Source organism: Pogona vitticeps, chromosome 2, assembly GCF_051106095.1.
Source record: "Pogona vitticeps strain Pit_001003342236 chromosome 2, PviZW2.1, whole genome shotgun sequence".
NCBI classification, from domain to species: Eukaryota; Metazoa; Chordata; class Lepidosauria; order Squamata; family Agamidae; genus Pogona; species Pogona vitticeps.
Window position 1 is genome coordinate 234,457,374 of NC_135784.1, and position 144,179 is coordinate 234,601,552.

Consider the following 144,179-nt stretch of genomic DNA (forward strand, 5'->3'; position numbering starts at 1 on the left):
GCATTGCTCCTTCCATTCATTTTGCCTTTTTCCTGGATGATCAGTGGTAACAATCTGTCACAGATTGCTACAAACACCATCTCCATCTGCAGCTCTTGGAAACTTCTGTTTAAAATTTATAAGGGTCCAACCTTTGGATCTCTATCCTTCAGGAGCAAGAGAAAGAGGAGAGCTTTTTTTTTTCTTATCTCCAAATGGGAATGCCACTAGTTTGATGTTTTCTTGATAAATCAGCAGTGCTGATCATGTGAGCCCTGTCTCGGTAATTCACCTCTTGTGTGATAAGAGGCAGAATCAGTAGGAAATCAGTGTAGTGTTAGACCTGTGATTATTCTTGTGGATATCCTACATTTGGAAGGGTGGGAGATGGAACTTTGCTAGCGGCAGTCAAGGCTGCTTTTGGGATGAACTGTGGAGCTGTTGAAAAAGAATGCAAAAGAGAAAATGTACAGACGACATGTAAACTGTCTGGAAAGCATTTGAGAATTTTTGTAGTTAAAATATTCCGCTGTGGTCCCTTGTTGACTATTGACACTTTGGAATATACAGTAATATTATGAATTTCCAAAACAATGTATTCACATGATATTTTAAAGTTCATGAAATTAATATTCAATGTTTTCCTCCACGGTTGTGGGGCAGAAGGATCTTATAATTGCACCAACATCCAGCCCCAGCACAGCCTTGTGGGAAGCGCCAATTGGTACTTATACCTGCCTATGTCAGATCAGGAGACCTGGGAAAAATAGTTCCAAACCAGCGTATGAATCCACGCCGGCAGAGGTATACATTGCCCACCAGCTCCAGAAATACAGAGATGGACTCAAGTGTTGGAGTAGGAACTCACTTAACTGATTTTAACCCCTCTATTGAGAAGTGGGTTGTGGGGGGCATGTTATAAATGGTGTGAGGGATTGGTTAGGGCTGTTGGGCATGTGGAGCATGGAAGGGATGAGGGGAGTGCATAGTGGGATGCTTTTGTCCATGTGGGGTAGAGGAGTCATCATGTGGCATGATGTGGAACTGGGAGGGGAGGATCTGTAGGGGAGCCATACAGCTGGGAAGAACATTGAGTGTTTATCTATGAAAGGGGAGTTGGGTGGGTCTAGAGGTGGTGATCCATTAGAAAGGGGGCACCCAGAAAAGGATCCCCACAAATGCTACTCTTTCCCATCTGTGTGGGAATTCTGTTATTGAAATCCAGCTTACATCTGGCTGCCCCCTAACAAACCTATTTATCTCCATTTTAAAAAAAACAAGAGCAACCTCTCAAAAGTACCCCATCAACTGCCCTGCCAGACCTCACTTCCTTAAACCTACACTACCCAGGCAACACCTTAATGTAGTTTCCAGAGCTATAGACAAAACAGGAAGCAATCCTGTCCATTGATACAGAGTACATCTCTAAAAACTATGAACCCGAGTGGCTGAGAAACTCCACGGTTAAGCCCATATGAAAGGTAAATGTAAGTAATTTTGAAAAGCCAAGGTGTCTCTAACTCACTCTGCTCCCAATGGCTGTTGAGGCAGGAAAGCAGCAAGTGGGCAAAGACCAACTTTCAAGAACTTAGAGCATGTTGCTCTAGCAATCATGTGACCTCAGAGGTCATGTGACACCTTCTCTCATTATGACCTCATCGGTATGTCAAGAGTTATTTAACTGTCCCTCACACTCTTAAGCCCAAGCAGGTTGCTTGCAAGAGTGAAATAAAAGTCTTGTCCTGTGGATCATAAATATTTCTGCATGGGCTGCTGCCAGGCTGTTTTGTTTTTGTTTTTCTTATAAGCTCAAAAATGAGAAGTAGTATCTCCAAATGAGCATTCATTAACTATCTTTGTTAATGACATGGAGCTATTTACCTACTCCTTTTTAGGTCAAGAGTCAAGAATGGAATATTAGATGTTGGAGAACTAATTGCCATTCAAAGCACTATTTATGTCACAGAACCCTGGTCCAAATTCAGAAAATGTTAACACTAAAATAAATCTCTTTCTTTTTCTCGTCCTGACTTAGGGCACAATCCTAACTAGCCAGTCTGGCCTTAGGCTGGCTGAATCAGACTCTCACAATTAAGAGGGAGATGCCTGTTAAAGGTACAGTGTGCTATTTCTCCCAAATCCAAGTCCTTTCTGCAGCTGCCATGGAACCCATTGCAACACCAGTTTGCGCCGTAGAAGACTAAGCCCCTCCTAGTGCATCTGGTGCAGTCAGAGGGCCCCCATGACATCTCCCTTTATCTCGTTTAAATGTCCACCCACCCCACTGTCTGAGAACCACAGGAGGCAGCCAAAGAAAACTTCTGTTTATTGAACTATAGGATGGCCTCACATTACTCCCTCTTCCCCCTGCTCCAGCTCATGATTAGTGGCAAGGTTAGCGATTAGAGCTGTATAAAGTTATACTTCAGGCAAGAATTCTCAGCCTGTGCTTTCCAGGGATCCTATAATCTATTGTCCATCTGACACAACTCTATAGAATTCTACATAGTTCAAGTCCTGGCCCTTTCACTGTCCATCTTCCTGCTCTCCTTCCTGGTTGGGTGATGTTGAGTTTGCACTTGGACTCTCCCTTCTGTTTTCACTCATGATTGGGCAGCTTGGGTCCCTGTTACAATACTAAATTTGTGGCTTATGATTGGAGGGCCAGCTTGAATCCCTACCACTGTCAATCCACCTGTCCCTTACCTCCTGGTTCATGGTTGGGGGGCATTTCAAATCCCTCCCACCCTCTCCTCTTGGCTCATGATTGGTGGGGCCAGCTTGTATCCATCCCAGTGATATTTTGCCATCTTTAGGAGCAAACTAGTTCATCCCCGCAAGAGACCAAATGCTTGTGTCATCAGCCTCTTATTTAGTAAATGGAAGTAGATTTCCAAACACTACTGGTTTCAGCAAAAGGGAATGGTGAGGTGTGCAGGGACTCTTGAGGCTGCAAAACTTCCTCCCTTAAGTGGGCCACTCCTAATGCACAGGATTGGTAGCTTGAGCTCTTTGGGGGAAAGGTGCGAAGCAAATAAATGGGGTTCTTGCAGTAATCCTGCCTAGAAAACTGGAGAACTGCAGAACAAAACAGACATGCTAAGGACTGGACTGCACATTTGCAGTCGGGAATGCCTATTTGTTAGTTACTATATTATGTCATCTTCCATTTGTAACCCTCCTACATTTTCTATCATTTTTCTATCCTTTTATTACTAGAAAGAATAGATAAGGATGAGGAGTAGAGTTGCTGCACTAGGAATGGGAATTGTACAGCCTCTTGTAGAGAAACTAAGAAAAAAAGTCCCTTCTTTTCTCTTCATAGCCAGCTCCCTCTGCGTAAGATCTCTCTCTCTTTTTGTCTCTGAGAAATCATGCAGGATATTTAAAAGGTTTAGCAGTTATATTATTTTCTGGACAATGCCATGTTATCCAGGATTATTAAAAGGCTTGCACAGAGTGGTGTTTTTCCTGTGCCCAAATATAACTTTACTTGCTATACTAGTAAATCCAGTACACAATAGAAAACAAAGCAAAGTTGCGGTAATTGTTTTAATGAAGTTTACATCCAGAACATTCTGTACAGAAATTTATATGAACAGATTCAAAGCTGTAGCATGTATCAGAAGATAATGAAAGTATCTCTTTGATAGCGCTATATAAGTGCTTTTGCCAAGTTAGGAACAAAGAAGGGAAAGACAGCTGGTAACTCTATAACAATACATTAAATCAAATTGTATAAATAGTATCAGTCAATACTTTGTGTTCCACAGAGCTACTTAAAAATTCAAATTAGGAAAAAGTACTTTTTTTCCTTAAATAGATTCAAATTACGCTTATTTAAGTCTAGCATGAAGGTTTCCTCTTCTCAATTAAACAGATTCAACATTAAAAATTAGTGAATTGCTGTCAAAATCATTTGTTCATACAAACAGAAAGAAATTTTTTTTTAATGCAAGCTTCAGTTACAAAATGTTTTGTAATGAAGTTAGCCTTTGATGTTGTCAAGTCCCGACTCCAGAAATGACATTATGAATTCTTCTGTGGAATTTTGATTGTGACTGTCTTGACTTCTGTATACTCATGAAGGCCATATTCTCCCCTTAAAAGAGAATGAGGAAAGGAGGGAGGGAGAGAGGTGAGCCAGAATGTTCATGGTTTTATGACATGGACTCATCTGACAGTATATTTTCATATCTTCAGATGTCACAGAGAGGCTGAAAGCCAGAGATATTGTAGCCTGTATGGCTGCCGCTCATTTAGCTATCACAACAATGTACAGGCTGGCCAGCTTTGGTGTGGGAAGTAAGTGCCAAAGAGGACTGGATAGCCCTTCAAATGTGAATGTTAAGGTCAGTGGGCTACTTTTGAAAATTAAACCATGAAACTGCTGCTTACATGTGAGGGATTTCTGGTGAGAACTTGGTAGAATGATAGGTTGAACAAAGCTAGGATGGTTAATGAATGTAAATAAATGATGCTTCTTGCTTCCAGGGAGATAGGAGTTCAAATCTCTGTTCAGCCCTAACACTCACTGGTAACCTGGGGCCTGCTATTATTCCTGGGGTGTGTGGAGAACCATGCACACTGCCTTCAACTCCTTGGAGATCAAATGTAGAAAAGCAAACTACTGTAATAGCATAATTCCTAATCTAGTCCATAGGGCTTTTAATGTCACATGTCTCTACTGGCCAGCCATGTTATCTCCGCCTAGAGTGGTCATTTTGAACAGATAGGCGGGGTATATATAAAATAAAATAAATAAATAAATAAATATCTCAGTCACCTCTAGCCACATGCATTAACAGCTGTTTTCGTCCTCCCTTCCAGGTGGACCATATAGCTTGTATTAGGTGCTATTTCATTTATAAACCAATTTATTCTCTCAGAAAGATTCTTCAGCCACCGAGAAGACACAGAAACTTCAGTTCTGTCTGGATCCATGTTATCAAAAAGGAGTTATTGATATCCATAAATGGGAATTCTTGATTGGTTCAGGAAATCACCACAATTTATATTTCTATATTTCCTTTTCATTTGGATTCAGTAAGACAGTCCCTCTAACAAAATAAACTAAATCTTGCTATCACTTTAGTTAATTTTATACCCACTTGTAATGAAAAACAACAGCACACATTTGAAAGGCCGTATAATCAATAGTGTTGTGACTACAATTGATCATGTTCTGAATTACTTAGATTGCACTTGAGGTGTTTTGTGCCATGTGGATACAAGACCTTCCTTGTAACGTTTTAGTGATTCAATAAAAGTATTACCTAACCCAGAACTTTAAATTACTCTGCATGTCCCTACAACTAATCACACTGTGCCATGCAACTATTATGGCTGCAGAATACCTCTGGAAAAGATGATATTCAGATTTCTATTACACAGAGATACAAACAATTCCTACAGGACAATTGTTGTGATCCAGGATCTAAAGAATTGATATAAACATCCTCAGTGGGGTTCCTTATTTCTTTCCTGTGGGCCAGTGGACCACTATCCCACACTGTAAACTACTTAGAAAAGTTACCTTAGTCTTAGATTTTATATGTACTACTGGGAGCAAGGACTGCTTTTTGAGGAACATGTCACCAGATTACTCACTTCCTATACTAGGCATGTGAAATTAGTTCTTTGGTTCTTTGGAAGGTAGCTATAGTGCCAGAGAACTGTATTTGCCACATCTGGAGTACACATTTGATATCATTTCGCTTGTCATGGTGCCCTCCTATGGAATCCTAGATTACTAATTCAGTGGGGTACTTAGTGTTGCAGTGGTTCCAAAACCTTAGTTAACCCAGGTGTTCTTGGACTGAAACTCCCAGAAGCCTTTGCTGCTAGTTTTGCTGGCTGGGGTTTCTATGAATTGCAGACCAAGAACACCTGGGTTATGCATGGCAAGGAACCACTGTAATACTGTCTTCTAAACTGCTGTAGACTAGAGTACCCCTCTGAATTACAGCATGATTCTAAGAAGCTCACTAACTACCAGTCCCAGGATTTTGTAGGATGGAGCCATGGGAATTAAAGTGGCACAAGACTGATATAACTGTGTAGGGCAGCAGTCCCCACCTTTTTAACCCCATGGACCAGTTGGGGAAGGCGGGCACCCCCATGTGCGTGCATATGTGCGAAGGAGCGGGTGCTCTCTCTAGCAGGGTGGACGCACACTCGTGCCCATGCTTGAAGGGTGGTGCAGTGCTCGGGGGCACTTGTGCGTATGTATGAAGGGGTGGGGGAGCACACACACGTGCGCATGCGCAAAGGGGCTTGGCGGGGAAATGCGTCCAGGGGTGGGGGCAGGTCTGTCTCTACAGCCTGGTTCGGCTAAGGCCACAGACCGACACTGGGCCACGGACTGGGGTTTGGGGACCTCTGGTGTAGAGCACCCACACTTTACCTGTTTTCCAAGAAATGCCTCTGCATCATATTCTTTCTAATTTTTAAATTTTTGCTGTTTTACCTCAAAAGATGAAAAAAAATGACATTGGAGTATCTGCAACAGTGCCAAAGTGTGGGTAGAGAGAAGTGTAATTAATTCTGCTGATAATAGTCATATCAAAGCCCTAGGTTTTTATGATCAATTTGTACATAAAGCAACATTTCCTTGTATTTCTTCCATATGCTTACTCTTTTATCTTATACGCCATGTCAGACAACTGAAATTCAGAGAGCATGAAGACAAAACATTCTGGAACTAAGGATCTGTAGTGACATTTTCCTGCTAAAATTCATCATGTAAGATGATTGATATTAATTTTTTTGTGGGTTTCACACAGACAAAATGCAACATCAATATCTGAATACATTCCTGTTGGCTTTACTTACAGTTCGCGGCCATTTCCTGACATTTTGAACCCTCCAAAAGGACACTGAGCAGACACTGCACTAAAGCAGTTAACCCTGAAGAGAAAAGAGGGGGAGAGAGATGAAGATACTTATTCATATAAAGGATTTCTACGTAAGCAACAGTCAGATGAGAGTAGAGTATTTAGGATGGGTTTCCACATTTGAGAAGAAACTATCTCTTTTACTCTTATATTTATAACTTAAGAACTCTTAAATCATTTAAAAATAGGCTCTACTATCCTAAGATGTGCTACACTGGCTACAGGGGATTAGCATTAAACATAAGACTCTTCTGCCAGAAGAATCTTTACTGGGTGATCTCTGAGATCTGACCACAGAGCCACTTGCTTGTTAAGACCTGCTGACAGAACAATCAACTGTATCACAGCTGTGGAATTTCCTCCCTGGATAAACTTGTCTTCCCTTTTCCAGCAAGGTCAGTTTTCTGAGCAAAATTCTGCTCAGGCAATTGCTGATAGATCCTAGATCCAATACTCTCTTTCCTAGATCGCAGACTGCAAGACTTTGCCTTTGAACTTAGTGATCTGCAGGCACACAGATGATCTCTAACCCAATACATAGTAAGAGTATTATAAGAGATATTACAATATAAAAGGAATACCAGCAACACAGTTTACTCTATGGCTGAAATCCTGTTGTTTAGCATAGTATGTTGCATTAAAGCATGTCCATCAAATATGTGGGGATTTGGTGAGTCAACTCCTTTTTAAGTACAGTGGTGCCTCGCTTAACGAGCACACCATAGAACGACGAATCCGCATAGTGAGGAGGTTTCAGCGATCGCAAATGCGATTGCATACCGATGGCCCCTATGGCCGAAAATCGCTTTGCGATGATCGGTAAGCGTTTCGCTTACCGATCTTCGCAAAGCGATGCCGCGGATCAGCTGTTCGGCAGCTCCAAAATGGCTTCTGGAAGCCCTGAAATGGCCGCGCACAGCATTTTCGCGCCCTCCCCTCGCTTACTGAGGGCGCGAAAATGGCTGCCGGCTATGGACAAACTTCGCTGAACGGTGAGTTTTGGAGCCTATTGGAACGCAATGGCTTTCCCCGTTTCGTACAGCGATGTTTTCACATAGTGAGGGTTAATCCGGAACGGATTAACCTCGCTATGCGAGGCACCACTGTACAATTCATTTAGATTTATGCTAAAGTTGAAAGTAGAGTAGGCCCATTTGAATCAATGGAAAATATGGAGGAACTGACTCACCAGTCTTAACTGATTCAGTGTGTCTACTTTAGTGCACCTTACTGTGCCAAGCATTTCAGCCTGTGTAACTACAGATCTCCAAGACAAAAAATATATAGTAGGAATTCTTCCAAGTAAGGTTGGCCAACCTTTAAAGAGCAGCATCAAGGATACATACCACACAGTTCCAGCCTGAAGTGCAGATGCAAATATTAGAGCTTTATCTATGTCTTTGGTAAACACTGCAGCTGCTAAACCATAGTGAGTATCATTTGCTCTCTTGATAACTTCATCTATTGTCTTGAATTTCATGAGCTGTTGGACTGGCCCAAATATCTGTTCCAGACAAAAACAGACAATACTTTGTGAGGCAAAAATGTAGGGAAAAACAACAGCATAGAAACTTGTTTACAACACTGGTTTTCCCTAAATTAAGGAAAGGCATTGCTGTAACTCACCTAGAGCAGGGGTGGGAATAATGTCCATTCCCACCAGCTCTGACCAGCAGAGCCAGAAAAGCAGAAGCGTGCAGATGAGCGAGTCCTGAGAGAGGTCACCCACAATTACAAATCTGCACACCTCGAGCTAATAATGAAGGGTGAAGGGAGCTGCAATCCAACAACATCTGGAGGACTCCCATTCCCTAGTCTTCCTCCCAGATTATACTTTAACTTGTCACAGTGAAATAATAGTGTTAGCATGGCAATTTCCATCAATGGCTAGAATGAATACAAGTAAGATTTTTTTTAAAAAGCCAGTAGTCCAAGTCGAAATATTTCTTCTCCAGAAATGTGGAGTGAGCACCAAAACAGGGAGGACTGTCTTTATAACTGCCGGTTTTGTGATAGTTCTTTTTCCTGCGGCTTCTAGTCTTGATTGAAATGCAGCCATAACCTGGACAGGAATACTGATACAGTACTTCTTTGCATCCCTTCAGTGGTCTCAGTAGGGCTCCAATGAACAGCCTTTGGAGAAGTTAATGTTTTGGAGTAACTACTCCCAGAATAACTAGCCAGTCTGGCTAGAGGCAATTCCAGGAGTTGTAGCCCCAAAAAAGTTCTTGCAATGAAAAGTCATGTGCAGAAGTGCATTATCCATGTATGCTGCAGCAGACTTACATATAAATACATACAAATCTCTTTTATTGGGCTGTGGTGATTGCCTCTATCAAAGCTATCTAGGGGGCTGTAAACATATCAAAGAATGCAAATCAGCCCAACCCAAGACATATTACTGCTTGAGGAAGAGTTTCAAGTGGCCTCCCTTGTCCACCCAAGTAAAAGGACCTGACATTGCTGGCTTTGCTTAGTATTTTTATTGTATTTTAACTGTTGTAAGCCACCCAGAGACCTTTGGGTAGAGTGGGCGGCATATAAGTTTAAATAAATAAATAAATAAATAAATAAATAAATAAATAAATAAATAAATAAATAAATAAATAAATAAATAAATAAATAAATAAATAAATAAATAAATAAATAAATAAATAAATAAATAAATAAAAATTTGGCAGGTGAAGCAGAAAATCCCAGGAGTGCTTCTGCCCTTCCGTCAAGACACTGTGGAGATACTAACAGTAAAAACTTATGACATAAATGAATAATAACTTGCCACCCTTTCATGATTATCTATCTATCTATCTATCTATCTATCTATCTATCTATCTATCTATCTATCTATCTATCTATCTATCTATCTATCTATCTATCTATCTATCTATCTATCTATCTATCTATCTATCTATCTATCTATCCTGTCTGTCTGTCTGTCTGTCTGTCTGTCTGTCTGTCTAAAGAGGCATCTTACATCATTAAAAGAGAATATTAAAGAGAAGAACAATAAGTATACAATTAAAAAAACACCATTGCCACTCTAAGAAATGGAAAATACAGAAATGGAAAGCATAGTACAGTACTAAAAATCCAGTCAAAGCACTAATGCACAACAATCTATCTAAAAAAATCACACACAAGTAGCTAGTTACTGAGGGAAGGCTTGCCTGAAGAGAAAGGCCTTTGCCTGCTTGCAGAAGGATAACAATGATGGGGCTAGTCTGGCTTCTTGTGGGAGGGAGTTCCAAAGTCTGGGAACAGCAATAGAGAAGGCTTGCTCCTGTGTCCCCATCAGATGCAACTGTGAAGGTGGTGGAACCAAGAAAAGGCCTCTCCTGATTATCTTAACACCCGAGCCAGCTCAGAATGGGAGCCAGGCCATTTAGGCTCTTTTATTGGTTAAAATCAGCACTTTGAATTGTGCCTGGAAACTAATAGGAGTCAGAGGAGTTCATGTAATGGGGGTTATGTCATGCCTATAACCAGCCCCAGTCAGCAATCTGATTGCTGCATTTTGAACCTGTTGAAGTTTCCTGACACTTTCCATCGGGATCCCCACATAGAATGTGTTCAATAATCCAGTTGGGAAGTATGTCAAGGAAAATAGAAGGCCTGAGCAGAAGTAGAATGGTTTAATGATCATCCATGTCTATCAGGTGTGCTATAATGACTCAGCAAGGATGATGCAACCAGAGTGATGTAACCTAAATGAGGTAATGCTATGATGTAATCTAAACTGTGATTGGTTATGGAAATGTATATATGTAAAGCTGTATAGTTAGTATCATCTTCCTGCTTGAAGATCACTGCTACCCGTCATGTTGCCAGTTTGCTGTAAATACACTCTGCTGAAAAATGCTGCCGGACTCTGTGTGAGTTATTTTTGGACTGCCTGAACTTCAATTTACTCTGAAAAACCATCATTTCCGCCACATACGCGGACAAAGTAATTAGGGCATGTATGACACTAGGCAAATCAGATCTCTCAATAAATAGAGGACGTAGCAGGCATACTAGTTTTAATCGTGCAAATGAACTTGCTACCACTGAGACCTGGGCATCCAGGCTCAGAGATGAATCCAGGAGCACCCCAAACTGCGCACCTGTTTTTTCAATGGGAATGTAATCCTTTCCAGTACAAGCTGAATCCCTATTTCTTGATCTGCCTTTCGACTGACCAGGAGGCACCTCTGTCTTGTCTGGATTAGGTTTCAATGTATTCAACCTCAACCAATCCATTACTGATGCCAAACACTGATCTAGAGCCAAAACAGGTTCCTTGGATTTAGGTGGTAAGGAGAAGTAGAGTTGGGTGTCATCTGCATACTGATGACACTGAACTCCCAAACTCCTAGTGGTTTCATGTAGATATTAAATAATATAGGAGGCAAAAAAGAATCCTGGGGGACACCACAGGTCAGTGGCCAGGATCTTGAACATGACTCCCCCAGCACCACCTTCTGAGTTCTCTGCTCCAGGAAGGTCTGGAGCCACCGTAAAACAGTGCCTCCAAGTCCCATTCCAGAGAGACGGGTCAGGAGGATACTGTGGTCAATAATATCAGATGTTGCTGAGAGGTCCAGCAAAAACAACAGGGACACAGATCCCTCATTCAGTTCTCAGTGTAGGTTATCTACCAATGCTGAAAGGCGAACAATATCCTGTCATTAGAAAAAGAAATCTTTAAGGGCTGAATTGTGAGTGGTTTTCACAGCAGGATCTTTTCACACCTTCTACAGTTTGCAGATTAGCTTCCTCTGGTGTGTGATTGGTCTTGGAAACTCTTGATTTCTCAGACATAAAACACAAGCTTGGGTTGCAACTGTACAACAGGAGTCACATCTCTTTAACACCAGCATTATTTCACTACTCCTGAGGTGCCTGGCTCACTCTGCCTGGTGGTCCGGTTGGCTCTATATACAGGACGGATGACTTTATATATTTCCCTTTGAAAGCATAGTTTTAGGAAGACATTTTATGATTTCAGAAGACCTTTGAAACTGCACAGTACTGGCAACATATTAGCTAAGCTAATCTAACACATGTATCTTAAAAATACAATGAGAGTTAAGGGAAAGCCATATGAAATAAAATTCATACGTTCTAATTTTTTTAAAGAATGCACATCTTGGGGAACGATGGAAACATAACAAAAAGGCAGAATGTTCTCCTCTTGCTCACCTCCTCTTTGGCAATGCGCATCTCGTCTCTCACGTCAGAGAAAACCGTGGGCTGGATGAAGAAGCCTTTGTCTCCCCAAGGGCCTCCTCCGCATTCCAGTTTGGCACCTTCTTTTTTCCCACTCTCAATTAGGCCCAGTATTTTATCGTATTGCTCCTTATCAATCTGAAAAGAAAAACAAATATATTGCATGTGTAACTCATTCCCTCAAAGACACTTTTTTGGCTTTAAGATTAACAAAGCAGAAACAAACTCATTACCAGTGAGAGACGAATTAACAATGTGCCTTTGAGATGCTGGATCTTTTCCAGCATTTCCTATGAAATTCAGTAATTATTATTTTCAGCACAGAAGAATTTAGAAAGAGAAAAGGCAAGCACTGCCTTGCAAAGTTGTCTGTGCTATTGTGGGCCAAGAACTTTAATGCCCTTCACTCAGAATTATATTCATTCTCCTGAAAGTGTTTTAACTTGGTAGGTTATGCTTTGAAGCACAACTTCTCCATTTGCATGGATGCCACTCTCAAACCAATTAATCAGGAGAAGTCATACTGTTCAGAACTTCAGGAGTAATAAAACACATTTAAGAAGAGCCAAACAGTGAAACATTTTACTAAGTTGTCTAGAGAGCAAAAGTTATGTTTAATTTGTGCCTTAACCCTCACTTTGGGCATTTTCTGCACCTAATTCTGTACTGGAAAAGGCAGGCTCCTTAATTGCTCTACTTTAACTTAATTGCAGAATACATGGCTTTTAACTGCAGAATTCTGAACCAGCGGTTGTTGATCCTGAGATTCTCAATGCATAGTCTTACATCTTCAAAAATGTCAGAGAATGCATAAAGGTTTCTTGTAGATGAGTTGGTTTGGGCTGCTCTCATAGTATTGTTTAAGAGCAGCTTTCCAGTACTCGTATTGATTCAGATTGTGTCTGTCAGATAGAGGAGGCTGGAAAAAAACATGGAACTGGTTCCACAAAGCTAGTGCATAATGTTTCATACCACAAGGATAACCAAGATAATAGAAGAGGTCTTTAAGGCAACAGCACACATCCTTGCAGCCTGGTATTGTGAAGACTCTTCTCTTGATTAGGGCTATTCAGCCACCTAGTGAGCTATGCGCAAATGGCTGTCTGTCAGTGGTTGCTCAACTATTCAAGCAAAAGGGGTGCTGTCCTACCTCAAGTTCAGGCTATTGCAAGTCACCCCATGCCTGCCTCTTTCTACATTAGAGGCAGAAGGTCACTCTATGTACTCTTATGTATGTATGAGTACTTACCTGTCTATATTTTGGAGTGGACAATGCATATAAGTATGGATCAATGAGGAGTCTGTAGTTATTAATTTTATTATAGATGAGTGGAGAACAGCGTTTATTAGCTGCAGTTCTTAAGTGCTGTAGGTCCAAGTCTATTAATCTCTAAACAACAAGGGATTTAACCTTCTGATAATCACAGCTACCCACATCTTCTACTCAAAGACCTAACTTAAGTACAGTGGTGCCTCGCTTAACAAGCGCTCTGTTTAGCGATGAAATTGCTTAGTGATGACTTTTTCAGAGCGTTTTGTGCTTCGTTTAGCGATGGTCCCTATGGGTGATTTTTGCTTAGCGATGGTTGGGACCATGCTTCGCATAGCGATTAAATTTTGGGTCCCCTGTTTCGCTTAACGATGGTTTAAACAGCCTCATGTTTGCTGTTTTTTAAATGTTTTTCTGTTATTTATAAAGTTAAAGTTTACTGTTTAAAATGTTTGAAATCATAAAGTGCACTTAATAAACCCTTTGTTAACCAAATTTGACTTTGTTCTGACTCTTTTTAAATTTGTTGTTGTATTTTCCCCCCATTGAGATGCATTGAATAGGTTTCAATGCATTTCAATTGGGGAACCGCGTTTTGCTTAGTGATGTTTCCTATGGCAATTTTCGCTTAAGGACAGCAATTCCTTCCTATTGGAATGGATTATCCGGTTTTCCATGCATTTCAATGGGAAACCGCGTTTTGCTTAGCGATGAAATCGCTTAGCAGCGATTTTTTCGGAACAAATTAACATCGCTAAGGGAGGCACCACTGTAGCTTTTTCTCCACCTCTCTCAACCATTGGGTAATATAGGTATCCTTAAGTAGTAGAGAGAGATAACTACCAGGGACTGCTAGAAAGTGTAGATGTAGCCATCATTTAAAGGTCGCGACTCATGCCTTCCATTCTAGTGATCGAATGCCCAGTTCCAGATAGATAGCAGCAAAACCCACACAAGATGGAAGGCCCAAGAGTTTCCTTAATAAGGCAGATTGAAGTTTTTTGACTTGGGCATTGAATCCCAGTATCCAAACAGGGATGCCATAAATAAGTTGGGCCAGACTCTTGGCCTTATAAATTTGAATAGCAGAAGGGATATACTGACCCCCTTGCATGTAGAAAAACCTTAGGATCTGCTGCTGACTACTGTATTTACAATAGTTTTGTATGTTAGAGACTCAGAATGTGTGGCCTTCCACATGGTGTTAGGCTGAAACTTGCAAGACATCTTGGCACTAGCTAGGGTACCCTTGACTGGCACGAGCTGCAGTCCAACAACATCTGGAGGAGCCACATTCTCCACTTCTTATACTGCAGTGGTTCTCAACCTTGGGTTTCCAAATGTTCTTGGACTACAACTCCCAGAAATCCTGGCCAGCACAGCTAGTGGTAAAAGCTTCTGGGAGTTTTAATTCACCAACAGCTGAGGACTCAATCTTAAACTACAAGAGTGTTTGAAGCTCATGGTGTCATCTTATAGTCCAGTGCAGGCATACTGCTAAAATGTTGATTTAATATGATATGGAGGTTTTTCCATCAATGAGCAAAAAGTGAGTGAGTAAAACTTGTCATGTTATAATCCAGACACCTAAAAATGAGGCAAGCCTGATTCTCTTCAAAATATTTGTGCCTGTTTGTCAAAGTGTCACATGTTAGGGTGGGGTTCAGAATTAGGGTTCGGCTGAGGGTCAAACTGATAGATGTGACAGAATCATTGGGTAGAAAAGCAGACTGAGGGCAGCTCCCTCAAAGTAACCTAGGCAGATGCAGCAATCTGGGAAATAAAACAGACAGGAGAGGTCAGCAGAAGCAGGAAATCAGGAGAGGTCTAAAGACACCAGGAAGTGCTATGCAAGAGCAGAATGGGAATGTTATTTACATGCAGCAGTGCTGTGGCCCTGAGCACAAAGTCAGTTGACAGGAAGGATAAAATACGTAGGGTGAAGAAAGTGTGAGGGGCAGTCTCACTGAAGAGAGAACAAACCACCTATAAGGTTGCTTTCCAAACATCTGTAGTGGCTGAAGGGGTGATACTTCAACCTAATTCATGGAAGTCTATGTCTTGAGTCCTCCTATGTCTGTCAAAACCCTGACACAAAATATTACTGTTGAAGCTTACCTGAGGACCTTGATTTACTCCAGGAGTGAGGGGATTTCCAAGGACATTTTTCTTGGCTCTTTCTACACTCCTCTGTACAAATTCATCATATATTGGCTCTTCCACAAAAATCCTAGATCCAGCCACACAGCATTGCCCTTGATGGTAGAACAAACCAGAGTGTGCATATTCCACAGCAGTGTCCACTGCAAAAGAATATGCCCGTAGTTAGGCAAACACGTTGCCTCTTTCTCCATATTTACTGTCATAGCATTCTTTTCTAAACAATAATTGAGGTTGTACTCCAGTCACACTGTTCTATTGATTCACTTGTTTAATCACCAGTGTTTGGAAAAAAATTAAATAGTTTTTAACTGTAAACAGTTAAATTGCTTTTTCAGTTGCCAGCTACAGCTATAGCTCCAAGGCTCCGATTACCTCCAAGTAATTAGCAGATCTTAGGAAGGTTGCTTTTTAAAACTACAACTCCCACAATTCCCCAGCCAATACAACCACCTATGAATTCAGTTCTGTAAAAGTAACTTTTTCAAGGAGTGGTATGTTGTTGCTGTTATAGTCAAAGTTCTTCTGCTAACTCTTCTGTTTCCTAAAAATACGTAGAATCGTCACTTTAAATCTGAATTTCTCATATTACTGGCTTATGGTACAAAACACCTTCTCCTTCCAATCTAATTTGCTGTTTCCTCAAAACGCACAGTTAAAGTACAAAAGGAGTGAACTCTTTTTAATTTACTATTGAAATACAATAGTTATGAAATAATACAATAGTTATAAAAATGAATTACAAGTAACTAGTTATTTGCAAGCTGTTACTCCCAAGCTTTACATGAAAGGATATCTAAGAGAAATACACAACTCACGATCAGCATCTGCAAAGATGATATTGGGGCTTTTCCCTCCAAGTTCCAGAGTAACTCGCTTTAGATTAGTTTTTCCAGCAGCTTCTGTGATTAATTTGCCAACCTAAGAAAAAACACAAAGGAAACGTTTGCATATGAAACAAAACAAAATTTAATTGACTATATTAGTACTAAGAAAGTTCATTAGGGCAACAACATGCACAGATTTTTCCAAAGGTAAAATACTTTGGGTGACATTGCATGGGTGAGTGTTTGTACATGCATGAGACAGAGACAGAGTAGTATATACACAAAACTTTTAAAGTCCCTTTAAAATTATAGCATCCAGAACCTTCTAGGGTTCTGGGAGTAATAGTTCAAAATATTAACTTTTTAAAGGTATGGTCTGACATGGAATAAGACAGCTTTGAATGAATAACAACTGTTTAATGGGTGTCCCACCCCCACCCCCCAATATAGGTAATTAGAAAGTAGGCATCCCTCTCCCAGTATTTCAAGGATTTTTCACAAAACATCATAATATAAATGCTGCCAAAATTAAAAGGGGAACAGGTGGAGGATGGGCAACTCTGAAGACTAAAAAAAACTGTTTTAATGAGAGTTTTCATGGATCAAAATGTCTCTGTCAGGCATTTCTCCCAGGATGATGTAGAAGAACCACTGCAAATTTTGCATTTTTTTTCTTGTCCCTCTCCTTTCCACCCCTGCCTTTATGTCCATCTTGTGAACTTCAGGGACAACACTAGGAGATTTTCTTTTGAGAACACTTTCCTGTATTTTTCAATGGTGCGGAGATAATGATAATTGTAATATGTTCATAATGACCAATGTAACAATTTACTTTTCTTTGGTCTAGTGTGAAAAAACAATAATGATGTCATATCCAAGCCAAATAATGAGTAATGCAACAAGTTGTTTCTTAAAAGTAACATTCCAAGGTCTGCTCAAGCCTTTTTCACTCATGAAGGAACAGAGACCAAGTATTTGTGTCAAGTATCCCTCACAATGAGTAGAGATGGAAAATGATTTCTGTGAACTGGAGATTCTTGATGGACATGTCCATTCTGTGGCTTCTGAGATGCTGTCAGAGATAAAAGGCACTTTGCAACTTCACATATCAGCAGAGCTTATGGTACATTTCAGAAAAATAAAATATGCACAAAAGCATATATACCTTCTTAAAATGGAGACAGCTAAACACACAAAATAGTTTTACCTTCCAAAATTATTTTGTTTGAAGAGATATTCAAACACCGTACAAGTTATCTGAGGTGCGAACAACAACCAGCAAATCATTAAAGTGAGATTATTTAAGAAGAACACACTCTCAAAAACTTAACATAGCGTGTGATCAGATGGCTGGAAAGGCATGTGTCTGATCACACTAGAAAGGGTCACTTTAACAGGAATAATCTCCCTTAAAGTGACCCTTCCATCCATCCAGGTCCCAAGAGGTAGTAGCCTTATAGCAAGTCCAAAGACGAGAAAAGTGTGAATCAGGGTTGGGCTAGAGTACATTTTCCCATGCACTGTGTGATCGCTGAAAAATAGATCTTCCTGTACAAGCACTCATAGTTACGTTAAGAAAGTTAGGTGCTCAATCATTTTCAAAATCAGGGTTTTGGAATTTTCTGCCCACAATTACTGACAGTGTTACCAAAATACCTCAGTAGAGCCTGTGAACGCCACTTTATCAACATCCATGTGACTGGAAATGGCTGCGCCAGCAGTAGGTCCATACCCAGGTACGATATTCACAACTCCAGGTGGAAATCCTGCCTACATGATTCGGAGGAAAAGGAGACGATTTTATCTTTCATCCCTCCAGTGACATCCATTTTATTTCTTATATTTTTATGCCATTGTACAACGACAGAACCTGGTGGCTGATCCTTCCACTCTAGAAGCACTACTGGGTTCCTTCTGACATGAAGGAAGAAGGAGGAGAAGCCATCACATGTCAGGGTTCCCAATGGTTCCCCCGCCCCACTTCATCTTCCCAACCACTCTGTTAAACAGATTAGGCTAGGAGCAAGTTCTATGCTAGTTGAGCGGGTAAGGCTACTTATCCAGGACTGACTTTACACCACAACGTAGAACAGGTTATCTTTCTAACTTGACAGTCTGGTAAGAACACAGGAGGGGGGAGAAGAGGTGAGGGTTAGACATTCACACTTTCTGGCCCTGCTGCCCCCCACCCCACCCCACTGCAACCACCCATTTTCCAGCCTTAATTGTTGGCCTAGGCATTCTGTGGGCAGCCAAACTAACTTCTGCTGCCTGACAGGAAAGTTCTCTGTCTCCTCTCGCCTTTCCATCCTATCTTGCCTGTCAGCCGGGTGGGCCTGCCCTCAGCAGGAGAATCCCAGGAATCCTGTGTTCTTTATGTCCATGTTTTATGCCTTGTTTATCTGAAGACTGAAGCTGTCAAAAACAGACTCGGATCCCTAAGATTCCCACCCTCTGCTTATGAGAATGTTGGACTTACTTACAGACAAAACTGACATTTAAACAGATCATCTTCGCTTTACTATAAATGGTGAAAGAATATACTAGCTGACAGCATAGCCGACAGCAAAAATAAAGTTTTATGAAAGGAATGCGAGATTCCAGTAATGATTTTATGACTGAGTCCCTGATAGCCTTCTTACATTTTGACCCTTAACTGTTTAGTTGCAGAATCCTATTTCACTTTTGCTGAGTCATGTCACGTTACGGCCAGAGCAGTTATGCTGGAGTTTGTTAGTACTTTTCTCTGGTTAATGATGAACATACTTTTCTTGAGCTACTGTACTTTTCTGTTTCCCTTCCTTTTAGTTACTAGAGAGCACGGCCCCAATTCAATTTTCCACTGTTCTCCTACATAGAGTTTAGAAGTGACATAGTAAAAGCAATAGAATTGATTGCAAAATATCACTTTTGAAGGAGATAATAAGAACGTAGGATATCCAGTGTGGTGCAATGGATAGAGTGATGGACTAGGACTTAGGAGTTCTGAGTTCATATCCCTGGTCAGCCATGGAAACTCAATAGGAGTGTGGAACTGATAAAACCAAGTCTTAAATATTTCAGCCCTACTGGGGTGGCTATAAGTTGGTTCTGATCTGACAGCACATAACAATAAGAACACAACTTACCATTAGGAAATAAGATGAGATTGGTGAATGGTGTCATTATTTTGGGGTATGTAATATCTACTTGTTACTCCAAAATGCTTGGAGGACATCATTGATTGCGTGTGGATTTTTTCACCATTTGGAGCCACTCAGTTTTTTAAGGAAAAATAATTATTTCATTAAGGAGTAATGCACTAGCAATGCTTTATTGGCAAAGTAATGCATAAAGGCCAAACTCCTGTTGAGTACATTATACCTGTGTAAGGGTGATGATGTCACTGGCAGAAGAGATTGCCAGTAATTAAAAAGTTTATCCTTTGATCATGGAGCCTGTAACTTGCCCACAGTCAGTTTCACTGCGAACAAGTCAGGCATACCAAACTTGATACTTGGCAGTTTCATGCTGTTTCTTTTTGATTCATGGGGAGTGCATGTGTTTCAGTAAGAGGGTTAAATAAAAATCCCAAAGTGTATGATAGAAATTAATGACGGAGAAGCTGTGTATGCAGAACCCATCTGCTCACTCCTCCTCCGCTCCTTTATTGCCCAACACTTTGCTCTTCTGAGCTCTTATTTGCTTGTGCTTCTAGAAGGTCCTGGTGAGGTAGTAAGCACTCAGTTTACTAAGCTGCTAATGATTTGTTTTCTAAGCAATTTAGGATGGAAAGTCATGCCAGTTTCTTGCCCTTGATCTGCTGCAGTGGTTTGCATCCCAGTTCTTCAAGACAAGGCTAGACATGTTAGGATCCAGATCAACACAAGGCAAACTAGCCTGTACTGTTTATAAACACTGTTGCTCCTGTTACTGCTGCAGCGTCTTTCAGGGCAACTGCTCCCCTATTTTTTTTTAAAGGAACTTTGCTATGGCAACTCACCTCTTGAATTAAAGAGCCCATGTGAAGAGCAGTTAATGGAGTCTGCTCTGCCGGTTTGATGACCACGGTGTTTCCGCAACAAAGAGCCTGGGCAATCTTCCAAGTGAACATCAGAAGTGGGAAGTTCCACTAGAAATGAGAGTACAAGAACAGTGGTGGATCAACAAAGCTGTATGGCATATTCACACAGTATACTCATGCATCGTACTGTTCTGTGAGGTGGAATGTATGTTAAAGTATTTTAACACACATTCTGCCTTTAGATTGCTTTGTTGGCTGTAGCTCAAAAGGTTTTTTTTTTTGGGTCTCCTCCATCACTGGAGATTAGAAGGCTGTTGGTTCTGGCTCCTTCTCAGACCTCTTGGAAAGGCTGGGGTCTGCTGAGCTGCAGTCAGTGTGAAATAGCTTCAAGTCTGCAAGTGGTCTCTCTGTCACCCAAAGCAGGCAACATCAAGGATGTGAAAATGTCCAATCTGCTTATAAACGTACGAAAGCCTTAACCTCTTATACGTTTGATGTGAATTTAAGACAGAACTGTACACATAGTGGCTATTTGACCTTCAATATTTCTGTAATTACACTGAAGAAATGTCTGGACAAATTCCCAGAATGTGTTAAAGTCCGTAGAAGTTATTTTTTGGTCTACAATGTGCACAATCCCCCAGCCAGCATGGTTATGAGCTATGCTAGCTGGGGGATTCAGGAAACTATAGTCTAAAAATGTAATGACTGCAATTTCTGTTATTAGAGATTTGGGCATTAAAGTGATGTGTGCCTGTGCTTGTGCATGATGTGTGTGTGTGTACACACACACACACACACACACACACACACAGACACCCCATGCATAAGCACAGAGACACACACATAGATACAGTCATGTGAAAAAGAAAGTACACCCTCTTTGAATTCTATGGTTTTACATCTCAAGACACAATAAAATCATCTGGTTCTTAGTAAATCTGAAAATTAGGTAAATACAACCTCAGATGAACAACAACACATGGCATATTACACCGTGTCATGATTTATTTAACAAAAATAAAGCCAAATTGGAGAAGCCACATGTGAAAAACTAGGTACACTCTTACGGCTTCCATAGGAATTGCTACATAGTAGCCAGTTGCTGCTAACCAAATGCCCTTGAGGAACTGATCATCAGCAAGTGTGAACACCTCTATAAAAGCCCAAGTTTTAGCACTTTGCTGTTCTGGAGCATTCAGGTGTGTATTAGCATAATGTCAAGGAGGAAACACATCAGCAATGATTGTAGAGAAGCAATTGTTACTGCCCGTCAATCTGGTCTGTTTCCAAACAATTTCCAAACAATTTAAAGTCCATCATTCTACACTGAGGTAGCTTATTTACAAGTAGAAAACATTCAAAACAGTTGCCAATCTTCCCAGGAGTGGACATCCAAGCAAATTCACTCCAAGGTCAGATCACGCAATGCTCTGAGAAACTGCAAAAACCCAAGAGTTTTTGCATCTCAGACTCTACAGGCTTCAATTAGCATGTGAAATGTTACAGTTCATGACAGTACAATTGGAAAAAGGCTGAACAAGTATGGTTTGCTTGAAAGGGTTGCCAGGAGAAAGCCTCTTATCTCTAAAAAGGACATGGCAGTGCCAGTTAGGGTTGTAAAGTTGCATCTGAACAAACCACAAGACTTCTGGAGCAGTGTCCTTTGGACAGATGATACTACAGTGGAGATGTCTGGCCTTAATGCACAGCACCACGTCTGATGAAAACCAAACACAGTACATCAGCACAAACACTTCATACCAACTGTCAAACACAGTGGCGGAAGGGTGATGATTTGGGCTTGTTTTGCAGGCACAGAGCCTCGGCACTCTGCAGTCACTGAGTCGACCATTAACTCCTCTGTATACCAAAGTATTCCACAGTCAAATCTGAGGCCATCTGTTCGACAGAAAAAGCTTGGCCAAAATTGGATCATGCAACAGGACAATTCCAAACACACCAGCAAATCTACAACAGGGTGGCTGGAATAGAAAAGAATCAAGGTGCTGCAATGGCCCAGTCGAAGTCCAGACCTCAACCCAATTGAAATGCTGTGGTGGGATCTTAAGAGAACTGTGCATAAACAAATGCCCACAAACTTCAATGAACTGAAGCAACGTTGTAAAGAAGAGTGAGCCAAAATACCTCCACAACAATGTGAGACACAGAGAAAGTCATACAGAAAAAAAATACTTCAAATTATTGCGGCTAAAGGTGGTTCTACAAGCTATTGAATCATAAGGTGTATTAAGTTGTTCACACAAGGCTTCTGCATTTTGGCTTTATTTTTGTTAAATAAGTCATGATACAATGTAATATGCCATGTGTTGTTATACATCTGAGGTTGTATTTACCTGATTTTCAGACCTGCTAAGGACCAGATTATTTTTATTATGTCCTGATACATAAAACTATAGAATTCAAACAGAATGTACTTCCCTTTTCACTTGACTGTATGTGCACATGTACATTTGTACATATTATTTAGCTAAAGCTGTTTTCTCACTTACTCTGTGAATTGGGTCTAATGATGGCTCCTAAAAAGAGGCAGCAAAGGCATCAGCCTCTATAAAAGACTGATATTGGATCTAAGTACTAGGTACATCCAAATGTCCTAACTAGAACATGTGGCTCTGGACATGCTGTCTTTGAAGAGATCATATAATAAGCATTTATATTTCATAATTCTGTTGCCCTTCCCCATTGACGGACATGGAGCTTTCCTGGACAGCTGATTTGGCAGCTGTTTTCACCCACTTCAGCTACAATATGTCAGACAAAGGACTTCCTGACACATCCAAATTCTTAAGGATGCTGATGAGGAACATGAGAAAGGAGAAGAGGGGCAGCATATATGTTACTTTGAAAGTATTTTATACACATAGAGTGCATATGAAATGTATGTGTTTGGTTATAAATCCAGAAGAGGGAAGCCTTCCACTCCAGCTACAATCTCAACCCTTATAAGAGCTGAGATCAGCAGCTGAATGCAGGTACTGTAGTTCTTTTCTGCCATCTTCATCCATTTTTAATTTACAGATCTCCAAGGAGATATATTACAGTAGAGGTTGTTGGGAGAAAATGAATTACAGTAAGAGTTTGCTAATCTCTTGTTTTTTGAAGTAACTAGCTATTGAAAGGAATTCAAGCCAATTTTTTATTTTTATTTTTGGCAATGCTGACTTCAAAACATTTTGAACATGCATAGCAATATCGCTATATAAGTGTGTCCTTTTCAGCAGGTCAAAGATTCGAGCTAAACTTTATTCACTTAATTAGATACAAAATACTCCAACCTGCATTCCCAAACAAATGAACATGTGAAACTAGACTGATCTGTCCAGCCTTGACACCAAATGCCCATAAATAATGCTGAATGCAATATTAGCTCAGTAAAACATATAGAGTTTCATCTGAACAATTTTTTTTCAATTCCCTCACCTTTGCCCTAATTGAGTTCTTTGGTAATATAAAAGAGAAGTAATGTTTGGAGGAAGGCATCCAAGAGGAGGAAACTGGTGAGAATCTGTTAGCAGAAGCCTCCACTAAATCAACACCTGTCTAGGAACAAAAGGTCTCCTTCCATTTGCAGGAGGGCAATATTGGTTGCAATGCATTTTCAAAGTTTGGGAAATTTACTCTTTGGATTACAATCCCCAGGAATCTCCCAGCCAACTTTTTAAGACTCTATTCATATTGAACATTATGGAAAGAATGCTAACTTACAGGAATAATTTGACCACAAACCCCAATAGGCTCATGCCTTGTGTATGTGAAATAGTTTCCATCTAGATGAGATAAAAAGAAGACATTGGTAAGAAACAGTAAGGAAAGAAGAAAAAAGTGCCTTGTTATTCACATTGGTGCATCCTGTTATAATAATAATAATACAGTCAAAGGAGAAAGCAAATATGCCTAGATTCAATATTGACAAAGCAAACAACTCAGAAGATGTATATGACTAACTAGGGTTTCCTGTATTTTAAACATAAATGCAGAAGATGAACAAGCTTGCCACTGGAACTTACCACAGTATCTGGCCACAGAGTCTGTCTCTTTTTCATCGAACTTACACCAAGTTTTTGTTTTATTTTGCTTTGTTTAAGAAGCCACAGGCAGCATGGGTAATTCAGATACAAGGGAAAAGGGACTGATGAGAAGGAGAAAGACCACAGGACCAGAAAGGCAACTAAGCAAATAAATCTAAGTGGCTGCAAGCTATTTTTAATGGTGAGCTGCTCCTCAAAATGAAGGCTGAAAAGCTCTGGAAAACTCACTTTGTTGAAATCTCCTTCAGTTCCCATCAAATACTCTTCTTATGGAATGGACCTCTCTCTCCCAATTTGTCCCTTGCTCTATAAAACACCCTTTGGATTATTGATGGCACCATGTGGCAGCTCATGGACTGATGTGAGGGGAAAGCGTCATCTCCACATTTGGGAGAATAGCTTACTGCCTATAGAAAGTGCTATATAAATAACAAGAGGTGGTATAAAATATTCAAGCATGGATTCCCAATACTAGGTTTGGCTGAACAGGATTTTTAAGACTAGCCATTACCGTCTTTGGAAATGTCCATGCTAACAGAGTTTGTCCTTTATTCCTACTGGGGCTGTGTTCAAGGATTCTAAACAATATAGAAAATGTTTCTTTATATAGTTCATGAAAGAAGATACGTTACTTTTGTTGCAATGTGACAAGTCTCTTCCGACTTACGGCATCCCTATGAATTAGTGACCTCCAAAAGGTCCTAACGTTAATAGCCCTGCTCAGCTTTTGCAAACTCAAGGCTGTGGCTTCATGTGGCTAAATGTGTAGAATGTAGGTGGGCCTCCCTTTCCTTGTAGAACAGGCAGGTGAAAGCATTACTTTAAGTGGAACATAGACGCACTGAAGTAACAACACTTGGCACATCTTAATGTTAGAACTGGATCCCTCCAGAATACTCCTAAGCAAGGAATGGGGAAGAAGGGTGAGGTATAAGGCCTGCTGACACTTAGCTATAATAACCTGATTTAAAAACCTATTTACATTGGGACTCCGCCAATTCATCAAGCTTTAGGAACTTCACTTAGTATTACAGAGCTAAAAAAAATGAGAGAGACAAAATGTGCCAAAGGTATTTTTTCTTTTAAACTGGCTGATAAATGTTTACCACCTCTTATATTTAAGTAGGTAGTAGAATTCTAAGGGTTACATTCTTCCCCATACCACAAGAACATGACTTGAATTCCATCTTAAAATTCCATTATTGCCAAAACTAGCACTGATTTGTAAACATTTTATCAGAATGACTCACCAATGGGAATGGTACATCCTTGAATTTTGTCAGCCCAGCCTGCACAGTACCGCAAAGTGTTGATACAACCACCTAAATCCATCAGGTAGGCATTGGAAAAAAGTTTTCCTCCATTGATGCTCTCCATTGTCTTGAACAGAAATGGTGAAGAAAATAGCCATTGTAAATGAAAGAATATACTCGTCTACCACCACAAGTGCATCACACTAAGTATGCACTTCCATTTCATGATGTATCATACTCCACGATATATGACATAGAAAATCCCATAAATTCTTCTTCCATCCTGGACAATTAAATAACAAACTAAATAGCCAATAGTTTGATGTCATTTCATGATAGCCTAGGTGGTTGCCTCAGTTTATTGAAGGCCTGCTGCTGGAACAGAATACTCCTACTTTCAAGTATAGAAATCCATAAGAAAGCAACTGGTTATCATTTTGGTATGATAATGTGGGCTGTCATTGGTGGTCTAAGAGGCTGTTCTATTAATGGCTACTTTATGGATTGTAATCAGATGTCCGTGTACGTAAACTGTAGCAAACATGACATTTGTTATCTCCCAGGAATAATCTTGAATAGTATGGACTTTCTCTGTGGAAACATAAATATTCTAGACCAATTGTAGATTTGTTTCTGTTGGCTAAGCAAGGACTGGAAAAGAACAATTAAACCTTCCAGGTCATTTTCCATATGCATTGCTATTCTTTCATCCAAAGCAAATACGCCCACATTATCTGATATCAACGAATGAGTTCATTCTATTTCTGCAATGTTCCACTTGTTTTAGAGATTATAATCTGTTATCTTTCATAGCCCATTATTTTTCAATTCATATTTAGGCCAAAAAACATTCCAGAAATTATTGCTAGTGATTGAAAATAAGATTAAAGACTTGGAATTAAATATTATAGATAGGACCCAGTAGTGTCAATCCACTGATGAAACGGCTTCCATCGGCAGAATAGAGAGGTAAAGGTCCCTCACACTTTCCACATTTGCTCAGAGAAACTAAGCAGAGCAGATTTCCAGGTGGGCATTGGAAAAAAGTTTTCCTCCATTTTTTCTTCCCATTTGAGGTCACCATCACTTCCTGCTCCTGAACAGTAAGTTATCTGTTTTATCTTACCATTAGTCTCCAGAGTAATTGTTATTGTTATTCACAATATTCTACTATTTTTTTATATTTTATTTTATGACACATATAGACATACAAAACCAGCAAAAAACACACAAAACAAGCAAAAACATATAGGCAGGGGGGAATCATTTCCATACAATACTATCCATTTTATAAATATGACTGCATCAACCTTATTGGTCTTAAAAATTTAGTTCAATATAAAACACCCTAAAGTTATAATAATTATAGTTAGTGATTTTTTAAATAGATTCTTTCTCTTGCATCCTTAACTAAACAATTATATCTCAAAATATCAATGCTTTACCATCATGAGAAATCAGCATTCCAAAAAGCCAAAAGATATATTTATCTAATCTTAACTACATAGTCATATTATAATTCATATATGCTTAATATCTCTGTGTAAGTGCCTTATAATTGAATAATCTCCAATATTGTGTTCACTCTAATATACATCTATGCATACATGTATTTCATATAAATATTTCAAATATTTATCAGCATTTCAAAAGACAGATGTATATATATATATCTCACCTTATTTACTTAGTCGTGCTACAATTCATATATATTTTGTTTCTCTAAGTAAGTGCCTTACAATCAACAATTTCTAATGTTATATTATATTCATTATAAACATTTCAGGTTACATAGTTAGAAATTCATAATTACCATTTGAATCCAAACATAGTCAAAATTTCTTACAGTATACAAACCACATCAATTTTATGTATAAATGTTTGCCTCTCGACAATATTCTATTACATTACTAATAACCCTAACAGGATTTAACCACCCCCCTTTTTTATTACCAGATATTAATCAAGGGAAAGGTCAGCTTTTATATATCCTGCAGGCATCCCTTGTTGACAAGGCTTAAACCTGGCAGGCCTCTAAAAAAAGGAAACAAAATCCATATGTTTTTATGACTCTTGACTCTCCTGAGCGCTGTCATCCAACCGAGAATGGACACTATATTCTCTTATATTTGGCTATTTAAAAAAATAAATAAATTCTGGAGCTTTAAATTTCAGTTATATCAAAGAGGTGTCAGTTTGGAAGCAGTTGGCATGATGGGTCTAGAAACAAGGTCAGCCAGGTTTGCTCAGCCCAGCTTAGTCCTGATGGGAGATTCTGGGTCTTTTAACTGGTGGCCTCCTCCTGGGTCAGAGCAGCTACCTGACAGGCACTAAGAAGAGCTGGGCTGTGTGTGAGTCCCTGACCCAGCCCAGTCTGGTGCAGGCAGTGTAGTAGTGACACACAGGGTTGTTGTTTTCTTTTTAGACAGGCAGTGGGCCAGGATCCGGAGTGGGGTCTCAAGGCACCTCGGTGCCCAGGATTCTCCCTTCCGCCATCACTTCCGGTTCCACCACCACAGCTTGACGTCTGCTGGGTTTGTTGTTGTTGTTGTTGTTGTTGTTGTTTGTTTTTCCAGTTTGGGCACTTGGGCCCAAAAAGGTTTGCCGTCACTGGTATAAGAGTATTCCAGAGAGTTATTAAGCACTATACTTAATAATATACAGATATATTTTATATCTGTCCTTCATTTCCCCTAACACAGGGACCCAAGACGATCGATCATCTGGTCACAGTCTTCTACATTACAGTCAGCTGCTTGGTATTTTTACTTAAATTACACTATATCATTTATATTAAATATTAAGTATCTAGTTATGGTGATATATGCATATAATAGCTTCAAGTAGGGCATTCCGTGTCTAAATCACACTGGCCATGTGACCACGGAAAGACTGTCTTCGGACAAACGCTGGCTCTATGGCTTGAAGAGCGGGATGAGCGCCGCCCCCTAAAGTCGGACACGACTGGACAAAAATTGTCAAGGGGAACCTTTACCTTTACTAGGGCATTCAATGCAAGCATGTCTTTCTTTTTGGTGATCCTTGTCTTCCATGTCTTATTTATTTATTTATTTATTTATTTATTTATTTATTTATTTATTTATTTATTTATTTATTTATTTATACCCCACCTATCTGGGACAGTAGCTATCCTAGCCTCCTCCAGTTGTTATCTTTCTTAAACCTCAACAGTAGAAAGATACATGACCTTAATACGACACCAATGACATTTTAATATTGACAAGAGAAACATTAATATATTCTAAGACAATGTCAAGGTGATGAAAAAGAGTACAGTGGTGCCCCGCAAGACAGGCGCTCCATTTCACGACGAAATCGCATCACGACGAAGTTTTTGTGATCGCAAAAGCGATCGCAAAATGATGTTCACTATGGGGGAATTTTGCTTTGTGATGATCGGTTCCCTGCTTCGGTAACCGATCATCGCAAAGCGATGATTTTTGCACAGCTGACTGGCGGTTTCAAAATGGCCGCCAGGTAAAAAACATGGCTGCCCGCTGTTTTCTGGGATGGATTCCTGGGACAGGCAGCGAAACTGGCCGCGCTATGGAGGATCTTCGCTGGATGGTGAGTTTTAAGCCCATAGGAACGCATTAATTGGGTTTTAATGTGTTTCGATGGGTTTTTTAATATCGCAGTACGTTTTTGTTTGACAGCGATTTTGCTGGAACGAATTAATGTCGTCATGCGAAGCACCACTGTAAGTTCATCTGAGAATGGAACTGTGCATGACAGTAAACTTAACTGGGAGTTATGATTGGCTGAGCTCTTTTGCTGTAAGAGAACTAAAGCTTACAGAATCCCCTCTCCTAAGCAACACGGACACTAGCTGGGAGACTCTGAAAACTGTGGCCCAGAAAACAAAGTTTTCAAAGTTCTGCAAATGAATATTTGCTTCTCTGTACCCCTCTTAAGCACTCAGTCTGTTTTATGTGACAACCATTCAAATATCCCAATGTCTTCAGTTTCTAAAGATGATGATTTCCCAACAGCCATTCTCAATTGAGGGGGGGGGGGTTACTGGCACATTTGAATGGAGCCACAGATTTATGTTTGTGTTTTATCTCTGTTGGCACATAGCCAAAGGCTTTCCTTGTTTGACAGGGGGTCCTGGAACTTGAGAATTGCTCCTGAAAAGGCTTTGACTGAAAAAAATGTTGAGAATGGCTGGCTGTGTTTAGTGTACCAATAATGAACATATAGCTCATAATCATAATTATAAGAGGGAATTCTTTAACTGCTGAAAGTATCTGATTGTTAGAATACAAACATTTCTCATCTCACAAAGCTTGCAAATTAGCTTGCTTTATTATGCAGTTGATATTCAGAAGCTTAACACAGGTTTGTTTTGCAAGTCAGATTTCTCAGATATAAAGGTCTGTCTATATCTCATCTCCGAAATACTAAGATGATTTCTGCACGTATTATGTGTTATCTGTAACATACACTTTGGGCCTTAGACTTACAGCTAAGGGGAGACGGTCCCTTTCAACTAAATCAGCCAGTTTGTACAACAGTCTTCCTCTTTGTGAAGCATCCATTGTTCGCCAAGGGGAGCCAAGCTCAAAAGCTTTCCTTGCTGCTTTAACTGCTTTGTCGATGTCGTCCTATAAAGAAAAGCCATTTAAATATAGTAAGTGTATGATAACTGACACCATTTTGACTCAACCAAAAAAGTGGTTCTCTGAAATTTTTAGATCATGCATGCTAATGAAATGTGAAAAGGGGATCCTCGGCTCCATACATGACACAACCAGCACAACCCCAGATATGTCAGTTTTCTTACTCACATGTGGGTCTGCAAGTGTTTCTGGCTATAACTTCCACAACCCTCAGAGCTGAGAATGTACCTTTTGAAAACCAATTGGCTACTCTTATAGTTCCAAGGTCCCCAATGCTAATTGCTTTTTACGAGTTACAGTAGTTGCTATCTCAGTTTCAAAAAGTGACACTTCCTTGTTTCTCAAAAGTAACTAAAGTAAGTACAGTACTGTACTTCTCATTCAATTCAGGCACATGAATTGAACTAACCATGTGATATACCACTGCCTCCTCCAATTAATAAGGCTTCAACAGAATTGGAAAAGCTGCTTTTTAGGGACCAGAGTTTGCAGAATCCATAAGCTAGCATGAACCATGCTGGCTGGCAGATTCTTTGACCTGTAGTAAAAAAAAGTAAGATTTCTAAGCTGTTGTGTGATTACACCTCCATAGCAATACAAGCAACTGAATGTTACAGTTATACTACAGAAAGGGTTAAATGATCCCTGATTAGGTTGCAATGCAGGTACACCTTATTTTGCCAAGGGGTGAGAATTTATTACAACTAATTGGTTATTTATAACTAGTTGCTTCTGAGCCCTGACAATCCCTTACTATGGGATTGCCTAAGATTTTTGAGAGGCGAGGTACAAAACATCTACAAGGCCAAGATTCCTTCACCCCTTTCTAGCTGACGAAGTCAGGACGTCCTCTCTTCTTCCTCCAGAAAGCATGGACAGAACATAATTGCTACCAATTGTTACTCAATGCTCATACACAAATCTAATTTACTTCTATGAGAAAGACACATTCCCACTGAAAATTGATAGGGACATAGTCTTTGGCCTCATTGGAGAATAAATACGATTTGTCTACACATTTGATTGCCTCTATTACTAAAGGCTGTAATACTTGAAAACTAAAATTAACTCTAGTCAGCAAAAGAAGAGAATGCTCCTTAGGCACCACAATGCACCATAACGTACAATTAAATAAGATATCAGTACAAAGAGACAGAAGCAAATTATAGTTCTCCAGATCAGGCTAACTTAAATTTTAAAGAAACTTGTATTAACAAAACAGCGCTATGAAAGTCTATTCAGCAATACATCCAAATGTGTTTAGTGGGAGTTACTCCCAGATAAGTGTGTATAGGATTAAAGCCTAAGGCTCAAATTCATTTTTAATTGAAATACTGTATATAGGATACTGCTGTAAATTTATTTATTTATTTATTTATTTATTTATTTATTTATTTAATTAATTAATTAATTAATTAATTAATTAATTTTATTTATATCCCGCCTATCTGGTCGTATCAGGACCACTCTAGGCGGCTAACAACATTAAAAAATCATACAATGAATATGCATATAAAAACAATTTTTCATAACGGAAATACTGAACAAAATAACTAAAGGAGAGGTAAAAGAAAAGGGAAAAGGGGGTGTCAGGAATTATCTGATGGGAAGGCCTGCCTAAACATCCATGTTTTAAATTGGTTCTTGAAAATACCCAGCGAGGGAGCTGCGCGAATCTCAGGAGGTAGGTTGTTCCAGAGGTGAGGAGCCACCGCTGAGAAGGCCCGATTTCTTGTCTTCTCCTTCCGGGCCTCCCTCGCCGTTAGGCTCCTCAGCCTCACCTCCTGGCTCACACGAGTGACACGGGTAGTTCTTGGCAGGAGAAGACGTTCCGCCAAGTATCGAGGGCCTAAACCGTTTAGGGCTTTATATGTAAGCATCAACACTTTGAAGTCGATGCGGAATTTAAAATAAATGTGCTTTATTTTACTTGTACCTTTACTATTTCAAAATTTAATCATGCTTTAGGTTTTCTAGGCTTAGTGAATGTTCCCCTGAACAAGTGATCTAACTTTATTTCTCACATCCATGGATGTCTGTGATTTGTAATCTCCTCTTGATTTTCTGAAAAAAATATATAATGGTTGCATAGAGAGAAAGCAATGTACTTTGCTTGTTAGGTCCATTACAGAGAGAGACTAAAGTCATAAAATCTCATGGCTCATTAGCTAAATACTAGGTTCTGAAATTCACAATTAGTTGTATAGTTTACTGGATTGGGGCATTTTGCCACGCTGTTCAGTTAGCAGCAATTGTCAATCCACATAGGTTTGAGGTGGGGGGGGGCTATACAGAAAGCAAACCTAAGTATGGATACCATTATCTCTCATATTCAGACAAACAATGAGAGTACTTAAAAACTAGAGGGGCAAAACTCATTAGTTTATTCCAAACAGAGTAGACCCACTGAATCAGTAAGATTACATAGGTGTTGGCTTGTCAAAATCCCAGTGATTTAATGGAGATATGATTTATTTAAGACATTAAATAATTGCATACAGTGAAGTTAATTCTGACTTATATCAACCATTTCCAGCCTTTTCTAGGTATACTCAGAAGTAGTTTACCATTCCCTTTTTCTGTGGGTGCCCAAGGGCTGTGCAGCTTGCCCAAGGCTACACAGGCTGGCTATTTTCCTTAGATGTACAATGTGGAATTAAACACCCAATTCACTGAGCCATCCACCCAGTCTTTAGATATTAATATTCTGTCCCATATCCTAAGATCTCAGGGTGGAGTACAACAATAAAAACAATATTAAACTGGTCAGTGTTTTAAAACCAATTAAAATGTTAAAAAGTACATAATACGTCAAGACCATCAACAATAGAGAAGCCTCCACAGCCTATTAAAGCCGTTATCCTAATCCTCAAAGACCTTGGTGAATAACCATGTAAAAACTTGAGGCCAAAATGAATTAGTGTCAGTGCCAGTTGAGTCTCTATGGGAAGGCATTCCACAAACGAGGTGCTAGAGCCAAAAAAAAAAAAAAAAAAAAAAAAAAAAAGCCCTCCCTGGAACTCCACATAGTAGATTGTTCTCCATGGTGGGACATGGAGGGAACTCCCATCAACAGATCAGAGGAACTGAGCAAGTGTATATAGGGATAAATGTTTCCCCAATTATCCAGGTTCCAAGCCAGTTAGGTCTTTATAGGTTATAATCAACACCCGGAAATTCGACTAAAAGCATATTGGTAGTCAGTGCAATTCTTTCAGATTTCTTGATATGGGCTCTGAAAGGTATTTCTGTCAGCAGTTTAGCTGCTGCAATATTGCATTCCCTGCAGCATCTGTGTCATCTTCAAGGACAGCTTTATGTAAAGTGCATCACTGCAAGATTACCAGTGTGTGAGCTACTATAGCTGCTATAACCAGATTGTCTAAGAATGGTTGTAGCTGGTGACCAGTTAAACATAGCTTCCGAGCCATACGCTCACCTAAGCCTGAGCTCACCAGTGTGAAAGATGGCTCAAGAAGTACCCCTGGGATGTTTACCTACTCTTCAGAGGGAGTGCAACCCCATTCAGAACAGGTTGCCTACCTAACTCACAGATGTGGGAACTGAACATGGGAACCACCAAGCCACAGAGCTTTCATCTTGTTGGGTTTCAGCTTCAGTTTAGTCTACGTTGGGCTACAGAATCCTAAATTATTACTTATATTATTCAAAACTTATCAATGGAACACCAGAGCAGTGTTCTTTTATTTAAAAACAAGAGGTTGTTAAAAGGAAAAGAATGCTTATGTATTGCTTGTCTTCTTTTTAAAAAGTGGTCTGGTGATGGGGTAGTTTGAAGGGAAATTAGGGAGACTATGATCCTATTCTTGCATAACCTATCCATTCCAAATCACCACAGATAAAGAGGAGTGTGCTGGACTTGGCGAGTAACCTAGGATGCTATGCATGAACTAATTAGCAACACAGTTGGTCACATGATCCCCTGTAGAAGAGTACATACAGTGTTTCCCCGAAAATAAGACAGGGTCTTAAATTAATCATTGCTCCAAAAAAATGCATCAGGGCTAATTTTAAGGGGATGTTTATTTTTTTCACGTACAACCATCTACATTTATTCAAATACTGTATAGTCATGTCATCTTCTTCTGGTTGCTGCACAGTGGTGGAGGGCGGGGTTTCACCTAACTGGGGCTTATTTTTGGGGTAGGGCTTACATTATGAGCATCCTGAAAAATCATACTAGGGTTTATTTTCAGGTTAGGTCTTATTTTTGGGGAAACAGGGTATCTCTAGGAAGAGTAGCTTGTTTGTTCACTGATTTTTGAGCAACCAAATGACTGCTTTCTTTCCTTTCTGCAATTAGCTGCTTAACCTTCTTCACTCTGAGGTAGATTTTTTTCCCAGTTAGTACTTGTTGCTTACCCTCCATCTTGTGAGGCAAATGTTACCTTGAGCTCTTTTTTTCAGCCATGAGTCTGAGAGGAGATAAACTATTTTCCACCATTTTAACTGACTTAATGATTCTTCTTTTTACCACTAATGATCCCATGTCTTCATGTAAAATTTTAACCATATAATTTTGTAAGTAAATAATGTTCCTTTTTCTTTTTACTATTGTCTTACTGACTGTTCTTGCCAGTCTACTTAAATAATTAGAGAAATTCTTGGGGAACTAAGCTGCCCCACCTTTTGCTGTGCAACTACACAGAACTCAACAGTTTGGATGGAGATCAGAAAGATTAGGACCCTATTCTTGCATTACCTACCCATTTCAAGGCACCACAGATAGAGGGTTCTGGCCTTGGCCCCCTTTGGTATTGGGTATTATCACTCTTCTACATGTGAAGAGCAATGCATTCAAAGAGAAGAGCCTCTGTTATGTATTGAGGGGGCTCTCCTGATTTTCTGGTCCTCAATAACGTGGAGAGCCTCCACAGATAACAGAGTTTTCCTTCTACAGATGACAGAGTTTCTGCTTATTCCTCTCTACATGTAGGAGAGTGACAGTACCTGAAACAGAGGAAGGGAAGCTGGAGTGCTCCTTTCTATTCATGCTGTCTTGATATGGCTGATAATACCTGAATAGGGCTTAGCTAATCAAGACAGTGTATTATCCCTTCTGTAAATTTTCAGCAGCAGTTTTGAAAGGTATTTTTCAAGTAATAATAATCGTGTGTCACCAAATTAATTCTGATTTATGGCAAATTGAGAAAAAATGCACTAAAAGGTTCCATTGTTTTAAAAATATTTCATCAGTCTCTTTCACTCTCAGAACTTTCTCTCATTTCCCTCATGTTGATTGGAACCAAAACCAGTCTTTCCAGTTAGCTGGGAGCCCATCCTACGGACAGATCAGGCCTGGTGCCAGATATATGGGTACACTTTGCAAACTATAGTATAAAGCCTCAAAGTTTGAGGAGCCTACCTACCAAACCAAACCCTGCCACTACCTCCTCCAAAGTACAGTGAATTTGAAGTATTACAGAACTGGTTATAACATTTTTATTTTCATTGTCGTCTCTGTTATTGCAGCATACCTAGGAATGATGCTGTGGGGCCTCTTAAATTTAACATTGCTTGGAATCTGTGGATTTATTCTTTCAAGATAATTTCCTGTTGATCAAATATGAAAGTAAAACTAGTTTCTGTCTTGAGGCTTCATAGCTGTGATTTTAAGGTATTTGCTAGATTTTACCAATACAGATCATATTCATAAATGTTGGTCTTTATGGAACCCTTGGATATATAAGCAACAAACGTTATAAGGCCCCATCATGTCTTAACATGGTCCTGGTTGATCATGTTCCTGGGACTGTGGCAAATGAGGATGTCTTCCTCAGGAGCTGCTCGAAGATGCTTTCCCATGAATAATTCTATGTTTTGATTTGGAGTCCTGCAATGAGTAGGGGATTGGACTTGATGCCCTTACAGGTCCTTTCCAAATCAATTATTTTATGATTCTATTCTATGATTCTATGAAACTTAGACCATTGCCCTGTTTTGTCCCAAATATTGAGTGCTTCTACATGTTGATTACTTTTTTCTGTAACATTCACAGAATTTGATGGAGCTCTCATTGTCTCGCCCTATTTCCCTACTACCGATTCCACTTTCTTTCTCAACACATACACCCACTTACCCATCAATTAATGAAGGAAAGATGGGACAGCAACACAGGAGCTTTTGATTTATAAAGTAAAATTTAATTTGGTATAGAAAGAACATAATTCTTTTGTTATAATAACTTTGATAGCTATTAGTATGCTTGCGAGCACAGTTTAAAGTGTGAGATATGACCAATAAAGCCCTATATAATTTGGTCTAGGCTGCATCCACACACAAGACTGCCTGGTGTTTGTAAGCCATTCGGTGTCCTCCTAATGGTATAATCCTGAGAATAAAATAAAATAAAATGGCAGCTCTAGAAGCACTCCTCTTTTCCATTAGATAGTGGCCTCAGATGAAGGGGAGATTTGGAACCCAAAAGGAAGTCCATAGTATAACAACAGTTTAATGACAAACCTTGTCTCCTTCTTCCACATCACAGATTTTCTCTCCAGTTGCCGGGTTAATGACAGGGAATTTTTTGCCGCTTGCTGAATTGTGCCATTCATTGTTTATAAAAATCTGTAAGGGAATAGAAGACAGAAGCAGCAATTTAACTTTTTATCCCATGCTCTTATAGCTTCCCCATTTCTGTAGAACATATCATTATGATATGAGGGACGAAACTCAACAATCATGTTATTTTTATGAAGTGTTGCAATAGGAAGAGAATTCAGAAGTACTCCTGTGTCTCCATGACTTTCAAACAGACACCAGAGTGTAATTTCATGTTTCTTTTTCAGATGTTGCTGCTTCACTGAGCATTTTCACTGGAAATAATGGCCAGAATCCTACTGATGTTTGTGTATGATTTGTCTAACTTGCTGCAGCAAACTCACAAGGTTTCAGGGTGTATCTGAGTCCACATGACTAAGTATGCAGCTAAGATGTGTCCTGGAACCTGGTCAATTAGCTGCAATTAGCCAGGGTAATTTATGCATACTTTCCACAAACACCAGTCAAATTCTGGCTAGTGCCATAGGGAGAGATCATCCGGAGTTTTGCGGTTTGGTGTCACCAGTATGCGGATGACACCCAACTATACCTCTCCTTGCCACCTAAATCTGAGGAAGCTACTTTGGCTCTAGATCAGTGTTTGACATCAGTCATGGACTGGATGAGGGTGAATAAATTGAAACTTAATCCAGACAAGACAGAGATGCTCCTGGTCAGTCGAAAGGCAGTTCAAGGAATAGGGATACAGCTGGTATTGGATGGGATTACAATCCCATTGAAAGAACAGGTACGCAGTTTGTGGTGCTCCTGGATTCATCTTCTTGAGCCTATAAGCCGGCTCTGGTGTTAAGATCATCAGGAGAGGCCTTTCTCTCGGTCCTGCCACCTTCACAGGTGCATCTGATGAGGACACAGGAGCGAGCTTTCTTTGTTGCTGCTCCCAGACTTGGGAACTTTCTCCCACAGGAGGCCAGACTACCCTCATCATTGCTATCCTTCTGCAAGCAGGCAAAGACCTTTCCCTTCAGGCAAGCCTTCCTTCAGTAACCAGCTACCTGTGTGTGATTTTTAGATGGATTGTTGTCAAGGTTCTAGCTGGGCATGCGCACACGCGACTCCACTTCCCTCCACACAGCTGTCTTCCTCCTCTGTGCAGTGATCATGTTAGGTTCTGGTCATGACGGAAACCAGTGCAGGGGGAGGGCAGAGTCACGCATGCACAGGGGTGAAGCTGCGCAGGAGAGAGGTGGCGCCCCCCCCAACGGGGCTTAAAATTAGAGGGTGCATTGATCATTGTACATTACTGCTTTGACTGGATTTTTAGTACTACTTGTGTTTTCCATTTTTGTGTTTTCCATTTCTCAGAATGACTTAATTTTTTTTGTATACTTATTGATCTTTGCCTTAATATTGCCTATTAGTGAGGTAAGATGTCTCCTCACTCATTGTTCGTGGTTTTTAAACATTGTATTTTAATGATGTTAACCATATATGTATACTCATTGTTTTCATCTTAAATACTGTCTTTCGTTGTTGTAACCCGCCTTGAGTCCTTTTCAAGGAGAAAGCAGGATAAACAAACAAATAAATAAAAAAGTGTATGAAAGGCACTTGTGCACATTGGCAGGGAAATGCTCCTATACTAAAATATAATTACTGTATTGTGTAAACTGGCCCCAGGACTGATTGGTGGAAGGCAAATCTCTTGAGATGCAGGAATGCTTTGTTTAGAGCCCAGAGGTAGAATTTTTTTTTACTTCTTCTTTCCTTAAATTCTCTGACCACGCGAGAATTTGGTGACTAATATGCAGAGCTGTAATTAGAGTGCAGCTACTCAGCTTTGACATAAGGCACCAAGTTTCGGAGGGCATAAAAATTTGCTGGTGGAAGGATGTGAACCCACCCATTGGCGATTAATCTGGAAATATACAGACCTCAGACTCTTGAGCACATATACCACCTATAGCTGTTCTTCTTCAGGCAGAAAGACACATTAAACAGGTGACTGGAGCAGAACTGTCACCAACTCAGCTCAGGTGTTCTTCCCAGTTCTTTTGTCATTTTCTTGCACATGCCAATCTTACATGACCTAAGGTTAACCAATAGGGCAATGAAGCCCTGGGTGTCTAAACAGCTAGTTATGGCTCTGCTGGTATGTCTTCTCCACCATTTCTATTTAACAACATCATAGCCTGTTCCTCAGAGTACCCACTGGGTAAGCACGCCTTAAGGCAGGACTTTACAATTTCTGATCTGCCAGAACACACACAACACATGTCCTGCACAGAGCAACCCACTAGAAGCTCAATAAACCTGTTTTCATTGAGCCTGTGACTACAAATATAATCAGAAAGATAGCCAAACATTTGATAAGCCACAGGTACTGTTGGCCTACAGTACAGCGAACTAGGTAGATCACAGGTTGCACTGGCTTTCTTTAACCTATTGTTATTCACCTTGAGCATCCTACTGTCACTGTCCTGACATGCTTCTTCTCCATGATGTTTCTAGTAATAAATTAATTTGAAAAAACATGAATATTGTAATGGGCTTTGTTCATTCATCAGAGCAGGACTTTTACAGGAGAAGAAAATGGTGGATCATGCCCCAAACAACTACACATAATTTGTAGAATTCCACAAAATGTCAGCTAATTCTAATTTCTGTGTTCTTGTTGAGGTGGTGTAATATGACTTAGGTAAAGGTAAAGGTTCCCATTGACAATTTTTTGTCCAGTCGTGTTCGACTCTAGGGGGCAGTGCTCATCCCCGTTTCCAAGCCATAGAGCCAGCGTTTTGTCCAAAGACAATCTTCCGTGGTCACATGGCCAGTGCGACTTAGACACGGAACGCTGTTACCTTCCCACTGAGGTGGTCCCTATTTATCTACTTGCATTTTGCATGCTTTCGAACCGCTAGGTTGGTGGGAACTGGGACAAAGCGACGGGCGCTCACTCCGTCACGTGGATTCGATCTTATGACTGCTTGGTCTTCTGACCTTGCAGCACAGGCTTCTGCGGTTTAGCCCACAGCGCCACCACGTCCCCCACAGCGCCACCACGTCCCCCACAGCGCCACCACGTCCCCCACAGCGCCACCACGTCCCATGACTTATTACAATCTATTCTCACCTTAGTCCAAATATTGCATGTTGGCTAACTGCACATCTTCCCTGTGTAAAGATCCAATACATCTCCCTGTTTGCAATCCCTCAATAGGTTTATGTAGGGGCTAGACTTTGTATACAGCCAATTTGATACAAAATCTGAAGTTTTTATTCAGAACTCAAATGCTATGCCTTTGCATGACCAAACAGAGATGTTGAGATAATCCAGGCTTATATATGGGCACATTCTGGGCCAGAGGTCACAAAAGTTATTATTTGAACTACAACTCCCAGTTCCCCTCAACCAACATGGACACTTGGTTTCAAAGTTTTTAAAAAGTTACATTTACAACACCTGTTCTCCCTCCCTCTGTTTTTGCTTCTGCAACATGCATGGAGGGAGATATCCTCTGACCCAACCCTGGTTTTCCTCTCCACTCTGCTTTGTTTGCCCATTTTAGCTTTGCCTTTTAGGTGAGAATCCTGTTTGCTTAGGTGATTGCCAAAAGACAATTTTCTCTCTTTCAGAAGGCTCTCCCTTCGTGCCTGGTTGAGAGAGATCAGGTTGAGAAATCACTATCACGTGAAGGACAGCTGGGGAGAGCAGGAAAATTGCTGAGACGTTTTCCCTGTACACAAGGTTTTACCAGCTAGATTTTGGCCTTACACTGCACATACAAAACAAAGCAAAGACAAAACTGCATTTTTCCATCCCACAAAAATATCACTACTTAAGGATGATGATAGCAATAGCGTAATCTGAAATATAGCATGATTTAAACAACCCAAAAAGCATGCTACTTTACCCAGGAACGGTGGGAAGACAGCTTAAAAATATTCATTTTTAAATTGCTAGGAAACAATCTGCATATGAGAATTTAACCTTTAAAGAAGCAGGAAGCAGAAGGTGCTCCAAATCCTTATTTACAGAGAGAATACGTGGCTCCCACACAGACTGAAAAACTTTATAGGCAAGCTGACACTCAGGCCCAGATGTACATTAAAAAAACATAAGAACAGGGCCACAATCTGTTACTATGATCACAAGTGCCTTAGTAAACAGTGTTAAATGGAGGAAGCCTCTATTTGGCAGCAAGCCTGGTTCCTAAAAAAGAGTGACACCGAGGAAAAGGCAGAGGTAAGAGTAAGAGGTAAATATTAATGTAACAGCTCTATGTGATACATTAGCCTGTCAAATCCTTATCTGTTTGTGAAGGAGAAAATTGTGAAACTGACCTTTTTTGGAAGTCCTGTTAATGTTTAGTTATTACTATGCTTAGACTCCTAACTCAGCAGGTACCTTCTATTAATACCTTATGTCATTATCTCTGAATCATAATTTGGCCATAGAAAAGCAAATACTAATTGCATTACCCAAACTTCTTTGGGTTGGACGGAGCAAAGTGAAATAAAAAAAAAAGTGAGATTTATTTATTTAAAGAATTTATATTCTGCCTTTCCACTTAAAAATGTCTGTGGTGACCAATAAAATCAGTTCCGAAAAGTATTATCACGAAACAGCATAAAAATAAAGTCCTAAAATCCAAATTATGATCCATTAAAAATACAGAAATACAAAGCAGCAAGTAATTTCTTCAGTGTCATGCATCTACCCTTTCTCCAAAGGCAATCTGAACCAATTTTTTAATTTAATTTAATTTGTTCTCTGCAAGAAAAGCAACAGAGAGGGCTGGGAAGATTTTCTGGTTATGGTGTTTCTATCCTATACTCAGGTGGGGATGCAGAGACTGTCAAGGCCCTTCGATGCTTATTGTGCCAAGGAACATCTCCAGGTAAATGGCACCGAAATTTTGTTTTTTGGGAAATGGAGGAAGAAATACAAATGGCCGCTGAACAGAAAATTGATCAAACAGACCAACGTGTATAAAGTAAATACCTTGGAGTTATTTTTAAAGTTCAGAAACATGGTCAGGTCACTTAAAACCTGTAGCTCTATCCACCAATATTATTTACTGTTATTCTTCCGGACCAGGTGGAAAGATAGTGGCATCTTTAATAAAACTACAAAGATAACACTGGAAGCCAGTGGTGACACATCAAAATGAAGAAGGATGAGGAAGGTGACTGATCTAGTGTATCAGAAGGCCACTTGGCAGGGAAACAGCCAAGAAGAGAGAGAACCATACCTGCATGGTCAATATGGTGGAGGAGGAGACACGCCACTTCCTGCATTCCTTTTAATCATGCTTCCTTTCATGGAGCCTTGCAATATCTGTCCAAATAGCATGATCACTTCTCGCAATATGGGTTACACATGACTGCACAGTTGGAAGTGTGCACCCATGTTCTGCAGTCCCCAACAGGTGTTCCCTTCCCCAGACCTCCTAGCTTCAGAGAAGAGAGCACACTTCATTCATTTCACTGGGTGAGTGAAATGGCATGGACATGGCTGCATCAGCATATGGTGGGAGGTGAGGCACCAATGCAGCCTGGAAGCAGGAATCAAAAATCTCAAGTTGAAAGCAGTTGGTAGGAGAGAAAGGAAAATATCCAGTGCCCAGTGTCATGGATGATGGAGTCCATCACCATCCAAACTGTCTATCTAAACAAAGGAGGATGCAAGAACATATTGTGATGGGGAATCAAAACTACGGATTTTGCAATGGTATGATCCACAAACCAGTTCTTGCCTCTTCATTTCCTGATGGGAAATGGCAGCTGAACCAGATGTGAGCACATTTCCCATGCTGAATATGCATACATGCATCATATGGATGGTGAACAGAGATACAAAACATTGTGCTATTGTATGGCACTAGGAAGTGCGGTAAACTTCCCATATGGATTTTCCCCATGCCTTCACAGAGAGACTATACAGGAACAGTCTTTTTCTCTGTCACCCCATCCCAGCCACTAACTACTTCTTGCCATGGACAGAAGGTAGTATATTCTTCAGGCAGAGATGCTTCTCTGGAATGCTCATTCAAAAACTGGGTTGAAAGACAGATCGAATTATAGTCAGAATAATCCATGCAAATTTTGAACTGGGACACTATCATATTCTACACTTTACCCAAGAAAGGAGGATTAGGGATTAGTATTCTGATATATGATCTGGGTCCAAGAGTATCTCACTGCCACCTGCTTCATGCTAGTGATGACTACCTTCTCTGGTAACAAGATCTTCACTTTCCCAGAGCCGAGTGAATGTATGACAATCCAGGACTGAATATTCTAGTTGAAGCCACATTCAGACAAGCACCAGATCCACATGCTTGAGCTGTGGAGACTCATAAGAAGCCACTTTACACCTAATCAGAGTATTAATTCCTTTTGTTGAGTATTGTCTATCTTGCCTGGCTTCTGTTTTCCTGAGCAACCAATGGAGGTTTTTCTAAACATTATCTGAAGATAAAGTGCAGTTGAGGGCACTGAATAGATACAATGGTAGAGAATTACTGTGCTTCTTGCCATCACAGCGTAGGCTTTATAGTGAATTCTAGGCCGTATACAGTTGGATATACCCAGAATTTTATCTATCACTCACTTGAGCTCTGTTTTTCCTGCTACTTTGTTACCTGATATTCTGTACTATATAAGAGAGCAGAATGGGCAAATTGATTTCATGGGGCAATGATTACAAGTGTAATTTTCCTGTTCAAGAAACCAGCTGGGAATCTTAAAGATGCAGCAGCCATGTGAATGGGAAAGCTTCTGAGGGCACTTAAGAAACCATCTGTCTCCATATGTGTGATATGTATAAAGACATGAACTTCTAGAAGTGCTAACCACAGCCAGCCATCCCTTTAGAGTTTCCACCCTGAAGCTCATTAGGTGGTTTGCCCAAAGAGCTCTATCTTTTAGGCTTAACCTAACCTATAATTCCCTGTGCGAGGACAAATGAAATAGCATCTTTTTTTTCCTGAACTGTAATTTTCACTCCTGATTCGATGTAGAGAGGGCTGTGCTAAATTACATGCTCAGCCTTCTCCCTGTTCATCTATATCCTTACTCATCCCTTCTGGAAACAGTAGGAAAGAATACAGACTAGAGAACTGATCTATGTTTCCCTTACCCTCAATCAACTTTTTTTTTGGCTGATTAGGATTATGAGCCATCAAGAGTTACAGAGATCAAAGGAGTAAGATGTTAAGGACTGATCACAGATTTGCACAGAGATCCAGGTTGAGTCCCTAGCATTCCACTTTTAATGCTAAAGTTTTCTGCTCTAGATTTTGGAGAGCTTTCATCAGAACATATGGTTTTGAGCTAAATAATCCAGCTTTCTGTGTTTCTAAAAGCAGTGTTTTCACTTCATGAATGTACAGGGGAGTAACTTACAATAGAAGGAAATTTCTGGGCTATGAGAATGTAGGCAGTGGTTCCAAATAACACACCCATCCCCTTTGCTTCTCATTACTCTTCTCTTAAAAGCTGGCCGTGTTAACTTAGGACAGTATGAAATGCTTGCCATTGTGGGAGAAACGTGATCTATTGGGAGCTAGAAGAAGTCAACAGATAAACTGACAAGTACATCAACAGCTGTTCTGGGCCAGCCTGAACGAGTCATGAGGAGCAAGAACAGGTACTGGAAAAGACAACCTGACGCAGTGTCCTCTGTGGTATTTATTTTGCTAATTGTGGTTTTGGTTCCCTGTGTAGCATAATACAACATAGGTGCTCTCTTGCATAGTCTGTGACTCACTGAGTTTGAGATTTGCAAGAATGAAAACATGCTCAGGAACACCTAGTGAGCCTAAAAATATTTCTGTATATAAAATCTTTGATCAATTGCTTTATATGAAGATTTTTCCCTTTTCAGCCCCTCTCCTTCCTTTCTTAATGAGATTGATGCCATCTAAACATGTCACAGATCATCTGTCTATCACTGGCTCACCTAATGTCACAGAAAGGAGACCTGGTGAACTATCTTAGGAGTAAAAAAGACTTGGGATTCAAAGCTTAAGATCCATCATGAGTAGCCTCTGTTGTTGTTGTTGTTTATTCATTGTCATGTCCGACTCTTCGTGACCCCATGGACCAGAGCATGCCAGCCCCTCCTCTCTTCCACTGCCTCACGGAGTTTGGTCAAATTAATGTTGGTAGCTTTGATGACACTGTCCATCTATCTTATCCTCTGTCGTCCCCTTCTCTTCCTGCCTTCACACTTTCCCAACATCAGGGGCTTTTCCAGGGAGTCTTCTCTTCTCATGAGATGGCCAAAGTATTGGAGCCTCAACTTCAGGAACTCTCCTTCCAGTGAGCACTCAGGGTTAATTTCGTGCAGAATGAATAGGTTTGTTCTCTTTGCAGAATGTTGTTTGTTTTGATCTATGAAGAACTTTGAGTAAATGGAACATTTTATTCTTTTATCTTACCAATGTCTCTGAGTTGTTGAGAAAGTAAGTGCCAATTGAGGAGACCTAAACAAGAGGTTAGAAGACGTGAAGCTAATTCTGCTCTTTAGGTCTTTGAACTTCTGTCTGCCATGTAATTAGAAGTTTTTAAGCCAATAAATTTCCACAATTTGCCAATACAAGAAGCCAGGCCCAGGGAGCCAGCTGCTACTCAACAGAGACGCTGGTGGAGACAATAGCAAAGAGCATCTCAGACTCAGGAGTGAGCAAGATAACAGGGGGGAAATAATGAGAAACAATTCATCACTGTCCTCAGAGCAGGCATATTATCCATTCTTGTTGCAGCCCCTCCCAACTCAGTTCAATGGGAACATTCCCATTACAGAGGACTGCATTAGTACCCCTCTCAGTTATCTGGGAAGGAGGAGGGCTTGGACTCTTTGCAGCTTACCATGAGTACCTGGGCAGTGCCGAGAACTAGTCCGGGATCAGTTAAGGACTGTTCAGTTGTAAACCATCACCTTGTTGCAATAACCCCCGTTTTGGTTCTACCTGCCATTGTCTATGGATTAAGAGATGGAGCAGGAACCCCTGTTGACTGAGCTAGGACTGATGAAGCTCACAATATTCAACGTAATTTTTTTCAGCAGTGCCTATACAATATATGCCTTGGTCATTCCAAGGTGTTATTCATGAGTATCATAATTGGGATGACTTTATTGCTGGGTGGCTCTGCTTGATCATCCAGATGTAAGTCATGATATGAAGCCAAATGCACCCGTGGCCATCCTGAGCCAACATCGCAAGAAGAGAGTAGCCTCTGAGAATAGAGATTGTGGCCAGTCCCGACCTTAATATCCTTTTACTGATACTTGGCTGACTAGTTGTGCTCATATCTTTGCATAAAACTGAAAAAACACTAACTACATTGCTAATGTATATGATGCTCTTATATATGCTTCATTTCCACCTTGTTGTTGCTACTAACCTTTAACAACCTTAATAGGGCTTTCAAGGTAAGTGAGATGTTTAAGGAGTGCTTTTATCAGGTCCACTCCCCAGTGAGTTTCCACTGCTGAGTGGGGATTGAGACTCTGATCTCTAGAGTCCTCCCACTACACCACACACTTGGTATCCTTAGCAGAAAAAAACGTTTTCCATTGTCTTTTGGATTCTTTGCACAGAGAAGTAAAGATCAAGCCTTCCCCTTCTTGACCTAACTTTAGAATGTGCAGTGTTCAGCCCAATGCTATAGAAGTTACCTGTAAGTTCCAATCAATTCAATGGGAGTTACTGCGACATAAATGTGTATCACCTTGCAGCCTACATATTTTGCTTGGTTTTTTTAATGCCAAACTGAAAGCGTAAAAAGAAAAACCTAAGACAATATGATTATTTAAATAATCAATTAACTCCAGACTGTGACCAAGTAGAAGATTTACTAGGGCATGTGTATCAAGAGTTCATTCCAGAGCACAGACAGAGTTCTGACTCCTGTTCCTCTGAAGATGCCGGCCACAGAGACTGGTGAAACGTTAGGAAGAACAACCTTCAGAACACGGGCAAAGAACCCAAAAAACCCACAACAGTCATCAGTCCATTCCTTATCCCTTTCATCTACAATGCTTACACTGTCCCTATTAAGGAGCATAGTGTGAGTCTGGGACATGGAAAGAATGCAGGATTTAATCTCGACTATGGTATCTGGTGATATCCAGACTAAATTAGTTGCATTTACTTCCACTGAAATCACAAGGACAAATTAGTCAGGATTTAATTTAAATCCACTGGTTTTAATGGAATTAATACAATAATTACAGCCTCTTCTCCAGTTCCATATACATCTAAACTACAAGAAACAGATGGTGTTGAGCTGATATTTGAAAGGGTTTTCACATCCAAAATGATGCAATTAATGTAAAAGACTGATATATCCATACTGGCTTCAGGTCTGCACTGAAGGAGCTATGCAAATGTTATTTGTCATCCACCAAACCCAACATAATCTACTATGGATTTTTATTAAGGCTTTTCCCTATTAGCATCTAGAGATGCAGTGGCCCTGAGACTACCTCATGGCCAGGGGTGGGGATAGCCCAAAAGGTTTTGGGGTGAGGGAGGCAGCTCTCATTCACAAGCCATTCTGAGTGGAGCCAAATCTCACAAGCAGGACAATGATATCCTCTGTCATCACCCTAAGTGGGATGGTCAGATACCAAAACCGGCAGGGTTCCTTTACCTTTTAACAGTTGTGTAGAAATAGAAATGTCAGTAAGTGTCGCTTGTTTTGTAAGCAGTGGCTGCTGAAATACCCTACTTCACACAGCTAATAAAGGTGCAGGAGCCCTGTTGTCTTTGGCACCTGGCCCACCCCACTTGTAGGCTCCTTTGTCTTCTTTGAGCTTAATTGCAACTTCACAGTAGCTGGGGAGGAAATAAATTTTCCCAGCCTCAATCTAATGCCAATGGGGATGCAAATATTCACTTATTTCATTGTTGCCTTGTTGCAGGCGAGAATGCAAAGTTTCAAAAGCATTCTTTTCACAGGGCAAGACTACAAGACGTTTTCTTCATTTCTTATATTCTGGACAGCTGTTCTTGTGCAAAAACAATTGTTGAAATGTTTTCGAAAGCAAAAACCACATATTTCACCTTAAAAATCTTGTATTTCATCCAAAATCCTTCACCACACACAACTTTATCTTTCAGGCAAATACAAAGGGACTGATAGGCTGAATTGCATGCCCATTATAGTTGCATTTACTTCCACTGAAATAAATAAATAAATAAATTCCACTGAAATAAATAAATAAATAAATTATGTGAGACAAAAAGTGAGATGTGCACCACCAGGCGCATGCTTCAGCACAGAACTCTGTAAGCTTGTAGGTAAGAAAATCCTCCTTCAAAAGTACAGATCCTGTTGTCCATATTCTTGTCATGGTGTTTTAGCTTGCACTATTCTCATCCTTTTGCTCTTTCCTACATCAGCTTTGGGGACATGGTGGCGCTGCGGGTTAAACTGCTGAAGCCTCTGTGCTGCAAGGTCAGAAGACCTGCAGTCATAAGATCAAATCCCACCTCCTGCCATCAACTTTGACTTAAAGTTTTCTAGCAAAAGGTTACCTGATCACCGCCACCCCTCAAGAGGAAGAGGTGGAGGCAAAACCATAATAGTGCAGATCTCATTCCATTATTAGAACAATAACCTATGTATTCTGGAACAATCCTACATATGGTTGTTGTAGGTTTTTCGGGCTGTTTGGCCGTGTTATGGAGGTTTTCCTTCCTAATGTTTCACCAGTCTCTCTGGCCAGCATCTTCAGAGGACAGGAATTACAACTCTGTCTGTGTTCTGGTGTAGTGTCCTTTGAAGATGCTGGACACAGAGACCAGAAACGTTAGGAAGAAAAACCTCGAGAACATGGCCAAACAGCCTGAAAAACCTACGACAACCATTGGATCCCAGCCATGAAAGCTTTTGAAAATCCTACATATGTTTAATCAGAAATACATTTTATTGAATTCAGTAGGGCTTCTTCCTAGGTAGCTGGGTATAGGAATGTAGCCTTATCTATCCTTTGAATTTTATATGCCAGTTGCTGTGCTTTTCTTTACTCACAACACAAATATTGGCAGGGAATGCATGTTTCTCAATTCATTGAATATGCCAAGATATACATGGATTGTTAACTTGGAAGAAGTAGAATATTGTGAGTATAGGTAAGCACGGTAGTGTAGGATATCACATTCAGAAATCATACTGGAGAACCACTTTGGCATAGCAGCTAGGGCACTTAAGTAGGGCTGCGGAAGAATCCCCTCTCAGCCATAAAGCTCACTGGGTGACACTGAGTTAATCATTATCTTTCAGTCTTAACTTACACTCGAGGGTAATTGAGAAGATAAAGCAGTAGCAGCTTGTATGCCATCCTCGGCAACATAGGGTTAGGGTGGGATACAAATGAAGCAAACGAGTGGGAAGGACCCACTTTACACTTTTGGATTATGGTTTTATAACCATGTTGTCTTGTTTTTATTTTGTGCTGTAAGCCACAGTGGGGGAAAAGGTGACAAATGGGACATAAATAGTGGTAGTGATAATGATGATGCAGCAGCATTTGTACAGAGCTCCACATTGAATTATACCCATCAGAGCTGACCCAAGCTTTCCTGCAGCTTGAGGCAGGAAGCAAGGGGCCAGCTCCCAAACGTCACACTTACTGGAGTGGTGGCACCTTCCCACCGCATGAGAGGAGGAGAAATCTTGGCCACCTCCCCATTCCTTGAAACTGCTAAGGAAACAAAGAGGCAGAAGTAGGCCAGAATCTCCGTCTGCCTGCCCGTGCAGCCTGACTGAAAAGAAGTACTTGCAGCCCTTTCCAAAAAGGGCATGGGAGGCATTGGCAGCACTCCATTTGCTTTCAGAAAGGGAAAAGGAAAATGAAGAGATGTCCACCCATCCAAGACCTGTGCAAATCTTACTAGCCACTCCTCTTATAGGTCCTTATTCAGAAGATCCTCAAAGTTAAGCAGCCAGGGAGACTCCAGGTTTATCCACTAGTCCCAAATTATCCCATGGCTCATCCCAATCCACCCTAGAGGATGTAGGTGATGAAGCCATGCCTTGCCATCTCATGCCACCACCAAATTTTCCTTTCCTCTCAAGTTCAAGGTGCTAGGGCTCACTGGGGCATTTCTCTCTGGGACTTGCAGTCTGCATCTTTCTGGGCAGGGAAAAAGGCAGCTAGACCTTCAGCCACAGCCCTCTTCCTGCACTTTATTTGAGCGATGGCTGCTTCTAAGGGGCTGCAGGGAGGCAGCAATTCCAAAGGCCTCACCCTTCAGATGCCTAAAGCAACTGCCTCATTCTTGCTTAATGACCAGACTGGCCCTGCTACCAATCTATATCTGAGGGGCCACATGAGTGCAAGTATTGGTTTTTGGGCTCCTTGAAGTACACTATTGTTAAGTAGTTAGTTGATTCTAAAAATAGCAGATGTACTGGTTATTTGATAGCTGCGGGTCGTGCTTTCTGTACTGGCCAAATAATCTGTACAAAGGTCTGCGGGGAAGGCTTTGAAAGATCCATGTTTTAAAGAAAACAGAATTATCACTTTTCTTGCTAAATAAACAATAACACACCCCACCCCCAATTATTACAACTTCCACAAAATTATTTTTGCAACTTTATGTGGAAGTGTATCTACATTCTGGAGTATTATGTTTTCTAGTCCACTCAACCTGATGTTTGCTATAGTAACAAAAAGCTGCTAAACATTTCCAAATCCACATTTTTCCAGGTGTGCTGAAGTCCACAGTGGGTGTCCACCTTTGCTTTTAAGATGCTAGGAGAGGATTCCCAATTCCTCCTTTGACTTTGAGTATATCATTATGCATTTGATTTCAGTGGCGATGAAGAGAAGCATATGCTTTATCCTCTCCCACTGAAGTCCATGGAATTTAACAGTTTAGGATTGCTTCTTGCTGGGATGGGTGTGGGGACACTGAGGACCTTCCCTGCCCTGCCATTGAATAGCAATTTAATGACCAGCATTTGGAAGGTACATCTTTTTTTTACAAACTGAAGATAAACCTTATCAGCTGCCCATGTCATGCACAGTAGGTTGCTGGTGTCAAAGGGACAGGCTGCTAATCCTGATATTGCTAGATTGCATTATTTGTTTCTTGTCCAGATGCTCAGATATTTACAGAGCTAGTGATATGATAAGCAAAGTTTCCTACCAGTAAGTCTTCTAATTCCACAACTATGGGCTCATTCAGATGAGGATTTGTCCTGCTGTTTGGTTGCAGGGGAGGATTGGTCCACTCTTTTTTAGTGACCATGTGACATAATCACTAGAATGAACCAATCTGCCCCTAGAACACTCGAACCCGCTCCTTTTTGAGCCCTGTCAAGGGGTTCTACTTTTTTGGTGCAGGTTGGTGTGCTCTAGTTTAGTCCATTCCCAGCATGTGAATAGAATAAAAATCAAGCCTTCCAGATATCAGTGCTGCCAAAACTCCTTCCAGTGTCAATTTCTGGTATCATGAAATGGCTTAATAAATGAGTCGCTTCAGTATATCAACAAATCGAACACTTTCCCTGCTTCTCTGTGGGGAAGCAGAGGGATTGAAATTATTATGATTTGACTCTGCTAGACTATCACTGTTGCAATGTCACTTAGATCACATTGAAAAAAATTACTATAGTTTGCTTTTGTGTGAATGACACACTACACACAAGGCAAATATTTTTTTAAAAACATTAATCTGTGTGAATCAGTGCATTAGTAATGTTCTAGCAAAGACAAAAATAATAATTTAACTTTTGATTAGATAGTTTAGTAAGGTATCTTCTCAGCACCTTCCTCTGATGGCTGTCGGAGCTGTTCTCCTTCTTTCCATTTTGCATATTGCCTTGTTCAGTGCACACATATGTAGGCACACATACGTAGAGAGAGGCACAGATAGTAATCAAGAGGAAGGGGAAGCCAGCTGACTTCTTTGCCTGGGTGTTCCCCCCTCCTCTCTGTCCTGTTTGTCTTGCTTCCCTTCCTTTTTCTGCTCCCTTTCCCCTTTCCCAATGCAAAAGGAGGAGGGGTTCCCCCACTCACTGGCTTCATCTCACCAATTTCTTTCTGGCTTCTTTGTGAAGCAGAAGATGAACTCCTCTGCAGCTTCGTGATGCTGATCCACTTTTTTTGTTAAACGCATCTTGCTCTATTTCCCTCCTCCCCTTTAAAATGAGAGTGCTCAGTTGAAAGGGAAAGTGTTCAATTGACACATGGCAGTGGAAAGAGCTGGAGGGCTGCTTGACATAGGTATGCCATTTGGATGTGAGAATTGTGCCAAACAGCACATTGCTCCTTCCCCTGACCTCAAATGGCCCTATTTAGACCACATCAGCCAGCACCAAAAGGGCCAATGTAGACATGTCCTATGTTTTATTTATTTATTATTATTCATTTAAATTTTTTTTATGCTGCCTTTCTCCTTAAAAAAGACCCAAGCAGGCTTCCATCACTGAAAGGTAATATTTAAATCTGAAAGCAATGAGTATACAGTGGCGGCTTACATAATTAAAAGACAATATTTAAAGCTAAGAACAATGAGTATAAAGAGCAGCTTACATCATTAGGAGACAATATTAAAGCTAAAAGCCCTGAGTATACAAATATTAAAAAGAAAGAAACCAATACTACTCTTGAAAAATGAAAACACAAATAGTACTAAAACCCCAGTCAAAGCAGTATTGCATAACAATCCATCTAGAAATCACCTAAAGGGACGCCTTCTTCCATACGAGCCTGCCCATCCTCTAAGATCAGGAGGCCCTTCTGAAGGTGCCATCCATGAAAGAGGTGAGGAGGGTGGCATGTCGAAGTAGGGCCTTCTTGGCTGTTGCCCTCTAACTTTGGAATGCCCTCCCTATAGAGATCCGTCCGGGTCCAACATTTTTGGCTTTTCGGCGCCAGGCAAAGACCTTTAGCCATCATTTTAATTAAATAGTATTCTTAAGCTGGCCATATGACCAGCAGGATTTATTAATATTAATGTTTTAATGATTGTTTTTAATATAGGATATTATTATAATATTGCCTTTTAAAAAATGGTTTTAATGTTATTAACGTTTTTATATTGTTGTACGCCATTCAGAGACCACTGGTAATGGCGTGGCTTAAAAAATCTTTGTAAATAAATAAATAAATAAATAAATAAATAAATAAATAAATAAATAAATAAATAAATAAATAAATAAATAAATAAATAAAGTGAAAGGTCTTTGCCTGCTTGCGGAAGGACAGCAAAGATGGGTCCAGTCTCGCTTCTTGTGGGAGAGGTTTCCAAAGTCTGGGAGCAACAGCTGAGAAGGCCTTCTCCTGTGCCCCCATCAGATCTATGTACCTGTGAAGGCCTCTCCTAACGATCTTAACATCCGAGACGGCTCATAATGGGAGATACGGTCTTTGAGATAGGTTGGACCCAAGCAATTTTTCAGCTTTCCTGAGGGCTTTCTGAAATTCTCCCAAAGTTCATGTGAATTATCAGATCACAAATGTACTTTTCCGCCCTTAGAAAAATGGAAGTAAGGGGGCAGGAAGAGGGACTAATTTTAGAGTTAATGTGAGAGACTGCCATTTCCCTCCTTATCTGTTGATTTCTGTGTGACTGTGGAAAGAATTTGCTGAAATACCTTTTGGAGACTCATTGGCAGCAATAGCTGACTCATTAGCAACAACAGTTTTCCTTTGCTCTGTTTGAGACAAAGTACTTAGCTGGATATACTTGCTCTATTATATCATTAAAGACAGTAACATAAGGTTAATTGTGTAAGGATCCCCTGGTCCTTCTGGGAGAGTGCCAGACAAAACAACCTGCACCATGTACATTTAATGTGGTTACAGAGAGTCAGAGTAGAACTCAAAAGATCGGGGTTCAAACCCCTGCCCAGCCATGGAAGCTACCTGGAGGTGGCAGTAACAAAGCACTCCCTCTCATGTACTGTACCTCTAAAAACTTTTTAGGAAGCAACTTGACGGCACATAACAACGACAAAAAGAGATAATGTGATGGCTCGAGGAATTTAGGGGTTTGTTTGCCAACTGGCATGGTGAAGGCTTTCCAGCCTGATTGCAATGGCGTTCAGCCAAGCTGTACAGTTCCAATCCTGTTAAACTCCACTGAACTTGGCAACATCTTGAGTTTGAGTATATTCAATTGAAAATAGATTCATCTCCTTCACTGTAGTATCAGAGTGTAAATCAGCCTACATCTGAATTGTTCAGCTTAATTAGATAAGGAATAACAGCCCAACCTCCTGTTTTCCGCAGCCCTTTTTAGAAAGTATTCTTCAGATTGTGACTCTGGGGGCAGAGGAAGACTGTTCATTTCTTTTTTCACTAAAGTGCAGTAACCCCCCCCCCCATGTACATTTATACACTGGGCATTAATACCCATGGAGGTTGTTTATTTCCAAAGCAGAGCTAGGAAAAATTATTTCCAGATTACAGTGCCCAAACTCTCTTGGTCACTGTAGCCCAATGGCCATTTTGGCTGTGGGCTTCTGGCCATTGCAGCCCCAAAAGCAGTTTTTTCAAGCATTGTTTTTATAAAACCCTGGTTTTAAGCTGTAACTGCACAACACATTTACATTAATGATTAATATATTTGACTTCTGCCTTACTGTCTTAGAAGCTACTCTTAGTATTTTCTCATAATCCTGTCCTAGATACTGCCCTGGGATCCAGTCCAACAATTTCTACAGCTCTTATTTCCAGGTAAGAACCAGATCCTATGCACATTTACCTTTTTTTTGAAAGGTCCCATTTTCAACATAATTCTGTGCATTTCTCCTTCATTATTGCACTTCAAAAATATGAAGAAAATGCAGCTGTTACTTCAAGGGGGACTTTGCTGGAATACAATGGTAGAGATCTGTAGTTGTACTATACCCAGGATGGAAAGCCTAAACTGCATTTGGTTCATAGAATTATGGGTTTAGGCATGCTTGTTAATAACCTCTCAGCTACACTTACTTGAACTGTAATTCCTCCCACCCCACCCCCCGAAAAAAGATTAGGGAACACTGTCAGCAGGCAGAGTGCAAAAATGGAATTGAGGAGAACAGTCGTGAATAAGACTACAGCCCAGTTCAGTGTCTATGCAGAACCACGGCCCTATATTACAGAGCTCCTGGTTTAGGGAAGTTAACAAACGTAAATACAACTCACCTTGGTATACGTAATCTTCAGGTCAGCAAACGGGGCAGGCACCGTTGGGGGAGCTGGCGCGGAACTGGAGCTTTTTTTCTCTGTTGACATGTTTGGATTAATTCCTGAAACACGGGTGAAAAGTGCTTTTAGACAAGTTCAGTGATTTTTGCCCTGACTGAGCACTTAGACTTAATTGTGCCCTTTTTATCTGAACTGAGCTATGCTATATTTGCATGCAAGAGTATGATTGGATCATCAGCTGCATAGCAAAGGAAGAAAGGAAAAAAAAAACACCACACACACCAAAGGGTGTAATGACACCTTGAAAGGCAGTCTATGTGCACTGGGCAAAAGTCTGTCTGAGGTGATGGCATTGTAGGTGTTTGTCAGTAAAGACCCACTTATTTTTATCTATAGCTTATTCTCTGAAACATTAGCATAAGTAACCTAGCAGAAACCCTGGCATTCTTCCACTGCTTTGGAGATTAAGAGAAGTGTGTTTGGATTTGGTCAACCTCCGGAGTATGCACAAATGAAGTAATGTTACTAAGGGCCAGAGAGTCCATGTTGTGTAGCAGCAACATGGCTGGCAACAATTCAACAGGTTCACCTTTTCTTGGCAGGGAGATGAGAATGAAATATTATTACAAACACCAAATCATTGTATCTTCAATACAATGATTAATATATTTTTACCCCACATTTCTCCTTCAAAAAGGGCCCAAGGCAACTCACAGTATTCAAAGACCATATTTAAGAACAAAGGTAGGATATATCATTAAAAGGCAATATTTAAAGCTAAAAACACCAGGTATAGAAATAATAAAAAGGAACAAACAAAATACCCCTCTTAGAAATGGGAAACACAAGCAATACTAAAAACACAGTCAAAGGAGTGATGTATAACAATCCATCTATGAAAAACGTTCTAGGGATGATAACCATGTTAGTCTGTAGCAACAAAACCAGTCCAGTCTCCTTGTACTTTAAACCAACCAACCAACCAGACCAGGTTTTTGTGAAATAAACTTTTGTAGGGTAGAGCTCACTTTTTCAGATGTGCGAAGGATTTGTCTGGTACAATCAGGAAACAGAAAAGATTTAGTTTTTTGTTTTGGGGTGTTCTTACATTATTGTTGTTGTTCCCAGAACCAGCAAGGCCACTGACCAACCCTAATGGGAGATAAGTACTTCTGGAGTAAACAAACATGACATCAGGCAGTAGGCTGTGAAAGAATGTAACAAGAAAACCTTTCTTCCTAATAGAGTTGTCATCACATGATGAAAATCAAGGCAGGGAAATTTCCCTCCCTCTCTTTCTTTCTTTCTTTCTTTCTTTCTTTCTTTCTTTCTTTCTTTCTTTCTTTCTTTCTTTCTTTCTTTCTTTCTTTCTTTCTTTCTGCTCGGGGAGACTTAAAGGCCACCAGGCACCATAAGAATGATCTTGGGGCCTCATGCAACCTGAAGCTCGCACTTTGACCACCACTGAAATAGGGCAATTGTAGTCTAAGCTGGAAGGCCCATAGTCTAATTCCTAAAATGAAGAGGTTGATGCAGTTAATTAGAAGTAAAGTTGCATGTTATTTATATTACAACATATGCAGCAGAGTTGAGACCTGGAATTGAAAACATTCAGTTTCTGTAAACGTTTCAGAACCAAGGTCTGTTCACCTGTTGAACAAGATGGGTGCCCATCCAAGCCTGTTTTAGTCATTTATATGTGCGTAAAACTCACAAGAAAAGGGGAGAATTGTAGCCCTGCCCTCTCTGTCTCTCGTTTTGCCACCCTCGGACAGGTGGAAGATGGTCAGTCTGAAGCAAGGATCCTCTGCTCTCCATGGACACTCTCCACGTGACTTGGGACGTGACTTTCTAGGGTCCTGACGTCAATGGGTAGCAGAGCTCTTCCCTTTTCAGACTTGTCACTAGCTGCTTGTTAGAGGATCAGGGAAGTGACACCAGAGGGGGACAGGGCTGGATTTCCCCTTCTTCGCATGAATTTTCTATGCAGAAATGAATGACTGGATAGAGCTCCATAATCTCTTCCTACACCACATCACTAACCTGTCCCATGACATCCTTCCATGTTGGCTTCAAATTGTCACATTTTGCTTGTTTCAGCAAATCCCAAACAACACCCACAGTTACTTCAGAGAGAAGGTTAACCCTACCATTAGGCAGAGTGAAGCAGGTAGATCATTTGGGATGCCCCAAAGAGTAGCAAATGCTACTTATGTATTTACTTTTCATTTATCCTTTTTTAAAATCCCTAAATGGGAGGGAAGGAGTTGCAGCATAGTCTTCTCATATGCAAAAATACTTGGCAGCCAACTTGACATGGATGCATAAACAGGGGTGATGAGAGAGGGCAGTATTTGCTGCACTGCTGCAGGCAGCCAGATGTCCTGGGAAGGGCCAGAAACAAGCCTTGCAAAGTGCATTATATAGTGTGACTTACCTGGACCCTAAAAGGGCCAGATTTTCTGTCTGGAGAAGCAAAGTAACTCACTGTCCTCTCACAGGCAGGGACGAGCAATACAGCTCAAAAACAACAACATGCTTTGAGCACACACTGTTGTTTAGATCAAATATGGTATAAAAATTAGTGTACACATTCAAGACACAAGTGTGTGCTCATGAAAGAATACCCTGTGCCACTCCTAGAAAAACATGTGTGACCAAACAAGATGTTAAGATAACGCAAACAAAAACATGATATGAAAAAGCTTTATAAGTGCTTATTGTCTCCATAATGGCTTTTCAGTGAGGGAAGCAACCTGTGCATATACACAGTGTAGTGCATTTTGATTGTAAACACAGACAAGTGCATAACTCATTGCCCACACATATGAATCATTACAAATGATCTGCAAAGTGCAGTTGTAGTCCTAAGACTACAAAGTATGCATGCATGCAGGAATTGACGCACAGCCAGTTGATCCAGCCAGTTTCCCATCCCTTGTAAGATCTTCTGCTGATCTCCCTTAATGGGAAAATGCAAAAGCACTCCAAATTAATCCCAAACTTGTGTTATGTTATTGGCCTTAAAACAGCCTACTAAGGCATTCCTGTACAAAACAGACATTTATCTATCTAAAAAGGGAAGGATAGGAAGCCACCTGCTAAAGTATTAGCTCCCAGCAGCTGTGGATATATATATTTATATATGTGGAGATATATATACTCTTAAACTAAAGACATATAATCAAACTTTGATTTATTACATGGTATATTACTTTTATTATAGCCCCCGCTCCCAAAAATGGCATACCTGCTTTCTCGCCAGCTAATGCTGACCACTGATTGCAGAATAATGGCTTCCTTCTTCACCAAATGAACATATTTATACAGTGTTCCTCTTACAGTTACACAACATGACAGGAACTTCTAAGTTTAGCATGGTGAACTATGCCAGCTGAAGGCCATTCCTTAGTAGCAGCAACAGTTTAGACAGACTGATTCATCTGTAGGTTCCATGTTAAAAATAGCAACTGAAATTTAAATCTAAATAAAAAAAGATATAGGTTTTCAGGAGAATCTAATCTAAATACTATTTATTCTGCCTCTTTCCATAGTAAAAGAAGAGTGCAGTTATCTGATTATATCTGTGTGGTATTATTTATCAATGATATTTTTTAAAAAATTGTGATCATGATTATATTCATTAAAATGAGCAATAAAAGAGGTCTTCATTATTTTTATTTTTTATCTTGGACTAGTGCTGATATTGTGATGTGCCTCTACATCTCCCCAGGTTATTTCACTAGCCTGAGGCCCACAACACGTTATCTCTTTTACACTGCCACCAGTTGACCTCTGTCAACAGCCTTTAATTAGAAAAAATGAGGTCCAAGCTGAGTATAAAGTTGAACAAAACAGTTTTATTGGTTATAGTTCACTTAGATAGGTTCTTCACAGACTTTAAAGTATTCAGTAGTCTAGTAATAACTTGTTTCACTCTTAACTCTCTTAGCTCTCTGTAAGTTCTACACTCTTAACTGCCTATCTTAACTACTACACTCTCTAACTCCCACAGACCAACTCTTCACTTCAGACTGTCATCTCTGACTAACTGACTAAACTCCCCTTATCTGGCTCATCCCTCCCTTCTAGTTTCTCTAGCTCTGTCTCCCAACAGCTCCCATTGGTACACACAAATAACCTCCTACATTAGCCAAAGCAGGGTGATCTCCACAGATATACAGATATTTACATTACTCACAATTTCCCCCATATGCAACAGTCCAAATGGGCATACAGCCTTCATGGGGATATTGGGGTTCAAGTGTAACTCTCATCCTGAATGCCTCCTCAATCGAGAAGTCATAGAGGCCTTTATGTGTTCAGTGCAAAGATCTAAAGAGACACCTGGGGGTGCGTCCACTTGAATGCACTTGCAGCACTCACATGATTGGCAGCCCAGAGAAGGCAGGGCTCCTGATCACATAAGCACTGGAAACACATACAGCTAAATATGCTCACAAATGCCTCTTCAGACCTTTATGCTGAACGTGCAAAGCTCCCAGTGATTTCCATGCACACCTCCATTTCCACTATATTTAAAGCTCTACACAGCTTCAGACTACAGTGCCTGAATATGACACTTGGGGATGAGAGAAGAAGTTAACCTTTACAGGTAGTGAGCATATAGAACATCTTCCTTATTTTGAGGATCCTATCATTTTCTTACTCCTTCAATGAGAATGTCTGTTAGAATGAATGGAAATATCCGAAAGATTTGTGGCTTCTAGCAAATTGCTGCTCTGGGCTGTCTACAACAAATTAAACATATGTTATAGAATAATATGGACAATAGGCTATCCCAAATATAAATCATAATCCAAGACAGGCAGTGAAACAATTTCCAGAATTTCCTCCTCTCTCTTTTCTAAAATCCTGCTCTAAACAATACATTGCAAGTCTTTAAAAACTCACTTCCTCCTGTTGTCGCTCAGACCTCCCTATTGTTGTCAATGTATCACTTTTGGTTTTTTTGTTTTAAAAGGACAAAGGGATCCTGATTGGCTCAAGAAACAGTAGAGAAAAGGAATCAATACAAAATTAAGAGCTATAAGAGCATGTTATAATGGTTCAACTAGAAATAAATGAATCAATGCAGTTATAACCAATGTGAATGCACCTGCCAATTACCATATTTTTCCATTTATAAGACACCCCCATTTATAAGATGCCGCCCTTTTCTAACCCAAAAATTAAGGAAACTTAGCTTTGAGTATTTAATCTCTGGAATAAGAATGTTAGACATTACGAGTCCCTGTTGCATCTGAGCCTACAGGCTCCACCTCCAACGAGGTTTGTTCCAGTTGGTTTGTTCAGCATCAGCTGACATCAGTTCCATAAGGCTCATGATTGGAGGAAGCTACGTCTCCTGGCTGTAGGAAGCTAAGCCTCATGATTGAAGGAAGCCTGTTTGCAGAGGCAAGGTACGGGCCCTTTTGTTCTGTCCGTGTTCTCAGCTTACTTCCGTGTATAAGACACCCCTCAATTTATAGTGTAATGATTTCAGAGAAACGTAGCATCTTATACACAGAAGAAAAGAGAGAGAGAGAGAGAGACAGACAGACAGAGACAGAGAGAAGCCAACTAGTTAAGAGCTGAGTGTGGAGTGTAGCAGGCCTGCAATGAGCGAGAGCCGTAGCAACTTCCTTCAGTGGCCGAAACTGATCCAACACAACAGGATAACAGGATGTGCACTGGACATTTCAACCTAATCTACTGAACCAATAGGAGGAGTCTCAAACTGTCCAATAGTTGTCTTATGATCTTTCCATTAACCCCTTGCTGCTCCTCAGTCCAGTCGATCATGTCAGCTCCTTCTTTCTTCTCCAGAAAACAACCAGATTCTGTTATTAACAATTCACAGAGTCCAGGAAAAGGCAAAGAGAAATACAGTGGTGCTTCGCTTAGTGACGTTAATCCGTGCAGGAAAAAACATCGCTAAGGGATTTCGTCGCTAAGCGATTTTAAAAAGCCCATAGAAACGCATTAAAACACGTTTAATGTGTTCCTATGGGCTTCAAAACTGATCTTATGCGAAGATCCTCCATGGGGCAGCCATTTTCGGTGCCTCTAAAGCGAGGATACACAGCGGGCGGCCATTTTGAAACCGCCAATCAGCTGTTTAGAAAGGGTTGCTTTGCCATGATCGCTTCCCCGCGAACATCGCAAAGCAATTTTTACCCATAGGGACCATCGCTAAGCGATCGCTCTGGCGATGGCCAAAACCCCATCGCTAAGCGATTTCATCACTCAATGGTGCGATTGCTAAGCGAGGCACCACTGTATGTCCCAGCCAAACTGCATTCACGAAACTCAAGTCTCTTAAATCCTGTCCGATGGCATTAGAACCATCTAGGATTCTTTTCCAGAAACATAAGATTTTTTTTCTCGTCTCACTCTCTCGGCTTTGAAATCAGCCTGTTATATTAAGAGTTCACTTGGGGAGGAAAGTTAGTTTCACTTTTGAGGCAGACTGATAAGATAGGCTCACCGCTGCGTTTCTTCTTTCAGCCAAATATTTCCATTCTTATTTTCAGCTTAATGGGGCTGTTTCATAAATCAAAGGCTTCAGCTTACTTAGTTGTTATATATTTTAAGCTTATATTGGTTGTTCTCCTCTCCCCAATAAAAGGCTACTCACGGCTCCATGCCAAATATGGCGCCCGCTCTGATCTGTACTTGGGTGATTTCTTCAGAAGCAAGAATTCCAGGTTTGCATCCCTTTCTTCTCCTTCTGCTGCTCACCATCTGCTTCAGAGAGACTTCTCCTAGACTCTCCTTTGATCCCCATTTCAAAAAGGGGATCCTGGACCGGACCATTCCAGTTTTTCCAGAGAGAGCTCTTCTCTGGAGCTACTGGTAGCACCGCAACAAAGCCCCGCCTATGCTAGATTTTCATCTGAAGGGATCTGCCTCCAAATGCACTCTAACCTTCTCCTCTGTTGCATCATCACCTTGTGCTCATCCATGAATCACGGAGAGGGATAAGCTCGCTATTGGAGAGGGCATTTGGGTGCGATCATGTCAGCCACTTAGGTTGTCTGAGTATACCATGCAGCAACCTGGGCTTTGACAGGAGTGCCAAACAGATCAACCAGAAATCCTTCCAGAACATCTTGGGGACTCTCTGGATCCAGTAATGTATGATGGTGGGCCATGCTATTAGGTCCAGCCAATTTTCAAAAGGTGACAATCCAAACATGATAATGGGGATGCCTCCAAATCTGTCACTGTTGGGCCAGCATCTCCTTGCCCCACCAAGAAAACCAAATCCAGTGTATGCACTGCCATGTGTGTGGAGCCAATGAAAGAGCAAAATAGAATAGATGTTCAGATTAAATACTGTTTCTCGTCAGAGACTGTATTTAGATTTAGATTTAAGCTGCTACCTTTAACATAAAACCTGTATATAAAAGAAAAAAATGTTCAACTTGGTTATTTTAGCCTGTTAAATTTAGCAGTTTATATAATGTCCCATGACTGTAAGAGGAACATTGTATAAACATACCAGTTTGGATCCTAAGATATGTGAGCAGAAGGAAGGTTACAGAAGGAATGTTTCCCTTTCCCTCTGTCCGACTTGTCACCCTCTACGTTGTCCAGAAAGCCACCATCCAGAGCCCTCCACAAAAATGTAGACTTGACAGCTGAGGCATTGCCACAAATTCAGTGGGCCTCTGCGTGATTTTAAGCAACACTTCCCACTACTGTAGCGGAATCAGGATCAGGAAGTTGAAGAGATGGGACTATTTCATGATTAGCAGCGAAAATAGCATTTGTTTATCACTCATCACAATACACAAAGGGACTGACCTTCCACAGTCTAAATTTATTACTATGAGTTGTATTGAATAGCATTCAAATGTGTCTTAATTGGACAATTAAGACCCATAAGCTTTACAAAAAGCCTGTCCATAGAACTTGCTTGATGATAAGGATCAACACAGCTTAGATTTCTGAACAAACCATATGGGTGTGACTATTAGGACTCTCACAGTGAGCACTTCGGAATCTCCCACTATGCCACTGTCAGTTCCTTCCTCCCCTTGAGGTTTTCTGTGCCTCATTCAGTATTGTTCAGGAGGATACCCTCATCCTCTCGAGATGTTTTTTAGATACAGAAGAGAGTGAAAAAAAGGATGAGAACCTTTTATTTCTATGAACTCTTAGAATCTAGTCTGTAGATTTCCCCATACATTGTAACTAAGGAGTATTTAGTTTATTTTTTAAATGATGTAATGGAAGTAATGTAGATGAAGACAACTGAATTTATCTAGCTGAAACTTCAGAGTAGGTTTAAATGGATTCAGTTAACATCCTAAAGCTGGTTTCTATCAGCTGTATGGTTGGTAACAATTATTCCATATTATTCAATAGGTGAGTCTAAGCGAAATCAGTGGAATGTGAACTCTTACTTTTGTACTCAAGTTGCTACTGATTTCAATGCCACTCAGGCATTTTTTTCTTCGAATTATGCCCACTGGATACCATCCAAAGCATGCATGACTAGAGCTCTCTCTTATTTCTGTTATGGGAAAGTTTGTATGTCTATGCACAGCTGCATACACATTTTTTGTTTTGTGCAAGCTGCCAAGAGAACAGAACAGCCTCTCTAAAAAGATGCTCACACAAATGAAATAACAATATAGTGTCACCATCATTGTGCAAAATTCCAGACTGTTGGCTTCTACCTCTACCTGATCATTGCTCTTCGGTTGTAACTTATGTTTGATATTGCAATTGAGATAGATCTTTGTGTGTGTATAACCCATTCTGCTCACACTAGTGGGTATGACACTGGTCACGTGGGCAGAGGGGGGACAGTTCACAAGAGCATGCTGTTTGAGCAACAAGACTTTTGTTTTCTTTTAAAAAAACCAATTGCACTAAAATTCTTTTTCATTTAAATCTGGGCAAGTAACCTGCAGTTTATCAGGTGAATGCACCTCATTTTGCAGTGCGGGAGTAGCAAAAAATCCCATTAAAAAGAAAAAAACAAGATGGAGTGCAATTCTGTTCTAAATGTAGGCATATTCTGCTCACACACCAAATTCTCAAAGGAATTCTGAACGTGAGAGGGGCTACCACCACTTCCAAGCAGTGGAGAGCTGTGTCCCTTAACCCAGCACACCTACAGTCCTGAAACTTCCCTCATTATTGTTTTAGCTGGCATTGTGTGATTATCTAAGTCTAAAGTTTTATTATGTGGTCATAGAACCGATTATACAAAGATAAAATACATAAAAGAAATACATAATATAGTATAAAATCTTGCTATAGATTTTATACTACACTATGTATAGTTCACATAGCTGAAAATAAAAACTTAGCCACTAACTGTGTTATTATTTGATTCTCTCCAGACAACAGAAACTTCAGATAGCCTGTGGGAGGTAGACCATTTACTCATTTACGCATGATTGAACCAAGATATCGAATACATTCAATCTTAGATAGGCTACATTCTAAAATGATGTGTGCCAAGGTCTCCATAATTTCTTTCCCGCAAGGACAAACCCCTTCACCTTATGGGGTGTTATTAAAACACTCTTTTAAAAGGGCTGAGGGAAAGCAGTTAAATCTAGCCCTTGAAAAGGTAAAGCTATATCTTGGTGCTGTAATTTGGTATAAGTAGTTAGCTGGTTTAGGGAAGTTAAAGTTTAGGCCAAAACACAGTGGTGAACAAGCCCTGCCTGAACAAGCTAGAGAGTACTGAAGATCTATATCTTTAATACAATGAATAAGTATTGGCTTAATACTACCTTGAGGTTGTCTCAGTAGGACGTCCATAGAGAAGCCTAAGAGATGTAGTTTTTCTGTAAATCCTTATGCCATGAGCTAGCAAAGACATATTTCTGCAAATAGTATAGGTAGTCACAGGTTATTGGGGCATAGGCCACCTTTAACCAATAACAAAATGCATGTAGCCACACTTGACATTCCGCTGAGGGCATACCAGCTTTGAGCCACAGACCGGCTGAAGCGGCGCATCTTGGCATGGCAAATAAGGATCACAACGTATTTGATAAAACACTTTCAACTGAGGGGTTAAAAACCCTTAATCCATACAACAGCTGCATAAAGATTTTATGCTTGACTATCTCTAGGGCCGCAGGAATCTGCTCCCCACCCGGGACATAGTGAAATCGTCTAAGTAGTTTACTTGTGTTATAGGCCACCTGTACTGCTGATTGTCTGTGGTAGGACTAGGAGAGGGAGTGTGAAAAAAAAAGTAATTCCGAGGTATTTGAATTTTTTTAACCTGTGCTATCTGTTAGCCCTCAATATCCCAAACTTTGCTTTTACTATGTCTAGAGAAGACCATTATTTTGGTTTTGTCAAAATTGATAGTGAGTTTTTCCTGCAATAGCTCAAAAAAGCACGCATGATTCATTTAAGACCAATTTCCAAGAGTGACATGAGAACCGCATTGTCTGCGTATAGTAGCAGGGGTACATTGATTTTAGCCAGTTTCGGGGAGTGATATTCAGGTGCTAAACAACTTTTAGAGAGGTCATTAAGATACAAGTTGAATAGTGTGGGCAGCAATATGCAACCTTGGTGAACACCTCTCTCCACCTGAATGGGGTTTGACGAATTTCCATCCACTCCACCTTACCCTAATTGTGGACTCTTGATAGAGGGTTTTGATAAGGTATACAGTAAAAGCCTTTTATCAATCGAGGAAAAATAATTTTTTCCCCATAAATTTCCTCTGAGAATTGAATCAAAGGCACACTTTAAATCTATAAAAGCTACAAACAGGCCGTTTCCATGAGGGCCCATATATTTCTCTGCAAGGTGGTTTAAAACTATACAATGGTCAAGAGTGGAGCGATTCTTTCGGAAGCCAACATGCTTGTGCCCTAAAATGTTCTCCAACTCAGCCCATGAGCTTAGTTTGTCATTTAAGTATCTGCCATAAAATTTACCCACTATAGAGAGAAGGTTAATGGGTCTATAATTTGAGGATTCGTTCTTTTCCCCCTTCTTATAGATTGGTATCACTATTGCCTCTGACCACAAAGTGGGATTTGCCCAGTGTTATTAATTAATGTGAATAACTGAACTAAATGGGGCCCCCACCAGTCTGCATTAGACTTTAAGGACTCTGCTGGAATTAGATCCAGACCTGGTGCCTTCCCAGAGTTTAGACAGGCTATTAATGACCATATTTCATTTTCAGTGACTGGATCCCAATATGCCAGTTTGTTTAAATCTAGCCATGAAATGTTGACTGATTGGGTAGGTTTGGCCTCCTCAAATAGCTGAGTAAAACACCTTTCCCATATATTCGTGGGATGCTACAGTGAGCTGTTCCTGAGCAGGCAGATAGTGCCCCAGACACCAAGGTCCAGAATAGTTTGGAATCTTTGTTCAGTACAGACTCTAACAGAACATTCCACTATTTCTGAGTTGATTGTTTCTTTTTCTGGACAATCAGTGTTTTGTATTCATTTTTAACTACATAATAGTCCTGGGGAAGAACTCATAGATTCGTCTTCCTGTACTACTTGTAAATTTTTCTGAGTTGATTTTTCTTCAATAAGCATTCCTTGTCAAACCAATTAGGGGTGAACCTGTCCAATTGTCTACGAAAGTGATTTTGGGGTTAGCACAGAAAGCATTTTTAAGACCAGCAATTTATAGTTTAAGACAACTGAGGCCATAGAAGATTCCATGGATGCCATTATTAAATTTCTTAAGTTCTCAGCAGGTGAAGAATTTAAGAAATTGGAAACATTAGCTTTTACTTCGTCTATCCAGATTAAATGTTTACAACATACGCATAGGACGTTGTCATCTATGTGTGGCTCAGGGGGGAGATGTATCATGTTTCAGAGTGACAGAGTTAATGATAAGGGTGGGTGATCACTTTCTAATCTTTGTCCAACTGTAAATCCCTTAACCAAGCTGGCTAAAAATGGGGAAATTAACACATAATCTACCACACTACTTACTCTCCCAAAAACGAAAGTAAATTCTGCAGTTATTGAACAAATCATTGGCATTAATAATATGAAGAGAAAGGCGTACAGCCATCTGATCCAAGCATAATCCACTCTAATTGGTCTTCGAGTCTTTCGGTAGTCTATAATTCCTCAAGGTATAAGACTCTACTGGTACCACATCCAGGGATTGAAAGAGTAAAAGATATCATTATTCGGCTCAGTCCTTGAATTCAGATCTCCCATTAGTATTACATGTGCCTTAGGTGCTAAGGATTCTAAATATGTAATATAGAACTCCAATTTGTCCCGTATTTGGGTTATTTGACCTTTGGAAGATGACGGGGGAATATAAATGTTGATAAACAAGTAAGAGTTTGCCCAGGTGACAAGTAACCCTGCAACGACATCTGAATCACAAGGTGGAAGCCATTTCACCCAAGCCCTTAAGGTGGTAGAAAACATCAAGGCCAACCTGGCTTTTGGTCGACCCTTCCCATTATTAGGTATTTTCAAATAACTGGTCCTTGAGGTTGGGGCTATCTTTTGGTCCCTGATGTAAAATTGCAGAACCGAGCAAGTGGGTTGGCTGGGGCATCCGGCTAGGTTTTAGGTGATTTGAACTGCTTGCTGGCTCTCCAAGGTGTCTATTTGGTCAGTAGGTGAAGTTCCAGGTACATCTGTCCTCAGTGCTTCTATAGATCCAGTGGGTTTGGTTTGGGTCTTTATAGTTAGCTTGGTTAAACTCCACAGGATGCCTTCACATTTGCTCGGTTATTGACATACAGTAATGGTTTGCATTGTTATACCTGTGTGAAGATCTCCTATGTGTTCTCTTTCCCTTCTTGGCTATTGTATATCTCTTTCGTATCAGCACAGGGATTTGCCTTCCGATGTCATCTACTACTACATTGTTGACCATCTTTCCTGATGACAATTCCATGTGGCTATTAAATGAAGGGTGTATATCTGACAATGGCATCTTTGAGGACTTTTTAATAACTTTACCTCTTTTTTCAGGCAGAAGCTTCACCCTTCTCTGTTACTGGCATTTTGTCTTTCATCCCTTTTTGAGAGTATGTGGTTGATTTCCTTCTTCATCTGTCTTTCCTTTTCCTTGCCTCCGAGTGACTTGATTGTTTCTACTTTGTAGGTTATGTTGCAAGGCATCTAACATTTGAAAAAAGGTTTTAAATTGCATTTTCCACCCTCTTTTGGTGGAACCCTTCTTGCCTTTATTGGTCTTGTTGAGCTTGCTGTTCGATTGCGTTGTGAATTTTGCAGAGTTAGTTGTCCATTGTTTATTTGGAACTTTGGTCACCTGTTTGTTTGTTTGTTTTGGCCTTTGCCAGTTCCTTGCTGATGTTTCTTTTGAGAGTATTTGGAGTGATTTCTTGTTTGGGGGTTTGAGTCGGTAAGGCTGCATTCATCTGAGTCCTGACTGTTGGGCAAGGCCTGCCCTTGGATTGTCAGAGAAACACAGGAAAGGAGCTCTTCATAAGTGAGGCTGGCGATTTTCTGGATGGTATTAGGTGATAAATTAAAGTTTTCATCTGCTTTTGCCCACATCGGTAGATTAGATGTTCCAGCATGGTCAGGGTGATGGCTAAAGAAGGAATGACCCTGTCCTCCATTAGATCAATCACCCATCCTAACAGGCTTTTTATTTCCTTTAGCGAGTCCCTAATTTCCAGTAGGGTGTTTGGAGGTGAAAGAGTGCCTCTTTCAGGTGGAATTGGGACTTAATTTCATTGGGCATTGTTTCAGGTCCTTCAACTCCTTATCTATGTTCTCCTTGAATATGGGGATCTTTATTGGATATTCAGGTTGAGTATTATTGTGTTTGGCAGACATGACTACAGGAGTGACTGCAGGAATGATCTTATTGCATACCGGATATGGAAAACATTCAGTTCGCAGCTTGACAAAGTCATTGATTAGGAGGCTGGTCAAGTGATTGAGATCCAGGAGGTGCCCCTGCTCAGCGATCAAATTTGGTACATCAATGGATAAATTACCTAGCCTTCCTGAGTGATCTGATTTTTGCCTCCAGATGTAGTCTGTCATCTTGGTTTGTCTCCTTATTCTTAGAGTTTTATTGTTACTTTTACTACTCAGGAACTTGCCCTTTAGCAAGTGATCCAAGTTCTCACTTTTCTTTCTCTTCATTCTAAGCTCAGTCACTGGGGTAATGGTCATAAAGGGAAAGGTTCCCCTTGACATTTTTAGTCCAGTCGTGTCCGACTCTAGGGGGTGGTGCTCATTCCGTTTTCAAGCCATAGAGCCAGCGCTTGTCCTAAGACAGTTTGCATCGTCACATGGCCAGCGTGACTAGGGGAACACCGTTTTACCTTCCCACTGAGGTGGTACCTATTTATCTACTCGCATTTGCATGCTTTTAACACCTGTTGCAGCACTGGGGGAGATAGAGTAAGATCAAGTAACTGATCAGGTGTTTCATCAATACTTAAAATAGACTGCTCCATTTTCAATAGATTTTCTGTAAATTCAGATACAGGATCGCTACTGGATACAGGATACGGGATCCAGAGATTCTGGGTTACCACCTTAATAGAAGCAGGAAGTGGAAGTAGGCTTCCCAAGCTCCTCTGTTTGCTAAACATCCACAGCAGAAGGCTGGAGCGACAACAGCAGCAGAAGCTGTGAGGAAAGCTGAGTCCCAGTAATGAGTTACGGTAATGAACTGTTTATGTTCTGAGGTGTAAACTCCTCCAAACATTCCAACACTCCAGCCTCAGGTAAGAGATAGCTTTCTCTGCAAGGTCTCAGCCTAGTCAGCCAGGTCAAAGAGACAATGTTGCTAAAAACAATAGATAAGGATAAAAGAAACACTTCAAACTCACAAACGCTTGCTCACCACACCCAGCCAGAACCGGAAGACATTGTGTGATTAATATTTGCTTTAATGTAGAAAAACCATTTTATTGGAGATTAAACTATTATACAGGGAAGAATTTGCACAGGGATTTGTCTTACACATAGGACTGTATCTTACACTATCTGTCTTTTTGCAGAACCTGTGAACAGAGAAGGAAATGTGCTAATCGTCACAAACCTTCATGGATTATAGTAACTCTTTCCTTGCAGTGGCTGTTCTTGCAGCAAAATATGTGCCTCAAACCAAAATAGGGGAATCTGTAAGGGATTCCTCTTCAGACCATGGGCCACTAGTGCCTTTCTTTACATTCAAAATCAGAAATATAACATTAACAGTAATCAGCTTTGAGAAAAAGCTGTGAGTTCTGTATGGAGCCATGGTGGCCAAACTACGAACACCCAGAATTCCACAGGCAGTTTGGCCACTAGCCATGCTACTGAGGGAACTGTAGGCCAAAAACGTACATATGCACTCTTTAGAATGTAACCAATATTCTCAAATGTTTAGATCACAAAGAGAGAGAGAAGCTCCATTTAAACCGTTAAGTCTGAATACAATTTGAATACCATCTGGTGCACAAAGGAATGATATTCAACGGACTGAACACTAGAACTGTCTACCTTACCATGCCACCATCTTGTCAGGACTCTGCTTCAGTTAATCTATTAGTCTTTGCTAACTCTTGCTGACCCAAAGTATCTATTCATCAAACTAGTGCTTTAAAGTGAAAGGGAATAATGAAGTTCAAAACACCTCCATGTACACTCAGGCAATGCCACTAATTTCTTTCTCCAGCGGTCGTTCTCGAAGTTCACAGCTATAGAAGAAGCAAAGTACAGCATAGCACAGGAACAGAGGAGGAGTTTGCCAGTTGCCTAGGCAACCAGTGGAGCCTCCATATCTTTCCTGCTGTGTTGCACTCAGATTGAAGCACAGTATAAAACAAGGGAGAGCTTCCCAGTTACCTAGGCAATTGGCTGATTCTCCCTGTCTTCTCCCTCTGTGCCACGGCTTGCAACACAGTGCAGGGAGAGAAGGAAACAGCTTGGCATTTTCTAGGTCACCAACCAGTGGTAGAGTGGTAGCAGCCCATGAGGAGTGTAAGTCCTGGCGCATATTTTGTAGCTAGGCCTTCTGCGGGATGTGGTGGCACTGCGGGCTAAACCACAGAAGCCTTTGTGTGCTGCAGGGTCAGAAGACCAGCAGTCGTAAGATCGAATCCATGTGACAGAGTGAGCTCCCGTCGCTTTGTCCCAGCTCCTCGCCAACCTAGCAGTTCGAAAGCATGTAAATGCGAGTAGATAAATAAGTACCACCTTGCTGGGAAGGTAACAGCGTTCCATGTATAGCCGCGCTGGCCACGTGGCAACGGAAACTGTCTTCGGACAAATGCTGGCTCTACGGCTTGGAAACGGGGATGAGCACCGCCCCCTAGAGTCAAACACGACTGACTAAAATGTCCAGGGGAACCTTTACCTTTACCTTTAGGGCCCTTCTGGGTCACTCATTATTGTGTCTTTTAGAAATTTAGATCACTCTCTCCATCCAGTCCCCTCAGGTATTCAATGGTTCATGGGCTAGTGCACCACTGGGCTGGGGCACCTCCCTTCCGAGGAAAGCCTACAGCGTTTGGGGCTGTTTATTCTAGAGAAAAGGCACCTGAGGGGGGGACATGATTGAGACGTATAAAATTATGCAGGGGATGGATAAAGGGAAACTCTTTTCCCTCTCACACAATACTAGAACCAGAGGACATCCACTCACTCAAACTCTCAAGCTGGGAAAGTGAGAACAGACAAAAGAAAAGATTTATTTACCCAGCATGTTAGTCTGTGGAACTCCTTGCTACAACATGTGGTGATGGCATCTGTCCTAGATGCCTTTAAAAGGAGATTGGACAGATTTCTGGAGGAAAAGTCCATCGCAGGTTGCAATCCATTATGGGGATACTGTATATAATCTCCAGGCTTAGAAGGAAGGTATTTCCAAAGCCAGATGCAGGGGAGGGGTATTCGGAGACAGGTATCTAGTAGTCTCGTGTGCTTCCAGAGGCATCTGGTGGGGCCACTGTGAGATAGAGGAAGCTGGACAAGATGGGCCCTTGGCCTGATCCAGCAGGACTCCTCTTTTGTTCTTAGCTTCTTATGTCTCTTCATATTGTCCCCTCCATCAAAACCACACTCTTTGCATCTCATAGGGATATCCCACTCCCTCTGGATATTTTAAGCAAAATGAGGCACAGAAATAGGCAACCTTGTGCTTTCTATAAAAAAGTGACAGTGCCGCTATTCTCCAGTTTTAAAATTTAAAACCCATAATAAAACCCTGCAAAAGCTTGTTCAAATTGTGTTACAGGCACCAGTGCTGTCATCTAATCAATAATGACAGTACCCATACATAAGCGTATACACCAGAATCATAGTAATCTGGAAAAGGGATAGAGAAGGTAGAGCATTTACTTGGTTGGCATGTATAAGGTCATTCGTAATGTCTGGGAAAGACCCTGAGAGACTGGCCACCAGTCAATGTAGACAACACTGAGCTAGAACAACAGTCCTATTCTAACATATTCTGCAGTCACGTAGCTCTCCTAGGAAAATGGTTTTCAACTGTAGCATGTATTGCAAATGTGACACAATTCTCTGAAAGACCAGTTAGGATGTGACTATATTTGGGAAAAATATGAGAGGCTCCTCTCTGAAGTCTTACCTGGGAAGCTAGGTTTCCCTGGGTAAATTCACTTCAGCTGACCACACAGGAGTCAGCAGAGAGAGAGGAGAAAATTGCTAATCAGCATTTGTTAGCACCTTGTTAAGACCATTCACTGGAAGGACAGATCCTGAAGCTGAGGCTCCAATACTTTGGCCATCTCATGAGAAGAGAAAACTCCCTGGAAAAGACTCTGATGCTGGGAAAGTTTGAAGGCAAGAGGAGAAGGGGACGATAGAACGAGATGGTTGGACAGTGTCATCAAAGCTACCAACAGGAATTTGACCCAACTCCGGGAGGCAGTAGAAGACAGGAGGGCCTGGCGTGCTCTGGCCCATGGGGTCATAAAGAATTGGACACGACTTAACAACTAAAGAACAACAAAGACCATTCTATTGCAATCATCCAGGTTTGCAGGACGCATCGCTACAGTGGCATTATTTTAACAAGCTGCAAAAAAGGCCTAGCTGTCAATTTCCTCCTCCCCACGGATTTCTTCTCTCTCTCTCTCTCTCTCTCTCTCTCTCTTTTAGGAGAGAGACTCTGGGCTGATTTGCTTTGACTTTTGTGTTATCACCACAAAATAATGCAAATCTGACCATCCCAGTTCTGGAGCACTTCTCACATTATCAATTCAATTGCCCTCTTGGTCAGTGACAGAGGAACAACAATTAAAATCAAGCCTCAAGAGATACAGTAAGGAGACACTAGCAACTCATGGATCATATTGGGGAGGTGCTCACACATATTTCATTGAAGGATTCTCCCCCCCCCCCAACTTTTTCCATGAGCCAACTATGGATATAGCTATTCTGAAGGTATATAATCTCCAAAAGTCCTTGAAGCTGTAGTCCTATTTACACTTATCTGTGAATAAAGCCCACTGTCTTCTGACTTTTGAGTAAATTTGCAGAGGAATGTGCTGTCAATATGCTTTGGATTGCAACAATAATGAGTATCATTTTAGGGAAGACTAAAAGCTTTTAACATGACTTACCACTGAACACTTTTGACATGACTTCCACATACATGTTTTAGGACCAAGAGTGCCAATGATTATATACTTATAGTACAACAAGCTATGTTTATTGCAAGATATCATATTGTAATAAATCAATAGCTGCCTTGGGTCTCATTTGGTGGGCTGGGAGGGGGCATTAGTCAAGGTATAAAGCCAACACTGAAACATTAAATATATGTTTATTTGTGGGATGTACAATTGTCTGCAACTACGTTTTTGTGCCACGTGGACTGTTTCTGCAAAAGGAGGTAGGGAAAGATCTGTTAACTGCTCAGTGAGTTACAGCATCAATTTTAAAATAATTTAAAGAGAATTAATTAGAAACTAACAAATGTCTTTGCAGATATACAAAAACAGAAAAGCCTACAGGATACAGTAAGAACCTTGAATCCCATGGTTGATATTAGTATCAGAAACCATTTTTGAATACTATTTGGCATAGTATGTGCTGTGTTTGCAGTGAGAGTGCATAAAGGGCTGTGTAAAAATGAGCTTACATTGCATAACTGAGGTCTTCCATAAGTTTAACTCATAAAAAGTGCAGAGAGTAAACAGGCTGTTGGTCCACACTTAGAATCATAGTTAAATGTCTTTTGGTTTGCATTAATGAGACTGTCACCTCAATCTATCTCAATGATTCTATGAAATGGCATGGCTCCCCTATGGGAATGAGATGACTTCCAAAAAACATGCTTGGTGATATGACTTAACTGAAAGGATACATGATTAAAACTGTGAGGATTTTCTTCCATAAAAACTAATGTAGAATTCTGTGTCCAGAATCTTTAAAGTATAAGACTCACAGCTTCAACAGATCACTCTATTATGAGAAGATCATAGAACTCTTCAAATCAACTCTAGGTTTTGTTCAAATATGTATATATTTTCTTTCTTAAGAGCTTTCTATCCCATAGTTTTAGACACAGGGTGTTCCCAGACTTAGAACATCCACCCAATGTAGCCATTCATTTGTAGGCCTCTTGTGCATTCCCACCACTTCTTCTGTCTTTTTTCCCCCCTCTTACCACTGTCAGTCTTCTCAGAAGAGCAAGATGGAATAGCTGCACAATATATTTGGACTTCTAGCACAGGGAGCCTTCCATCTATACAGAAGCACCCATAGTTTTTGGAGCAAATCTTTAACATGGAATCTGGCGCACAGCATGTTCATGGTGCTCATCCAGTCAAAAATTAAATAGAAAACTGGGTAGCAAAATTTTAATATTTTAAAATCATGATTTTAGGAGAGAGAGAAAAAGTTAGGCTTTTGTACTTTGTAAGCTTATCTGATCCTGTAGATACAATCTGGAACATACAGCGAAATGCATAGAGCACCTTTACTGCACATATTTTAGACAACAGAATTACATTCTTACAGAGGGAATGGACATTAAAATACATTGTAGGCTTTTGAAGGCAGAGTACATGAATCTATGTAAGATTATCTCTTTTAGTTTGAGCTGTTTGAATATAGCCTGATCAATGGAACTTAAGCATGCTTACTGCATTAATTCTGCCCTTTATTTAGCAAGTTATTCTGATGACTAAGAGCAGCTGATTATATAAGCATCAAGAGCTAAAGCTGTGTTATTTAATGAAATCTGAACGCTAATAATAATATGCATCTTCAAAGGTAAATGGCACTTAGAAGAAAATAAAATAAATAACTGCTGTGGAATTAAAAGGTCATCACAAATGTACTGCTGACTATGTCCTAAACTAACGTGTCTCCTTTTGAACCATGGAAGTGTGGATTCACTGAAACTTAGAACCTCTTCCCTGAATTTTAGATCTCTGTTTTAAAAGATCTAAGCATGTTATTCTTCTTTCATAATTCACTAAAAGCTTGATACAGTCAATCCAAATTTCAGAGTTACACATTTAATTTGTTCGGTATATTCTGCTAGAGTTAATCAGTCTTTTAGGATAAGCACATAAATGTTGCAGATAAAATCAAGGAACCTCCTTTGGAAAAATACAAATTGTACAGCAGCCACAGGTGACATTTGTCTTAATAAATCAGAAGCTGTCAGAAGCATTATGAATAACTTTGTACTGTTCTAATTTTGGGCAAATTAACATTTTGCACAGATATTTAAATTAGTGTATTTCAAGAACCAATGATCTTCATAATAAAAGTGCATAATGCATATACAGTACTTCGAATTTTCTTTTTGAACATTTTTACTTTTTGTTGCATTGCCCTTCCAGAATATGAGAAACTGCAAATAATATAAGCACTTTAAAAAAGAACTTTTAAAATAGAAGTAGATTTGGTTTATCAGATCTTTATGTTGGTAACCACTAGTATCATCAAATACAGTACCATTGTTTATTTAAGTACAAATAAACCTCAAATATGTTTACTGGGTCTAAACTTGATTACAATTAATTTAGTATGGAGTTGTTAATACATCAAAGACTATCATATACTTTTTTGTACTCACTGAGTTCTCTGTTGTCAATATAAGTAGTTGACATTTAAATGCTTTTCTTTTTAAAAGAAAAAAAAATTGAAATCCATTTATTTTAATTTACCTTGCAGTCCTATGTATGTTTTCTCAGAAGTACATCCCATTAAACTCAGTGAAATTTATTTCTAGGTAAAGATGCATAGAGGTGCAGCCTAAAAATCATTTTCTAAGGAAGCATGTTAACTGAGGTGTTTGTTTTAACAATATCCTTTATTCCCAATAATGGAAAATGCTAGAATTCCTATTGCTTAGTGCAGAAAGTTACAACTAGGCCCACTGAATCAGTAGGACTTTGGTGAGTCAACTCCTTCATAAGTTCCATTAATTCAATGGGCCTACTCTCATTGCGACTTACTATCCGAAACACCATGATTTCATCCAATGTGTTTTCCTTTAAACCAATGTACCTAGCTATGAAAAAAAATGTAAAAATGAGAAGTAAAGCTCTTTAAAATTAACTCTTTCTCTAAATAGTGTTCTAACAATAGTAGTGTGAGTGGTTGTTTCTGGAAGGAAGGAATCCATTTTGCCTTGGAATTTAACTAAACAGAAACCATATCTTGTCCTATTTCCCTCCCATTGTGTTCTGTCCATCCTGTTTCACTTTTAGAAGCTCTGGAAATACTTTAGAAATACCATTCTCTGGGGATTTATTTTCATTGATTGATTGATTGATTTTGGAGGAAGAGCTTTCTGGTACGTATTTGCTTTACTTATTTCATGGGATCTAATTACTAATACACACACTTTTGTTACAAATCAGCATTTTCCTATCTCAGACCACCAATCCTTCTACAACACTAGTATAAACAAGCAGGATTTTCTTCCTAATACTGTACATGGTTTATTGTTTTGATTCTCAAGAGCCGTTTTGGAAGGAAGTCCCTTCTATTTTATACTAAGCTCCAAGTTATATATGCTTTGGATTTCCTTCTCCTTCCCCCTGAAAAGGAAAGTTTTTCTCTGAACCTTCATCCCAATTGTTTCTCTCTCCGATGGGAAACTGGAACAGAGGTTCTGACTATCAGCCGATGGACCTTTCAGTATGGCATACGTGCCTTTGGAAACTAACATCTACAGGCTACCACATCTGAGCACTCTGATTCATATGTAATGCACATTCTGGCCCATTCCTGATAGGAATGGGCAAGAAAAATCCCTGCTTTGAGATCCCTGTAAAAAGTAAATAGAGTTGAGGATCTGGCTACCAGTTCAAAAAATACAGAGACAAACATAACCAACAATGCAAGGGCTTACCTTTTCACTCGCTGGCTGATGTCCTAGAAGCAATGCGCTTGGCTCAACAACAGTAGCACACTCTGTCCTATAGTCTGCAGTCACCACTACACTCAAAGCACTGCTCATGACCCCTATATATACACGCACAGCAGTAGCCGCTGCAACAAGTGGCTATCGAGAGTCCTGCTTCAGCCCAGTGTTTCTTAAGATTACTCACAGAAAGAGATCCTTCAAACAGACACTGAATCTCCACAGAACTGGGAGATAGAATGAAACACATGGAGGGGCAAAAAGGGATTTTATTTACGACACAGCAGATGGAAATACCCGCAGCTATCACACCTACCCTTTATTCTGTTAACCATGTAATGTAAAATGTCATTTTGACGTTCAGATCATTTCTCTTCTTCCATCACCTCCATGTCAATCCAATTCACTCCTTCTTGCCAACGATGAAATGGTGGTCGGGGTGCAAACATGGAAAGATTGTTATCCTGGATGCTGTATTTGTGGGACATTCTAAAGCCGGACAGATTAAGCATCAGGAAGATGTTAGGCTTGATAAAGGAAGCCCCACTGGTTTTCTGTCTCCTCGAGACAATGAAATCACATAGTTAAGTCTGTGCCTTTCTGTTTTGGATTCTGTGTTACAACACAGAAGGGTTTGAAGGCCAGCTACTATTTTTAATTAAGTCAAGTTAAACTAATGAGGGTGGGGGTTATGAGAGGGAGGAAGGGAAAGATGGAAGATGGGGAGGAGGGGTAACAATAGAAAGAAAACGGGCCCAGCTTCTTCTAGGAGTAGGTGGAGGGAGAGATTCCAGAACACAATTTTTTGGCTGGAGAAAACTTTGCAAAGTTTGGTTCTTTTGTTATTAGTAACATATGTTGTTACAGCCAGATGAACTAGCCACAAAGAGCTACTTGGAATTGAACTCTTACTTCTCTTGAGATAAATTTCAAGACTACAAATTCTGAAGCAGAATACGGTGTCCCTCTCTCCCTGCCTCCTGTGAGAGCCATCACCTGAAGAGATGCTTAGTGGATACATCTTCTGCATGACACGGGGAATCTTCAGTCCTCACTTCTGCTAGGAAACTCCATTATTGGTGTGGTCTCTACATAACAGGCAAGATGTGTGTTTTAAGCGGCCTAACTCCTTATAACCTCTGTGTAAAAAATGCTATAATGTGAATAATCTTTTCAGTATTCTCCATTTCAATTGGAAGATGATACATATTTAATTGTAAACAGACTGACTGTTGAAACTGATGTTTTTATTTATGATTTCTCACATATGTTTATTATTATATATATAATTAGAGAAACTGGTCCTACCAAGTGCACAGGATTGTCGTCTGGCGTTCTAAGACCTGAAATGAACCCTTCACCCTATGAGACCCTGGGTAGATGGCTGTCCATCTCGTTCACAAAAGAAGCTGCTGTGGAGGAGCCTGGCCTGTCTTGTATTGTCACATTGTGTGACCACATTATGTCTTGTAAGCCAGGAACGTCCTGGAATCTTTTTGTTTTTATATACCGTACTGCATCACTGTGCAGGTTATACCCAGTTTTGTGGAATGAAACAAGATGGATCCATTCCTAAGCACTTACAGTCTATGATTCATTTCAGATGCATGAACATTTTAAAATACAACCTCTTTTGAAATTTCACTGTTTGCATCCCAAATTGTAACCCAGTGGTAATTTTAAAGAAAAATTCATAAAATTGAAATAAACTGAAACTCAGTTAAAATTAAGTAGTAGTTTATGTGAGCAGTGAAAAACATGAAAGAATATATTTAATACAACCATTTCTGTCCCACACGGTGTCTTCATCTATTGTCACTACAGTATTTAAACAAAATCTTATTGTGTGTTTATTATACGTAGTTTCATTTTCTCCTATCAGCCACCCAAAGGCCTTTTTTCAGGCAGAATATTAGTATTTAAATAAATATAAAGATTTTGATCATAGTTACAACTAGAACTTTGATATTGCTCTCTGGGCTTTGAGTCAGTCGCATTTGATTTGCGGTAAGATCAAAACATGGCTGAATATGTTTCAGTGAGGTAATTCTAAATGTTCCTGTACCACGATGAGAAGGGATTTTCTGTAATACTGCTGCAAGAAGCCTGCAAGGAGAATCTAACCAATCCTGGATGGAAAATTGCTCCCCCCAAAATCCTAAACTATCAGCCATTTTATTTTAGAAGGAGAATAAGGCACTTCTTTTGTTTTTGTTTATCAGTTTGGGAGGCTTCGTGGGCTGAGAAATGACAAATACTTCTAGTGAACAGAAATAAACAATTTCACTGATTGTGTGTGTTTGTGCGTGTGTTGAGAGAGGGAGGGAGGGGGGATACCCCTGGCATTCCATTTACTGTAGTTTCTTTGGCAGGAGAACTGGAGTCGACTATAAGGGCTGTTTCATGTGCTTATTCTCTCTCTCTCTCTCTCTCTCTCTGTGTGTGTGTGTGTGTGTGTGTGTGTGTTTCTCATGGCTCTGGCAGAGAAGCATTGATACTGGTGGCAGTCAGAGGTTTTCCCTGGTGGAAGAAATACTATGGTAGGTACATATATGCTAGCACCAGAGTTTTCAACAAGATAGTTTTCAACATGTACAGCAAAACGAGAAACCAAACAGCTGTGCTAGCTTGAACACTGGCAGATTTATTTCAGTGCGAGCTTCTGTGGATTATGATCCACTTCCTCAGTGCAAAAGATGGGACTGTCACATAGCAGCAGGCATGTTAGACAGAGGGAATTATTGAAAGCAGCTTGGTGTCCCTTACTTGTTCCTGCGTTGTTTTCTGGCTTCATGAGGTGACATGACCACAAAACCTCTGATGTGCTTTTGTGTAGAAGCACAGATTGGGACAGAAAAGAATTTATCTGGATTTGACAGTTTGTTGGGGTGAGGAAATTCAGAAATTCAGGCACCCTAATGTATGCATTTGTTTGCACATTTTATGTAATACATACATTTTTCCACTGACCAAGCATGCTTCTATATCTTTAGAGGGGTGTACATTTTGGCCATTTATATTTTAAAATGTATAACTTTTTTTGCAGACATTATTTCGCCAAAATACCACAGCAGCCTTGCAAATGAGCAAATTCTCAAGGCCCAGTGCATTGCTTCTAGCACTGAGCCTCAAGAGCTCTAGAATAATAATTTCCTCAAGAACTGTCAAATCCAGATAAATTCTTTTCTGTCCCAATCTGTGCATCTACACAAAAGCACATCAGAGGGGCACTGCCATGGCTGCCCCACCTCTTGTGCCTCAGCCTCCAATATTTTGCCTGATGATGGGGCTGGCCCTTCAGAAAACTAGGCCTGGGGCTCTGAGGAGCCAAAGGATAAATGCAACCAACTTTTGAGACTGTAGTTGAACCCAGGCAGTTTAATGAGGGAAGGAGGACAAGCAAGAGAAGGAGAAGCTTTGAGCCATGGGGGAAGGGTTGGGCACAATAAAGGGCTTGTCAGGACGAGGTGCGATAGGGTGGAATCAGAATGCGTTTGCCATTTTCCTATCCTTTAGGTCAGTTACAAAATGAAAGCAGAGCTCTTGGCCAAGCCTTTGTTGTCTATACATATGTATAAGTCTTCATCAACCATGGCCTTGACCCGGGTTAATAAAAACATTGGCTGCTTTAGCAAAGGCCGAAAGAATGTGACAGGTATCAGAGAAGGAAATTGTCGGCTGCCTTTGGCTCACTGTCATTATTTGTGTCTAACGAAGCCAGCCCGTCGCCAGCCTCTTTGGAGATGAAATGAAGCGATGGGCCGAGGCAAGGCAAAGGAGGCGCCGTGTCCTGACAGACTGAGGTGCGACCTGATGTATCCTAACCATCCTAGACATTGCCAGAAGAACAAGGGAGAGGAAGGGGGAAAGGTGGAAGGGTCTGGAGTCAGAGCGCCTGAAGAAAAGGGCCTTGAAGGGAAAGGATGAGATGCACAAGTATGTCATACACAGCCAGAAGGCAAGGAAAATGGTCCCCAAACAGGAAGAAACACTGCAAACTGGAAACTTTAATGAGAATAATGAAAAACCTTTCTTCTAGCTTACAGAAATCTGCCAAGAATGTGTGTGAATGAATGACAAAATCAGATTCTAAAAGTATGGAGTTAACAAAATAATCATCATCACTATCATCTTGGAAATTTCCCCAAAATGTAAATGTGTAAAAAGCTATCTTGACTGACAACTGCTACTCACTTCCTTTACAATCCAGAAAAGCCAAGGATTTGTTTTATCCTTAGTTCTCCAGTGAGATATATAAAACCTACTAGACCCACTTTTCATGTGCACACATGACCAGTCAATGGATAGTAGGTCATGGGTACTCCATAACTACTGCAATCTAAATATTTACACAGAATGGTCTGCTGCCATAAACTGCTCATGACTCCGGGTCCAATCCCAGGTAGCCAGATGAAGGTTGACTCAGCCTTCTATCCTTCCAAGGCCAGTAAAATGAGTATCCACATCATTGGGGGGGGGGGGATGTGTAGCCTGCATGATTCACTTGTATACTGCCCAGAGAGTGTTTGAAGCGCTATGGGGTGGTATATAAGCAGCATGCTTTGCTTTTGCTTTTATTGGAAACAACCAAGTGAACATGTGCTTAAGTTTCTTTGAGGGAAAATAATAAATGGGACATAAATGAGCCTAACTCCTTGTTGGATTGTACCATTTTGTCTAAGGGGCAATTAATACAAGGCTGCGCATCACAAAAGTTACCTGTTTTGTACAGTAATTGTCAGAATCCTATAGCCTGCATAGCCAAGATGACTCAAGGATGCTGAGAACTATTGTGGAAAAAAGTAACTTTTGCAAGTTGTGAGGAGCTCAAACCTGAATGTATTAAGATTTTTATTTTTATTTTGAAAACTTGGAAGCAGCCATGGGGGCAAGGGCAGGGGGAAAATCAGATAGGAGAGTGAATAATTTCCCCCGTGATCCCTTATTAGCAAGTCAGGGAGAGGAGAAATGGCAGGGACCTCTGTTTCTTTTTACCTACCGCGGCTGCTATGTCTGATATTTTCACTGGGGAAATGGGAAAGTGGTGTCACCTCACCATCAGTTCCCAGTTCCCAGTTGCATATGTATATTCCATCTATTTTTAAGCCTAACAAAATTTCAACAGAACAATCACAGTCCCAACACCTTACATCTCATGTATACTTTTGTAGCTTTGAAAAAAAAATTATAGAGCCTTATTGCAGCACAGGCCAATTGTTTTTACTCAGCCAATTTACTTCTAAATAAATAACTGTGCAAATTGTACACGTCTTTTGTAAAGTTGTGTGTGTGTTCTGTGCCGTCAAGTTGGAACTGAGTTATAACAACCGTAATAAGGTTTTTGAGGTTAGTGAAATATTTAAGGAGCAGTTTTACAAGTTCCACTTCTGTGTTGAGTTTCCATGGCCAAGTGGGGATTTGAAACCTGTTCTCTAGAACCCTTGTTTGTTACTCTATCCACTAATTAGGCAAAAAACTGCAGTTTTATTATCTGGATCTGAGCACAAACATCTGGCTGGGGAAAAATTGACTGACTGAAAAATCTGAGGGACTGCTAAGTACAGAAATTGAGTATCAGCCATTCTCCTTTTGATGAAACACTAATACTATACTTTGAATATTTAGCACAGTGTATTATGTTTGTGCTGTTAGCAAAATGGGGCAGCCATGATATATGATAGGTCTCTGTGAAAATACACATTCAGCACACGGCCGGCTAATTAAAGTCAGGTGCTACAAAACACAATGCCAAGGGAAAGATGCTGCATATTATAACAAATGGCACTGTATCTACTGCTTAGGATTTTTTAAAATTTGTCCTTAAGAAAAGTTACAGTCCCATATACTGTTTCTTGTACTGTGCTGTAGCCAATTTATTTCTTTTCACTTCTGATGACTGACATATAAATATTTTTTATTTGGCCATCAAATCAATGTTTGGCACTTTTATCAGGTATTCATTTTCCAGTTTCTAAGATTTTCTGTGTATGCACCAAGCGGAGACTAGCATGTTTCCTGACATTATTTATTTATTTATTTATTTATTTATTTATTTATTTATTTATTTATTTTGACACAAGAGTAAAGAATACCCTTCCATAAACACTGTGAAGAGCAGTTCAAACAGAAGATTTCTTTTTTGAGAATATTAGTATCTTTAAAGACATTATGTCCCTTCATACTTTTTCAAGTGTAAAGTGGACAATCTGATATTATTAGAAGAACAAAAAAAAAAAGAGATCAAAACATTCAGCTGGACTAATAATATTTTCAGTGTGGGAGCTACATCAAGCACTGGAGATTATGTTGATTTACAGAAACATTTTATATTGCAGGCATCTTGGATGTGGTTGGATCATGTAAAAGGAAAAAGAGAAGGTCACAGAGAAAGAAACATGTGGGGTTTCTTTTCCATCTTGATATCCACAGAACAAAGTGTTTCACGTCCTCAACTGAGCAGAGAATAGTCAGTCTTAATAGGAAGGGTGAGAATCTGTTGGGGAATTTTTATGAGTATCTATAACTCAAAAGAGCTTTTCAATGTTACAAAGCCTATATCATACAAAATGAATTGTTGTAAAATTTAAACACTAGAATGGGTTTGATAGATTGTTAAAGAATAAAATTTGGTTTTTAAGCTCTCATTATACAAACAAAGCACATAGCTTGGTGGACATAATGCTTGACAAACCTCAGAAAACTAATTGTTGGGATGTTTGTGCTGTGTGCAGCATAGAGGTTAAACTAAGAAACCCACAGCATTTCAGGACAGATGTACTGGTTTTGGGGTGGAGGGGAGTGGTTTCCTCCTCTTTTCAAGCTTCTGTTCCTAATCTCTTTTTGGGCTTGTGTGGGAGTTTTGTTTTCTTTCTGGCGATTCATAGGACAATTACAAATATCACAGAAGTGTTCCTAGCCAAGAAAATGGGAAAGGGGCACAGAGTAAATACATAAGCTCTAAGGATGAATGAAACCTATATTTGACCTATATTTGTGAAGCAAGCACAAATTACATGTTTTTCATAGTCCTCAGCAACTCTACCAAAGCTGTTTTAATATCTAGGAGTACTAAACATTGGAAGAATTATGTAATATATCACTCCATTTCTCCCATAAAGCACCATGATGGGTGAGCTCTGACAAAATCATGCAATGTAATTCAAAAAGTGGAACTGTCAGTCACAAAACTATATTCTACTTCTCCATCCTCACTCTATCTTGGTGTTCTCCTAATATGGGGAGCTAGAGAAAAATGTACAGTTTTACAAGATACACTGTCTGCATCTCTAATTTCCTCTCAAAATGAAAACAAACCTCCAGGAGTGTTTAAATTCAGTCTACTTTGATTTGATTTGGACATCTTGTGAATCTGGAGATCTCTGAATCAGCCTAATTCTGTTCAGGATGAATCCATACAGCACTTTTCTAGTTATGAGGAACAATCTCATTTCAGGATGTGGGGTATATATAAATGCAGCTGGTAAAATAAAGGAATAACTCTGTGGCAGACAAAAATCCAGCTTTCCCTACCATTATACTTTCATATAGATTCTAGCTATACCAAAATCTGCAATTCTTGCATATAATGGAGGTGTAGAGCATATAAATTCATAGAGAAAACAGAAATCTACCTGCATGGAACAGACACCTAGATTGGTATACCCAATGGACTCAAATGCTCAGAACCATATCTACCATCCCACTGACCAAGCTTTCAAGAACTATCCAAAGTTCTTAAAATATGTTTTACTGAGATGCATACAACTTATCAGGCCTTATTAATTAACTTGACTGTGCATGATGAAAACAGCTTTGGAGCCACCATGAAATTTGTAGGAGATGGCCTCTCAACTGGTTTCTAACAGATGACCTCTCATTATCTTCTCGTCCTTCATTTGATGATCCTTTGTGTATCTGTTGAATTTGACACCTCTTACATGACTCTCCAGAAAACCCATATACAGTATATATATAGCCACCTAGAGTGGTCGCAATGACCAGATAGGCGGGGTATAAATAAATAAATAAATAAATAAATAAATAAATAAATAAATAAATAAATAAATATATTTAGTGGGAGTCATCAGTTGGTGCCTCCTTGAATTTCAGAAAACGCGGATCGATCTCTATACTCCAAAAAAAAACCCAAAAAAACAAATTAGTTAAAATGGTTTGGAGGCATTTGCAGTTTGTGTCAAATCATGCAGCTGGTGCATGATAGGAAGTGCTTACATGGACTTCTTAATGTGTGATATTTGCAGCTGAGGTTTACACCAATGGACTTAAAACAGCAGGCATAAGCAATCGGATTCTGGCCATAGTCTGCTTGTTCTGTGTTACTATTTAAGCAGACAAAGGAAAGGAAAAGAATTTATGCTAATAGATGTAAGAAATATAAAATATGCATAGAATATTTTATCCATGTCCACCATAGGCTTGCAGATATGCCTAACTAGGACTATACAGAAAGTTGCTAAGCCTGGTCTCTGCTCCATGGCAGCTGCAAATCCAGTGCTAAGAAATCTACATTTAAACAGGGCAACTACAGTCACATTCTGATATTATTCATAATTGAGAAGTGGCGCGATGATGCTCTGGAGCCCTTTTGTATTTATGGCAGCTTGTCAAGTTTCCAGAGTAAGTGGACATTGAGGAAAATACTGTTATTGCTGCTAATTTCATTGAAGTGACCAGCCATTAGCTTCAGTGAACTGATTGATTGCTCATGGGTTTACAAATAACCAGAGACATTTTTATGGATGGGCAATTTAACATTAAAATTGGGTCCTAGATCCATGTTTCATCAGCAGTGATGCATGGTGGAAAAGAAGGCACTATATATAGCTTGCATCTCAGGCCATGGGAGAGAATTGGTGGATAGTCTTAGCTTTTGCTGCATAAAACCCAAGTATTGTGAGGAGAAGCATTGACAAACTGATTTATTATTATTATTATTATTATTATTATTATTATTATTATTATTATTATTATTATTGTTGTTGTTGTTGTTGTTGTTGTTGTTGTTGTTGTTGTTGTTATTGTTATTGTATTTGTATTTGTATTTATTGTTATTATTTTGTTGTTGTTGTTGCTGCTGCTGCTGCTGCTGCTGTTGTTGTTGTACTGCCCATCTGGCAGCCAGGGCCACTCTGGGCAGTTTACAACAATATAAACAAACGACAGAATAACCAAGTAATACAATATCAATACAACTGAGGCATAAATCAAATATTATAAAGTGCAGTGAAATGCACAATAAACTACAATTAAGAGCATAAAATATAAAAGACAAGAAGGATGGCAGTGTGGTGGATGATATTTTAGCAAACACTGTTGCATCATACAGTTGTTTATTCAGGGAAGGCCTGCTTAAATAGCCAGGTTTTTAACAGCTTCCTAAATGTGCCCACTGAAGGGGCCAGGTGGACTTCGAGCAAAAGAGAGTTCCATAGTTGTGGAGCTACCGCCAAGAAAGCCTGATTTCTAGTAGTTGTTTTCTGGGCCTCTCTCGGGGTCAGAACTCTCAACTACCCTGCCTGGGATGATCTTATAGGGCGGGCAGATTTAACTAGAAGGAGGCACTCACCGAGATATCGAGGTCCGAAACCATTTAAGGCCTTATAGGCTAGTACCATTACCTTGAAACGGGTATGGAAGTGAACGGGAAGCCAGTGTAAGGTGGCCAGGGTGGGGGAGATATGTTGGTATTTCCTTGTCCCACTCGATAATCTGGATGCTGCGTTCTGGACCCGCTGCAGTCTCCGTAGCAGTCCCAAGGGCAGCCCCATGTAGAGGGCATTGTAGTAGTCTAATCTTGAGACTCCCAGCACATGAACCAGCATGGTGAGGGACTCAGTGTCAAGGTTGGGGTGTAGCTTGGCAACCTGCTTTAGGTGGAAATAAGTGGAACAGATGAGAGATGCTGCCTGTGATGCCATTGATAGCACTGGGTCCAGAAGTACATCCAAACTATGCACCTCAACCTTTGAAGAAAGAGTACCTCCCCCTGAAAGAAAGGGAGGCACCCAGACCACAGACACTAGGGGCTCTTACCTGCAGGATTTCCATCTTGTCTGCATTCAGTCTGTTTTCCCTCATCCATCCCAGCACTGCATCCAGGCAACGCTCAAGGGACAGGACAGCATCCACTGCAGAAGAATGGAAGGAGAGATAGAACTGCATGTCATCCACATATCAGTGACACAGAGCTCCAAAACTCCTGATGACTTCCCCCAGTGGGCTCATATAGATATTAAATAGCATTGGGGAGATGACTGACCCCTGCGGGACTCAACAATTGAGAGTCCATGGAGTGGACAACATCTCCCCAAGCTGACCTCTCTGGGGTTGGTCCTCCAGGAAGGATTGGAGCCAGGCCAATGCCTGACCACCGATTCCCAGTCCCGAGAGCCTCCCCAGGAGAATACCATTGTTGACAGTACTTTATCACAGTAAGAACAGTTAGAGTAGGGCCACTTCAATCAATTGAAATTACAGAGGAGTTTATTCATTCATTCATTCATTCATTCATTCATTCATTCATTCATTCATTCATTCATTTATTTATTTATTTATTTATTTATTTATTTATTTATTTATTTATTAGATTTTAACCCCGCCCCTCTAGACAATGTTTACTCGGGGTGGCTTACATAGATAAAAACACATCAATATAACATATATAAAATCATAAAGAATACAGTTATAGTGATTAATTCCAAATAGTTGATTCAATGGGTCTACTTTAGTTTGATTTACTACATTATGCAACAGAATTTTGGCCACAGTGTCTGACACGACATTACATTAATCACATGTAAGCTTCATGAATTGAAGCATATCCTATTGTTTGAATGAGAGGTACTTTTTATAGGAAAATTTCTCATTGTTGAGACCTGTCACCAATTCAGATGATCTGACTTATAATACAGATAGAAATTTACCAGCACCTAAAGGCTCAAAGAAATGAATGAATCAAAAGTAAAGTAGAAAAGATCTAACAACTAGACAAACATCGCATGTATCAAGAACACCTCTATAAACTATTCTATAAAATATATAGCAAGCCACACAAGGTGCTATTCGAGTTAATTCTTAGGAAAGTGTTTGACTGATATATAAAGGCTAGAGTACTGTTGGTGATTTGTGCATGGCTAAGTCAAGCTGTGTAACTCAGGGCACATGTAGATGGGGCAAGTTTTAACAGCTTGGTTCATGCTCGTAAAAGGTTCTTATCTTCAATGTGATGTACAGTATTTTATCTCTCACTTAAGTCCCCTTATTAGGAAAAAGGTGGCCTAAAAATAAGACAAATAAATACATAATAAATAAATAAATCCTTCAGTTCCCACTGATGGAGGTTTCTTCTCCCATGAGAAAGATTCAGAAAAATCTTTGGATCACCCCAATTTTCCTCCTTTTGCTTAATGACACTCTCCTTCCTGCCCCTTTCCCTGCCTTTCCCATAGCCATCATTCTGTGGACCACAGTTACTTTTCTTTTCTTTTCTTTTTTTTTTGTCAATAAAGTAAATGGCATAGCAAAACGGCAATGCATCTACCTAGCATGGTACACATAATATTGTCCATGTATTTCATTTATTGTTCTTATTTTAAAGAAATGTGTTTTATTTAATGGGATGAAATAGAGGTGGGTGCAGTACATCAAGCGTCTGAGTTTGGGAGAAGAGAGGCGGGCAAAACCCACCCTTCTCCAGAAGGTGACAACCAGATCAGCAAGAGAAGCAAACACTCAAAACATATTGGAAAATCATTCATAGAGATAGGTCTAAAATGCCCATCAATTCCCATCTTACCTTGAAATGGAGGGCCTTTTTTGCCTCTGGAGAGGAGGAGAGGTGGCAGAGGCAGCAGAGAAAGGAAGAAAGGGAAAAGGAGGTGAAAAAATAATAAAAAGGCAGCTAGCCAGCCAGCCCAAACTAATGATGATAATAATGATGAAAAAAAAAATCACAGATCCTCTCTGCTTCCCCCCTAGATTGCAGCCAGACTGTGGCTCCTTCAGCAGATTTAATAAGGAAAACCTAACCTCCTTAACAAGAAAACCTTGGTCTCATATATTTCTGCCACTTCCAATTTTTCCCTTGTCCTAAAGATCCTCAATCTTCTTATCACTTTCAACTTTACACCATGAAAATCGGGTAGATTTCACCCTCTCCCTTTTTTGTGCACCCCCACTTCCACATTACTTGCATTTTCAGCATTTCCTTTACCTGGGTTGAACCCTTGATCTCCTACTCTACTGACCTGGTCAGTTTCATCTGAGTTGGGTACTGGGGAGTTAAACTGATCAGGATTGGAGAGAGGGAAGAACTGGTTTAAGTGCTAAGGGTCTTAAAAACTATGATTTATTTAATGTGCTTTATTTATTCATCAAGTGTTAGTATTGTTGAGTCCACACTCCCTGCCCCCACATTGCTACACTTTAATCTCTGATCTGTGCGTCTGTATGCTATACACGCTTGAGTTGTTTTGTGCATTGAACCTCTGCACCAGAAGAGTTTATGAAAACTCTTTATGAAAAGAGAGAGAGGACTGGCTATGTTATGAAATATGTAGCTGATTCAGCCATAGGTACACACCTAATACAGTAATGTGATTGACACCTTGTTATTAGCCTCAATTTGCTAAGGTGTGTTACACAGTTTAATTGAGGCACTTGTAAATAACTAGCACAATTATGGCTACTACAAGTGAAAGACTATGACCCAGTACATCATAGGCTTCACACTAAGTGAGCCTGAGGATCATGAGATATTTAGTTAACATAGCCATAAATGTGTTGCCAAGCAACCGTCCCTGCTATCACTGTTTCTTAAGCTTATGGGCCTTAAAGTTTTCTTCACTAACTGAAAGGGAATTGGTGAGCCATTTTCAGCTGCTGATACCTGGCTAAAAAGCATTCTCTTCATTTTCTAACTCCAATTTGGATGTGTCGCACAAGCAACCCATTTCTAAATGCTGGGTCCAGTTAGATTTGTAAACAACTTTGTAAGTCCTCTCATACTGAAGATTTTCAAGGTGACACTATGAGAAATAAACGTCCTTCAAGGTGGATTTAACTAAGTAACCAGGATGAATGGAGTGAAGCCATTTAACTTTCCAATCAATTTGCCAGCAAAGAATTAGGATATGGCCAATGAAGACAACAAATAACAACCGAAAAAATCCAAGAATGGATTTTTCTTTTACTTTTTCTTCTTTAAGATCGGTTTCAGCCCTGTGGAAGTTAAAGTGTGCATGCTGAATACAGAGGGTGTGGAGATGTGTTTGCAAAACATGCCATGTGTGGTTTAATTCACTTATGTCTGTCAGTGCAAGGCTGCTTTTAAAAGCAAAAAAGGACTTGAAGCTTGCTCTTGCGAATTAGGACACAACATGTGTGTGTATAAAATCTGTTACAGGACACCTGGGACTCTGCCATTAACCATTTATTTATTTATTTATTTATTTATTTGACTTCTATAATTAATATATTAAGATATTAATATATTTATTATATAAATATATAAATATATAAATAAACGGATTAGCAAATCATCTGGTCTCTGCTGAGAGGAAACAAAATACATTAAAATCTTCTTAAAAGATGAAAGTTACTGCTATATTTTGAATAGTGTTACTGGTAAAGAACTTCGAGTTTGCTTCAACTTCCTTATCTCTTAAGTGTAAACCAAATTAGAGAATTTATTTTAATTTTGTTGGTCTTCCCATCTCTATCTTGATCACATCTGCCTAGTAGGAAATACACTAATATCAAAGAAACGATTTACTTTTGCTTAAGATAGCATTGTTTAGTGCAGTTTGTATCAAATGGGTACTAATGAGTAAAAATCTAGCCTCCAGAAATGGGATAATAATTAGAGCTCTGAAATGATAGTGAAGATTGAGAACATTTTTCTTAAGAGGAAGAGTGGATGTGGGTGGGTAGGCAAACTGTGGGCTGCAGCGGGATAGGCAACTGTTCCCCTTGTTTCTGCTTGTTTTTGCCCACTGTTGCACCCTACTCATTTGCAAAAAAACAATGCTACATGACAATAGCTGTTTTCAGTGGTGATGCTCTGGAATGCCTTTCTTAAGCAGGCATGCCTGTTACCCACTTTAGAATCTAATTTATTGAGACATTTTAAATAATGCATTTTAGGTTTCTGTGTCCTCATTTTCCCCATGAGGTTTCATCTAGAACAGAGCCATCAAATAATTTGGATTTATTAAGTCCATAATAATTTAAGTCCACAGCAGTATAAGATTCACAGTAGTATAAGTTGTGAATTTAAAAGTGGCTTTTTAAGTAGATGTGGCAACTTGTATTATCAATTTCGTTATGTACACTTGCACATATATATGTATGTACCGTACTTGTGGCAACTCAAACTATTCAGATTTTTTACTTCATTTCTTCTGAGTAAACAAAATTAAGCTTTCCAAATCAATTCCCATCTACAGTATTTTTGATCTGCCACATTAATATAGCTGCAAGTGTATTTTGAAATTTTAACTCTATCTTCCTTTTCCAAGTGACTGTTCTAGACATATATACTCAGTGGATGAAATCCTGTTGTGCTGTATCAACCATTTTAATTTTAGTTTAGAGGAATCAAATGTGTCACACAATTAATTCTATGCTGTGAGCTGCAAGGAAATTCAAGGGTTAGATCTTTTTCTGCTGTGGTTTTGGAATTCACTGCTTCAGGATGCTTCCTCAGTCTTACAAACAATGCTGGGTAGAAAAGATGAATTTGCAAGGGTGTTTACCTCCCACCTTTGACAAGAGACAAAGTTTGTTTTCGTCAGAGTTTACAGCTCCTGGTGGGTGGACATTGTTAGGATGTCACAGAATTAGGACTATTTTATGCCCATTCTGGACATTCCCTTTGATCCACATTTCTTTACTTCTGATGACAATCCAAAAGAACCTTTGCCAACATCAAAAGCTTTGCCATTTTTGTTGCTACTTCTGTGGCTTCTCAGTCACTGGTACCTTATAATTTAGTACTGACAGGTGGAAATTCAAGGCGAAAGTCACCAATGCATACACATGAAATAAATGTGTCATTTATTCATGGTGCACTTTGATTGAACAAAGCTAAGATTTACCATACCACACTCTCTTTGGCTAGGATGTTTTATGTTCACGCTTGGAAAATATGACATGTGATTTTGAGAAGGTTGCTGTGAATGCATACATTGTCTACTTGGAACCTGAAATGTTGTTTTTCTTAGAAGTCGTTGGTCCAGTTTGTCTTTGAGTTGCATGCTAATTAATGCCTTGGTTCCTTTAAATTCAAAGACCCAACCTTCCTTCCATCCTTATAGTCTCCCAATGTTGAGGCTATGGAAATAAGGAAACCGAAAGGATGCACCCCTTTCCCCAACAGGCTTTTTTTTAAAAAAAAATCAGAATGCTGCCACAGGATACAATGGTGTGATACTGAAAAGTTCTTCAAGCTCTATCGGTAGCTACTGAATTCACCTCTACTAGATTCCACTCCAAATTTCAAACTAACACATTTCCCATGTGGATTCTGGTGTGGAAGCTACATTTGACCGGATTCATTATTTTTCCTCAGTCCATTATTCCTCCAGAGTTCGAATTTTTCTAGGAAATCTTTAAAACACACACAGAAAGAAAATGAAAGAAAAATAATTCAGCCTACTAAATAAAGGATGTGATTTATACTGTAAGCTTCTCGAAAATTGTACTCAATTTGCTTTCTGTCATGTTGCTAAGCAGTACCTACATAACTGCAGCGATTTCTGCTTACATATTATTCTGTTGTGCTACATTCTTTAATCAGAAGAACCTTAGGGGAAATTCTGTCAGTGCAGCACGTAAAACAAACATTTGTAATTTTAGTATCTTAATCATTAATTCTGGTCAATACCTTAGTTTTTTTAGTACACGGAACAGCAAAATAAGTAAAGAACTTAAGATATAATGGCTTGCCTAGAAGATAACAGAAAGTAATTAGGTTCTTGAAACAGAAACATTTAATAAGGACTAGTGTAAGTTTCAAAGAAAAGTGTTCTGGATAGAACTGAACATTCATTATCTGTTTAACTTGCAGTTGTACAAATGTGAGCTTAACCCCCCCCACACACACAGACACACAATGTAAGTTAATTGGAAAGAGAAGAAAGAGAAGTGAGCGTTCATTATATGGAATCTGGATGGAATGAGCTTCAAAGAGTCAAAAACAAGTCCTTTGATAAAATAAATCTTAAAGGATTTCCCATTCCTACTTGAGAAAAAAATGGATCAAGAATGGGCCCCAATATATGTGCTGGACTAAAGACATGATGAAACAAGATGTATGGTTGGCCTAAAATGTGCTGAGGAAAAATAGGTGGCCTCTATTCTTTTAAACATATATAAGCTAGAATCCCTGCCAGCAACTAGCCTAAACCAAATGCCTAGACCTGAATTATGAGAACAGTAGGAAGCCCTTAATGAATTCTTCAAGCCCTGCCTCCTGAGCCCTCCCAATTTAAACCATGGCTCCATAGTAGCACTATAAAATGAGTCATTAAGGGGGGGGGGGAGAAGGTGCACAGCCACCCTCTCCCCTGTCATTTAACCTCTGCCTGCAGACCAGGCACTGAACAAGTGTAACCTTCCAACAACTCAGAAGCTTAGCAGAGGGCTTTGCCTTTATTCCTAAGCAAGAAAAAGCGGTAAACCTTTTCAGATTGTGCAGCATGGCAAAGCTTCCCTGTTTTATTTATTTATCTCAAAGGATATGGCAGTTGTTGCTGCACAATCCTTCCTGCATAAACTGCCATTTGGCAAAGAGAGAGAGATGGATTTGAGATGTGTCAGAAGCAGTGAAATTGGGTATGTTTTAATGGGTTGTTTTTATTTATTTTCTTGCTGTTCATGTTTTTGTGCTTACTACTTTACATATTGCTGTTCTTTTATTGTATTTTATATGTTCATACGATTGTTATACAAGCAGCCTTGAGTGCCATTTGGTGGAAAGACAGGATGCAACAACTAAATAACAACAAAGTAAATGCTCCCCCTTGCATGTTCCCTTGAATTATCCAGGAATTTCTTGCAAATGAGTTGGAAATTCAGAATGGAAACGGATGATAGACCCCAGATTCCTCCAACTAATGTGGTCAGTGGCTATGTTGGCCAGGAGATTGTGGGTTCTGTAGTCCACACCAAAAAGTTATCCCCCCCCCATACTTTGCACATGAGTTTACTTTGCTATTTTGGTAACTCATTTCAAAATAAACATTCACTGCACGCCACACAAAGTTATATATACTGTATTCTCCCTTGTATACGCATTATTTTTATTCAGGAAAAAAAATCATGTTTGCAAAAACTCTTGAAAATGGATACATTACAGACTCTGTGGCTTTGTATAGTGAAGGAAATATATATATAGCAAAGTGAGAAGGAACAAGGGAAAAAATGAAGCCAACAAACTATGGATAAGGAAGATCAGCCAAGCAGGGCAGATAAAAACATTTCTGAAAAATCAATTTAAATCACAATTAAATGTTTCAAGAATAATTTTTTGTCCAAATAATAAAAAATTCATGTTTACCTAAATAATTTAAATCATTTCTACCCTACAGACAAATAAGTTGATAACGATAATGATAACGATGAGAATAATGAGAATGATAATAATAATTTATATTGCACTCTACACCACAGCGCATTCCAATAGTCAAAAACAGTTAAAATACAAGCATAACATAATTACAATGACAAAAACATATAGTAAACAATTATCATTCCAAAAGACAATAGCAACAATCAAAATAACTATAGTGGCAATATAATAATTGAGGTACAGTAATTCTATCCCCAAAAATTGCCTATTTCCATGGTCAACCCCTATGGTTCCAGGTTAAACAAGTAGGTTTTTAGGTCTCATTTGAATTTGTCCAGCTTTAGATCCACACAAAGGTATTGTGGAAGGGAATTCCATAATTTTGGAGCCAGATGAGAAAATGTTCTAAGTCTGGAATTAGCCACCTTGGTCAGAGGGAATAGTAAGAGGCCAGAATCCGCAGAATGAGTCCTCCTACAAGGAATATGCCACCCCACAACTTCTGCTAAATAGCTAGGGCAAGAGAAATGTGATGCTTTAAATGTCTGAACAAGTACCTTATAATATGTTCTTGATCTGATAGGTAACCAGAGCAATGCCCTGCAGTGCTGAGAAATGTGAGAGTAGTGCGGCAAGTTTAGAACTACTTGTACCATACTATTCTGCACCAAGATGAGAGGACAAACTGCAGAAGAAGAGAGACCAGCTAATAGGCTATTTCAATAATCCAGACGTGAAACCACCAGGGCATGAACAAGAAGTTTTGTAGTCTCGGGAGTCAGGAAGCGACAAATACAGCAAATATTAGCCAAATGGAAATTACACGTCTTGGCTGTTGCATTCACAAATGAACAAAACGACAGCCGCTCATCCACTAAAACACCAAGCTCCCTAATCTCTGAGACAGGGGTAGCCGAGCAGCCCTGGAAAGAAAGAGAGGAAACAGTCAAAGGGCTAGCAAGATGGTCTGGGTAAAAGACCAGAATTTCAGTCTTGTCCATATTCAATTTCAAATGGTGAGAGGACATCCCCAACTAAATATTTGACAAACAACCCATCAAAGAAGTCCAGACATTATCATTAAGCTCTGAGTAAGACTGGTATACTTACTTGAGTATCATCCACATAGATATGATAGTGAAAGCCCTGTTCAGAAATTACGGCAAGAATTGGGCCCAACACTGAATCTTGTGGGACAGGAAAAGGTTGAGAGGTTTAAGTACCCAAGCTAGCACTTCCAGGGATTCCCAAAGAAGCCAACCTTATCAAAAGTATTTGATGGTCAAGTGTGTCGAATGCTGCTGACAAATCAAGCAGCACCAACACCGATGAATGATGTTGAGTCTTGGACAACAACATAACATTCAAAACTTGAGAGAGTAAGGTCTCAGTTGAATGTCCAGCCCGAAATCAAGATTGAAATGGATCAATGGCATTATGACAGGCTAAATAAGGAGTCAACTGAGAAAGAGCTACCCTCTCTATAATAGAAAAGGAAGGAGAGAAACAGGTTGATAGCACAAACAGAAGGATCGAGGGAAGTTTTTTTCAACAGGGAATGAACAAAGGCATGCTTAAATGAACTTGGAAATTTGCCAGTAGAAAATGAACAATTCACTAAACTAGTCAAAAGCAGCAGAAGGGAAGGACCGATAATGGAATAAAGAAAAGAGGGGAAGGGATCACTAGCTGCAGTGGTTAATGGAGACAAAATTACAGAAATTTCCTTCTCTGATACCCGGGAAAATTCAAACTGATTTCCTGCAGATCATACAACAAGAGTCTTCAAGAGCAGCACTGTTTACCTACAGAAATGGGGTGAATCAAGACCGTTCTGGGACTAGCTTTTAAAAGTGAGAAAATACAAGAGAGCAAACTAGATACAATTATAAATACAGGCCAAATAAAACATCACTTGCACCTCCTGGTGGAAATTCACAAAAAATATTTTGCATACATGGCACATATATCTCATTTTGAAAAGAAAGAAAGCTCAAATAAAGCTCAAACATTTTGAAAACAAAGATTTTTTTTAAAAAGGGAGTGATATATTTATTTCTTGTATTACAAATCAAGTGCACAAGTGAGTCAGCAGGAAGGGGAAAAGCCACTGCTCAGATGCTCTTACAATTGTGCTTTTGCTCACATTAAATTTTGTTGAATATTCTTCCTCTTCTATGGTTTTTTGACAGCTCTGGAGCAGCTTTTGAGGTTGTATTGGGGGAGCAGGGGTACTGCAGGGATTCCTTTCCATCTCAATTTTACTGAGAAAACTTGATTGGCCCATAGAAGAACTGTGTTAGATCTTGCCCCATACATACCCAGACATATTTAAGAATCTTAAAATGCTTTTTTAAAACATGGGTACGTTATTCAATGTATTTTTAAAATCCTGGCTGTATTTTTGGGGAACAAACAAAACATTTAAATAGTCCCTACACTTCTTTCAGATCACTAAAGAAAGAAAGGGATGGGGGTGTCTTCCATCAATAGACTTGTTGTTTTTAACTATGGCTACAAACATTTTTTTCCACCTCAGAGTTTGACTTTCAACAATACATCGTTAACTTGTTTTTCCTTCTTGTTCCACAGTATCTGATGGAACGGGGAAGACATGGCACACAACCCTTCCCATCACCTGAGCAAAAACATGTAACAGCTTAATTGTAAGTATTTGTTCATGCCCATTGCATCTGGAATACTGCAGCTCAGTATTCTAATGGTACATATTATAACGCCTAATCTAGTGTTATGCATCAGAACCAGGCAAAAATCAGGAGAAGAAAGGGCCTTCACTGATCACTAGTTTTAAACTGGAAAGTTAATGACTATCATTTAAGTCAACTTATTAGTCTGCCATGCTGTGAAGAAATAGCATTAATAGAGGTACTTTGTGTGAAAATAACAGCAGGTAAGGCTTGGGAATGGGGAAAAAATAGTAGCTGGCGAAGGAAACTGTGGTAGCTATTGCTACCTTTGTAAACTGGGAAAGAAGTCACACAATGCTCAGGATGGAATCCCAGGGCCAAACCATATGTTACTTTTGTTGCTTAGTCGTTAAGTCATGTCCAACTCTTTGTGACCCCATGGACCAGAGCATGTCAGGCCCTCCTGTCTTCCATTGTCTCCCGGAGTTGGGTCAAATTCATGTTGGTAGCTTCGATGACACTGTCCAACCATCTTGTCCTCTGTCGTCTCCTTCTCTTGCCTTCACACTTTCCCAACATCAGGGTCTTTTCCAGGGAATCTTCTCATGAGATGGCCAAAGTATTGGAGCCTCTGCTTCAGGATCTGTCCTTCCAGTGAGCACTCAGGATTGATTTCCTTCAGAAATGATAGTTTTTTTTTCTCCCTGCAGTCCAGGGGACTCTCAAGAGTCTCCCCCAGCACCATAGTTCAAAAGCATCAATTCTTCAGCAGTCAGCCTTCTTTATAGTCTAGCTCTCACTTCCATACATCGCGACTAGAAAAACCATAGCTTTGACTATGCGGACCTTTGTCAGCAAGGTGATGTCTCTGCTTTTTAAGTTGCTGTCTAGGTTTGTCATTGCTTTCCTCCCAAAAAGCAAGTGTCTCTTAATTTTGTGGCTGCTGTCACCATCTGCAGTGATCATGGAGCCCAAGAAAGTAAAATCTGTCACTGCCTCCATATCTTCCCCTTCTATTTGCCAGGAGGTGATGGGACCAGTGGCCATGATCTTAGTTTTTTGATGTTGAGCTTCAGACCATTTTTTGGGCTCTCCTCTTTCACCCTCATTAAGAGGTGCTTTAATTCCTCCTCACTTTCTGCCATCAGAGTGGCATCACATCTGATGGAATAGTAATTAAACGTTGTAATACTATATTTTGAGACAATGTCCTCCCATATTAAATTAAAATTACAACATTAACAAATTTTGTAAATATAGTCCAACAGTTATTGGCTTCAGTTCTATGGAGTTCCATAGTTTTCTATACTGTAATGCTTTCATAGTCAAAGCTATGGTTTTTCCAGTAGCGATGTATGGAAGTGAGAGCTGGGCCATAAAGAAGGCTGACCACTGAAGAATTCATGCTTTTGAACTATAGTGCTAGGAGAGACTCTTGAGAGTCCCCTGGACTGCAAGGAGAACAAACCTATCCATTTTGAAGGAAATCAACCCTGAGTGCTAACTGGAAGGACAGATCCTGAATACTTTGGCCATCTCATGAGAGATAAGACTCTCTGGAAAAGACCGTGATGTTGGGAAAGTGTGAAGGCAAGAAGGGAAGGGGACGACAGAGAACAAGATGGTTGGACAGTGTCACCAAAGCTATCAACATGAATTTGACCCAACTCCAAGAGGCAGTGGAAGACAGGAGGGCCTGGCGTGCTCTGGTCCATGGGGTCACAAAGAGTTTGACAGGACTAAACAACAACAACAAATACTGTGATTAATATTTCCTTCTCCACTTGTGTCTAGATAAGCGGGGTATATATATATCTCCCGCTTTCTAGGCGGCTTCCAAATGCATACATAAAACAACATATAGATATAACACAAAAAATTATTACATTAACTAACAAATTCCTCAAGATGGAAAAAGAAAATAATAAAAAATAGAGAAAAGAAAATCAAATATTAAGTGGAGGGAAGGCTTGCATTTACATCCATGTTTTGAAATTGGTTTTTAAAGATACCCAGCGTGGGGGCTGCACAAATCTCCAGAGGCAGATTGTTCCAGAGGCAAGGAGCTACCGCCGAGAAAGCCCGGTTTCTTGTTTTTCCCTTCCAGGCTTCCCTCGGCGTCAAGCTCCTCAGCCTCACCTCCTGACTCGCTTGTGTGATACGGGTAGGCCTTGGTGGGAGTGAGTAAGTAAGTAAGTAAGTAAGTAAGTAAGTAAGTAAGTAAGTAAGTAAGTAAGTAAGTAAGTAAGTAAGTAAGTAAGTGTATTTAGCCTAGCATTCAGTCTAAAGAATACAATTTGCAATTCTCAAATTGGGTTTCTGCCAGTTCCGATAAACATTTCTGAAGATGGTTATTTTATCACTTCTCAATTACCTCTCGTTTTCCACCAATCCAGGTGAGGCGGTTTCTGTGCTGAACTCGTGTCTGGACCTGATAATGGACTGGATGAGGGTTAATAAATTGAAACTCAATCCAGACAAGACGGAAGTGCTGTTAGTGGGTGCTTCGCCGGGCAGGTTGGAGGGCCACTTCCCTGTCCTGAATGGGGTTACACTCCCCCTAAGGGACAGGGTCCGCAGCCTGGGGGTGCTCCTGGACCCCAGTCTAACTTTGGAAGCTCAGGTGGACTCGGTGGCCAGGGGCGCCTTCCTTCAGCTGCGGAAATTATACCAGCTACGGCCCTACCTGGACGAGTGGAGTCTCATGACAGTTACACATGCACTGGTAACATCTCGTATTGATTATTGCAATGCGCTCTACGTGGGGCTGCCTTTGAAGACGGTCCGGCGACTGCAACTGGTTCAGAATCGAGCTGCGCGGCTGGTGAGTGGTGGGGCCGCCAGAGAGCACATCAAGCCGATTCTGTATAATTTACACTGGTTACCAGTTGCTGTCCGGGCCCAATTCAAAGTGCTTGTTTTGACATATAAAGCCCTAAACGGCTTGGGCCCTGGATACTTGAAGGACCGCCTCCTTCCATATGAGCCTACCCGGCTGTTAAGATCTAGCCAGGGGGCCCTTTTGAAAGAGCCATCCCTCAAGGAGGTAAGAGGGATGGCTTGTAGACAAAGGGCCTTCTCGGCAGCTGCCCCCAGACTATGGAACGCCCTCCCAACTGAAATTCGCCTGGCGCCGACACTGATGATATTTCGGTGCCAGGTCAAAACCTTCCTGTTCCAGAAGGCTTTTAATTGAAATAACATTAACTGTGGGTCTTAATGATGGCAATTTTAATTGTATTTTAATTGTATTTTAATTGTATTTTAATCATTTTATTTTATTGCATTGAATTTTAATTGTTGTAAGCCGCCCAGAGACTTTTGGGTAGAGTGGGCGGCATATAAATTAAATAAATAAATAAATAAATAAATAAAATAAATTTGCTTATTAAAGACTGTTTTATTTTAATGTGAGCTTTTGTGGACAAATCTGAAGAAGCGGACTTATCCACAAAAGCTCACATTAAAATACAGCAGTTAGTCTTTAAGTTGCCAGAACATTTTTTGTCTTCTTTATTTTTCATTTTTGTTTTGTTTAAGAAAAACTTATACAGCCATCTGTCAGATACTGTATACTTTAATTTGAATTCCAAGTTAAAAACAGAGGGTTGGACTTGATGGTCTTATAGGCCCCTTCCAACTCCATTATCCATGATTATCTTATAGCCCATCTCACCACTGTTATTAATCATATGAGGAAAGAAGTTACTATGGGATAGTAACCAGAGTAGTAGACTAGATTGTAGGAAAACCAAGTCCTTGCTTAGGCAAGAAAGTCTCAGGATTACTTATTTTACAAATGATTCTTTCTGCATACCCATCATCCATATTTATCTCACAAAAGGTTTGTAAAGCCTCATGTCACCCAACCTTGTGTAAAGCCTGTAAAGGAGCTGTGATCCAGGAAAAGTACGGTTCAAACTTTGCTGGCAAATAGCTTTCACTTTGTCTTTCCCTCTGGGACAGAGCCAGCCTGCCTGGTTTTGGGAAAGCTACGTGGTCTCAGACAACCTGCTAGAAGGTTGAATATTTTATAACCACCCGAGAAGCGTCACAGTGAATTGGAATGGTCTTGATGATGGACAACTGTATTATCATTATTACAACACATACACCATTGAATTCAAAGACTACTATGCTTAGAATAGTTCCATTGAAATCAATGGGACTTCAGATGGTCATGACTCACTTATGTACAATTTATTTCAGTGGATGTACTTCATGTTTGATTAACTGAACTTAACCTGTGCATATTTGTCTTAGGCAAATATGCACAGGATTTTGAGGTCAGTTCCCTCTGAGCAGATCCAATAAAAAAAATAGATTTTGCCAAGACTTCTGGATATGACAAGGTCCAGCGAGCAATTTAAGTTATCCACCTTCATACTCCAGGCTTGAGTTTACAAGAGCTGAGTAGGGCTGTTGAGAACAATACATTTTGGAGTCAGCTCTTTCATAGGGTCACCATACGTTGAAGGCGACATAATGGCGCATGACACCATCATCTCCCTATTTTTCCCCTATTTTGTTTGGGTGCTTCAAATGGGACAGAAACTGTAAAATCGAATGTATCAAAGTTTAGACCAGGGATGGCCAAAATATAGCCCACTGGTGATGTGCAAGGCTCTTTTTGCACCCCCAAGATTCCCCTCACCAAAAAAAAAAAAAAAAAAAAAAAAAAAACAACTGTGCAAGAAAACCCCAATTTGGAATCCACCAGAAGCAGTGGTTTTATAACAAAATGAGGATTAAGTGCCACCCCAAGCCACAAAAATAAAACCGAAAGTGGACTTTATGCAACAGTTTTGATTTTTTCATGTTTTATTTCCCAGTGAGTCCTACGGCTGGAAAAGTGGCCACTGAACCCTTCAAAGTTGCCCACCTCTGGTTTAGAGGAATGCATAAAGATCTTGGTTATCAAACCTATCACTGAAGAGTAACAGTGCAGTATTTTCCACACAATCATGAATCTACTTTCACGGGCAAAAATCAACATGCTTCCTTTCATGTATTTACTAGCTGCTATCATTATCACTCGCAATCATCTATCCTTCAGTGTGCAAGGGCCGGTGCCAGGCTGCGCTCCCGCCCGCCTCTCGCCCTCTTCTGCGCCAGGGAGCCCTTCCACCTCCGCGTCACCCTGAATTCCCCACGGAGCTTCCGCGGGCAACCAATGGGGCGCGACGCGCTCAGCCCGCGGGAGGGAAGGTCGTCTGAATAGGCAGTGCTTCGACGTCCTTCTCGCACGAAAACGACAGCGAGCGGTCGGAGGGGGGGGGAGAGATTCCCGCCCACACGCGCGCCCCCAAAGAGCCGAGAGGAGCTCGAAGCGGAAAGAAAGCCGCCCAGCGACGACCCTGCAGTGCCCGCACCTGAGGACAGGTGAGCCGTGCCAGGAAGCGCTGCTTTGCCACAACGCTCGTCGGTTACACGGGAAGGCGAGGGGGCCGCCGCCTGCCTTTAGGGCGGGATGGCGCCCAGGCGGTGCCCCCCCCTCCCCGCCGCATGTTTCCCGCTGGCGCCCTGCCTGTTTCGCGGGGAGACTCGTCACCCGGAGGCAACCGGAAAAGGCGCGGGCGCAGTTTGTAGGCTCTTTGGGGTTGCGCTGGTTCTGCGTGCCCGGTCCTTCCTTCGCTTCAGAAGTGTCGCCAAAACAATCCTTAGGAAAGCTGGCCGTGTCAGGTGGTGGATTCTGGGAGTTGTAGTCCAGAATCGCTAACTTTTCCAAGTTCTGATTTTAGGGTGGCGACGGGAGGCGGGGCGCGGCTGGCCTTGCTGCGATTGCCGAACCTTTTGCAGTTACAAATCTGTGCTGACCTTCAGATTTCCTGGCACTTTTGCCCACCTCATACCTTGATGTGCTTTCTTTGCGAAAGACGCCCTCCTTCCCGTTCTCTATTGAAAGGCTCTGCAGTTTATAGATTATTCAGCTAGATGAACAGTTAGGGAACAGTTCTATAAATAATTCTAGTAATTGAAGGTACGCATGTTCCGTAAATCCCAGCCTGATTTATTTTGTAATAACCCTACAGATCTTAGCTTAAAGCATGAATATGTGAAATGTGCTGCTGGGTGTGCACCATCAAGTTGGAACTGATTGATTGTATAGTGAAAACCCAAATGGGTGAGTTAGGGTTCTCTGGCTAGGGAGCCAGAGGCTGGGAGTTCAATTCCCCAGTGTGCCTCAGGAGAGAAGAGCCAAGGCACCCCCAGAAGAAGGGAATAATAAGGCAGTCTCTACCTAGAACATCCTGAAAAGGGTTGCCCTACCTCAGAATTATTTGAGGGCACACAGTTGTTACAATAGGATTTTCAAGTTAAGTGAGATATTTTAGCAATGGTTTTACCAGTTCTAGCCCCCCCCCTCCAAGTTTCCAAGGCAGAACTGTGGAATCAAAGCCAGGTTTCCTGGGTTCTAGTCTATTCCACTACACCAGATACCTATATTTGTGAAGTGTGTGTGTATGTGTGAAAGTAATAATGATACACAAAAATGTCTCTGTGGGCAGAGTTTCTTTGCTTCATTTCTGAACAGAGTGCTGCAAGTTGAAACAGGAGACAAATCACTTTAGTACTTTTTTGCCACCTGTCTGGGCTTTGTGCAGATAGAAAAAGTTCACAATTCTCCTTTCTTATCAAGGAGAAGTATATGTTTCAGTTACAGATATGCCTTGCTCATCCATCACGGGGCCCTAATGAAAGGAGAGGTAACATTTCAAAATGTGGAAAAATGTCTTTTATTCTAGAGATGTGAAGAATTCTTGAAAAATTCCCCATAGTTGGAAATTTTCAATGTCTCACCATGTTTTGGGTGTTTAGCCTGTCTTCCATTTTGATCTGCCATCTTCCATTTTGTTTGGTTAAGCAAAATTGCTTCGTGTTCTCATGGTTCTGAGATAGAGCAAAGGACGGTCAAGCTCCTGTTTTGAGAAATTAAGGGAGACGGAGATAAGCCGGTTGTGCTTATCAAATGCTGCTAATGAGCTTGTTTATATCTCAGCTGTGCATACCTGAGCTTATCATGGTGAGACATTGGATAAGGAGTAGTTCATATGCTGTATTGCTGTTCAAAGTATAACAAAGTACATAATGTATTACCCAGCTGCAACTTATTAGTGTACACATCAAAAATGTATAAAGATGGTTTGCTTCATTCAGTGGGGGTTCAGACTTCTTGCACTGACTTGTGAGCCACACTGTCTGTTCCAGCTTTTGGGTGCCTGAGCAAGTTACTCAACCAGCTTGTCTCCTCGTAAGTGAGCCTGGAGTTTGCCTGTCATTTCCTTGGGATCCTTTCAAACCCTGCTTTCTCCACAGCCGGGGGATACACCACGCAAAGACATTTTGCTGAGACTTCCCCCAACACTAGCAAGATTACGTGGCTCCTCTTGAAAACTAGCCCCTGGTCTGGTTTTCAATATACTTTTCTTTTTTCACCTCTTTTTTTTTGTGCAAGAAGCTTCCAAAATCTGCACAACCCAATGCCCTTCAAAGAAAGTCATATGTAGAAACATGCAATTTTGTGTAGGAATTTTAAGAATTCTGTGCTGATTGGTATTTCTTCTGGAAAAAGAAAACAAGACAGCATCCAAGAAACTGCAGAATTTGTCAAACCCACATACATATTTTGTACAGAGAAATCTGTTCCTTACTGAGAACAAGAATCCTGACGGGTTTCAGCCAATTAATTATTTTGTGTTCCTCCTTTTTAAAAAGTAGAATGGAATAGTAGTAGTAGTAGTAGTAGTAGTAGTAGTAGTAGTAGTAGTAGTAGTAGTAGTTATTATTATTATTATTATTATTATTATTATTATTATTATTATTAAACACCAGGCACAGTCAACATAAAAACATTGATTGGTATTATATACTGTACTGTAACAGATACAACTTTTAACGAAAAATGTAAGTATTTGTTAAATATTGCCAGAGTATGTATGTTGTCCCTAATACTGCCGTTTTTTGTAGCTCTGATGGTGTGATTTCTGAGATCTACAACTGCTTATAGTACTGTGTGCAATTTCTTGATACTACTACTATTATTATTGTGGTTATGGTGATGAAAATGGAAAACAACAGAAACAAAAATTGAATGTAAGAAACAACAATTTGAAGATAAATTAAAAAGTGGGAAAAATAAACTACTGCATAGAAAATATTTGAGAAATTGTAATGGAAAACATGATAATAATTTAACGGGCTTCGCTAAAACTGAAGGCTTGATCTTTGCTGCATAAGAATAAGCCCTCCAAACAAATGTCATTAAAGCTAAAATTCAATGAATTAGTCTAAACAGCAAAGGTCGAATCTGCCAAGAAAAAGATGAAACTATGTCACACCTCATCTATGAATGCTCAAAGTTTGTGCAGACAGACTACAAAACTAGACACAATAGGGTTGTAAAATTAGTACAGTACACTGATCATTATGTAGAAAATATAATCTGCCAGCATCTAAGAATCTGTGGGAACATCAGGTAAATAAGGTATCAGACAACATCTAAGTTGAGGTCTTGTGAGACTTTATGATTCAGATGGACAAACTCTATTGGGCATAATACATTAGACATAAAAGTACAATAGACTGAAGAAATACTGTATCTGAATAATTGGCGTTACAATTCCAGGGGATGCCAGAGCTGAAGATAAAGAATTGAAAAAAATTAACAAAAATACAGAGACCTGGCAATAGAAATAACTTGTGGATGAAACATATTTCAGAGATCCTCAAAATAATTGGGGCATTGAGAACAATGCTGTGGAATTTTATAAAATGTTATAATCAGCTGCAGATCTCTGAAATAACATCATTAGAGCTGCAAGAAATGTCGATATTAGGAACCGCATAATTGTTACACCAATATTTGTAACTGGTAGTTTTTTGCTTAAAACTTGTATCTGTTATATAGCACCAATCAAAGACTGTGTTTTGCATTGATGTATAATTACAATATTTTCATAACACAGAAAGCTGGAGTGTGTCAATGATTATAACTGTTTTACATGTGCCATTAAATTAAAGCAGTCTCTGGCAATCAGTGTCTAAATGTCATTAAGTAGCGACTGATGATTTACTGGGAGGCTGAAGGTCTAATAGGTACTTGTCATTCTCTGACCCCATGGGGCAAGTTTTGTCTGAGAGTACCACTCAATGAATTTCATCAGATGTTTCCAGTTCATTGTTTTCTCTTTTTCATCTCAGATGAGGCAGGTGTTAAAAGAACCTATGGAGCATACTACCTTCCTATTCCTCCTCTGTGAAGATGTATAACCCCCAATGAGAGGAGGGTTAGGTTAGATTGGGCATCCTTCAATCTCAAGAGACTGTGGTAACGTGCTCTGAATAGAGGACTTGGAACAGCATCTAGTGTGGCTGAGAAGGAGGAAGAGTTTCAAGAAGCAATAATCCAGGTAAGGTTCAGCTAGTTGTGCTTCAATTTAGAATCAAGGCACTTAGTAAATGACTTGATTTCAGTTATGCACATATTGTGTGCTTATGCATATGTGCAGATCTGGGAAAAATTTCCATATAAGGTCTTTATTGTGCAGTGATCCTGCCTCATTCATGGTCATCTATGCGAGTCCACATAATGGCATCTTACATTTTTTATTCTCTCTTGTTCTCCACAGCGCCTTCCATTTCTTTCCCTCCTCATAGAAAAGGTTTGAAGGAGTATTGCTGCACAATGGCTTTTTATTGGTAGCAGCGCCTCCATCTGGAAACAAAAATCTGCTGGGAACAGGGCGCATAAAGAACAATGATTTTTTAAAAATCAATTTGATTTATTGTAAATCACAATTTAATTTTTTTTAAATTTACATTGTAAAAAAAAATCCAATTTTTAAATTTACATTGTGGTCTACCCTACGTGGGAATCTGAGCAAAATGCTTTTCCTTCACAAAGAAGCAGCTGTAGCCCATCTTTGCAGATGTACAGAAGCTTGAGGGAGAGAGATTTAAAAGCCAAAATATGTTCCTGGAATTCTTTTTCAGAGGAAGGAAACTTTTGTTGTAAACAGTCAAGAGGCACTAGCAGGGAAAACGTGTTCAACTTTCACTCTCTGCATTCCTGGGTTAGAGTGTTAGTTTCAGTAAAACCATATAAATATAAATACGTAGTTCATAAGAATTGAGATATCTACAAAATACAAACATCTCCAACCAGACAATAAAATAAGACAGCATATAGTCTTTGAGGGAGACTACACCCCAGAGTATTTTACAACTCAAACTTCTTCAACCAGAAAATAAAATAATTTTTCCTCCTTGAATTCCTTCTTATTAAGATCAGTATTTTACAGTGGAAGTGAAGAGATAAATTTTAAAGAGGAATATATATCCTGACCAATGGAGAAATTCAGATGTATAAAATTCAAACAGAAAAACAAACTGATGTAAGAATTGTATATAAAAATGGCCAAAAGTATTTCTGTCTTTTCCATTGCTAATATTTTTAAAAGAATGAGACATTTTCTCCATATGAAACCTTAAATGGTTACAACTCTTGCTTGTTCTTTAATGAAAGGCTTTTTGCATTGTGTTTGTGTGGGTGTTTATGTATGAAAGAGAGAGGAAGGGAGGGAGATTCAAAAGTGGGAGTGAAGCCAAAATATATTCCAGGAATTATTTTTCAGAGGAAGGCAAGTTTTGTTACAAACAGTCTGAGTTTCAGAGGCACAAGCAGAGAAATAAAGCCTGAAATAACATATTAGGATTCTTTAATTTATGGAAAGAAGTGAAACTACTAAGGTTTTCTGTTTTTCGGTCTCATATGCTCACGCATTTTTTTTTAAATTCCTGATTTTATTTTATTTTGCAGTGCCTTTTATGAAAATGAGTTTTGCCACTGAGGTGCTATCTTTTTCAGAGGTCACCATCGCCTTCTTTACGGTGGCATTTATTTTAATTTTTGTACAAGCGTTAATGAAGAACAAGCAACCACGCCCTCCAGGACCTTGGTCATGGCCAATTTTGGGAAATCTTCTCCAGCTTGGAGAGTATCCATATGTTTACTTTGACCAGCTCAGGAAGAAATATGGAGACATTTTTCAGATAAAGCTGGGCATGGTCCCCGTTGTGGTGGTGAATGGCCAGGATGCTGTGAAACAGGTGCTGCTGAGAGACGGAGAGAGTTTTGGTGGCCGTCCTGATATGCACACTTTTTCCTTTTTTGCCAACGGAGAGAGTTTGTCATTTTCTGTGAAATACGGAGAGAGCTGGAAGCTTCAGAAGAAGATTGCCAACAAAGCTTTAAGATCCTTTGCAAAATCCGAAGCCATGTCTTCCACTTGCTCTTGTCTTCTTGAAGAGCATGTTTGTGCCGAAGCTTCAGAATTGGTAAAAATCTTTGTGGAGCTCTCAAAGAAGGGTGGCTTTGACCCTACTGCTGTGACTACCTGTAGTGTTGCCAATGTGGTTTGTGCTCTTTGTTTTGGCAAGAGGTACAACCATCATGACGAGGAATTTCTGAGTGTGCTAAAATTCAATGACGATTTTGTGAAAGCCTCAGGAGTCTTCAATCCAGCGGATTTCATACCATGCCTTCGCTACCTTCCCCTCCCAGCTGCAAAAGCTGCTCGTGAGTTTTATGGAAAATTCAATGACTTTGTTGAACATCGTGTGAAAGACCATTTTGTCACATATGATGAGGTAAGCTTTTGACAGAGGAAATTGAAAACTTGTGAAGGGTTCGTGCAGGTGGTATGATGTCAATAGAACCACTGTGGGGTTCTGATCAACTCTTAGCTGTGAATGCTCAGGTCTGCTGTCAGTTGGGAGCTGTGGCCAGGGAGGCAGGAGGCAGGTTCCACCATGACTTAAAAAGGTGCCAAGACCTTTGCTTAAAAATATCCCTTCTGAATCCCGCCATATTGGATGATTATTGGCCAGTTCCTAACGTTCTGTTTTAGGACAAGTTAATTCAGTGGTAACCTCTCTGTTCCAGGAGTTCCTGAATGGAAGAGATTATCTAGATCCATTTCAGTCAGTCTTTAGGCTTGCATGTGGGATGGAGGCGATTTTGTTTACCTGGACGGATTACCTATTTTGGGAGCTGTTCTGGGGGTGCAAGTAATATTGAGTCAGCTGGACCTCTTGGTGGTTTCTAATAGCATTGACTTTGGTATCCTGCTAGGTTGACTCTGTGGGGTTAGGACTTGGATGCACTGTTTTGGCAGGTCTTCAATCCTATCTCAAAGAGCAAGCTTGGAAGATGGTGCTGGAGACTCCTGCTTGATATTGGTCTTTGGGGTCCCGCTGAGTTCAGTTCTTTTGCCCACATTTAGCACATACATGAAACTACTGAGGAAGGTTGTGGGGGTCTGTAGAATTTTGATGCCAGCGGTATGATAGTTCTGTCTGTACTAACTCCAAGAAAGCTTTGGATTCTAAACCAGTGTCTAATGTTTGTGATGGATTGCATGAAGGCAAGGGGATTCAAACTTAATCCAGATGAGACACAAGCACTGTTGGTCAGTCAAAAGAAAAATCGGGATGGGAATTCAACCTGGGTGGAATGAAATTGCATTCCACATGAAGGTTCAGGTTCACAGTTTCAGTATTCTTGGATTCAGCACGAAGCTTGAATGTCCAAATTTTACTGGGACAGAGAATATGTTTCCACAGATGAAGCTACCGCACCAGCTCTACCTGGCCATGGAGGTGTCTGGTGTGACTAAGGTGACACGTGCTCTAGTTGAAATTACTGGAGCATTCTCTATGTGGGACTGTCTTTGAATGTGTTCAGAAAGATATGAGCTTTTAAAAGTTTTAATGGAGTGATCCTTCTGTTGGTCTTGACGTCCTCACAGGCATATCTGGTGAGGACATTGGTAAGGTTGTGCATGCTCTGAAACTCCCTTCCATGTGAGATGAAGGTAGTTCCCACCCTTCTGCCTTTCTACTGCAGACAGAGACCTGTCTTTTCAGGTTGGCCTTTGACAAATGAGTAGAATGAAAAGAAAGGCGTTTTCAATGGGGGATGCTGTATTTTTTTACGCTCTATGAGTAGTGTAAAGTGCTTGTAGTTAACAGTCTTCTCACATTAATATATGTGCATTTCCATTTTAATATCATAACTGATTCTTTTCTTGCACATGTTTTATCGTTTTGTGAACTGCCTTTGGTCCCTGTGTTGGACAAAGAGTGGGATATGAATTAAATAAAGAAACAAAGAAATGCAGAATATCCAATAACTGTTGTATTTCTTGAGAGAATAAATTGTTGAGTCATAGTTGCATCTTCTGGTACATTCAGCCATGCAAAATTTCAAATGAATGTGTGTGGGGAGATTTTTTTTTTTCAAGAGGAGCTGGATATTTGGAGTGTTGTGGATCAGGTTTTAAGATTATGTGATCTTCAAGGGAAGGGAGGAAAACCTTATAGCTGATATATCTGACCCATAGATTTTGCTTTCAAGTTTCAAGCCAGCATTTCCTGCAGCAACCATGTGGTGCTGCCTGCATCAATATCTTACTCTCAAGGAACTGGATTGGATCCAGCATGTTTCATTGATGGGTGAGATCCTTCTGTTTATGAGTGTGAGTATTCTGACTCACTGGGGTAATTTCTTCCATGGAATTGAGGAAAGTAATCTTAGTCACTTGATCCTGTTGCCCTTGCAAATGTACTTTGGAGGCAGAGATGTAAAATTTCTTTTTCTTTTCTGGAAAAACAATAAGCTTAGAAGTGTTTTCATTTTATGTTTTCTTATTATATGAATTCTGGTGTTCTTTAGAGACGTAAACTTTCTGATCATTTCCATTTTTTTCTGGGAAAAACCTATGTTTCTTTCCTTGTTTTCTGGGAAAAAATATGGAAATTGTTTGGAAATTTTTCATCTCTATCCGGAGGACAGGGTTGATTCTTTGAGGAGAGGAAAAGCTGGATCCGGCCCATAAAGCTTCAGTTTAGAAGCAAGATCCTGTTGCAAGGTCCAGTTAAGCTACAAAGTGTTTGACTCAGGAAGAATATAAAGGATAATCTTTGTTAAAGGACCTTCCTCTAAAATAGATTTCTCTCTCTCTCTCTCTCTCTCTCTCTGAGAACCCAGTTAAACTGCTTCCTAGGGAGAGAGCAGGAAGAGGACTGATGGTGAAGGAAGTGGAAGTCATCTTTGAAAGGATAATTCTACAAGCATGAATCTCCCAGGTCGCACCAATTGATGGTTCCACCACTGCTGTCCTTTGTAGACTTTATTGATTGTGTAAAGTGTTGTTTTGGTGTCATTTTCATCCCAACAACTCGTAGACCATAGGATTATTGTCCAGGGACCGTATCACTGCTCTTAACATTTTTCATCACTAATGTGTCCCATTCCCCCCCCCAAAAAAAATTCTCTCTATGCATTCCAAAGACTTGCACTTGACTAGGTCGAAAAAAGGAATACAATCAATTCTGTACATCTCGATGTAGAATTGAAGCAGTTGCTGGTTACCAAGCGTGTAACATTAGAAATGGTCAGATGAAAATAACATCAAGGGGTTTCTTTGTTTCCTTTAGAATCACTTCAGAGACATCACAGATGCCCTGATTAGTGTTAGCAATGAAAATAGAGCAAATGGGGAAACCACAGCCTTATCTAATGAGAAAATAGTGATTACTGTGAACGACATCTTTGGAGCTGGTAAGTGTGAAGTATTTCTACTGCTATTGGAAGCTATTATCATGTTCCTTAAGTTACAGTTGCTTATTCCAGAATTGCAATTAAAAAGAAGCATGATTGATACACATTGCTTCTTCTCCAGTACCTTCCAGCTGCTTGCGTGTCCAGTGTGAAGTACAGTGGTGCCTCACTTAACGAGTGCACCGTACAACGACGAAATCGCATAGCGATCCCTTTTTTGGGATTGCTAATGTGATCGCTCAACGACTTTTAGATAGGGCGAAATTCACAAAACGAAGCCCCGACGATCAGCTGTTTGGTGGCCAAAATGGCCGCCGGAAGCCCTGAAATGGCCCGAAATGGCTGCGCGTGGCGTTTTCACGCCCTCGTTAAGTGAGGGGAGGGCGCGAAAATGGCTGCCGGCCATCCGGGAACATCGCTGAACGGTGAGTAAAGGAACCGATTGCATTGAACAATGTTTAATGCGTTCCAGTGGCTTTTCCTGCCCTGTTCAGCGATGTTTCTCTATAGCGAAGGTTAATCCGGAACAGATTAACCTCGCTATGCGAGGCACCACTGTAGTGGTTAGAGCATTAGACTAGGACTTGGGAGATTCTACATTTAGTCTCCATTGAGTCACAAACTTCAATGTGACCTTGAGCCAGTCTCGTTCTTGGCTTGTTTGTATTTTACAGGGTGTTGTGAGGAAGAGTCATGGAATCTGCCCTGCACTTATTGAAGGAAGAGCCCAATATAAACATAACTAATAAATATGGAAATTTGGGGATGAAGAATATGTCACTGGAATTGTTCATCACTGAGGCACAGCTTGGTAGAATTTATGTTAACTTTCAACATGAAAAACACTGTAAAGCCCAGGAGCTGAACTGCAGGACTGGCTGATAAATGTGATTCCATCCCTAGTGCAGGAATAACAGTCATAAAGAGATAAACGTCTCTTGTTCATAGAACATAATTGGTAGCTCTGATTTCTGCATGTTAGAAATGCCCTAACTGTGTGTGTGGATCTTTTAGTCATTAAGTATCCTAATGCTCCATGTATTTTGGCAGGTTTTGGGACTGTGTCAACATGTTTGCAATGGGTATTTCTGTATTTGATGAGCAAACCAGAGGTTCAAACAAAAATTCAAGAAGAAATTGGTAACGTTGTTCATGAAATTATTTTTTTAAAGAATTGAAAGAAGGTTGATGCGGTTATTTGCAAAGCATGTTGCGTTAACCACATTCTGTATTCCTCTAGGAGAAAAAATTGGACTAAAACCACCCAGATTTGAGGATCGAAAGGAACTGCATTATACAGAAGCTTTTATCAATGAAGTCTTCAGGCACAGCTCCTTTATACCATTCACCATTCCTCACTGGTAAGAAAGTGGGGAATGACTTTATTTTAAGTATACCTAAACTCTGCTAGTTAGCCCTCTTTAGTATTTTGAATCAGGAGGATACAACCTGTAACCGGTGGAGATTGCTTCTTTCGTGCCATTTGTACCAGTAGAGAAACAGCAGGCTCTGCAGTGGTTGCTGGGTTGTGTGAAAGACTTATATTTCCATGCAGAAACTAATACTGTGTTTCACCATCCCAGGATTCTTTGAATGTAATCTGACTGACCAATCAGTCAATTTGGTCTGATTTGGAGATGGGCTGGTTTGTTCCCTTTTCTAGCAACTGTATGACATGTAGGCTGTTCTGAACCAACTCATCCCTGATCCACGCCTATCTGGACAATTTTGGTTTCCTATTGGGGCTAAAGTTTTTTTAATTATTTTAATTATTTTGATACAGGTAGGAAAGCTTCCTCCTGCTCCCTCATGGAGGGGGAGAGAGTGTACAAAGGTGTGTTTGTTGTTATTGTTGCTGTTGCTGTTTTAAAGGAACTTACAAAGTAGCCCTAATGCCATTTAGGGGAAAAAATTAAAATGTGCAAGCTTTCTCCAACTCTTAATGGAGGAGAGGACAAGGGGGGATCTTTTTTGTTATGATTATTTTTTAAAATTTCTATTTACAGGGAGGAGGGGCCAAATACAGTGTATTTTGCAGCCACAGAAATGCTCAAACTTTGCATTTGGATTCTGGGATCTACCCACATAACACAGCACACCGCAAAGCAACTATTTAACGTAATTTCTAGTCCGATCGAGGCTGAGATAATTTGGCCATCTAGTCGCATCCTGAGTGGTGATGGTACAGGAAAAAAGGAATTATAACAGGAAAGATTTGAAGTGCATTACATAAATTCAAATGTGCATGTAAAGGTTTTAAAAAACCTGTGAGCTTTTTAGACAATAAGGCAGGATGAGCCTTTCAGCTTGGAAGACTTCCATTTTAATGTCCATTTTAAAACAAATTTTAGGGTGTCCTTTGACATTTGTTCAGGGGTTTTTCTGTTTGTTTTTTTGTTTGTTTTTTGCATGGTCTGTTTACCAAATGGGAGGATATAAAGCCGTTATACAGATCCCCAGTCACCACTAAATTGACTGAACTAAAATGATGTTTTTCAGTGCCACAAAGGATGCCGTTCTCAACGGGTACTATATTCCACAGAACACTTGTATCTTCATTAATATGTACCAAGTAAATCACGATGAGTAAGTACTAGAGGAACTTTGCTTAAAGAGCTATTCAAGTGGCTATAATAATAGTCAAGATTCCCTGTCTCCCTGCCTTCTCAGAAACCTGCTATATACTTGATGCCACAGTTGTGTTATGTTATACTGAAGCTCACGTGGAGGTGAAGTGTATGACCCAGCTGATTGGTCTCTTCTGGAGGCCAAAATTCTACCTGAAGGTCAAACCACTGAAAAGGGAGGAGAAGGAGAACTGCTTGCCATCCCAAGAGGTGGCTTGGCTGTCACACACTTTGCAGTCTAGCCAAAATGTCCTCAAAAGAATTCAGTTCCCAATGCAGTGCATTTCTGGGTTGGGGAATATGGTTGTTCTACTTTAGGCTTTGCTTTAAAGGGAAGAAAGAAGGAAGGAAATGCTTTGGACCATCTCATAAGATGTACATTTCCTACCCCCAGTGCACCTGAGCGTGCAGTGATGTTCAAGTGTATAGCACCGAAACTCACCAACATTCTCCCCCACCCACCCTCACCCTGCAGGGAAGGGACAGTCAAGCCAAAGGAGGGTTTGTGAGAGGGAACACTTCTCCATAATAAGTGAAGTGCCTGTCTATGTGATGGACTGGATACAGGAAGGAAGAGTTAGAAAACGTTGCAGTGACTCTGGGAGAGGTACAATGGCCTTTTGTGTTCAGGACAGTTTGAGACCTGCACTATGTTGGCTTTAGAACTTTTATCTCATTTGAAACTCATTCCAGCAGCCATGAGAAAAACGTTTTCCAATAGAAAGTGGGATTCTTTGAATTCTTTTAAAAAAAATCTGCAGGAGCTATTCCTTCATTAAGCAAGTGTCACCAACCTAGGTGAAGTACACTATTGAAAAAAAACATGAGAATGAGCAGAAGGGTTCTTTTGGCTACAGACATTCTTCAATGAATAATAAACTCAAAACCTTTTAAAACAGGGCTTCTTTTCGTTCTCTTTTGTTACAGAAATTTGTGGGTAAACCCTTACGTGTTTAAACCAGAGAGATTTCTGGATGAAAATGGAAAGCTCAACAAAAGCATGGCTGAGAAGGTTTTGATATTTGGAATGGGAATACGAAAATGTCTGGGGGAGGAAGTTGCTCGCAATGAGATTTTTATTATTCTCACCACCATCTTGCAACAGCTTAGAGTGGAGAAACCTCCTGAAGATCATCTAGATTTCACTCCAATTTATGGGCTCACAATGTTACCCAAACCATACCGAATTCAAGTATCACTGCGCACTTGAGCTGGAGGATCATATAATGAGGGAACAGCTTTCCTTCAGCGATTCTGAAGGATTCAGAGATTCTTGGGATTGGGCAAGATGATGTAATGTAAATCAATCCAGGATCCTTGTGGGATTCTTGTAGAAAATACCCTTAAGAAGAGTTTATTACAAAATATATTAAAGAGGATCAAAATGGGTTTTTAAAGGGAAGACAAATGGAAAATTTAAGTAGGAAGGTTTTGAATATTATATATAATATAGAAAAAGATAAATCAAAGGCAGATATTTTATCATTAGATATTTTTAAGGCATTTGATTGTGTAGAATGGCCAACATTAAAGGTTCTTTTAAAGGGTTGGGGTTTGGGAAAGAAATTTAGGGTGATAATAGATCAATTATATTTGGAGAATACTTCTGCAGTAATTGTTAATGATGGGATGACAGAGCAGATAGCTCTAAGCCGAGGCACCAGACAAGGTTGCCCTCTTTCTCCAGTTCTGTTTTGTTTGATTATTGAAATCCTAGCAAATGTAATAAGGAATGATGATTTAATTGAAGGTATGGGTGAAAATAATAAAATAAAGATTAAGTTATTTGCTGATGATTCCTTATTGACAGTGAAAAACCCATTGGAAAGTATAGATAGAATTAAAGTTCATTTGGAAAAATAACTGGACTACGCGTAAATTGACAAAAATCTGAAATAATGTTGTTTAATCATAATAAATTAGAAAAAGAAAGGTTTGGTGATAAATATGATTTTAAGATATGTAAATCAGTTAAGTATTTAGGTATAGATTTAGTAAAAGTTTATTGGGGGAATTATATATAACCCAGAAAGGTTAATTTGGTGGAAAATGGAATCATCAGAATTACAGGTAGATATTGAAAAATATCTATTTGGCATGATTAAGAATTATAAAATAAGTGAAATTAATAACCCATTTTTAAAGACAATGTTAAACATCTGGTATAACTACTCAATTATAACTACTCAAATTGTAGTTATAATTGTAAATAACTTAAATTTTTTATGATTTTATATATGTATATAATGCCATGTTTTAATTGTAAGCCGCCCCGTGTAGACATTGTCTAGAGGGGTGGGGTAAAAATCCAATAAATAAAATACATAAATACCGTATTTTTCGCTCCATAAGACGCTCCTGAACTTAAGACGCACCTAATTTTTAGAGGAGGAAAACTGGAAAAAAAATATTCTGAACCAAATAGTTTAATAAAATATTTAATAAACTATAAAAGAATAACATTTGAACCATGTAAAGTGAACAGCAGTCAACAGTGGCATTAAGAACCATTACCACTGTCATTAATAAATGGAGAGACTTAAAGCTTTGTGTACTCTGGTTTTCTGGAAACCCCAAGAACTCATCATCACTAGAGTCAGAATTTAGGAAGCTCATTTGCTCACACTTTCTTCGCTGTCTTCATATTAACATATCATCCTCAGTTCCATCTAAGGCATTGCTAATGCCACATTTTTTGAATGACTGTACAATAATCTCCTCCTTCACTGAGTCCCATGATGTTTTTACCCATTCACAAACTTGAGTGATGGTAGGCCTCTTCATTCATCCAGTAGGTGTCAGATCATGATTACCAGCAGTCATCCATTTGTTCCACTCTTCTCTCATTAAGACCTTAAATGGCTTGTTGATGGAAACATCAAGAGGTTGCAACTGGCTGGTAAGACCTTCGGGAATTACAGCTAGATGAGTCTTCACTTCTTTGAAACACTTTTTAATTGGTTCGCTAATATGTGCTCTAAAATGGTCAAGCACTAATAAGGCAGGTTTTTTCAGAAGTCCTCCAGGACATTTGGACCAGACCTTTTCAACCCATATTCTCATTCCATTTTCATCCATCCATCCTTTCTCATGTACATGTACAACTCCTTGCAGAATCACTTCTTTTGGAAATGTTTTCCTTTTGAAAATCAACATGGGTGGCAATTTGGTGCCATCGGCACAGCAGGATAACACAGTTGTGTAATGGGTCTTCTCATGCCCTGAAGTTTTCACACTGATGGTTTTGGCACCCTTCAGATCTACAGTCCTATTAGATGGCACATCAAAGGTTAGCGGGACTTCATCCATATTCCCAATCTGGCCTATTTCAAAGCCATTTTTCTTCCTAGCATCAATAACAAATTTATGAAAGGATAGAATTTTAGATTCATATTCTTCTGGCATTTTTTGTGCAATTCTAGTTTTGGTCCGCATAGTAAGACCACATCGCCTCATAAATCTGTAGCACCATGATGGTGATCCTGTAAAATCCTGAATGCCTTTCTCTATAGAAATGCATTTTGCTTCAAATATGATCATTTTTGTCGATACAGAGAAGCCATTATTCCGCTGATGTATGATCCATTCTTTCATGTCCACCTCCAACTCTGGCCACCTTGCAGCATGTCCACGGAAAGTGTGCTTACTTTTATCAGCTTTTTGCAGCTGATCTTCCTGTTTCCTCCACTCTCTAATCATTTTTTCAGATGGAGGAGGCCCAAAATGTCTCTCTGCTGCTCTGTTTCCATGTTCTTTAGCATATTTTACTACCTCTAGTTTAAAAGGAATTTTATATGCTGGCCTTTTCTGCCTTATCATCCTTGCACTGGTAGAATGAGTTCCCGTAATCTGCAAGACAAAATGTGCCACTTATTCACCACATCCACTGCCTGCTTCCTTTTGCAAATATAACCTCAAAGCAGCACAGAATCATAGAATAATGGAATTGGAAAGGGCCTCTAAGGCGTCAATTCCAACCCCTGGTTCAATGCAGGAATCCAAATCAGAGCAGATGACTAAAGAATTTATTACCAATTTATTAACTGCAGCTAGGTTAACAATAGCTAGGCAATGGAAATCAAAGTCTGAATTTTGAATGGAAGAATGGTATAATGAAATATGGAATAATGCTATAAATGATAAGTTAACTTGTAACTTAAAGGTTAAGAAAGGAGAGATAAAAAAGAATTTTTATGATACATGGGGCAGATTTTTGGAATATGTTTTAACAAGAGGAAAAGGGAAAGCTCCAAAACAAGAATTAATGCAGTTCTGGAGAAGAGGACAATAAAAGAAGAAGAAGAATATAGATGGAGGAAGAAGAGGATTATTGCAAGAGGTCCCATCTATGGTGGTGGGGAACACAGTTAATTTGTATTTTGGTTTATGTATTTTATGTTTATGTTGTAGTTAAAATAAAAATAATTTTTTAAAAAAGAAGTCATCATGTTTGCTTTTAATAGGCAATTACAAAATGCCATTTCCTCCAGTTCAGTCAGAATTATTTGTCTTATAAATAGTAACTGATTGACCTGGAACCAATTTGTAACCTCTCTGATTTGATTTGTACCTAGTTACAGTGGTGCCTCGCACAACGATGTTAATTGGTTCCAAAAAATTCATCGCTGTGTGAAACCATCGTTCTGCGAAACACCATTTCCCATAGGAATGCATTGAAAACCAGTTAATCCGTTCCAATTGGAACGGATTGCCGTCCTTAAGCGAAAATCACCATAGGAAACATCGTTGAGTAAAACCCGGTTCCCCAATTGAAATGCATTGAAGCCGACTCAATGCATTTCAATGGCTTTGCGAAGTCCTTTTTCGCTCCTGTAAAAGTGTCTTAAACTGTTAGAAACCTGCTTTAAATGCTTGCAATCATTAGCCCACCTCCTGAACCCTATGCAAACTTAATTTGGTGTTGTTCTGAGTCGTTCAAAGGCTTTCAATGGAGAATAAAAAAATTCACCAAAAATTAACGACGACTCAGGTTTCTAACAGTTTAAGACACTTTTACAGGAGCGAAAAAGGGACATTGCTGAGTGAAATTCCCCCATAGAGAACATTGTTAAACAATGGGGGAAATTCCTCAAAGAAACCCATCGCTGTGTGAATTCGTCGTTGTATGAAGCAATCGTTGTGCGAGGCACCACTGTATTTCAGAGTATTTGTAATGTATTTGTATGTATATGTGTCCAAACTGGAAAAAAAAAACATGAACAAGGGGGAAAGAAAGAGTTTTGACCTGGAGTAGGGGTGAAGCTCAGTTCTGCCAATTGCTGCTCAACTTTTACTGCTCACATGAAAGCATCTCCTATCTGTGGGAACTTTATTTCTTCATATTACAATAAGAGTTCCCTGCCCACAAGGCCAAAAAACAAAAGACAAAAAATCACAACCCATATCACAGCACAAGAGACTGAGAAAGAAGAAGCTTGTTTGCTTAACTAACCCAGCGGTAGAAATGATGTCCTGTAAAATAACAGCAGAGCACTAATGGCAGCCTTGAAAACTGGCCCATCCTAACGAATAAAGCATGGCAACCAGAGGAATATCAGGCACACAAAGCAAAAATAAATGATAAAGTGTTGGAAAAATATGCAGATGTGACAGATTGTATGTCAGAATGTAAAATATGAACAGAGGAAGATATGAGTAGGAGATAATAAGTGTGCAAAGACTGAGGCTGTGACTACACAACCAAATACTGCAGGTTCTTCATCGTGGCTTCTAGCCGCCTAGAGTGGTCACAACTGACTAGATAGGCGGGGTATAAAAAATAAATAAAATAAATTCTGTGAATGCACACAATAGGGTTCAATCTGCGCCTGCACAGCAATTCTTGGAAGTTTCTATAGCTTTTAGGAAAAAAAAATACATAGTTGAGAGTTACCCCTACAGCTCATGCTCCGCCCGCCTCAGCCCTCAGTTCCATTTTATCTGCCATAATTTAACTGAAGATATGACTCAAGGAGTGATGGATAGAGGAAGGTAGGGCGGGATGTGTGAATTCACAGAGGTCCACTTGAAGAACAATGGTTACAGGTAAGTAACCTCTCTTTCTTCATCGTGGCCTCTGTGAATGCACACAATAGGGTGATTAGCAAGCTCACTTAACAGGAGGAGGGACGTCTCTCCAGGATAGATGTCAATACTGCTCTCCCAAACTTTGCCTCCTTTTTGATTCATAGGTCTAGTCTATAGTGCATTGCAAATGTGGATACTGTTGACCAAGTAGCTGCTCTGCATATGTCAGGAATGTCCACACCTCACAGGAGTGCTGTAGAAGTAGCAGTAGCCCTAGTTGAGTGGGCTCTTAGCCTTTCTGGAGGGGTACAGCCTGTAAATTCATAAGCTAGGGCAACAGTAGAAATGAGCCATCTCGAGATTGTGGAGGACGATGCCGGAGATCCCTTGCATGGACCATAAAAGCATAGGAAAAGTCTGGGAGAAGATTGAAAGTCCTTGGTCCGTGATGTGTAGAATGCTAGAGCTCTATGCATGTCCAAAGAGTGGAGCATCCTTTCTGTGTCTGAAGAAGGAGAAGGAAATAACATGGGTAGGATTAACGGTTGATTCATATGGAAATCAAAGACCACCTTAGGAAGGAATGAAGAATTGTAAATAAGGTGCGTCTGCCCTTAGAGCTGCAAGCTCACTAGCCCTTCTTGCTGATGGTATTGCCACTAAAAATAGAGTTTTAAATGAAAGCAGCTTAAGGTCTGAGGTTGCCATGGGCTCAAATGGTTGTCATGTAAGACAGCGCACGGCTAGTTGTAGAGACCATTGCGGTACTGGAGGACAAACAGGTGGGTGAAGGTTATTTAGTCCCTTCGGAAATGCTTTGAGGGTAGGATGGGAAAAAAAACATGCTGATTCTGATTGATGTGGCTAGAAAGAGAGAATCGCTGAAGCATAGACCTTTAGAGTTGAAACAGCCAAGCCAAGATCAAATAAGTGGCACAAATAAGTGAAAAGAGTAGAAAGAGAAACAGGCGCCGATTGCAGATTTTTAGATTGTGTGAACTTCAGGAAGCTTCTCCATTTATATGAATATAACAATTTGGTTGATGGTTTTCTTGCGTTACCCAAGACTTCCTGAATCAAGGGAGAATCCTCCAGGCTGTCAGATATAAAGACTGGACATCCGGGTGGTAAATGTTGCCTGCATTCTGAGTGAGTAGAGGCGGCAATGAAGGCAATGTCATCGAATCTGATGTCATTTGTAGTAGTGCCGTGAACCATGGCTGATGTGACCAGCATGGAGCTACTAGGATTACATTGGCTCTTGTCTGACAAGTTCTGATGAGGGTCTTTTGTATAAGAGTCACAAAAGCAGAGAGTTGTGAGTCCTGCCTGCACGAGAACAGAACATGGTGCATTTCTTGTTCCGATGGGTCACAAATATGTTGATTAGTGGATAACCCCACCTCTGGCAAATCAAGTGGAACGTGGGTGTGTCAAGCTCCCACTCGTGGTTTTGTGCTGTCATGTGACTTAATGTGTCCGCCATTTCGTTGTCTGTTGTGGATACATGAATTGCCACCAGGAATACATGATGAATTCATAGAGATCCACTTGAAGAACAATGGTTACAGGTAAGTAACCTCTCTATTTGCTGTGGCTATTCAAAAAATATTTTTTCCCAATCCTACAACACAAAGGCCAGTTCAGATTGGTCTGACCTTTTTATGTTTCCAGTACAGCTTTTTTGCCTGCTGCTAGGAGCTTCTGCCTTTTTTTCAAGTTGGAATGATTCCAACTGACTTTCCCCCATGTGATCAGTTGATTCGCTCTTGTAAAGATGGGAGGGCTGTGACCGTGGGTGACATAGCCTGTTGGGGCATCATGTTCAGGACCATGGGATTGTCAGCTCCCACATTATTTCCCCTGCAAATGTCCTCCTTTTAAAAAATTTACATATATGAAATTAGCATTTTTATCACCTTATCTCTGGTACTGATGTAATAGTTTAGCACCAGATCATCTCCAGATGAGAAGAGTATTGTTATTATTTAATTACAAATAAAACAGAAAGATGTGAAATAAAAGGCATTTTTGTGGTATGTGGTATTTCTGTACATGTTAAGAACTTTGGAACTCTGCCACATTTTCTGGAACACTGGAAACTTTTAAAAATGAAGCGACTTATGCTAAACCATTAAACGATTGGCTGAGGCGGGACCAGAGGAAGGAAAATAAAAATGGGGGGGGGGGTATTCTGGGCTGGAATGTAAATCACATCAAGTTTGACCACTCAACTTCTGAATCAATCTGCAGCCCCTGTGTGAGCAATGACTACAAATTCAGCTGTAATATAGGGTGTGCTGAACACTGAAGATGTTCCAAACTGAGAAGATGGACTAAAGAATTCCAAGGGAGGTGTGTGCATATAATGTAGTTAAATGGGGGGTGGTGGTTCTGTGATGTGCAAAACTGAGGAAAGAGATATTGCTAAGGCTTACAGTTTATATATGAAACCATTGGTATGAGGTTATGTAAGGGCAGATAAATAGAATAATTGGCCTCATAATTCTTCCTGTCACTAGTTATTAGTGAGTGAAAGTACCTGAGTTTCTACACACACACTGTCTTGTGGGCCAAAATGGATATGTAAGAATCTTTTAATGGGAAAAAAAATCTCTTTTCTTGCAGGAGTTGCAGGGCCGCTTTATTCAGAGGGCAAAGTGGGCATTTGCCTGAGGTCCATTGCAGGGGCCCACAAGAAGCGGGGAGGATTTTATTTATTTATTTGCCTCTGTGATGGCGCTGTGCAGCCTCCGTTGCTTCCTGTTCCTTTGAAGTCTTATGTGCACTTTGGTCAGGTGATGGGACCATGATACGCGACCTTGTGCTGTTGGAGCATTGGTGGTGCGTGCAGACATTTCTCCTGCCACCTGTGCCATTGAGAACTCCAGCCTAGCAGAGCTGACAGACACAGCACTGAGAGGCTGCTTTGGGGCAAAGATGATGGAGAAAGGCTGTTTTAGGGGCTAAGATGTCAGAGAGGCTGTTAGGGGGTTAAAATGGTACAGAGTGCTGTTTTGGGGCTAAGAAGGCACAAACAGGGTTTTTGGAGGCACAGAGGCCACTGGCATGATGTACAAGGTTTAGTGCTTATTTGCATCATACACAAAGTTTATGCATTAACTGATGATTGGCATTATATGCCAAGTCTGTATTTACTACTCATTGGCATGATATGCCAAGTTAATGGATTAAAATGGTGGGTTTGTAAAATTCTTAGAGGAGAATATCTTACCTGCCAATATAGGTTACTTTTTTTTAATCAGAACTGTGGGTGTTCTATTTTTCTTCACCTTTTTGCTGCTTATGATGAAAGCTTGCACTCAAGGGGCTTCATTCAATAGCATGAGTTATTGAAGCCTGCAATAGAAAATTTTGAGTTAAAGACCAGTGAATTGAGTCCATTGTGTGATACGCACATTATGGACAAGACTTACTGCATTATTGTAAGGAGGATGTTTTGTGTTAAGTATTAAAATCCTCTTTCTTGTATCTTTTACGCATTCTAATTCAGGGCTTGGCAGATCCAGGGAGCTGGGGCTCATAAAATCTCTGCTGCTGGCTCCTAATTTTTTTTTTTTTACTGTTTTACATAAAACTCTATGGAAGGACTACATCTTTGCCTCCTAAAAACAACCGGGTGGCTCCTGAATTAGTCTGTGTACTTTCCAAAGTCTACAAATATTTGTCAAGCCCTGTATGAAGCAATATATCTCTGAACTGAATCACAGCTCTTATATAATGCTTTCTATATACTAATAGTGACAATGCTTTCTTGCATATGGTTACAGAGTCTAGATAGAAATATGGCACCACCTTCAAAAGAGTCTGGATCTCTTTAAAGGATAGAAAGGTGTAAGAAGAAACAGGAAAAGAAGGCAGCTGTAGGGCAGGCTACCCAGTTTTTTTGCCAAATTTAAAAGTAAACCTGTGTGATCAACATCCCATGATGGAGACTGACATACCTATGAATGGTTTAGATCTTATTTCAGAGAAAAGTGATGATGATCCTAAAGAGATTATTGTGAAAATCACCAACACAATTGATGATAATATTGCTGAATGTGAAGATTTGATACTATGTGAATGTGAGGCAATAGAAGGTCAGTGGATTGAGGAGAATACCATGACAGTAGCTGAAGATGCCATTCTCAGTGTTGTACAAGGTAAGGAAGATATCAATATATCATCTACTGATTCTGCCTTATGACCTAAATGGACAAAGAACTTGTAGGAATACTGGTGCCCACAGGATCCTATTCTGTGCCAGAATTTGACAGGAAATTACAATTTCTGAGAGGTATAATAGTGCTGGTACTAAGTGTTCTTTTACAAAAGATTTGTTGGAACATACCATGCAGAACAGACGGACTGTTAAAAGAGGTTATATCATATATTCTCCTTCAGAAGGAAATGTTTATTGCTTTCAATGTATCAATGTATCATTTTTGCTACATCAAAAACAGCATTTCTGACACTGGATTATGTGATTGGAAACATGCATCACATTGTCTTATACAGGATGAACACAGTGCAGAACATCAACAAAGAATATCAACAAAGTGTAAAAGACTACATCCAAAGGTGTATTCAAGGGCACATTGCGACGAATTTAGAACAAAACATAAAGAATTGTGAGAAATATTGGACAGGGGTTTTAAAACAGTGTGTCTCTGTCATTAGATTTGTTTCAGAGCGTGGTCTTACATTCCATGGAACGGTAGAGATTTGGATCACCAAACAATGGAAGCTATCTGGGATTGCTTGAATTAACTGCAGCGTTTGAAACTTTTTATCTGCATATATTGAGAGGTATGATAAAAAAAAAGTAAAAGTTAGAGATGGGAATATTTGTATTCATCAACGAATACGAATATCCCTGTTGCAGCTGGACCTTATGAAAGTTTGGCTCCTGGGAGTGGACCATCAAATCATGCATCTTGGCGCCACAGACATTCCGCTCTTCCCACCAGTGGCACCAGGAGCTCTTGCTCAGCTGGCCACTCAGCAGCCGTGTGGAGAAACTTGTCCTCCTGTCCCCTGGTTGGAGTGGCCAGCCGGGCAGGGAGACAGTGGAGCTCCTGGCATCTTTGGCAGGAAGAGCAGAACCTTTGTGGCACCAGGACACATGAGTGGATGGTCCAGTCCTGAGGACAAGAACCTTATTAGGTCCACCTGGGACAGGGATATTCACATTCATTTACAAATATGAATATCCCTATCTCTAGTAAAGGTCATCTTGTCATTGCATGTCTGTGAAGACTTTATTAATTTGATGAAAGTTCAAAACACAGTTGTGAAAGAGGTCAAATTGGCCAAGTATTCAATATGTGTGGATTCTACTCCTGATGTGAGTCACTTGGACCAGTTAACCTTTACAATGCATTATGTTGATAGATGCAGTTATGAACCAGTGGAAAGATTTCTGCAACTTGCCCCTGTATTTTTGAATACAGGACAGTCATTTACTGATACAATTTGTAAGACCCTTCATGACCACTATATAGATATTGTGGTCAAGCATAGGGCAATGTTAATAATATGTCTGGAAAATATAAAGGAGTGCAGGCATGCATTCAGAACATAAATTCATTACAGTATGTACCACGTACTCATTCTTTGAATCTGGTTCGACAACAAGCTGTTAGTGTTTGTCCATGTGCTGCAAAGATTTCTTCTATGGTTTAGACAATATTTGATTTTTTTTTCTTCTTAGACCCATTGTTGGTCTTTGCTACTAGAGCATCTGAAATCAAATGAAAAAGTATGGGTACTTTTCTTGAAGCAGCTAGGATACACTCTCTGGTCTAGCCCTGCTAATGCTGTTGAAGCTTTGCAACTGAACTACTGCAACATTATTGAATTCCTCCCAAATGTGGGAAATGATCCAGATGAAAGTTATGACACAGTGTCAAGTGATAATCTCTTTCTTTAAAAATGAAGAAATCTGAAAATAACTTCATATGCATCATATTTAGCAGGATTTTAAATCAATTCAATAAAACAAGTGTCTATTTGCAATCAAGTAAGCTGCATTTGCTAAGGGATGTGGTGGCGCTGCCGGTTAAACCGCAGAAGCTTCTGTACTTGCAAGGTCAGAAGACCAGCAGTCGTAAGATCGAATCCACACAATGGAGTGAGCTCCTGTTGCTTGTCCCAGCTCCTGCCAACGTAGTAGTTCGAAAGCATATAAAAATGCCAGTAGATAAATAGGTACAGCCACGGTGGGAAGGTTCAAGGCATGAAAAATACAGCTAAAACTATCATGCCAGATAGTATGAAAGCTTATGAGGCCGGGACTGAAGATGTTCTAGAAGGAAGCAGTATGTTTCAAGTTCAAACTTATAATATAATTATTGACACACTTGTCAGTTGTGTGCATGAAAGAGGGGAACAATGTTCTTCAATAAACAATAACTCCAACAATTAAGAAAACAAACATTTACTCTACAACAAGCTTATCAGGATAATTTGGAAAACACATTTACAGATGAAGCGGATGCTTTCCAGAGTTTACTACAATGCTGCCTTCTCAACATCATTATCAGCAAAGAGAACAATTATCCATACTGTAGCAAATTCTTGAAAGAAGGAAACATCTCAGTCTCCCCAAATGTTGATATAGCCTTTTGTCTCTGTCTGACATTACATGTCTCTGTGGCTGAAGGAGAGCGTTCCTTTTAAAATTAAAGCTCATAAAATCAGTGTTATGCTCTTCAATGCAAGAACAGCACCTTAACAGATTAACAATAAAATCAATTTAGAGTGACATTTTGAAGCAAATCAATTTTGAAGACATCATTAGTAAATTTACAAAACAGCAAGCAAGAAAAAAAATGTAAAAGTTGTTTTCTATTTGCAACCTCATAATATTGCCTTTAACCTATTTGTGGTAAGAGCAGTCCTACCAAAAGTCCTGCCTGCACTTTGTGCAGTGCACTTCTCTGCATGATTTATCCAGATTGCCTGGACTCAGTATACTGTCATCCCTATTGAATCCCCAGTTATATTTTGAGCAGCAAATTGACATATCTGGATCTGCCGCTTACCATGAAAACACCGGTAGCGTCAGTGGGCCGCACTGCCTACTTCCATCTTAGGCGGATTGCCCAGCTGCGTGCCTATCTTGATGCTGGGTTGCTCACCATTCTGATCCATCCACTTGCAGTCTCGAGATTAGTCTACTGCAATGCGCTCTACATGGGGCTGCCCTTGAGATTGATGCGGAAATCACAGATGGTGCAGAGCATGTCAGCCAGACTTCTTACTGGGGTGAGAAAATGTCAACATATCTCCCCCACTCTGGCTGCTCTGCATTGGCTGCCCGTCCAATCTCGCATTGATCAATGATGACATATAAAGCCCTAAACAGTTTAGGACCTCAATATCTGGTGTAATGCCTTCTCCCACCTAGATCTACCCATATTACTTGTACCAGCCAGGAGCGGTGGCTGAGGGGCCTGACACCGAGGGAGGCCCGGAGAGAAAGAATATGAAACCGTGCCGTCTCGGCGGTAGCCCTTTGTCTCTGGAACAATCTACCCCCAGAAATTTGCCTGGCTCCCTCGCTGGGTGTTTTTAATGGCAAGCGCAAGATGTGGCTCTTTAGGCAGGCCTTCCCTCCTGTCATTATTTAATTGATTTTCGCCATCTTGAATCATCTTATGTTGTTGTTATATTACACTGTTATTATTTTACGAACTTGTTGTGAGCCACCCAGAGCAGACTTTGGTCTAGATGGGAGGAATATAAATTAAATAAATAAATAAATAACTTCATTCATTCATTCATTCATTCATTCATTCATTCATTCATTCATTCATTCATTCATTCATTCATTCGCTGTAATAGGAGGTAGCACTTTAGCCCTTTGGCACCAAGACTCTTATTTTTATTGCAGGTTTTTCTTTTGATACACTTTTTGTTTTCTAGTACTCAGGGCTTGTTTATGGTCATAAGCTAGACTTTCTTTTCTTTGTTATAGTGTTTGTCTGTTTACCTAAGCATCGTTCACTTATTTACTACTATCAAGATTACCTTAGTGAGTCAGTGTTATTTATGCTTTGTTCATGTTGTGTGACCAATTTAGGTGGGAGGTAAGGGAGAGTGAGAGAGGAGGAAGGGGGACCCCCAATATATATATATTCTTCCAGGGTGCACCAGAGCCTTGAATCAACCACAGAGCAGTGCCATTTCAGTTCTATACTTCTTTTTCAAAGGAAGCATTCTGGGCTATATTAGCTTGAAGTATAATTAATTCTTCTAGTGTTGCGTAGACATGCACAGACATTGCATTGCTCGTTCAAGCTAAAAGGAAGACCATTATATGCTCAGGTCACTCTTTTTGCCCTCCCCATTTTTCTCTGCTTGTTTCGCCTTATTTTCTCTTGACATTCACTTTGAAGGGAAGGGTCTGAGAGCGTCAGGCCATTCGTGGTCTGTTCAGGTCGGAGACAAGTTATTCTCCACGAACTAGGCTTCTTCACATTCCTGTTCCATTTGCTGATCGGCAAGGCACTTTTCTCCTCTGCTTGCAGCCAAGTGCCGAAAGTGGAGAGCAAAGATTCCGCAGCAATTCCAGTCATTTCCCATTCAGTGACTTGCATCTCCTACACCCAGGCCTTTTTCAGCAATTTAATTCAAGTAAACATTTAAAGGTACATCCAGATATTTTTAGCATAATCTCAACTTGTGACTCTCCTGCTTGGCTGAACTGCCTCCAGCGAGAATGGACTTGACAGCGTCTAATGAAGATTGCTTATTATTCCATGTACATGTATGAACATTATAGAACTCTGGGGGAAAATAGCAAATACATGAGTGAAACTGCCAAGGAAAAAACAGAAAAGCATGTAAATATTAGCGAGTGCCTGGGAGAGATTTTCAGATTGATGGTATGACCATGTACTCTGTTGAACCTGAACAAAGTTGAAAGAACAAAGGCCACTATCTTGCAGCCTGTATCTGACTTGTGCCCTGGAAGAGGCTGTGTTTTCCTGCAGGATCAAAGTCTCTGGGGATGAAGTAAGAGAACAGGCAACACTCCCTGGATACATCTTGCCAGAAGTGAGAACTGTGAAAGCACGTTTCATTGAGGAACACATCAGAGTTACAACTGGCAGTCTAAAGGCTCAGTTACACCCTTGAAATGAATTTGGTGCTGGATCGGAGGTTTTGAAGTTGGTTTTAAATCATATGGTCTTTTTGGTTGGTGTGTGCATCCACTTGGGATAACCTTTAATCCAGTAGTAAGCTGCTTGATGCTAGCTGGGGGAGAGGGAAGAAGTGGCAGTGGCGCTACTAGTGCTGCCTCCTCCTCCTCCTCCTCCTTTTCTTTCCCCTTCTCACTTAATGTAGGTTTTGCCTTGATCAAGGTGCAAGAACAGCCGCCCACCCTTTTCCATCTTCCTCAGCTGGAAACAGATGCCCCAGTCACTTTTCTGGAGGAAGAGAGAAAGAGCAGGCAGGTCAGAAGGGCGCATACCATATTTGTTTGTTTGTTTGTTTGTTTATTTATTTATTTATTTATTTATTTATTTATTTATTGCTTAATAAGGAGCTGACGGCATATACCAAGATCCAGGTCTATAGAGCCTGTGTCCTGAGCACACTCCTGTACTGCAGTGAGTCCTGGGCCCTTTGTGCATGGCAGGAGAGGAAGCTGAACACGTTCCATATGCGTTGCCTCCGACGCATTTTCGGTATTACCTGGAAGGACAAAGTTCCAAATAGAGTAGTCCTAGAACGACCTGGAATTTTTAGCATTTATACATTACTGAAACAGCGACGTCTATGTTGGCTTCGGCATGTTGTGAGAATGGCTGACAGTCATAATCCAAAAGACTTCCTGTATGGAGAATTAGTGCAGGGAAAGCACCCCAGAGGGAGACCACAGCTGCGATACAAGGATGTCTGCAAGCAGGAGCTGAAGGCCTTAGGAATGGACCTTAACAGATGGGAAACCTCGACATCTGAGCGTTCAGCTTAGAGGCAGGTGGTGCAGCATGGCCTTTCCCGATTTGAAGATACACTTTTTCAGCTGGCTGAGGTAAAGAGGCAGTCCCAAAACCAGCCAAATCAGGGAGCTGGACAGGGGAGAGATCGTATTTGTCTTCAGTGTGGAACAGATTGCCACTCTCGTATTGGCCTTCTCAGCCACACTAGACAGTGTTCCAAGACCTCTGTTCAGAGCATGTTACCATAGTCTCTTGAGACTGAAGGATACCTACATGATTGATTGATTTATTTTAAAATGGAATAGCACTAGATTAGTGTTACAGATAGAAAAATATATAACAGATCAGACTGCAAGGTTACCCTGCAGCCCAGAAGCCTGTGATCCTCATATCCAATACTTGACAGATTCCACAGACACAATTTACCCCAATACATGTAAGCACACATGCAAAAACAATTCAAAATTATTTGTGTTCATAATGTAATTAAAATAAATAAGCTTCTACCAGGTGTTAAAAAACAAAAACCATGCCTTCTGACAAAAAAAGTTTCTACCCTAAAAATTACACTTTTTTGTATGTTTCATACATTTAAACTTTTGTAATTGATCTCAAACATGCTAAACCTGATGCAAAACCAGGAGTATTATGACGTGTAATCATGCCCTAAGCTGAAATCGGATCTAAGAGATAGTAAATCAGCAAGGTGCAGAGCTGTAACTACCTGTTTTGGTGCACAGGTTTCTCTGCCGTATGGTAAAACATGTGTCACATGGAACTGGCATCTGTGGGGTGAGAATGGAAGAAGCAGGAAATACAGAGCTACTGTATACAAGCTCTATATCTCCTGCTTCTTCCATTCAAGCCATACAATCTCTGCACTGACCCCACCTATTTTGTGTTTGTGGCTTCTTGGAAGGGAGTGGCTGGAGAAGGCATATATGTTCACAGTGGACAGGCTTGCACCCGTCCAGAAGCAGATACCAACTGGTGGGTTTGTGTCCTTTTCTCAGGCACTCTAAAGCAGCAAATTACAGAGCTGAATACAATGGCCTGGTCATATCATCCTAACTACAACTCTAGCAAAGTAGACTTTGAAGTGCAGACTGGACTGGAAAGAACTAGTAGTGGAAGTGATGAGGAGAAAATCCAAGAAGGCGACCTGATTGTGTGAGCCCATTTGCACAGATACAGCTTGCAGGAGAAGAGAATTCCTACAGGAACAGGAAGGGTCAGTGACCTGTCAAATAGGAAAAGGGTGGCAGAGGAGAGTTGATGAGGCTACTAAGAAACCACAGCACTTTAGAATTTAAAAAGTCAAGGCTTCTCTTAGGAAGAAGTCTTCAGTTCCACACAGAAGGGCTTTAGTTTGACCTCTTGCTGCTTCTGGTTTGCTCCTCCAGATATATCTCTGGAAGTGGAAAAACCAAAGCCTTGGCAAACATTGGTATGGTTGGGGAGTGTTTTTTGCAGCCAGAAACAGACATGACAGTGAAGCAAGTTAGCCTCACACCTCCAGAGAGAAACAGCAAACCTTCAGTCAAAAAGACTGAAAAGACAAAATTAGGAAGAAGTTCTTTTTTAAAAAATTAGGCATCCTTTAGTCTCGTGAGACTATGGTAACGTGCTCTGAATGGAGGACTTGGAACAGCATCTAGTGCGGCTGAGAAGGCCAATTCGAGAGTGACAATCTCTTCCACACTGGAGACAAATCCAATCTGTCCCCTGTCCAGCTCCCTGGTTTTGCTGCTTTTGTGACTTCCTCTTTGCCTCGGCCTGCTGGACAAGGGTCTCTTCAAATTGGGAGAGGCCATGATGCCCTGCCTGCCTCCAGGCTGAGAAGAAGTTCTATGGACCCCCAAAACAATACAAATGCAGGATTATATCTATCAGACCACTAAAAATTCAAGCAAACAGCAGATAGCTAGCTTTTCATGATCTCTCATCTTCAGGCTGCGCACCAAGATTTTGTGGATAGTTCAGAAAAATTACATATTAGAGTTCCAGAGTTTCGTGGCAATTGTTCTGTGCCAGGCAAGCTCTTAAGGTGGGTTCAGAGGCAGTTCACACAAAGTGCCTTTTAAAAAATGGTAAAGTGCTACCTGCTGTATGTGCTGACTGCTAATGCCATTGGATTTATAAATTGGCTTGTAAAATGGTTTCAAATCCCTTATTAAGGAATGTTTTGATATACTTCATTTTGTATATCATTTGAGGACCCTGGCGGGCAGAAAAGCAATTAAAAACTTCTAATTAAAAACATTTCATTCCTTTATATTACGTTAAATTATCAATTAAAGTATTCATTTGTTGTTACTATGAGGAATGGCAGTTGTAAGTAGTACCTATTACTGCTAGTAGCTGTAATGGCCAGAATCATATTATTTCAAGCCTGCTGGTATAAGGCCTTTTCCAGATAGTAACTTTTGATGTACAGTATGTGGAACTTGGGGGAAATTACTTGCCCATGAATTAGGAATGCTTAACAGCTCTCAAATTAATCTGCATTAAGCTTAGCCTTCTGGCTCACACCAGAAGGTTCAGCTTAACACAGATTTATGGAGAGTTAAGTATTGCTGGGCTCACACCCAGAGTCATTTTATGCAAGCATGTGGTGCCAGTGGTAATGTGTGCATATGTACATGAGGATTATTTTTTAGTGTCCATGAAATAATTACTGTGGAGCTGTGTGTCAGGCACAGTCTGCAGTAGTCGAGGCCTGTAGTTCGAGGTCTGCCTGCTTATTTTGAAGAAGATCTTTTCAAAGCTACAGCAGCAGCTCCACCTCTGATCTCTTCGCCAGGCTGTGCTTGTGAGGCTGAGGCTGTGCCCCAATGGCCCCCTGAAATCCACTTCTCTACATCGTTGTAGTGAAATTGAGACCATTTTTGGTAGAGTTCTTCAGCAGAGCAGCCATTCTGTTGCAGTGTCTCTGTGGAGGATGTCGGTGCCACCTGCCTTGGCACTATGCTCAAGTGGAGTGGAAGATGCTCTTCTTTTCCAAGAGTTATTGGGAGATGCTTCCAATCAACCTAAGACAGTTGTGTGAAAACAGAACAGTGTCTCATTCCGCTTGAGTTTGGGTGACAACATTTCTCAGATGTTAGCAACTGCAGATGGCAACAGGATTGCCCGCATAAACTTAAAGGTAAGTGTGTTGCGTGTCGTAAATTGTGCCTTTTCTTCTTTCTCTCTTTATCTTTCACAAGACCGAGATGCTGGCCTCCAAGAAGAGCAAATATCAGGTAAACCTGGAATGATTTCTGCTAAAGGGTAGAAACTGGCATCTAAAATCTGATGTCAGCTAGCAGCCAGCTGTTACATCAATGGGACATTCATCCCTTCCCCTTGCCATCCCAAAAATCGCTCTGGGGCTTTCCAAGCTATCTGGAGCAGGCTCTGAGAGTGGGGGTGGGAGAGGGGGGAGGCTATGGGGAAAGCAGTTCTTGCCCATAGAATTACCTCCACTAGATCCTGGCCTAAAGGCTGCCTGAGTCATAATGCCTAATATTAGGGAGAACCACATGAAAAAATAGGGCAGCCCTTCTGTTCCATGTATTTTGGAGTGGAAGTGGAAATTTCAGCAGATATAGTAGTTTCCATTGAAAACTACGCTTCCTGAAGTTCCCTCAAGGACAGGCCTCTGCCCATTTCCATAAGGCCTAATCCTCATGGCTCATGTGAAGGGGCAGAGCACCCTGGTGCTCCTTCCCCCAGAACCTCACTTTCTGAACAGCTCTGTGGTAGAAACACTGCAGAAAACCTAGATCCCCTTGCACAGTGCCTCCTGAGTAGGCTGGGTCACTTGTGCTAATGCATTAAAAAGAGGTTGCCACCAGAGGGCGCTACCATCCCATGAAAACTACATCTACAGCCTGTCTGCTCAGATAAAGTTCCTGCACGGTAGTATGAAAAAAATCATACTTGATCTTGCCCATCCCACCTCAAATGCACGAAATGCCCAAGAGAAGTATCCCCTGGTAAGCAACGTGGAAAAAAGATGGATTTGTCTACAAAGTACTGTTAAAAGAAAGACGATCTAAGTGAATTAGGAAGATGTTAGCAGTGTGTTATAGAATAAGCTTTGTTCATGTCAGAAATGTCAGAAATTACTTTGATTATCTGTTTTCTCATTTCTTCTGCTTCCTCTAGAGTCACACATTGTGCTCACATGACATATATCCTGTGATAGCGGTTCATACTTTTTTTAACCGTTCTGCATTTTTAGTTAAATTAGATGCAGTACATTTATCTACACACCTGCGGTGGGGAATATCCCTTCGTCTTTTTGTGCACTTCTCTCCCCCCCCCCCTTAAAAAAAATTGTGCGAGTACATTGGTGTGTCGGCCAAAGCCCCTTGCTGGTTGCATACGGATCTCAGAGATTTTTTTTTCCTGTTTCCACCGCGTTATCCTCAATGGATAACTTTTGACAGAAGTATACCAACGTGCCAATATTCTAGTTTGAAAATTATTGTTATTACTATATAAAGGGAGTCACACTACAGCTGCTACTGCTGCTGGTGGGACCGCACACCAGATGGAAAGGAAATTAATTGATTTTGTAGTACACACTCTATGGAATGTTGGTTGTAATGCAAGCATAGAGGGGGAACAGAATCGGTAATGGCAGTGCAGTATCTGAGCCCTCCCATGGAGAGTAACTCGGAAACATTTTGCTGGTGTGACCACAGCTTTAGTTCTGTACCACGGTGGCAGTTGGCATGAGCAAAAGACAGTTTGTACAAATTAAACAAAATATGCACATATAATATTTTAATGCAAATAACATCTAAATACAAAGTGTGACTGTGCTTTAACACATCAAAAGTATGTTTTTTGGGGGCTGTCTTTCTTTCTTTCTTTCTTTCTTTGTATTGGAGCATTGCACAATTTAGGCTTGTGAATGTATATGAAATATAGGTAATTTAAAAAAAACTCATTTCAAGATTTGCCAAGAAAATAACATCTGCCCAGAAATCCAGAGTGATACAAACCTTTACCTCTTTTGTTTTAGCGCTCAAACCTTTATTTGCTTATTTATTTTATTTACAAGATTTTTAGCTGTGCCATTACCAATGTTCTCTGAGTGGCGTACAACAATATTAAAACTTTTAAAACATTAAAACCATTTCAAATACAGTGGACCCTTGACTTACAGACGGCTTGACTTACAGACTTTTTGAGTTACAGACTTCTCTGGCCGCAAAATTTAGGTTTGACTTGCAGACTGAGATTTGACTTACAGACCAGAAAAAAACCAAAATGGAACAAAAACGGCCTGTTATGGGATTAATCGGTTTTCAATGCACTGTAGGTCAATGGAGACTTGACTTACAGACTTTTTGACTTGAGAACTGCCTTCCAATACGGATTAAGTTCTCAAGTCAAGACCCCACTGTAGGCAATATTATAATAATATTCTATATTAAAAGCACTCATTAAAACATTAATATCAATAAATCCTGCTGCTCATATGGCCAGCTAAAGGATACTGTTTAATTAAAATGTTGGCTAAACAGAAAGGACTGGCGCCAAAAAACTAAAAGTGTTGGAGCAAAGAGGATCTCTATAGGGAGGACATTCCAAAGTTGGGGGGCAACAGCTGAGAAGGCCCTATTTCGACATGCCACCCCCCTCACCTCTTTCAGGGATGGCTCCTTCAGAAGGGCCTCCTGGCCTGATCTTAGAGGACGGGAAGGCTCATATGGAAGAGGGCGGTCCTTTAGGTAACATTTAGCTAAGCCATTTAGGGCTTTATATGTCAAAGTAAGCACTCTGAATTGGGCCTGAGCAACAACCGGCAGCCAGTGTATATTTTTCAGAACTGGGGTGATATGAGTTTGTGCAGCGGTACCACTTACCAGCCATGCAGCCCAGTTCTGTGCCAGTTGAAGTCGCTGGACCATCTTCAAAGGCTGCCCCATGTATAGTGCATTGCAGTAGTCCAGTCTGGTTGTTACCAGTGCATGTGTGTTGCCAGGCTCCGCAAAATTGATATATTCTCTGCAGCTGTAAGAAGGCACCCCTGGACACCAAGTCAACCTGGGCTTCCAAGGTCAGACCTGGGTCAAGGAGCACCCCCAAGCTTTGGACCTTGTCCTTTAGGGGCGTGTAACCCTGCCTAGGGAAGGGAAATGGCCCTTTAACCTATCTGGCGGAGCACCTACCAGCAGCACTTCTGACTTGTCTGGATTGAGCCTCAGTTTATTGACCCTAATCCAGTCCATTATCAAGTCCAGGCATGAATTCAGAATGGTGACTGCCACATCTGGATTGGTAGAGAATGAGAGGCAGAGCTGGGTGTCATCAGCATATTGCTGACTCCTCAGCCCAAACCTCTTAATGACCTCCCCCAGCGGTTTCATGCAGATATTGAATAGCATGGGGGGACAGTATAGAGCCCTGAGGAACCCCATGGCGCAATTGCCATGGAACAGAGCTACTGTCCCCCAGCACCACCTTCTTGACTCAATCAGCCAGGTAGGAGCAGAACCATTATAAAACGGTGCCTCCCATTCCCATCCCGGCCAATCTGTCCTGAAGGACACCATGGTTGATGGTGTTGAAAGCCACTGAGAGCTCCAAGAGAATCAACAGGGATGCATTCTCCCTGTCTTTCTCCTGGCAAAGGTCATCAAACAGGGTGACCAAGGCAGTCTCCATCCCATAACCTGGCCTGAAACCCAACTGAAATGGATCTAGATAATCCATTTCATCCAGGAGAGCCTGGAGCTGCTCAGCCACCACGCATTCCAACATCTTGCCCAGAAAAGGGAGGTTCACCACTGGTCAGTAGTTGATCAGTAGATCTGGGTCCAGATTAGGCTTTTTTAGGAGTGGGCAAATCACTGCCTCCTTTAACAGTGTGGGGACCACTCCCTCTCTTAACGAGGAGTTGATGACCTCCAGGGTCCAGGTGCGAACCCCCCCGGCAGATTCCTTTATTAGCCATGATGGGCAAGGGTCGAATGGCATAGTAGTGACACGAACTGATCCTAGCACCCCGTCCACATCCTCAGGTCATAACAACTGAAACTCATTCAATAAATTATGACATAATTCTGGAGCACTGGACACAACCATAGGCTCTGCATCAACAGTGGAGTCCAACTCTTTGTAAATCTGACCAATTTTTCTCTCAAAGTGTGTAACAAATTTGTTACGGCGAGCCATTGAGCAGTCCGGGACCTCCACCAAACATGGCACGCAAACACACTTTGGTCACATAAGTTGCTGCCCCTTCAGGACTGGATGTATAAAGGCTGTCTCTACTCTGACAGTGAGGGTTAAATCCAACCTATACAATCAACCAACTATTCCTGTCTAGATAAGAGACCTTGGAAGAAGGGACTTGACCAGTTAACACTGGTGGGTTTACTCTAGTTGGGATTAACAGTTGGATTTGGTCCTTACTAAGTGATCTCATTGGTAGAGGCAAGCGTTCTCTGTGGCCCTTTTGTTTCAGGAACTTATGAAGATCATGGAGGACACAGCAGCCTGAACCTCCACCATCAACTTGCTTGGGTGTTTTGTTCCTCCGGGCAGTGCATCGGCGTGGCCTCCTGCTTTCAGTGAAGAAAGGCATTAGACACACGAGAGGACCTCCTGTGCTTGGAATGCCTTCAGGAGTTGGCAAAATGAGATTAAATTCTTGTTTAAGGCACACATTACAGTGGTGCCCCGCATAGCGAGGTTAATCCGTTCCGGATTAACCATCGCTATGGGGAAACATCGCTATACGGGACAAAAAAGCCCATTGGTTCCAAATAGGCCCCAAACTCACCGTTATGCGATGTTCCTCCATAGCACAGGCATTTTAGCGCCCTTGGTAAGCGAGGGCAGGGCGCGAAAACGCTGCACACGGCCATTTTGGGTGTTCCGGCGGCCATTTGGGAACCGCCGAACAGCTGATTTTAAAAAAATGCTATGCAAAGATCGGTAAGCAAAACGCTTACCGATCGTCGCAAAGCGAGTTTTTGCCTATCTAGGCATCGGTATGCGATCACATTAGCGATCCCAAAAAACGGATCGCTATGCGAATTCGTCATTAAACGGTGCGCTCGTTATGCGAGGCACCACTGTATATATATATGGGGATTCACCCATTGGCTCTGGACTATTTTAGGCATAAATAATGTCCTTTCTTGGGCATCTTGAGCCTAGTAATACATTTTCTAGGCACATTCTGGGTCTAAACACTGGATCGTTCATTCTTAACGTCAGTCCATCTGGGATCAGAACTGAATATATATTTCTACTACAAAAAGAGAAAAGAAACAAAAGAGACTTTGTAAAAAGAAGTAAAACATTGTTTCAAGAGGAAATGTCATCCCTGTACCAGCAAGTACATAAATACAGAGAGAGATGGTCATGGCTAGTAGGCTGCTTAGACATCCTTCAGGTAGTCCAGCAAATGTTCCAGTGTTCCACTCCACTCTTGGGTTCTATATGCGCTAATTCAAGTTAAAAATTTAATTTTATTTCTCCCTCCTTACCCTTCATTCTTATGAGGCTGATGCTGGGACCATGAAGTACATGCTTGCCATAGAGCTTTTCTGAATGAAAAGCCTGTGATGTGAGTCAATATAAGGGCAACCTTGAGGCAGTGCCACAAATGAGGTAAAAAACACAGAGATTAAAACCAAGACTTTGAAGAAAGAATCAGTGACTGCCTTGGATTCACTTTGGGGCAAGAAATCTCAAAGAAATGTGGAAGAAAATGGTCCTAAATCTGCCAATACCACCATTTTCTACTTGGAAAGTTCCTGCCCAAAAATGTTCATGCAATTAATTCCACAATCATTAAAGCAAGTGTCAGTGACAAGAATGTTTGACATTAAGATTTTTTTAAATCAAATTTTCTTACTGAAGTATACCATAAGGTGGCAGTGCAGACTTGAAATAGCTTGCTATTTTCTGTCTGTGCTGCCTTTTCCAGTGGCTGCAATCATATCAATGTAATTATTTACACTCTGCAGCTTTGGAGAGGAATCTTTAATATAAATGACTACATGAGGTCAGATTTCTACAGAAACTTTTTCAAGAACACTTTTTTTTTTGTAAATGCTACCTATGTATGTAGCTCTTGGAAGAAAACTTTTGAAAATAATGCCATTACTTTCAACACATCACTTTTGGGGAAAATGCTACAGTTATTTTTATGATATATTAACTGAAATATTGTGGCTTAGCATAGTAAATTACAACTAGAGTAGACCCAGTTTATCAGTGGAGGTTTGGTAGGTCAACTCCTCTGTATATGCCAATGATTCAAATGGGTCTACTCTAGTTGCAACTTACTATGGCAAGCAACGGTAATGACCAGTAATGTTGCTATTTTAGAGGGTACTAAGTGTTCTTTCAAAATTTAAACGTATACATTTTTTTAAAACATATACATTTGTTTTCAAACCCTCTGTCCAGATACTGAGTTCTTAAGCATTCTTGCTAGAAGATTTGATCTCTTGTAATGGGGTTCACAGCCTCTCAGCTTTGAAGAATATTTCATCAAGAAAAAATTAATAAGGCAGATAGCTCTGTGGTAGAAAATGTCTGATCTCATTTCCCGCCCTCTCCCAGCTATAATGCAAAATCTGTAAGATTTTAGCTTAGGTTGTTATGTGCATAGTTTTTCCTGCATTCTTTCTTTGCAGTTTTGTGGAGAATTCACTTATGCGAAAGAGGAGCTTCCTGCCACTTGCATAAGAAGATGAGGAAGAGTTCTTTTCCCCAGGCTAGGCAAAACAGGCAACAAAATCCAGATGATTTAACAGGTTTCTAACATGCTGTAGATGCAGATTTAACTCTTGTGTGACAGAAGATGCAGAAGCATCTGCACTTTGTTAAAGTTATCTTTTGTTATCACTTAGTACTCTTTTCCCCCCTCAGAATCTGATGATTGTTATCCTGAGATTCAGCTGCAGTTGTGTTTAAAATGGATAATTCTTTACATGTGGCTGGTTTTCCTACAATGGGATTAGCACATTAAAAATGCATGAGAAGTCAAATGACAGATTTAGCTAAGTCCAGCTGCTCGCCTCAACTACAGCATTTTAACTAAATCAATGGGACTTACATCAGTTTTGGTCTACCATGCAGTAATTAATTCTGCGCACCTATTCTACTTGAAACTAGCAACTAGATTTATTTTATTGTATTAATTATGAGCATGCAGCTTTTCCCCCCTTGCATTTCTGCCCTCTACCTGTCAAATGGAAGTGTGCAGGGAGGGCTCCATTCTGGATCAGAACTGCTGCAAGTGTGGACTGCCAATTCCATCCCAAGCCACTTTGCTCTGAGGATCCCTTCCCCATAACTCTGAAAGAGGAACTAAAGAAAGGAAAACGCCTCCATTCATTCAGCAAGTCATATGGAGGCAGCTGCTTGGACTCTGAGGGTAGATCTCCTTAGCCGGATCAGCCTGTTGCTCCATAAATATAGAAGCTATTGTCAAACCATTTACAGAGAACGTGCAATCACTGTGCAGTGCTAGCAAAATGATGGATGCAACTGTCATAATATTAACACAGAACTGACTCTGTTATACTGGCAAAACAAGGCTTCAAAAGAAGGCCAGTGATTTTTTTAAAGAAAACTTGAGTGGGAAAACTCTATTTGCCTAAAGCTGCAGTGATGCACCTGAAACCACTGAACAAAGTGAAATTTAGCATTCAAGTAAAACATCGGATCTAGTTTTTCTTTCCTATACATACTTATTTACATATAGGAAGAGCAACCCGGGTCATTATGCAGATTAAACTGTACTGGCCAGGAAGCAGCTACCAAAATAATTGCCTTCTTCCTGCCCATAAGGCAACAAAGTCTGATCTGATTTGCAAGCGGTGTAGGTTTAGCAAAGCTTCTTAGGATCAAACCAGCCATTAAAGGGGATGGATAGGCCTTGTGATTAATATATTTTCTCCCCAGTCATGGGAGTCCTTAGATGTGTGCCTCATCAGTCAGACTTAGGATGCTGATGGCAGCTGCAAAAACATGCCTGATCCTACCAGAAATGGTTGCTTTAATGAGAATAACCTCATTCACTCCCATTAAGAGAGATCATCCCTGTTAAATCAACCTTTCTCTCTGCTGGAGAATGACTCTAGCCTGGCCCCAAGAGTGGAAGCAATACAGTTGGACCAAAATGTCCAGCTTGTGTATGGATCTGTGTTGGGCTGGAGTGCATTCCCCTGTGTGTGGTGCGATTTCCAAGAAATAGATGACACTGGACTACTCCACAAGTGTTTCCCTTTGTGGTCATAGCCTCACAAAGTCAGATGGTGTTTACCTTTCAGTTTACATTCACAAAACAAAGCAGGGCTAAATGCAAAAGACAGAGAAAAAGCACATGCTATAACAAACAGATGTCTTTCACCACTTGAGGGAGCACTGCTTCTAAATGCGTGCTAAGCTGTAAATACATAAATACATGATTCATTTGGTTCAGCTCTTAGTTTGGAAAAGAGCTGTCCTGTCAAGTGTTTGGCCTGGATTTAGCAATGGCATACATCACATTGTTTAGGAAGTCTCAAAGCTAAGTGATCCATTACGCTCCAGTCACAATAACTGAATAAAACTGGCAATAGCAGCTATAAGTTGGGGTACAGTGGATACAGAACAGAGTAAGATAATATCAGTGTTCAGGTTGTGTGGAGAGCAACACAACATGTCCCTCCGCAGCCAAAGAGGAAGAAACTGTCTTGGGGGTTCAACATCTAGAGAGGAATGACTAATGATCCGCAGTAGGCCTTGCTTACTTGCTCACCTCTTCTCTGTACTCTCAGAAAGGTGGGTTTCAAACTACCCCTTAGCGAAGCAGCTCTTTTTCAAGATGGGAAATACACTTCGCTGTTTGGATTATTTTTGCCAAGAAGGAAGCCTTCAAAGGCAAAAGCATGAGGCAATAAAGTTAATACTGTATAATGGATGGTAGCCTTGCAGGGTGAGTTTTATTTTTTTAGTGCTTCCCCACCTGACACCTCCTGAAACGCTCCTGCAAGTCTAAATGTGCTTATCTGGGATAACAGGATGAAACACTGTGGGAATCGGGATCATGCACCATGTGAGAGAAACGGGGCTAATGTTTCTCAGCCATCCTCCTCCTTACTGTAGTACAATTTCACTGTGCAGGTGTTGTGTAAGGAGTGTTTTTTAAAATGCAGTCTACTGTTGTGCAGTCCATTCATCTATCTCAGAAGTCTCTCCATCCTTTTCAGCTATATATGTAGATGGGGCCAAGACCAAGACATTTTCCTCCCTGAAGCAAAAGGGGAAATGGCACCCAGCAATTTCCCCTCCCAAGCAGTGGTAAATAATGCCCAAGGCTAGCCACAGTTCATCTGTACACAAGGCACAAAAATCCAACACACAGCCATTCCCATCCCTGGCTATAAATATGCAATAATAGCCAAGTAAGCAAGTAACAACCGGTGACCTTTTTATGACATGACAAATCTGTGGCCTGGGGTGGCTTCCTCCTTGAGTAATAGTAGGACCGGGTCCTAGGCCTGAGTGTGCCAGTCACACAAGATTACAGGGATAATGGAGAGAATATTTCATTTCTCTTCTACCGAGAGTCTTCTGCATCTCAAAACGGAGCCATTCACTGCTGCTGGCTTTGTGCTTCTCAAAGCAGGAGGTTGCTGTTTCCACCCAAAGAAGAGATTATGATACTAGCAGGATGCAGTCAACCCTTCCTGCTCCTCACACATGGCCATTAGAGACAACTTCCAGCTCTACACCTTCTTCTAAATTTACTGCTGGTTCTGAACAAGCTACTGTGCACTTGGCCTTGAGCTGTCAATAATCAGTGAGCTGGAGTAGCCGGCTTCAGACCCAGGGATTGGGAGTTTGACTCCCCACTGTGCCTTACAGGAAAAGAGGCAGCCTTTATGGCCTTGGTCAAGCTGCACAATCCATCTTTGCTGTCTTTCCACAAGCAGACAAAGACCTTTCTCTTCAGACAGGCATTTCCTTAGTGACTGGCAATCGGAGAGGGGCTTTGTGCTCTTTTGCTTTTAAATATGTTTTTAGTATTGACTTTATTTACCATTTTAAATACAATACTTTTTATATGCTTTTAAAATATTTGTACACTTACTGTTTTTAGCTTTGTATATAGTCTTTTTAATAATGTGTCGTGTCTTGGGTCTTTCTGAGGAGAAAGATGAGGTACAAATATTTTAGACAAACAAATGAGCAAACAAATGAATGAATGAGCAAACAAACAAACATCCCCCCCCCCCCCCAGATTTGACTTCATGGCACATAATTAGAATTAATAATTATTAGGGACAAGATGGTTATGGAGAAGGGCAGAATACAGGTGGAATCAGGACAAACCCACAGGTGGATCAAAGTTTTTATATGAGGCAATTTAAAGAGCAATGTAGTCTCTTGCTTCCTGCACTGAG

General features: G+C 40.3%; 2 protein-coding genes and 2 long non-coding RNA genes across 13 annotated transcripts; 2 read left to right on the top strand and 2 right to left on the bottom strand.

Moving 5' to 3' along the window:
• Positions 1-3,517: 3,517 nt before the first annotated feature.
• Positions 3,518-93,957, bottom strand: LOC110081707 (aldehyde dehydrogenase 1A1). Of its 5 annotated transcripts, XM_078385081.1 has the most exons (15): positions 89,109-93,957; positions 87,347-87,441; positions 54,971-55,074; positions 36,775-36,879; positions 30,136-30,276; positions 25,646-25,775; positions 24,073-24,134; positions 20,323-20,451; positions 17,997-18,110; positions 16,332-16,434; positions 15,472-15,656; positions 12,057-12,221; positions 8,222-8,379; positions 6,814-6,888; positions 3,518-4,081 (listed from the first exon to the last, which is right to left on the bottom strand). In XM_078385081.1, exons 2-15 carry the CDS (start codon positions 87,393-87,395, stop codon positions 4,009-4,011), a joined length of 1,593 nt encoding a protein of 530 aa, XP_078241207.1. In that variant the 5' UTR covers positions 87,396-87,441; positions 89,109-93,957; the 3' UTR covers positions 3,518-4,008. The 5 variants fall into 5 exon arrangements, with proteins under 5 accessions (XP_078241207.1, XP_072848320.2, XP_020654297.3 ...); XM_072992219.2 differs by lacking the exons at positions 87,347-87,441; positions 89,109-93,957 and adding an exon at positions 77,610-77,643; XM_020798638.3 differs by lacking the exons at positions 87,347-87,441; positions 89,109-93,957 and adding an exon at positions 77,282-77,414.
• On the top strand, positions 61,719-79,019 carry LOC144586601 (uncharacterized). 2 transcript variants are annotated; one of them, XR_013541518.1, is made up of 4 exons: positions 61,719-69,680; positions 78,161-78,392; positions 78,587-78,734; positions 78,768-79,019. It is a non-coding gene; the product is annotated as an uncharacterized LOC144586601 (long non-coding RNA). The 2 variants fall into 2 exon arrangements; XR_013541517.1 differs by having other exon boundaries at positions 78,587-79,019.
• LOC110081713 (cytochrome P450 1A1) lies at positions 79,778-119,221 on the top strand. 5 transcript variants are annotated; one of them, XM_072992222.2, is made up of 9 exons: positions 79,778-79,833; positions 97,476-97,549; positions 106,742-106,941; positions 108,351-109,180; positions 112,031-112,154; positions 113,205-113,294; positions 113,395-113,515; positions 114,654-114,740; positions 115,709-119,221. In XM_072992222.2, the coding sequence occupies exons 4-9, from the start codon at positions 108,359-108,361 to the stop codon at positions 115,989-115,991; spliced, it is 1,527 nt and encodes a 508-aa protein (XP_072848323.2). In that variant the 5' UTR covers positions 79,778-79,833; positions 97,476-97,549; positions 106,742-106,941; positions 108,351-108,358; the 3' UTR covers positions 115,992-119,221. The 5 variants fall into 5 exon arrangements, with proteins under 5 accessions (XP_072848323.2, XP_072848325.2, XP_020654306.3 ...); XM_072992224.2 differs by lacking the exon at positions 79,778-79,833 and adding an exon at positions 94,049-94,147; XM_020798647.3 differs by lacking the exons at positions 79,778-79,833; positions 97,476-97,549 and adding an exon at positions 102,278-102,913 and having other exon boundaries at positions 106,733-106,941.
• LOC144586602 (uncharacterized) lies at positions 104,251-107,273 on the bottom strand. The gene is made up of 2 exons (XR_013541519.1): positions 107,133-107,273; positions 104,251-104,451 (listed from the first exon to the last, which is right to left on the bottom strand). It is a non-coding gene; the product is annotated as an uncharacterized LOC144586602 (long non-coding RNA).
• Positions 119,222-144,179: the final 24,958 nt, after the last annotated feature.

What these genes read in the sequence shown, in the direction of transcription:
- LOC110081707 (XM_078385081.1), bottom strand. Translation starts at nt 87,395, where the DNA reads ATGGATGAGGGAAAACAGACTGAATGCAGACAAGATGGAAATCCTGCA. An exon ending in ACAAGATGGAAATCCTGCAG is followed by an intron (nt 55,075 to 87,346) that starts GTAAGAGCCCCT and finishes CCCGTGTTTCAG; the next exon opens with GAATTAATCCAAACATGTCA. An exon ending in CATCTTTGCAGATGCTGATC is followed by an intron (nt 15,657 to 16,331) that starts GTGAGTTGTGTA and finishes ATTCTTTTGCAG; the next exon opens with TGGACACTGCTGTGGAATAT.
- LOC110081713 (XM_072992222.2), top strand. Translation starts at nt 108,359, where the DNA reads ATGAAAATGAGTTTTGCCACTGAGGTGCTATCTTTTTCAGAGGTCACC. An exon ending in AAAAATTCAAGAAGAAATTG is followed by an intron (nt 113,295 to 113,394) that starts GTAACGTTGTTC and finishes GTATTCCTCTAG; the next exon opens with GAGAAAAAATTGGACTAAAA. An exon ending in TACCAAGTAAATCACGATGA is followed by an intron (nt 114,741 to 115,708) that starts GTAAGTACTAGA and finishes CTTTTGTTACAG; the next exon opens with AAATTTGTGGGTAAACCCTT.